Raw genomic sequence first — 144,179 nt, 5'->3', positions numbered from 1 at the left:
AATAGCTCTAGCATTGGTAAAATAGTAGCTGTGTTTTAGTGAAATCCATCATACTATAAAATAATGGAATTTAATCTTCATATGTATTGAAATAAACACTTGTTCTGCTGTCCCTAAAGTGTTACATATTACCAGAGCTCTTGCCAGTCTCAGTTGGAAAAGCCTAATGCATAAACTCTGTAAGTTTGTAGTCATTTTACCTAAAAGGAGACATCTGAATTAATCCAATTTTAAGTCAGTTATTTTGTGGGGGACTTGCATAAGAGATGAATTTGTCTCTCAGTTCTTCTTAATTTAATGTACAAAGTTCCTCTGGTCACAATTTTTCATCACATTTGAATTAAAATGCAGGCATTTGAGTTCATATTTTGACAAATAGTGCTGCGTACTGATCATTTGGATGCAGGCATCCTTTTATTGTACACTTAACAGACGAGTCTCATCATGTCGCAGTGAATGCATTTACCACTACAGGCAACTTAGTTGCTCTTATTTCAAATGTGATTACTGCAGGAAAAAATAGTCGTTGGTAACTACATGTGCAAAGCAGCTGCAGAAGTATCATGCATCATCTATCCACAGTCAGGTCAATAATGTACTGTTATTACTCTTCCTATTCCTTGTGCAATGCTAACCTTCTACGTATCTCTTGCTATGTGTTTGTACAGCACCCAATACCACTGAGCTTTTCCTAGATGATCACAGGTTCAAACAGTCATAATAGTTCCTTTTGCATGGTAATTAAGAATTTGTCTCTTAGCTCAAATTTAAATTAAGAAAAATTGCCATGTTTGCACCTTTATGAATAATGTTACCTTTTGTGCCTGAATAAAGATGAAGGCAGTAATGTAAAGTCATTGAAATGAATTGTTCTTCTTTTCTCTCTGTGATTATATTTCCCTCCTTTTATGCTCTACTTCAAACAATACTACTGCATAAATCAGTGATACCAGCTAAGGTACAGGCTTAAAGTATTTTACATTTAGTAGGCAGTGTTTGAGTTCAAAATTACAATTTGGTATGTATATTTTGTAATGTGTGAAGAAAATCCTGCTTTTATGGGGTTTTTTAGCAAAGATTTTAAGTAATTGCAGATTGATCTTCTTGATTCCTTCCCCCATCTCCATTTTGTGTCTAGTTCTGCATTTTCCCTTTATTTGTCATTTACCCTATCTTTTGGGGTAGAATTTATTTTCGTTCAGCTGAACAAAAATGTCAGTCCTTTTGCCAGGCCTGCTATTAGATTTTGTATGAATAAGCCACTGAGAGCACTTTGAGTTACTTCAGATTTAGTAAGTTTGTACTGTTATTAGCAGTAGTTACACTGTGCCTTTCATCCAAGCATTTGAAGTGCACTGCAAATGAAAATGAAGCCTCCCCAGAAATCTGGTGACAAGGAAGTAGCACTATGGGATCACTTCATCCAGAAACTAAGTAAATAACAAGAATTCTAATAATCTAAAGAAGAGCTACATATCTTAGAACAGGAAGCAAAGATCTAATGTAGAAGAAGCGGATTAGATTGATACCAACACCTATTTCAATTTCTTGATGCTTCATATATAGGACACATATATAGAGTAAGCTGAAACGGAAGAAAAAGTGGATGTTAGTCTTAAAGATTAAATAAATGAATGATGATTGACCTATAGGAAGAGTTATGAGAAGCTTATTTATGTGGATGGCAGCCAAGAAGTTAGAGACATTTCATGCTTTTAGCAAGAAGGATAATCTCATACAGATCAAATTTCTGGATTTTACCATTTTTATATACTATATGATTTTTCAACACCAAGTAAAAGGCAAGGCTTATAATGTAATTCTTTTTTCAATCTGATTTATTCATTAAAAGATCAGCAGGTATAACTCCTCCAGGATACCTCTGGTTGAAAAGCAAATCATATATTAGCTTATGCATGGATCATGGCTTTTTATATAGTAGCCCTGAAATGAGGACTGGTGTGATAGTCTGATGCGATACTGCCCCTAGCAACCTGTTATCACTCGTCTGATCCACTGCTAAAAGACATTACTATTGCATGAAGGTGGACATCCTCTTCTGTAAAGACATTTCAACATCTTATGTGGGAAGAGCCAGAAAACATAGGAACTGCGAATGGCTCTTATGCATCTGTTTCCAATCCTGGAACCGGTCTGGCATTTTCAGAGAGCCTTAAAGGATTTAAGAAGCCAGGACTAGTGACCAAATACAGTCTGTAGCTGTTGTTCAGCAAAGTAGCTAGAGTCTTTACCCTTGTGTCATTTAAGTCCTGACTCTGGGTATGTCTGCATGGCAAACTTTGTAATGTAGCCAGAGAGATGCATGTGGGTCAAATGCCAATTAGTCCATGGGACTAATGGCCCAGCTACTTGCTTATATAGATAGGAGGCCCTGAAAGTAGACAAAGTGCCCCAAATCTTTCATTGCCTGACATCCCATTTAGGCATGTTGTATCACTGAGCCAAGCACAATTCTTACTGTAGCATATGCTAGTGTGCTCCTACTGACTTGGTAACAGCAGCTGTAAAAACACTGCAGCAATGGCTTCAGCTTGTTCCAGGTTGATGAGAAGACAAACCCTCCAAAGACCCATGAGAGCACTCTAGTTTCTAAGGTGTACTAAATCTAGTGCTTTCATGTCTTCATTGCTAGTGTCGTCCTTGCTAGCTCATTTAAGACAAAATTTGCTATAATCACATTATGTTAGCTTGATGTGTAGGCATACTTGATGTGGTATACACTGCACTGGATAAACAACTGGAAAGTGTTATAGCCCAAAGATGTATTTCACTGAAAAAACATATTTCCCAGCAATTAATATGTAAAAATAACAATGTGACGTGCTTAAAAAATTAATGGCAGTAAGCCATGCACATACATCCTCTAAAGTGCAAGAGTAGGTGGGACATCTGAAAGAGTTCAGCAAGGAGTTTGGATAAACAAGCCTTGTCTCAAAGTCTTTTCAAATTCACAAATATCATACATGTGAGAAGACTTAGATTAACGTTTCTTCTCTCTACTTGAATGTTATCAATAGAATTTTAATGGACAGCCCTATGGAGAACTGGTATTACTTCCTTATGCCCTCGTTTTTAATCACTTGCTTCTATTAATTCTTTAGTCATGGGATTTGTAGAGCTGTTTTCTCCTCTTCCTAAGACATATTGATTTTACTTCTGTATCAGTTTTTGTTTGTAGATGTTGCATTTTCATACTTCCTTTCTCTTATTCTTCCACTCAGTGGATGAAAAAAGAATATTTTCTTTCTTTTCCCTTCTCTCTCTACTCTTTCAGCACCATTATGAAAAAGCACATAAATGTGTGTTTGTAGAGTCTGCTATACAGAAACTATGCTGAATTGTAATAGATGTATTCATGGAATCATCCTTCAGACTCTAGTCTATTGCCTGGGACAGTTGTAGGAAAAACTAAGTGTGAGGGTCTTCAAAATAAACAATAACTGTGGTTTATCATTTCTCTGTCTCTAGAAATATTTCTCTTTGATCTAAAAAAGTTAAAACCAGGACCTGAAAAAAGTCCTTTGCTGATTTTGTAGCCTGCTTTTGTGTCATCTTCAAGCCTGTGTTAAGGATCATCTCATGCATGATTCAGATTAGGTTTGTTCTGTAGTAGTAAACCTTGAGAGTTTGGAGGAAGGTCTGGAAGTTCAGTTTGAGCTTAAAGTTGATGTCTAAACTTGCCTTCCCCAGAAACATATCAGAAATGCATATACAACGGCTCTGCGTCCAGGGTTAGTTTCCTGCCTTAAGGCAGATGGTGAGCTGAGAAAGATAGAAATCTGCAGAGGGATCCTAAAACACCCTTTTCTAAATCTTTTAAGGCTAATGTCTCCTTTTCCTTTTGCATCCTGACAATGTTGAAATTAATGATATTTGGATTTAAATTTCACATGGAGTCAAGCTGAGAAGGTGTACCTGAATCCAAGTTTCTTCTAAATACAAAGTTGCTGCAGTTTTTCTTCAGAGCTAATCCTTGTGTGAATCATATGGCAACGCTCAGCATGCCTGGTCTCCTGAAGATGTTCCTTTGAGGTCAGCAATTGTCTCAAGCAAATATTTGCCACTTCATAAATCTCTGCTTGTATAGGCTGGATTCTATAGCCTCTTTTTTGGGCAGTGCAAGATTATACAATGGCTATCATGCATCACCAGGGGAGTAACAAATTCTTTTGGAAAAAGGAGACTAGATATTCAGACTGAAACACAATGTTTTTTGTAGCCAAAGTAAGTTTTAGATCAGTCAGATTGTCACTTGAAATAGATAGGAATTTTGGGTCCAACATTTTAATGACTAAAATAATATGTTGTGAAAGTTGACATATGCAGTCAGTGTGCTTTTGAAAAGCAAAGGAAAAAGTTTGAAATATTTAACTGAATGTATGATTATAGTGCTTGGGGAATTTTCTGTAATAATATTTAAAATTATGACTGTATTTTAAAAATTATTATAATGAAGTGTATCAAATTTTTTCAGAAGTTAATGTTGATTTAGAATTGCCATTTAGCCATTTGTACCTCTTGAAAAGTATATATATCACTAGGCGTTTTATATATGGAAAATTTGATGTATGGTCATTGCGAAAGGATATGGAAAAGAGCTGGCCATTTTTATTGGATTCTGTCTGGTGTGACAATACTTTTTGGCTCACAAGTGAAGGTAATCATTCAATTTTTATTTAATATATAGCCAGAAAGTTATTCTTTAAAAATAATCAACACAGCATTTGACTTTGTTTGAGTTGGAGTTTAAACCAGATGATGGTTGTTAGAGGCTTTTTAAAACTAAATGGGCTGACAGATTATAAAATATCCCACATCTAATTAGTTAATGTTGATTAAGTTAAAAGTGACCTCCATTGTGTCATTCCTTCTGTATAATCTGATTGCTTTTCACTGCGGTACTGTGTACAGAGAAACTCTGTGACATCTCCATTGGGCAGCTGAATGTCTCTATGTTGTCTATTTAAAGGGTTCTTCAGATTTCTAAGACAATGTTATAAGGTTTAGACCGATGCTGTCTGAACTTGACCATTGTGGTCAATTTGGGGTTAAAAACAAACGTCATAATAGCTATATGTTCACTGCTTTCCAGGATATTCTTGTATAAAGTATATTTTGTATCTCATTACCTGTATCTATTTTGAGCATCTAGGACAAAGCATGCAGTCTGAGTGTTCACAGGGGTAAGGATTGAGCCTCAGCTGTGACATGTTTCAGCACTACCAAATTCAGTTGAACTACTACAGTTTATATTAGCTAAAAAATTGTTCCTTGCAGCAGTACATTAAAAAATAACTCCGTTTCATTTGGATAATAATAAGAGGCTGAGAGTTGCAACATTTGATGGCTTACAGTGAGGTATGTATTTTTACATGCTGTCATGCTACAGGCATGATGTTTTAGGCATTTTTAAAACTCCATAAGATGATAGGAAGATGAAGTTTTGGAGAGCATACCAGATTCTGAGCAATGTAAGAGAAAAACGAGGTGGACGGAAAGATTGGTTTGAGGAGTTTAAATTTCTTTCATTTTGTCACTGCTTGTCTGCAGTTTGGTGATAACCATTGCTCCAGACAGCTCCCATCCTATCTTGTTATGGTCCCTACTGAACAACAGTAATTCTTTGCTATTTTCTATTTAAGGGAACAAAACAGAATGGCTAAAGAGTTGCACCAAATGATATCTGCTGTTGTGTTCATATGGCTATTTATTTAAACCCATAGTATGCAATAGTAAAGCTGTGAAAGTGGTGCTATTTACACTGAGCGTTGTCAGTCCTCACAGGCTGATTATAGTGCCAGTTAGGATTATATTTTGATTCACCATTCAAGAAACAAAGAAGGAATAGGGATAGAGAGAGGAGAGTTGCTATAGGAGGATGGTAATGGGAAAAGCAAAAATATTTTAGCTTATTACCTCCTAGCCTACCTGGCTACCTGGTCACAGAGTACAGTGTGCCTTTGCAGGCAGAAGTGGCTAAGTGAGAGATAAATGTATGTGGTTTTATACAGTCTTCATATCTTGCAGCTAAACATTATTTATAGGTATTCGTTAGTTCTCTGTCTCTGCTATTTTGTTATGAACCTCTGTCCAGCTTTCTGGCATGCTTTTTATGAGGATGATTAATAGTGAACTTTTAAAATTATTTAAAAACCAATGCCCCTGCAGGAATCTGTAGAGCGAAGAAAGGTGATAGTAATGCACTGCTTTAGTGAGATACTGAGAAACTGTATGTTGAGAATAAGTGTAGTCATTGTTGCACGTGATTTTTTTTCCTTTGCAAACTTTTGCTGAGCTTAATATTGCTATTGAAAAAGGGGATGTTTTAGACTTCATATTTAAGTTGTTGACATAAAGTGTATTTAGTAGTAAACCCAGCAAACTCTCTGTAAATTGTATGTCTCAGACCTTACTCTTGCAAACACCTCCTCGTGGGTCTTACCTCATCAAAATCAGCTATTTATACACATACGGGTGCCCGTTGGGCTTTCTTGCTTTAAATCAATGGGTTAAGAAAGACTACGGCTTTCAGGACACTGATTGATTTATGCATGTTAGCAATAAAATATGTAATATACCATAGTTCTTTCAAAGTGCCCAGCCAACTTCATTGGGACTTTTATCCTGCTCACAAAGTTTGCCTTACAGGACCAGGTTTCAACAGTGATAGACTTCCCAACAAGTGGCTAGATTGTTTATTTCATGTTAGTTAGGCCACTCTATTTCTTAAATAGGGGTTTTAGATTTATCTTTGGATTTCAAATTAATATTATAAAGGAGTTTTGTTGAGACAGAAAGGGAACATAATCCAAAAGCCTCTGAAATTAATGGAAGTTTTTAGGTGATTTCAATGAGCTGCGAATTTAACTTTCAAAAGATGTTTTGCAGAATTGATTAGCTTATTTAGAGACCTCATTTATGAACCTGGTAATACTTTTTTCTGTCTTGCTGAAAACCACAGGGTCTTTAGGATCAGAATCCTGAAATTTCCAGGACCCAGTACTGTAGCTGAAATAGCAGCTCATACTTCATTTTACTGTTCTTTTGTTGTTGTTGTTCTTAAAGAAAATATTGAAATTATATATAAAACCCAAGACATCCAATTGGTCAGACACCAGAATAGGACTAAGCAGAGCCAGATGCTAATCAAGTCTCCACCACTATGTAACTAAACCCACACACAGGTATCGTCTCTTCACCTTGCTGTTCCCCCTGTGTCTTATTTATTTATATTGAAAGCTTGAAAGGGAAAGTATTCTCTCTTGCTAAGTTTATAGAGCATATAGCCCCAGTTTCAGCAGAGGCCTCTTGATACTATAGTAATAAAAATAAACAATTGAAGTCTAGAAGAATTGCTTTAATTAGATGTTTTAGAGCTGACCAACTGCAGATTATGGTAGAAATGTGTCTTGCTGGCTGCTGTACTGGGTACAGAATAACTGGTTTGTGTCCTTAAGCTCGACAACAATATTCTTTTCAACTGGAGTTATTTACCGGTATTCCCCCCAAGAACTGAAATGTAATACCAGTATGGTAACAAAGATAACAAAAATGCATGCCATGTTTCCATGTATTACTAAATGGTTTTATTTTGAAAAAGTTTAATTATTGTCTAATGAATCTTCCTTTCCCAATCCAAAATCTGTAACATTAGGGATCTCCACAGACCATAATTCAGTCTTTGCTCGAAACACATTCTCTTATTGTCTTCATACTTCCATATTGCAAGAATAAGAGCAATTCTCTTAAGATCCAGCCTTTTTGTCATTTCTGGAAGTTCTGCTTTCTGTTCATTGTTCTCTGTTTTGTAGAGTTGAAAAAAAAAATTCTTAACAGTTGGTTGTGTGTAAAGTTCCAGTTTGCAGCGGGTGGAAGTTTTTAGTTTTACTATATTTGTGTTGTCAATTTTTAATAGTTCAGTGCTACAACACAAAACATGCACCATATTTGGTATGGAAGGCTGGGGAGAGAGAGACACCTTGGTTTTGTGCAAAGATTTACTGGAATCTTCTGCTGTGCTTGTCTTTCTGGTGTGACTAGGGAAATACTTGCAGACAGTAAAAAAAATATACTCAGGGTTAGAAGTGTAGAGTAAATCAGATAAATTATTTCCTTTCCATAATGAAACATGAATAGTTTGTACATGATTCTACAGGTGAAATCCATCATAATGGTTTCCCGTTCTTTGGTTAAATCTGAAACAGGAATGGATAGCTTCTGAAAGTTCTTACTTATAGTGTCTTACTATAGCCACTAATAATGGCTTCCACCATACCTGTGACAGTGTTCTCTGTGTGTGAGAGAACATTGAATGTTGAGAGTTCAGTAGGCATTTAATAAAATAAGAGCTTGTTCTTCTGAACAAAAAGTATTTTAAGCTAGTGGCTTTTAGAAATCTGTCCTTATTGGGAGTCACTTCATTTTTAGATTTAAAGGTTGGACTCTGAACGGGATTATTAACATGCAAACCCACACACCAGCAAGACACATAATATACCTGTCTCAAGATATTTTTGAAATATCACCTCAGATAGTTAACAGCTAATAGAAAAATTGCTGCAAAGGAAGCTACGGTGTCAGTTTATATGTATTAGCATATGCAGCAACTCTGTGTGGTCCCTTAAGTAAGTACAAAACAGTTTATTCCACTTTCTAAAGATTTGGGGTATGGTGAGTAGATTAACACAGGGAATTACTGCAAAGTAATTGGTATGCTGTAAATTTATGTCCCAGTATAATTTGCAGTAATTTCCAGGGTAGACAAATGCAACGGAAAATGAAACAGAAATAAACGAACAGACAGAAGCAGAGCACACCCCAGCTTGTAATCCAGACTGCAAAACTGAAAAAACCCCATTTCCATCTGGCTGAATACAAAGGAAACACAATCCATAAAAGGGGATACTGAGATCTCCTACAAGTTCAAACGAGGACAGCTATGCATCCTTAGAGAAGCTATGACCAAACTTGTATACGAGTAGAAATATAAAAATAGACTGTCAGCAACTTTGTGGTTTTGTTTTCACGTTCTCTGAGACAATCACTGGTGGCAGACAGACCACCCCAGTTTGCATCTGACTAATCTGTATAGGCGGTTTAAAAATGGAATACGATTTTCACCTAGCTTCTCCTAGTCTGCTTGATAGTGCATGGGGAGGGATTTTATGTGGCATATTTGGTCAGACACGTTAGGAAGAAGTGGTAAAATTAAAGTATTTGCTAACCACTATGAAAATTAAGTGCAGCCCCTGTGTGTGGGAAAGGTGGATAAGATTTTTTTATATAATTCCGTCTTAGTGTACTGAAGCATTAGTCCCTCAGCAAAGTGCTGTTGATATAGTGGGACCTAAAGGCCCCACAGCTATCTTTTCTGCCTCAGTTAAATGCATTCATTGTAACTAGAAATACAAAGATAAAAAATGTCTCACACAAGCCAGGCACCTGAGCATGTCTTCATTTTAACTGTTACAATCTGATCTTTTCATAAACAGTGTTACCTTTCCCTTTGAAATTTTATTTTGCTTTTGATTTTGAAATTTAATGATCAAACACAGCAATCTGAAATCTTGTAGGCTCCTTTGCAAAATCTTGCCCTTTGAACAACAGTGAAATATATGGGTCATTTCCTGGTCTGAGTTTTGGCAATGGGACAGTAGTATTTTTTTGCAAAGTGAGATGTTTCTCCTCACATTTGAGCACCTAGTAACATCAGTCTTCAGTGACCGTTGCAGACTGGCAGGAAACACATAGTCTCACAAATGTGTCCTGGTCACAGACATAACAGGGTTTCCCTGTGCATACTGTGCAGGTTTATCTGGATTCATCACCTCCAGTGAATAGGAGAAAAAGAGGTCTTCTTCACCTGTGCCTGCTTCTGCACCAGGGAAGGTTAATACTGCAAGACAAAAATTGTTCTAGCAAAGGAAAAAGGAATGCTTTCCATTGCAAAATTTGAAACATCAGGACAGAAGAGAAAAAGGGAAATAACAAAATAGACTAGACTTGTTACCAGTCCTCTGAGTGAAGGAAAGACAAAGGGATCTTTCTACCCCTCTTCCCCAGTTAGGCAAGACAGGTCAACCAACAGTTGTTTTTTATCTTATTATCTAAAGAAGTTCTATAGGGACGTGCCTTTAACTGGAGCAGGGAAACAGGCAATTCATAGATGGGTTCAGTATCATCAGGTGACACTAATCCATGACTCATAAATGCTACCACACTATTACTACTAATAATACCGTCTACATAGTGTGTCAACCTGGGCTTCCCTATAGTCATCCCCAGCTCCATCTCCTTGGAAATCTCTTTGCCATACTTCTTGTTGAAGAGGGGAAGCTAACTTGGGGTTAACTCTGTTCACCAGGAATGGGGTAGTGCCCCTTCATTAGGTCATGTAACAAACTCATAAAGAAATAAAAATAAATCTGATTTTCATTCCTAGTTTGTTCCAGACAGCTTCTTTTGTATAGATGAATGTTGTGGTTCTCTTTCCAAGAATGATGTGGCTTGATGGGATGGGGAATGGTATCTTTTTACTTTACATGGAAATTGCCAAGAAAAAGACGAAACAAAAAATGTGTTTTCTTAATTTAGAAGTCACTCCAGGAGGCTGATTTCTCAAGAGCATAAACCTCTGCCACATCATTTTATTGTGTGCTTTTCACAACTGATTAGAGAAGATAATGCCGGAGGACTTTAAAGAAAAAATGAGAAAAACACAGTCATGAACTGAAATAAGAACAAAAGCTTGACTGTTATCTGTAAATAAGCTATCTTGATAGGGAGTGTTCCTACTGGCCTACTGTTTCTTTTTCAGGGCAAAAACTAATTCAATATAGTTATTTTCCCAGTTTTCTCTTTTGAAAAGTTGAGCTCTGAATGTGGCTATTACCACAAAAGCATTTAAAAATTACATCTCTGATGTTGTATTTAAAGCTCTTCCCCTTTCAGGTATCATCTGACCAAGATATTTCAGCCCATGCCTAAATATAAGCAGATTAATTAATTGTGCTGAAATGGCTGTGTGAATTCCCACTCATAAAGAAAGACTTACGCTTTCAAATATCTTTTTTAACTCCATCTAAAATCCTCAACTGTTATCAAGAAATCTGCATTTCATAAAATGTATTTAAGGATGAAAAGATCGTTCCAAATTTGTTTTCAGATATACCTGTGAATTCATGGTTCAGTCCTTCAGATCGTAATCGACTTTCACTACAGAAGGTATTTGCACCACTTACTTAGCTTAGGTGGCAAAATGGGGGCCTCAGACTCACCTCATTGGAGGTAGGTGACATCCAAATTTAACCAGTCTCAGTTACTCTGAGGTGCTTGCCTCATTGCTTTGACAATAAAGGAAGCATTTACTACCTATGTAGATACCTAAAATGAAGGCAGGGTGACTGTCTTTTCCTCACCATGTCTTCCAACAGAGCTAACAGAATGACATTTTGATTACGGGATTATCTGCCTCTCAGGTAAGTTATTTGTTGCACTTTAAACTTTTATGTCCTTGACAGAAAAACTGCGTCTGTTTAAACTTAAGTGCATACTTTAATATTTTACTTCATAGGAGGAAAAATATCTTTCCATACTGATTGAATGAATGTTAGAAAAGAGATTAATGTAATAGGAAATTCTAATGTTGTGTTACTAACTGCTGTGATGATGCTCACCTACTTGATCTACGAAATCAGGATCTCGGTCAAATTTTGTCAGTTTTATAGCTTAGATTTTCACAGTTTGCACATGGTGGAAATCTGTTGCTCTGAAACTTCTAGCTTGTTTTTTAGGCTGTCAAAGCTCAGAAGTTCAGACAGACATTTGGCTGAGAACCCAAAACCTGAAATTTTCAGCAAACTGGGAAATTAATTGAGTTTTACTTGTCACTGTGTATAATACCGATACTGATGCTTACAGCAGAAAATACTCCTTTCCTAGCTAGAATTGGAAAGCTTTTCAAATAAGGTTCTTCAACTTAAATACTGTGACATCTGTGAACTTCTGCCAATTTTTAACAGCAAAATCATTGGTTCTCTGGAAATAAATACTACAGGCCTCTTGATAAACCACTTTAGTCTTCAGAAATTTCCAACTTCCTAATTGTGATCAATAAAGGATTCTTCAACTGGCAGAATAACTTCCCTTTATATATATATGCTTTCTTTACACACAGATTTTGTTGACATTAGTGGATTCTGTATGTGAAACAGTACTAATACACAGTGGAGAAATGTCCTGAACAGCAAGAACAATTTTTCAGTCATTGAGCTTGCATATAGATTAGTGAAGAATTTGCATGATTACAGATGTTGTAGAAGATTAAATATAAAGGCACTGTTACCTGCAGGAATGAAATCCATCTTGTCAGCTAGTTGGAAGACTCATGAGAAGGAATTTCCTGTTGTGGCCAATTTCATCTCTCCTTCCTCCGCCCCCATTACGTCTTTGCTGTGCCTGCTTCTTCAGCTCTATCCGAATATATTTTCACTACGGCACATTTAGTTATCAATCAACGGGAATCTCAGCTGCTGTTGTGCTTGGTGGACAAACTGTTCTTTCTTTACACTAACAAGGAATGCCTGAAATAGCCAGACACACAGCACTGATTGATGCAGCTACAGTTTATACACCTAGATTCAGACAGTCTGAAACTGCCAGAATTAATGGCTTATTATTAGAAAAATACTTCTGCTAGACTTATAATTTAAAACCATTTAAATGTCTCAGGCATAATCACTGAAGTTAAAGTTTTAGTTCATAGCTTGATGGTATGAATTAGACACGTCTGCCTGTCTCAGGTGCATTTTCTCTTAATGTTTTTGCTCTTTTAAGGTTTTCCTGTATTTCTAGGATGCGATACCTGGGATGACCAAGACTGATGCACAACTTTCTATAGATTATATTATGTCCCTGACTTATATCACTGAGCAAACAAGAAAACTGTCCCTCTTCCACTGAGTCAAGCCTAGTCCAAGCAGGATCTGGATCTGCTGTAGAATACAGCTCGCACTTTTCAGTTCTTGTAGATAGCAATGTTCTGGTGTCTAACTTCAAGGAAGGAGGAATAATTAAAAAGTGAAATGCAAACTTCCCCACTCCATAAGCTACAAAGAAGGGGAAGAGAAGGACATAGCAAACAGAATCAGAGATGGGAGTTGTTTCTAGCTTATCACACTAGTGAAAAGCATGTTTAGAGGCTCTTGCGATGAGCATGGTTCTGAAGGGCTGAGAGTATAAATTGACCAAACTTCAAATCAGCTAGAATTCTTAAAGCATAACAACAGTCTGATTTAGGGGAAATTACAAGAAAGATTATGGGACCCCAAAAGTTTAGGACTACATAATGTTGTTGCACAAACAGAAAATGCCCATACATTTTTGCTTACAATCTTGAACTATCTGTTTAGCTCAACTCCGTCAGTGCCCACTGCTCAGGGAAAACACCAAGAGGTCACCCCCTAAAAAGAATCTACATTTGCTGTAGTGTTGGGAAAAGCAACAACTGCTTTTTCTCCTGGACTTATTCTATGACATAAAACAGAATTAAGGGCTTTGAAGAAAACTTGTTGGACATGAAGGGAAGGTACTGAGTGAGCTGTGAGAGGAGTAAGATACCACACAAACAGGGGCTATGGGACAAATAGCTCAGTTTTGCCACACACATTCTTACTGCCTTTGACTGTGACTCTTAACCTAATGGTTAGCCTTTCTGTTTTATATATGAGAGTTTAAGTTTGTGACTGGCTTTCATCATGAAAATGAACCATGATTTAAAAGCTCCGGCAGCACAAAATGCAGAATATCAAGCTATGGGAAACCTGTCCAAAGGCAGTATTAGTACTGAGTGCTCAAGAATAGTGCACGGGCTGCCCAGTTAGGTGAAATCAGAAAACACGAGGAACTAAAAGAGATTGTAGCTGTAACTGAAATTTAAAGCATAAGGCTGTGTGTTGTCTAAGCAACAGTCTGCACTCAGAAAAAGCCATCAAACAGACCTGGATATTCTCATCACCAAGTGTGTTTTGTATTGTGCAGTACATAGCACCAGGATGGCCAAGCAAGGACAGTCTCCTACATTTTGCTGAACTGTAAATGGCTATAGCTTTGCCACCTGTGTTAATACAATACTCTTAGTTTGTGTTACTATGTAAAATTGCAAGAGCAAAATTATCAATGCACTTAAGGAAGCTTTTAACTGATGGAGTTCTTCTGTTAACTAACTAAAATAATTTTTCTGGGAATACTCAGCATTTCACAATATTTATGAAGGCTGATGCAAATATTTCTTTATATATCACCTGCTGGATATCTTTTATCTCTATTCTGCTGTAGCCTAGGCGATCAGAACATCTAGTGCTTGAATCAGGTCAAGCTTTTTGTGAACTGATAAACTAAAAAAGGTGGTGTATGCTGAACACCATGGTTTTTTTCATAAAAGGTTTATGCTTTAGCAGCTATCAGTGCTGTTATTTTAGCAGTCCTCTTTTTAAAGAGAATCTTTTTCATGGTCTACTATCCCATTCTCTAAGTCATCAGTAAAAATATAAAAGGTCTCAGCACTATTATGTTTTCCCTTTTGAACTAAATGTATGCTATTCATCAGCTTTCAAAGAGAGAAGAAGGACTTAAAGGCTAGCTAAGGGGGAATTGCGAGGCTTCTATGTAACCTTGAGAACATGCGGGGCTGCATCCAGGGTTGCCTGTGTACTGAGGACACACAATGTCAGTCTGCCAGCTTGGTTGGAAAAACAGATTTTTTCTCCTTCTCTTGCAAAGGGCATCATTTTTTTCCAAGCTAGACTCCTGGCAGCTGAGCTCGATGTGTTAGTCTGTAGAGCACAAGAGCAGTCTTCGAACACTGGTTGTTATGCCAGCCCATTGTTCCTTGGTTTGTCAGAGCACTAAGTCACTTTGTAAATATACATGGGGTGTTAAGTATATCTCTGTTCTCTTTCTACAAGAGCTGCTTCTGAAAAGGTTTTTTTAACTTGAGCAGTGGCAGGAAAAACACAGTATTGATTTCACAGGTTATCTGAGGCAAAGTCCTGTTTTGCTTTCTCTGGATAATTTGAGGCATCCTTTATAACCATGACTTTCAGACATCCCTCAGAAAAGAAAGAATTTTAGAGCCTTTTTTCCTTGCTTTTTTTTAAAGTCAATTCAAATATAAGTCCTTTATATTTAGCCCTTCTTGGTGAATCTGAATACATGTGCTGTATTGAAATAAAACATAGCTTTCTTTTATTTACATTTCATTTATTTACATTTCATTTGTTTCAGGAATAAAGTCATAATATAGTCAGTTACAGTAGGCAAGTGCTTTTTTTTAGCTGGCTCTGAGTAGTTAATATACTTTTATACAAATTAGGGCTAAATTAATGATATGTTTGCACTAGGAACACTAGGACTGTTTGCACTCTCATTGCACTAGGAAGTTCATGCAAGGACATATTTCTTATTTTTATTTAACATCCCAAATTTTATTGACTCAGAGTCTTAAGGTTAATAGGCATGTTTATAAATATACCCACATCAATCTATATTGTGGCTCTCAGTAAGTGCTAGAGAGGAGTTGTTTGCACAGGAAGTTAAGACAAATTAACTAAAGATACGATTTTAAAGTATATTAGTTAAAGTGCATTAGAGCTTGGTGTGAATGTTCTCATTCAGAAGTAAAGAGACTGTAGTTCACTTTACCTTAATGCACTTTAAATTCACACCTTTCAGCTAATTTAGCTTAACTTCCTGTGTGGACAAGCCTTAAGATTGTTCCCATTAAATGGCTCTGCCAACCTTTATTTTCTACTTCTTAAATGCAAACATGTAAAATAGTCTTATGTTCTAAAGAGACTATGTTTTAAAAAGAGATTTTGTTATGAGTTTTCCAATCATGACATTTGCTTGAATGGGGTATAAGTGGTAAATTTTAGGATAATTTTTTTTTTTTTTTTTTTTTAATTTCAGGTATGAGACTAGTGAGAGATAGAATGTATTTATCCAAACAAAAACCATAAGACACTATGGGCAGCACATGAAACTATGACAACTCTTACTCAATGAGGCTGGATTATTTTCACTTGGGAATCTATTGGAGCAGAATAAAGAGAGTTTGAACTATCTTTTCAGGATTTCTGAACTTTCAAAGCTCTGGAGAAAAGGTGCTGTACATAGGCAGATCAACTCACCAGCCCATACATATTGACTTTGATCCTTTGAGAATCCTTTGGGGGTGCTGGTTGACAGCCAGCTGACATGAGCCAGCAGTGTGCCCAGGTGTCCAAGAAAGCCAATGGCATCCTGGCTTGTATCAAAAATAGCGTGGCCAGCAGGAGTAGGGAAGTGATCGCCCCCTTGTACTCGGTACTGATGAGGCCGCACCTCAAATACTGTGTTCAGTTTTGGGTCCCTCAGTACAAGAGAGACATTGAGGTGCTGGAGTGTGTCCAGAGAAGGGCAATGAAGCTGGTGAAGGGTCTGGAGCACAGGTCTGATGGGGAGCGGCTGAGGGACCTGGGGTTGTTTAGTCTGGAGAAAAGGAGGCTGAGGGGAGACCTTATTGCTCCCTACAACGACCTGAAAGGAGGGTGTAGTGAGGTGGGTGTCAGTCTCTTCTCCCAGGAGACTAGTGATAGGACAAGAGGAAATGGCCTCAAGTTGCATGAGGAGAGGTTTAGATTGAATATTAGGAAAAATTTCTTTACTGAAAGGGTTGTCAAACATTGGAACAGGCTGCCCAAAGAGGTGGTGGAGTCACCATCCCTGGAGGAGTTCAAAAAACATGTAGATGTTGCACTTCAGGACATGGTTTAGTAGGCATGGAGTTGTTGGGTTGACGGTTGGACTAGATGATCCTAGAGGTCTTTTCCAACCTTAATGATTCTATGATTCTATGATTCTATGTGTGAAACTTGGAGTGGGGAGACCTACACACATCGAGCTCTGCCCAGGAAACCTTGTCACTAACATGGCAGTGCACAGACATTTTCTGTTTTAAAAAAGCATTTCGTCTCACTATTTAGCAGTAATTTTGGTATAGGTATTCCATCTTAAAGATGAATGTTTGATGATTATTTATTATAGTGTCTTTGTGTATTTTGGAGTATTTAAGGTATAGAAACTAATCACCTTATTACTCAGCACAGATTTTTCATTAGTTTAGGTTTAGGTTTGTATCCTTTTATTCTCATGTTTATTATCAGATAAAAGATAATTGTTCTTCTCCTCTCCAACAGTTCCATTAAAAGCTGTATATTTCAAGAAACTGAGCTCTTCTCACAAAAACTTTTGGTTTACAAATTGTTTGATGTTATTTGACATGTTGGGCTCTTACTAATGTTGCATATTTATAATATCAGGGATATAAGCAAGATTGACCTAACTAGTACTAACTGAAGTCTAACCCCTGTTGTGTGAATTTATCCAGTCTACTTGTAGCAACATTATTTACCCTTCACTGTACAGAGCTGGGTGATCTAAATGCATTCAAATGAAAACAAGGATGTGAATTAGTGGTTGGATCTGCGAAGTGTGTTGGTCCCAGTCCAGCAGCCTACCTGAGTTTCCACTTAATTTTTAAGTACTTAAGTGGTCTCATTGTTTTCAGTGGAACTACTTAGACTTCTGAGGGGTTAAAGAAAATCATACGCTTAATGCTTTCCAGGGTTAAGACCAGAATGCTAAACACATTTTAGGGTTTAGCGCTATGCATTTTACTCTGCCGATGACATGAACTTTAACCAGGGAGTGTGTGTTACATTTGCCAGCTGTTATCCATGGTGTTCTATGGTTTGATCAGAGCTGGCTTGTAGCTCAAAAAAGACTGTATGGCAGCTGATAGTTAAGTATGTGTGTAATAAAAATTGTATTTTTGGTCTTCAGATAATGGTGAAAAAGCTCCAATTCTCTTTCATACTCTTTTCCCCATTTGTCTTATTGTTCACATTTTTTAGGAAGCAGTAATACAATTTTCAGATCAGTCTTTATTCACTGCATTCACTATATTCACTTTGAACATACCTTCTGTTCCCTTTTTGCATTGTTGATAAAAGTTACAAACTGTTTGAGAAAATGAAACTCTCCAGTACCAGTAATTCCTGATGGCCTTTTCCATAAAAATCAAACCCTATGTGAAATGGAAAAATAATATATGAAATTGCAGCTTTAAAAAAATGGGTAAAGAGTAGTAGACAGATATAGTAGTGAGATACATTGCCAGAGACCAACTTTTCCACAGGCATTAATAAGATAAAATATATTAATTCGTGCTTGAAAATATATTTGTATTTGATATGTACTAGAAGATTTACAGAGTACAAAGGAAACAAAAAGCCTTTGGCATCATTAACGGTTCACATATTTGTAAGACTGTTTTGCCACTGGCATTATGATAATAATGTCTTCTGTGAGTTTGACAGTTATATGTTGCCATCTCTTGAATCATAAACATAGAATATCATGGAGGGAACATGTCTTAATAAACATAGGCAAGAAGCATTGTACAGATATTATTTGTGTTACAGGATCACCTACAGGCCCTAGTTTATTAGGTATAGCATGTAAGAAAGAAAGCTTGCTGTGCAGACAGATGATGGATGAGGGTGGAAGGGGTCAGAGAAACAGGAAGCGACTTGGTCACGGTCATATAACAAGAATAGAAACGAAGTCTCCTCACTCCCAAACCCAGCGTGTTATCCAGTATTCCACACTGCTGCTCCATCTGTATGCTTAGTTATTTCTTAAGCCCAACCACTGCTTGAAATCTGAGCCCACCTACCCCGGATGTGACAATAAGCACCACCAAAGTTTTAAGTAGGTAAGCTGAATGTGCAGGTATAGTAAATTACTTAGCAAGTGTAGTATCAGGTTTCTAGTTTTATCTGCAGAGACCATCATTCCAGTTGTATTTAGCACCAAAATAGCACGTTAGGCAAAACGAATTTGGCACGAATAGTGAGTTTATCATCTCTTTGTTTCCTCTGTACATATGATAGGTTCAAAGTTGCATTTCTAGTTGCTTCACAGACAAAAGTATAGTGTGTGGGAAGGACTGTAAACTAGTGTTCTCTGCAGCCAGGTTTTTAGATTTAGGGATGATTGTCAAAAGAACCTCTTTTCAAGCTGTTTTAGCTTCAAGAAGAATAATTAACTTGCACCAGCTTTTAAGCTTAAGTCATAACCTCTGTGGACTCTTTTCCCTGGTACACCACATTCATCTTACAGGAAGTTGTCTTTTTTGTAAAAAAAAGAAAGTAAATCATATTGTTCTGAATCAAACATGCAATTTTACGGCAATGCTGCATCCCTTCTGTAGTGAGAGGAGGAGGAATGAGATTCCTTCCTTTATGCTGCAGTGGGAGTATAGCAAAGGATACAGGGAGAGAGATGAAGTATCCCACAGTTACAAGAAACATTGTCCATGTTGTATAGATGTATGTTATCTCACAATTCCAGTATGGGAATGTTTAGCTTGTTGTACTTTGGTCATGTGTCAGACTAGATACAATTGACGTGTTTTAACATTATAGTCATTACAGTGACTCAAGAATTTCAACTGGGAAACAATTCTCACACTGGAGTTTACTGAAGAAGAAATATGGGATACCACACCTCCAGATTTTCCTCTTTCTGGATAAAAACTCTAGCTTCAAGGATTTTGCCATATTCAAGCATTTATCCAGGATTTCTGGTAACACAGCAGGCCAGCTGGAGCATCAGTGACTGTCCCCATGCAGCAGTTGCAGTAAGCTGGTTCTTTCAAGAAATGTTTGAGTAAGTGCACATGTACTCACAGTTGCTGTCTGCCTGCAATAGATCTGACACTTTCCGGAAGTTTTGGACAGACCTGCCCTACCACACATGTGCTTTCAATTCAGGCTGCACTCACTCAGTAAGTCAAGTCTTTCAGGAAGCATCTGACCTGCTCCACAAGCTCTGTATATTTTTTCCCTGCACGCACAGAAGATTTGCTCTGTTTCTCATGTGCACAACAATTATACCCCATACAGTAGGTCTGACATGATGCTTTCAAGGTGTTGAGCTGGCTGCACAGGTGTTGCACGGCATATGTGTAAGTAAGTATTTCAATCTACACTTATTATAGGAACCCCAGAGGACTATGTCTTATGTTTAGCTGAAACAGTTGCAATCACAAATAGTTGCTATGGCAGAACACAGGGCAATGAATTGTTACTGTATGGACGGAACTAGAGATGAGGGAGGGTAGAAACACCCCAAGCCAACTCTGCTGTCAGAGAAAGTGCTTCTGGTACTCCAGCCTTTATGTGCATATGCCATAAAGTAACTTCAAGCATGCATATTAATCCCACATATCTCATCAGACTGGGTGATCTGATCATGAACAGTCTATGCAGCATGTGTGCACTAGGTCTGATGACTTGCAGAAGTGTTACACGTACCGTATATATGATACACGGATCATATTTGCATAGGGCAGCCCCGAGTATAGACTCATTCGTAGGCTGTAGGAACACAAAACATAACCATGCTCTACAGCCATAGTGGCTTTCAATATTTAGGAGAGACTTGCAACTTGTGCTTCAGTTGCAGTTTTGTTTAAAAATTACTTTTCTTCTGAAATACAGAAGAAAATTTGTTCCTGAATTTCCATAGAAGAAGAAAGATGACCTTTATAAGTATGGTAAATTATTTTAATCACTGATGGAAATAAATTGCATTGTGTGGTCACTCCTATGCACAATTTATTTATACCGCATGCCCTATCAAGTTATCAACTTATTAAATTTTCTGTTTACAAAAAGAGTATGGCCAGTATGTTCAGATGTGGCTGGTTTTTACTTGTTTAAAACTTCATTGTCTGCTCTTCCAATAATTCATTTGCATTAGAAATTACACTTTTTTGCAAAATGTTGGCAGATGACAATTACAGCTTAAACTAACAGCCAAAATACACCAAAGCTATGGTTCTCATATTTGCATTCTGTATTCCTTCACTGTCCACTAAAGCAAATAATTACACTGTGTTTCTTTTGCAAGTCAGCAGGAGGTAAATTGGTATGGTAGAAATGAAAGGGAAGAGTCTAAAAGAAAATTGTCAACCAATTTGTTAAGGTTTCATTTCTCTTTGCTGCATTGTTTTGCAATATCAATGCCTGAAAATTATATGCCTGTCATTGCTTTGGGCATTGTCCTAGTGCTGCTGGCATGGGAACTGTTAGTGCAAGTGAAAATGTCAGGTGGCTTTTTGAATGGCAGCTAAAGGGCATCATGAGGACTTAAAAAATCTGTTTCCTTTAATTTCTAATGGGCTTCATCATTCATTATATTTAAGAGATATTGAATAGCATGGCCTTTTTTGAGGCTTCTGGTATCTTGGCCTTTGCATGTGGGGGGATTCCATCTCAATTTTTTCTTGAAAATAAAATCTTCTCTTTTGCTAAAGTCTGTACTTCATAGAAATAACCTGGGACATCTTCCATTATATTCAATGGACTTTAGGCTTGGGTTTATATATATATAAGAAAGCGCAATGTTGTAAGTGCATGTATTGCTCTTACTCTTTACACCTGTGTTTAGATTAAAGGTGCTGAAGAAACTCATTACTGAAGGATGAGGAAGAAGCACAGTATCCATATACTGAGTGTGATCCAGTGCCCTACCCACATCCTCCCCTCGATTCCTTATTTATTACACCTCTCTTAGCTCATTGTTATGATTTACCAGAATGCACAGATCTGTGAGAATACAGGTTATCAGTAATGCAGCTGCAATCTCGTAGGTTAAATATCATATCAACATCCTACCAATGCTTCTACTTCTAGAAATTCACCTGGAAATTGAGTTTTGTACACCACTAACTGGTCTGATTGTGAGCCCTTGTTCATAAAATTCAGGTGACCTAATTTTCTGTATTTTGAATCATATGGTCTCTAGTCCCAGTGAGAAAATAGGAATAGTGACATCTCCTATTATTATATATACAGCAAAAAAATAATAGCACTTGCTTCAAAATTCCTGGGGTAACACAAGCAACAGGTCCTCTTGAATGGTATAAGAATTTTTAGAGATTAATAACTGATGTTGAACTGAATCTTGTTGTCTAATGTAGAAAAAAACCCACACCCAAACTGGAAGGTCTCAGACCATTTCAAAAACGTTTTGGTCCAATATTTCTAAATTTGACAGTAGACAGGAAAATCTGGGGGATTTTTTTGTTTGTTTCATTTTCAACCCATTGTGTAACAGGTAAAAAAGTAAATATGAACTTTTTATAAGAACTTTCATTGAAATTTGAGATTTCAAAGAAAAAGAAAATTAAAATCATCAATACAGCTAAACATTTTTCTATACTTCTGAGTAGCTTCAAACGATAACACTTAAAACCAACCATTTTGATCTCTACATTGTTGATTTTCAATTATATGATTTCAGTTTGCTGAGCAGATGGTGTGCAATAATAAAGGGGGAGTGACACAAGGGTTGAAAGGAGCTGCAAATATTAGAAAAGCATTTTATTTTATTTTATTTTATTTTATTTTATTTTATTTTATTTTATTTTAATTTATTTATTTATATTTAGGGGCAAGTCTGGGGAGTTCACAAAAGTCAAGTATGTTGGTTCCCTTGCATGCAATAATTCCAGTTCCTACATTGAAGGGGTTAAAGATCTGACTCTGATCTGAACCTTCAACACAAGTGCAAATTGAAAGATGTAAATCTGATCTCACAAGTCTAGACAACTGTCAGCTACTTTTAGTCATTGTTCTGTATTGATTTTTATGTTCTTAGTTTTATTTAATGAACAGGTTATTTTTCCCTTCCTCTGTAATTCTGACCTTATTCAGTAGAATCTCACTCTGCAACTACCCTTTAACTTTCAAAAAAATCTCTTCCATAACAGGTTCAGAAAGCAGTTTCCTGTGAATTTTTATGAGGATGTTACGAAAATTAGGGTTGCATTTTTGACCCCATTTAATCTCCAAGCATCTGGCTTGCACTGTTCTGTTTGGTGATGTTTCTTTCCCCCAATATGACTTTGATAAATACTTTTGGTAGGCTGCGTACCCTTTGCAATTCAAAGCATTAGAGTTATTTACTACACTCCTGCAAACTTTCCTATTGTTTCCACTGTCCTTTGTATCAAATAAGTTGGAGACCAGCACCAGCTTTGCAGCAGATTGATTATGTGGCTGTTGATGGCTGCTTCTTTTGGTAGTTTTGAATTTCAGTTCAGAGTAAGAAGAACTGTGCAAGTACTATAAAATTATATCTTCCTTGCTTTTATTTTCCCTTTGCACATGATGCTTTTATTAAGATGATATACTATTTTTATTTGCCATGAAATCTTAGTTCTACAAAACTAATTTAGTTCAGATGGCAATACTTGACATATGAATTTTTAAGAACTTTGATGTCCTACAGGACAAAATTCTTTTCATGCACCTTTAGTCGTCGAGCTGTATTTTTACTGTCAGTAATATTTACTATATTTTTTTTGTAGCATACCACTGTGAGCAGATACCCATTGTAGTAGGCACTAAACCAACATTTATTAACAGGATCCTTGCCCTGAAGAATTTACAGTCTGAACATGAACATATAGAGGAGAGGAAAGGAAGGACTGTTTATTCTTCTTTTAGAGGAAAAACTTCAATGCAGGAACATGAAGGCTCAGATCCACAAAGACATTTAACTGCTGTTGAAATCAACTAATTGATTCAAGGCCCACAATCACTCTCTGTATAAGTATCAAGAGGGAAGACACCAAAGTTGGATATACACTTCCAAATAAAAATACTAGAAAAAAATCAAAATAATATAAGCTAGCCACAAATACATATGTTTACATATGGTAAATCAGAATGTTTCCATCTATTGGTGGAAAACACTCTTCCAGTATGAGTATTGGCAGCAAGAAACCCAACTATATTCATGGAAATTTATAGCTCAGTGCTCTGATGATCAGAGAAAACTAAGAGGCATCTCAGGTGTCTAGTCAGAGTTTTGTCTTTGTCCTTGAAAGCTAACACTAGAGGCTTCAAAGTTCATTAATCCGGACTCATGATTGTGTGGAGGTTTTGTTTGTTCTCTAACAGAGTTATAAATACATAGTTTATAATGCTTTTGTTTAACATGGGAAATACCCGTTAGAAGCACAGAAGCTGTATGACATGTACAGTGTTTGCGTGCAACAAAACGTCTCACTGATCTGCTAGATATCTTGGGCTTTTGATCTCCACTCAGTGGATGCCCCAAAACCAGAAGATAACCTGTAGGACTATAAAAATAAAATTCTGAGGTTTATCTAGGGACTTGTATAAAAAGCCCTTTTGACTGACTAATCTTAGAAGAAGACTTAGAGAAGACTCATTGAAACTATGCACTTGAGATGAGAGGGATACTTGGGAACCTGGTAATGTATCAGGTTATGCCAGCCAACAAACCAGGTCAAATACAATGCTTGAAAACCAAAAATTATATATAAGCTTTGTTGTTTGCTCTGCCACTTATTAGCAGCCAAACTGATACAAGCCAGCTCATTCTGTGTAAAACAACGCTAAAATTGAAATGGCATCATTTCATTGAGCTATCCAAGCAAATTCTGTATTTTTAAGAAATTAAATGTTTTATAACTTCTGAGAAACTTAACTTTTATTATTCTCTTGACACAGATTACGGCATAAAAATAATTAGATAATTTGAAGATCTATGTAAAATCTTAGAAGTTAATGTTTTCCTAATAGCAGTTCACTTAAGACATATCTCTATAGTTAGCTTACAGATAGATAGTTCTGTTTCAAAGTTAGGAGAGGAACTGCTTTTACATTATCTCACTGGATAACAGAAAATCCCCAATAATTAATGCCAGATCCCCAGCTCTGATACTTTCATTGAAACCATTAGGTCTATGCCAGTTTACATCATTTGAAGATCTGACCCAGCAGGTATAAAAATGAAAATGGCAAGGCAAAAAAATATGAGCAATTTGATATCAATAAAAATGTGCATGAGGTCAGTGGGGACAGAGCCTTTTCAAGTCTTCCTTTGACTTTTTTATCCTAAAGAAGAACTTTTTTTTTCAGTCATTGAGCAAGGTAATGTACAGCAAATGATAAATTACAAAAGAAAATAATCTGTTGTAATAAAACCTGGGCAGAGGCCCAAGTATTTGTTCCTAAAATATTTATTTTTCCCCAGCTGTATTTATGCGTGAATAAACTGATGTTTCTAAAGAAAGTATTAAAAAATGTAACATCTTTTGAGTAAGAAACTGGTTTTAGTTATGCACATTTCCAAAAAAAAGTTTTTCCTTTTTCAGAATTCGAACTTTGACCTTTCTGAAATCTCACTATCACAACTGACAAATTCCAACTGTTTTTACTGGACAATGTTTGCAGAAAAAGAAATTTCAATTCAAAAGTCTGAATCAAATTTATGACACAGAAAGTTACTCAGTTGCTCAGAAAAGAAACTGTAATAGATCAGAGGACAAGTTAGTCTCTCACTTTGAATAGCAAATACATTCAATAGCTTGCATTGAAATTATTGTCACTATAACTTATGTCTGGAAAAGATATATTAATAATTATTTACCAAAGAAAAATTAAATTAGAGACAAATATAGTATTTGCTGTTAACTCAAAGAGGGGATGTTTTCTTTTTATTTCACTGTAGCACTGGTAGAAAACCTCAATTAAAAATTGTTGTAAGGAAAATTACAGTTTAAATAATGAGCTTAGTGAAAAAAGAAAGCTCAGACCTGAGACCTGAACGTAGAAAATGAAAAGTTTGAGTTTTACTGAGCCACAGGGAGAGAATATTGTATTAAGGGGTTGGGTGTGTAGCCCCACATGTGATTAATTAGCTGCACCCAGGTGGTGAGATAAAAGAACAACAAGCAGCTTAGTTGAGAGAGAGCTGTAGGGAATAGGGGCCTACTGTAGAAGTGCTGGGTCAGGGAAAGGGGCTTGCTCTACCAGCTAGATGAAAGGCCTTGCTGGGTACACCTGCTGTGTAGACAGCAGCAGAAGCCCTTGGAAACAGAGGTCTTAAGAGAGGCCAGACAGCAGGATTTGGTTTATCTGTTTTCTTTATTGATGACCTGTGTTTGAACAGTAAATATGTTCCTCAGAGGAGGATACAGTGATGCTAAAGATGCTTCATTAAAAAGTGTGACTGGCTTATACCAGAGTGGGGAAACTGAGGCAGGAATGTTGGAAGGTTGAGTTGTTGCTTGTATCGCAGTGAAGTACTGTTTGGTTCTGCTAAGGCTGTATCTGACTATCCCCTCCAGCTTTGCTTTGCCTTTGGAGTGTGTCATGAGCAGCAGAGCAACTTGGAATGTTCTTCAGATCTCTTACTGAAGGTGAATAACAATGCTGATACTGGCTAGTAGAGAGCTGCACAGAGGATCTGGGAACACAGAGTAAAATAAGTGGATCCTATGGAGGAGAAGTTCCTTGTCTAGAGTGGTTTGGGTGTATGCTGGGGCCTAGCCTCGTTATAAGGAATGGAGTATATGGAATTAAAGAGAAATTCTATATGGGACAAGAAATGGGGTGGTCTTTATAGCAGGGTGGTCTTAAACTGAGGTTTAATGTATGTACAATATACAAACATTTTTGACAGACCATTAACACCTATAATCTTGTAAATATTTGCAATTTTCTAGATCATAAATATAGCTGCATAAGCAGTTCTTTCAGGACATCATATATACTCCATTAAAGGTTAATTTACAAGTTAGTACCTTATAGAAAGAAGATATGTGTACTTTTATGTTAACTTTCTGTAAAGGGAGACTGGTGTCTCCAGCAGCAATTTGTAATTCTCCTGTGGTGCTCCCAGTGGCACTATTCAAAGCACTATTTGAATTCTTTTCATCAGCTCATGTTCACAGCAAACTTAATCTTCTGTTTTGAAGACAGAGAGGGAAAGAAAAAGAAAAAAGAGCAAGATCTTTGGTCTTCTGTCTGCGTTCCCAAGCATCCAACTGTTTGTTTAAACAGTCTCCCCTGACACACATTCTCATTTGTCACAGTGCTGATGATACCTGCTGCTGTATCTTAGCCCAACTTAACTAGCTTGGTCGTGCCAGAGTCTTGGTTGTGAAGGGGGGCAGGGAGGAGAGAGGTAAATAGTAGGGGATTGACTCTGTGGGCTATGACTTTATTCACTGTAATGGCATTTGTGCTTTCTAAAGATCAAAGGCCAGAAAAAGGGTGGGGGCAGGGGAAGAGAAAGAAAATTATTCACTGTAGACCTAGTCAGGAGCTTTCAGAAATGCCTGTGAGAAATTAGGTGCTTCTCTGCACATTTGATCATCTAACTTTGAAATCCTGATGAGAGAGCTTAGACAAGGATCTGAAGAGAAGGGAGAATAACCAGTCATAGTTAGAACTATTGGGGAAAAATGAGCAAGGAAGGTGCCAAATTTAACTGATTTTGATTTATTTTATTTTTCTAAATGACAACTTTCCTTGTTGAGCCTGGTAGTTAAACAACTGAGTGGCTTTAAAAATTGCCGTTAGCTGCAGATACACAGGAAAAAAAAAATCTGTTGTAAATGAATATACTTTGTCGGTTCTTGGGATAAAAGAAAGGTTTCTGAAATGGTATGGCATGAGTTCCTGCAATGGTCTCTAATGGGTTTATTCACCTTCCATAGGACTTCCCATGAAAAGAGATGAGAGCTTTATGCTTGTTACTCACTATGTAGTATATGTTTATCTTTGTTATTCATATCTTAATAGTGTAAAGATTTCAGCATTTTTTCATGTTTCAAACTACTGTGCACACTGCAGAATGTTCCAAGCTTCTGTTTTTCATATATTGAGATTCTTTCAGCTGGTTTCATACACAAAATGGAGGGTGGTCATTATGGTGCATTCACAGCACACTAAATAGGAGCTAATTAGGTATTCTTACTGTACTGTTTTCACTGGAAAGCTCTTTATAAAAATTGAAGCTTTTCTCAAAACAGAATGACATCAACACTTGGGTAATTTTCTAAAGATCAGGGTTGAATTTCTGACTAAGGTATGTGAGAACTGGAAGCTTTGGCCATTGCACATTGAATTTGTGATCCTCCAATCCATACTTATGTTTCTCCTCTGAGAGAGGCAGATCAAGGAGTAATTAAAAACTTGCAGGCTGGTATGGAGAAGTTGGAATGAGCTTCCCTCTTACCAGGTTAGTGATCTAATTGCAACACTATAGAGTCAGTCCCATCTGTCAGAACTGCTTCACTTGTTTTAAACAATTGCTTGTTGTCTCAGAGAAGAACTTTCTGAGGTACTGCTTGTAACCTCAAACCAGTTTTTCTCAATATTTTTAAAAACACATCCTTATTAATCCAGTTGTACCTCCAATGTTGAATGAAGTAACTGCCTTCTTGAGGCCTGAATCAATTGACATGCATTTTAGTACTAAATTCAGCGGAAGGACTTCTACTATAAAGGTAGCTGGAGTTGTACCTGACTCTAGGAGATATCTGGTATGCCAGTGACAATGCCTTGAGTCCTAGTGTCATACACATGCTTGGAAATCACTGCATTTTGCATGATCAAGGAGACATCTTTAACTGTTTTAATAGGAGCATCGATCTTGATGCCGGAGAGCAGCTGTGTGGCATGATGTTGCTGATTAATGCCATGTGCTGTGTGGCACAGGAACCCCAACAAGAGGTTGGAGAGGGGCATATTAAAATGGCAGAACTACACGGGTCAGTCACAAGTCCAGTCAGTGCCTTTATGAGGCACAAAGATGTCTGCGCTATTAAGCAGGGTGCTGGGTTTGCATATACATATCAAACATGGTTTTAATTTATCTTGTGGTAGTTACCATAAATAGCCTTATTATAGTTGAGGTTGTAAGTGGGTGGGCAAAACAAGACTAATCATAAAGAGAAGTCTAAAATGTCTCATTCACTAGGGAACTCAAAGTTAACAGTTTCTTCCTACAATCACTAGTAAAGCGGCTGTGGTGAAGGAACATGAAGTTTAATGGCTGTGTAAATGCTTTAATATAACTTAGCCTTAGAAATGAGTTGGCCTCAGTGTGTGCAAATCCCTTCCCTATTTTTTTGGTATTGGGCCTACTTGTAGGTCTATGGCTTGTCATTGCACACTTGAGGCAGCCTAAAGCAATACTTACCTACATTAAGAAGTAGCACAAGTATTTCAGGAGGGCATTTGCCACTTACCTTGCAATCTGTGAAGGGACTGTCTTAATCATCTGTCTGGTCATCCTTCGTACCTCCTGAGATAACTCCCCTCGTATCCTTCAGAAATAGGAAAATCATCTGAAGAAATCCTTTCTACTACCCTTTTCTCGTCCCTGACTCTTAGCTCTAGAAACATGCAGTCCCCACTGTACTAGTTAAAGGCAGGGTCACAACTCAAAGAGGGTCTTATTTCATCTTAATCTGTCCTGTGCACCGCTGAGGGATGGCTGTGACTGTAAGCTTTGCTCCTGCAGCAGCTCTATTCATGTGTGTAAAGTGAAGCATGAGCTTGTGAGTTTGCAGGATCAAGCGCAACACACTTGTTCCTGGCCTTCCTCTCCCACATTTCATGTAGAAATTTACACAGTGGAAGCTAAATTATACAAAAATATTCACAAATAAGTAAATATATGATTGTCTCAGTATGTGAAATCTTCTGAAATTCTTTGGATTGAATCTAGATTTACACAACTGCAGAGCTCAATGAGAATGTAGGCCTTGCTGGTTATAATGCCTACTCATTTAGCTGCTCAAATGACATTTACCTCTCTAAATTTTACAATAATTTGTGGAGCCTTTAGGCTCCTCTGTAGAAAACTTAATTTAAACAAAACATTAAGGTCATAAAAGCCTGAAAATGTAAATTAAAGCAGGATTCATTCTATTAATTTTGTTTCCTAGAACAGAAGCAATTTCAGCTACGTTAGAAACTTAAAGGAGTGTCTGTTAATTATTAAATTCACAGTTTAAAAATCTAGCAGACTTGCTTGGAATTGCATGAAAACCTGTTTTGTTATGTAAATTGGTGCAAAAATATGTTCAGTTGCCTCATCTTTGAAGTAGTGATATGTCACACAGTTATTCAAAAAGCTTTACAGAAGGTTACTTGAGGACACCATTAATGTGTAACATCTTTCTGCTGATAATTTTGTATGTTTTATCATGAATGTGGCTTTTATGTTTATCAGACTAATATCTTTTCCCTTTTCATTTAAAGGGTGATGAATGGCCGTAAGAGAGCAGTTTTTCTTTTCTGTTGAGGGAAGGGAAATGTGCCAATGCTTATGAAATTACTATGTTATGGTTTGTTTATGACATAATTAAGTAAAAAAAATAAAAATGTTTTTATCTAGACATTGATCAGGATGGGTTTATTCCTGCAGTAGCAAAGTTAATAAGATATTAACCAGCGCTTTGCAGTTTGGTCAGAGCTGTCATTGCACAGTACTATTCTGCCAGCCCTCCAAATTACTACTTTTATAGTAGAGTGTTAGTGTGAAGGAAGACTTTTTCATGTTTTCCCGTCATTTCTAAAAATGCTTTGTTATAATTCCAAATACAAGAAAGCAATTTCATCATTGCAATAAATTTGTGGGTATAATAAGTTGTCATTAAATTGTTTTAACTAGCTTGTTGCAAATTGACAGTACGATATTTTTCTGGGAAACAGCTTTGTTCTCTGGGTAATAGTTTGCATGAGTTGAAGATACTGACAATGCTTGCTGAACATACCTCACTTCTGATCTTTCCATATAAAGCATAAATAAAGGGAAGAGCTACCAGAGCAGTTTATCTCCAATCCCCCTCTGAAGCTGTGGGCTTCACAGGATTATTTGAATGAAGGTGACCATCAAAGCAGTGAGAAAACAAAGATCCTGATTTTCCAAGAGTGAAACAATCTAACAGTTATCTAAATATTTGCTTTAGGAAGACTGATACAACTTTTTTTTAAGTCTTCTATTACTTTATAACCAGACAGCACAGAGGTAATAACTAGAGCATCTTTCGATTGTAATAAACAGTTGCTAAATTGCAATGGAAAACTGCAAGTTGAACAGTTGCACAGATTTCTTATTTTATAATATGTTTTTACTACTCAAAAGCTACTAGGAAACTTTGTCCATCTCTTCAATAAGCCAATATTATTTATATTCCCATGTATAATACTTCAGCCAAATGACAGGTTTTGGAGGCTTTCCAGAAAGACAAAATGCTTGAGAGAGAGAGAGAGAGATATATATACATACTCTAGCAGAGATCCTGTGTTGTTTGTGTATACCTTCAAGATCCAGTAAGTTAGAGTGTTGCTTTCATTGTTACCTAAAGTCTGTGTAATTGTGCTTCATTTAGCTTTAGGACAAAGCAAATTCCTATTTCCTCTGTCACAGAATATACATAATGGGGAGGGTGTCCTATTTTTTCAGCTGTTTACAAACTGCTATTGTAATTGAAGAACTATGATCAGAAGTTGCTCTTAGAAGTCCTGTGTATGTTTTCCTTTCCCAGACCCTGTCACAAATCCATTCTATAAAAATAAGTGTTAAGTCATCCTGGACCGTTTCTTCTTTCAACATTTTCACATTGAATGTTTCAGATATGCATCTATTGGGACTTTCAAAATGATTTACCAAAATAGTGGCTTGCTTTCTTCTACTGACTGAGATTGTATCAGTTTAAACTGGTGAGAATTATTTATCTAAGAGTATAGCTACTCGTAAGACAAAGGATTATTCCATCACTGAAATTACATTTTCATCTATTTTAGTTTCACTATAATCTGTCCTTTGTCTATCTGTTGGTACTGAATTAATTTTCAGCGTGTCTTCCTGCCTTGGTCTTTGTCTTGGAAGAATGCTGTAGATGCAATAGTAATTTCCCATATGACTTCTAAGCATCTGCAATTTTTAAAATTCTTAAAAATCTGTCTCCAAAACAGTAATAGGTGGATGCTGCACACTTTGATTCCCTGACAGCTGCTTATTGTTGCTATGATGGTATCGGCGGAAGTTAAAGAAGCTTTCAGCTTTGGCGTTCAGGTTTCATAAAAGATGCCAATAAAAGAACACAGACAGATGAGTTGTAGGTAATAGGAACAAGTTGCAGAATGTTCAGCCTGTAGTTAAGAAAAGCCTTCCACGTCTTCTGTGCTGTCCAGCAAAAGAACTAAGCCAATCAAAATATCCTCTTGAAGTAACTGATTGGCTCAAATCCTGTTGCAGTTAGTAGTGGTCATTAGCTTTGGATGGTAATTTCCGATCCATGATTGGTCGTCTTCATTTGTCATTTGTTGAGGTTTTTTGAAGATATTTTTTGCATCATTCATCCTTAATGTAGTATTATTTTCAGAACAGCGCAGATAATGCAAATGCCTTTTTTTTTACCTTTTTTTAATCATGACCTGTCAATTGTAAAGAAAGGTGATTTTTTTTTTTCTGTTCCATTTCTTCCTGGATTAATAACAGTGTAAAATCCCATGTTGTTTGAAATAGGTGAAATTGTATATCAGTGTGCTGCCTTCTCTTCTTAGAGACAGAGGTGAGAATTAGTTAATATCTTTTTATATGGAACTAATGGAATAAAATTCCATTGTAATTACTTTCAGACATCACTGACTTTCATATTTCACTCATAAGCTTAATTTTCTCACCCATCTGTGTACGCTATTCAGTTGTATTAATTATTCCATATTGAAAGACACTACTTGATAATTAGTTGGTTGTATAATTTGAAGCAAATGCTGTAGTGAATTTTTTTCTTTTTATTCAGAAATCATCTGCAAGCAGTTTTCTCAAAAGTACTATTTACAGAAAATTATTTACCTGGTAGTTATGCTTGAGGAAATACAGTTGCTCTCTAATCATGTCTAAAAATCTCATTGTATGTAACTAATATTTTTTTTAATATGTTCTAACTCTCTTGGTTGCTTTTTATTAGATGGACACATATAGATATAGTAATTTTCAGTACAATAATTTCTTCCCTTTCTGCATTGCTTTTCAAGGAAAGGAAAAGTTCATGAGTTATCTCTGAGAAGTCATCTTGTTTTATTTTATTGTTTGCTTGGAAATACAGTTCAGATGCTTCTTTGGATAGATAGAGAGATGAAAGAAATCAAAAGGAATTGATTCTGCTTTGGAGCATGCCTTCTTAAAACCAAGTCTTGCAGGCAGACAAGTTTTACTGCAAATTCAAAACTTATCACTGCAATCCTATTTTGTTTCCTTGTATACTTGTGATCACTCATTTATTTTCCACTTCACATTTCAAATGTATTTCTGGTATGCAAGTGGCATTTAATTCTTACAATGTCATCTACTGTAAGCACCATGTGCACAATTGGAATATTGTCTGAACTTAGCCACAGCTTTCTTCTACATTTTGACAACTGATGGACAACATAGAACAGCAGTAGCTTAGTACTGCCAAAGTTTGTTAGGATTGGTGTTTCTGTTGTGATTATCTGTTTTTAATAGTTGAATCTAGGGTTGAAGAAAGTAGATATTTCTCATATGCAGTGCGGTTTTGTATCTGTAACCTATTCAGAGATTCTCCCTATTCAAACCTAAGATCAAAGAGCTAAGGAGGCTTACAAACCATCAGATCCTTAGGAGATATCCGAAAGGCATTCACTTAGAGGGGTGGTTATTATTTGCTAACAAAATAGGAGCCCCCATTATGGAATTAAGATCATATTGCATGGAGCTGTGGAATGTCACTTAAAATTAGAGAAGATGCATTTCACTCTAAAGCCTGAACTCCTTATTTTTCATGAGGGCTGTTTAAATGATTCTGGCTAGAAGTAACCAATTGTATTATTTTCCTTACTGCTCTCAAAAGCCTACTGAACAAGATGCTGCATACTAAAATCACATTCAGTTGTTCATAAAAAAGTTTTTGGAAAAACTCTGACCAAAATTTCTATTTTTAACAGTGTATAACTATGACTGCATTATTTCGTTAAACTCATATTAGAACTATTTGGAATTCTATGAATCATGTTTTTTCTATTAAAAAGTTAAATTCTGGTATAAATAGAGGAAAATATAGGCAATCTTTGTGGTGGGCTGGTACTATTAAGCTTGTATCTGTGTTTCTTCCACTGTTAGAAAACATAGCTGCTTCACTTGCCTTTTTGTGTCCCACAATTTTGTATTCTCCCAGCACAGTTTGTATCTGATATATCAGAGCATTCAATTTTTAGATTGCCTATCAGTTTGTATTTTCAGAAGGCTGGTAGTTACAGTCTTGGATTTCTCACCCTTCTAAATATTTATTCTTTAAGGACTGCACTTGTTTGAACATGCTTTTTTAAGTGTCGGGATGTTTTTCAGAAAATAGGAAGTTGTATTTAAACTGTGAGATTGTGATATAATAATGGGCTCAGTAATCAAACTTTTCTATAATACTGAAATACTGATACTTTAGCTTGTTGTTGAAGTACAGGTTCACTTCTTAGTGTTAAGTTGTTTTTAATATAGCCTCATTTAAAGAAAAAGATGGCATCATTCATTGGCCACTAACTTTATTCTATTCTAATTTTATGTAATCTAATCTATGGGCTTTTTTAACACAACTATCAGTGTAGCATGTTGGGAATTTTAAAATTCAGTTCCATGGTAATTTCCTGGGGGGGGCGGCAGGATAAGTCAGATGAGCCAAGCTTGGACAAAATTCCAGCATTTCTGTTAAGCCATATGATGAGGTATAAATAGGTATAGGAACAATATTCATATCCAATTCTAGCTCTGCCACAGGTACAATAGGTAACCATTGGACAAATCACTCTCCCTACCTTCTTCTTCCTGTCCCGTCTATTTGCAATCCATTGAACTTTCCAGTATTGGTACTTACAACAGTAATTCCAGTACAAAACATACATTTCTATACTGAAGTCAGTGTGAAAATGTATGAGTTTTCTGATAGAATATTGTAAAAGGGATTACTCTGTCATTGAATGCTCCTTTTTTAAAAACTCAAAATTGAATTTTTATGTGTTTTTCATGGTTGCTCTTTATCTGTGATTCAAGGTTGAAGCAGTTCTTACCGGCTTGGCTTTTTTCCCCCTCTGTAGTTCAATATTTCTCCCAAGAAAGTTCACCTTATTTGTATTGAACAGTAGGCAACAGAGCCATCTGCACCAGCAATTCTAAGAAAGAATCTTATGATTCATGTTTAACACTGCTTCTTATGAAGTGCAGCTGGAATAATCAATTCGACCTTCTGTTTTTCAGCAAATTCATCTGAAAGATGAAGCAAGACAGCAAATTCATACTGTGTACTGATAGTGGGTAATTCTCAAGTTGTTTCTAATCAAGGCCCCTAATTAAAACCAAAATACATAGTTTTATTATAAAGTAGAGGCAATAGAAGAGATCAGGTGCTTCCAAAGTATTGGAGCACATGATTTTCTGTTAGAGGACTGTATATAATAAACAATCATCCGAGAATCTCTTAATACTTGACAAATATTGGTGACTTAAGCTTCACAATTACCTATCAGCTGTGTATTTAATAGATCAGAATCCGAGGAAAGGAAATTGTAACATACTTAGGATACAGTTAGGTGTCCATATTCATATTAAAACTGGTACTGCTGTCTGGACTTCTTGAACCTTCAACTTGTTCATTAATCTTCAGGACTTCCTTTCTCTTCTTAAAGAAACAGGTTATTCTACCTAAAAAGCTGCTGCTATCAACTTTTAAATTAATATACCATCATCAGAGTAGAAGTGTTTTTGGTTAATAGCGTCATAACACACGATTGTGGTCATGTTTTAGCGGGAGATCAACAACATATCACCAAAAGACAGGAAAAATAAGTGCTCAGTTTCTGACCAGGGTATGCATATTTGCCAATACTGCTCAAATCAGTGCAAACCCAAAACCTCATCACAAAGCAAATTTCTCATTGCAAATACATGGCTTTATTGCTAGCTGAGTAGCAACACTGGATGTTATATGGAATCTGTTGCAATAGTGCCTATTCGGAAAAGTGGATAGAGGCCCCAAGGCAGGAGTTCTCCCAGAATGGTATCTTCAAAAGGCAAATTATTTTCTCAGTTGCAATCATTCAAAAGATCTGCATTGAGTGAAACGGTGCAGAATATGATCTAAAGCATGTTATTTACCAATCAGAAAAAAGTCACCAAAAAAAAAGAAATTCAAAAGTGATAAAACTGCATGTTTTTCGGTTTGTGTTTGTTTGGGTTTTTGATGTTACAGTCAAGAAGAGCACCTGAATTAAAACCTGTGGGCATTTTTCCCGTACAGGGGCTCAGGTGTCATACTGATCAGTGATATTTGAAGGGTAATTCTCTTGCCAGCACTTAAATATCTATTAGATTTCAACTGGAGTCAGTGTTGCCTATAGGATAGACTTACTGCATTACCATATAAGATACTTCTGTGCAGGTTTGTAGGTTACTCATATACAAGTTATCTATGAAATACATGCATACAGATCATGCCCCTTTTTAAAAAAAAGAAAAGGCAGAGAAAAGGTACCCAGTGAGAGGTTTCACATTGTGTGAATTCAGTTAATTTTTCCTTATAGCACCTCATAATTTTTCTGAACAGAGATCATTAATCATTCCAAAGTGTGCAGAAGTTTGTGCGATAGCTGTAAGACCACCAAACTCTGACCCTGGAGGAAATGAATTCCTAAAGGTGAAAAGCAAGTGTTTTCTTAATTAAGCCACCTAAGCTGCCTGGTTTTGCAAATATTTATTAACTCAATTCAGATGAAGTCAGATTAGCACTTCTAGCTGCAAAGAATGTTGTTTCATTGGACCACAAGTCCTTGTTTTCAAATCAATATTCAATCTTTTAACACAACAGCAAATTATTCTCCCCATCTGTCTCCTGTGACAACTCTAACAAATGTAATATCTGGATGGTGATGTACAAACACTTTCTAAGTACTTCATTTATAAAAATATAGGTAGTAGTTATTTATAATAGGCTGTTGGGGTGTTGGCTTTTTGAAGTTAATTTTTAATATTATTTTCAGTTTGCTGCATGTAACTGAAACATAAGTGAACATGTAGATACCAAAACATTCTTGATACAGTAAACTTGTAGGGTATGTGAGCTTGGTATCACAAAGGCTGTCCCAGACAACGTCTTTGTACTGTAGGACTAACAACTCTTTTAGTATGACTTGAAGAACAAAAGGTACTTTGAAACTTGTCCCAGCTGGAGACTGAACCAGCTCAGAGTGTGACTTAGAGTAGGCCATGTCAGTTTTACTATGTAGAGTGGATCCAGGCACTTGCCAGAGTGCTGTTGTGTGCTGTAAGCACCTTCTGCCCCAAGATTAACCAGCATTGTTCTTTCTGATTTAAGGATGAAGTGAAAATGAGTAAAGCATGTCCCAGATGGCCTACTAACAAGGTGGAAGTTCAGAGACTTTTGCTAACATATCAGGATTTGGCCTACAGCACAATCCCTCATGAAAAGGGATTGGGTTTTTTAGTCCTGAAAGGAAAAATAAGTGGCTTGAAGGCTGCATCCCAACTACTTTGCAAGTCAGAATTTGAATGTGGGAAATAAAACCAAGAATCTCATGGCCTGAATCAGATTCTCTTTGACCTGTTGGAAAACAGAGTAATGCTTGCTGCAACCTGCCATGAAAAATAGGAATTTATTTCAGATTCATTTCTCACCTTTGGTGTTGATTGATGCGTTAGTTAGGACATGAGGAAGATGGAGGAATGGAAAGAGAAGCTGTGAACTAAACCCATCCAAAAAGTATGTGCTCATTAGAGAGCAATGATCACTTTCTATTCTGTTTTCATTTGTGGTGGTGGAGATAGGACTCGTGGCAACAAAGTGAGGACTAGTAATAATGTTCATTGCTTGCTGAGAGGCTGACATAACTAATTGAAAGGAAACAGATTCATCACTTTCAGGGCTTAAGGAAAGTGATGAGAGGATATTTTTGTGAACTGCTATTCTAACTGCTACATATTTAAAAAGCCTCCACTGCAATAAAAAAGTAATGATTTTTGGCAAAGTATGTTACAGATCTCCTATATTCCACACAGGAAAGATTTGGTTGCATTTCTTGCATTTTAATTTTACTTTCATTGAAACGTTGGACTTCAGGAAAGGACAATCACATATTTTGAGTTTTGCCACTGATTTTGCTGTGCCTCATACCCCATGTAAAGTATACATAATCATATGTCCTTGTCTCTGTAAATTATAAAAAGGCTTTAACAACTCTTTTATGTCCATGTACATTGCCTCTGTAGTAAACCTTGAATCTTCATGATTTGAAAGCTATCATAAATGCTCAGCAAAAATGAAAGTTTAAATGTGCTTTTTAACTCAATGTGAAATAGAATAGCACTGGAAAGCCTGGAGTTACTTCACGGCAATCACTTCTGTTCTGTTTAGGTTTTTGTATTGCTCCGGTGAGACACCAGTTTGGAATTCCTCAGAGTTATTTTCGTTTTAACTAAAATGTAAATGAACAGTCACATCAGACCAAATGATTGCAGCATGAATTCCACCCTGCATAAAACTATCATAGCCAGGAAGTGTGATGTTTCTCTATTACAGAGATGACCCATGGGGCTATTCACAAAAGCTGGTCTAGTGAGACAGATCTCCTTGTGGTTCTTTCTCTGATAATGCAGACAAATAGGCTGTTGTTTTGAATTGTTGTTATCTAGAATAGTCTGTCTCTATAAGGATCTGGAAAAATTATTCTCCCTAGCTAAATGTTGGCCTTTGAAAATAGTCCCCCTACTCCTTGTCCTCAGTAGCAAAGCTTTTCTGAAAAGGTACTTTATTCTTGTTTTTTGAAATGCCTGCTTTTAATCACTATAAAATATTTGCTAAAGAGAAATCATTGCCCTTAAAATGATTTCTGCTTTTATCAAGGTAAACAAGCTTCTTTTTAAGGAATATCTGTTTAGTGAAATAAACACTGCTTGGGGTTCACAGAATAGTAGGAAGTTGTTGTTCTATTATCAAAGTTGTTTCTTTGCTCAGTATGCAAAATAATGACACTTATTTAGTGCTTTATAATACTCTTATACATCAAATTTTGAAGAAAAATGAGATTTACCTCCAGAAATAGGCCTTATATTAGTAAGTACATTGCTAATTACTGTAATTATACAAAAGTTGCAATGACAGCTATCTATATATTTATAAGTTCACTTTTGTCTTTTTAATGACCATGTCACAACCCTAAAAATTGTTCTGATCTTTGAAGGCAGCATCACTTCATAGCTATACTTTAAAAGAAAAAAAAGTGCTTCTCTGGAATCACAGAATCACAGAATTGTATAGGTTGGAAAAGACCTTTAAGATCATCAAGTCCAACCGTTAACCTAACACTACCAAGACCACCCTACACCACGTCCATAAGCACCTCATCCAAATGTCTTTTAAATACCTCCGGGGATGGTGAATCAACCACTTCCCTGGGCAGCCAGTTCCAATGCTTGATAACCCTTTCAGTGAAGTAAAATTTCCTAATATCCAGTCTAAACCTACCCCGGCACAACTTGAGGCCATTTCCTCTTGTCCTATCACTTGTTACCTGGGAGAAGAGACCGACCCCCACCTCCCTACAACCTCCTTTCAGGTAGCTGTAGAGAGTGATAAGGTCTCCCCTCAGCCTTCTTTTCTCCAGACTAAACAACCCCAGTTCCCTCAGCCGCTCCTCATCAGACCTGTGCTCCAGACCCTTCCCCAGCTTTGTTGCCCTTCTCTGGACACGCTCCAGCACCTCCATGTCTCCCCTGCACTGAGGGGCCCAAAACTGAACACAGTATTTGAGGTGCGGCCTCACCAGTGCCGAGTACAGGGGCACAATCACTTCCCTACTTCTGCTGGCCACACTATTTTTGATACAAGCCAGGATGCCATTGGCCTGCTTGGCCACCTGGGCACACTGCTGGCTCATATTCAGCCGGCTGTCGACCAACACCCCCAGGTCCTTCTCTGCCGGGCAGCTTTCCAGCCACTCTTCTCCAAGCCTGTAGCGTTGCATGGGGTTGCTGTGGCCCAAGTGCAGGACCCGGCACTGAGCCTTGTTGAACCTCATACAATTGGCCCCAGCACATCGATCCAGCCTGTCGATCGATCCAGGTCCCTCTGCAGAGCCTTCCTCCCCTCAAGCAGATCAACACTCCTGCACAACTTGGTGTCGTCTGCAAACTTACTGAGGGTGCACTTGGTCCCTTCGTCCAGATCATTGATAAAGATATTAAACAGGACTGGCCCCAACACAGAGCCCTGGGGAACACCGCTTGTGACCGGCCGCCAACTGGAGTAAACTCCATTCACCACCACTCTTTGGGCCTGGCCATCCAGCCAGTTCTTTACCCAGTGAAGATTACACCCATCCAGGCCATGAGCAGGCAGTTTTTCCAGGAGAATGCTGTGGGAAACCGTGTCAAAGGCTTTACTGAAGTCTAGAAAGACAACATCCACAGCCTTCCCCTCATCCATTAGGCCGGTCACCTTGTCGTAGAAGGAGATCAGGCTGGTCAAGCAGGACCTGCCTTTCCTAAACCCATGCTGGCTGGGCTTGATCCCTTGGTTATCCTATCGTGCACGTCTGCCTCTGTTCAGCTTTGTTCCACGCTCAATTTTGGTAAATCCTATTTTTTCTTTTTTCTTTCCTAATCTAGAAATTGCCAGCTATGAAAAGCTTGTTAATTTCTGTTTGTAAAATGTTCTGCTGTAGCTTGGACTAAATGCAGTGCAGCTGGGAGTAGTCATGGCCAAACAATACATGGCATAAATTATCTCTATATGGAGTGTCTGACTAGATAGCATAATCAACACGAGACTGACAAAACAACACAGTTGCGCTGTTGTTGCTGACAACTTCATTATTTCTATGATGTTCAGCTGGGTAATTTGTTTCTGAGGAACAGCAATATCTTCAGATATGTCTAATGGCCTGTATGTACTTTTATAAGCTTTCTGAAGATGGAAGTGTTTGCACAAGTTTAGGTTTTTTCCTAACATGGAGAACAATTGCAGGAACCGTTAGCAAAGAGCATTCTGCTCTACATTGTTTTTGCAGTACGGCAGCATTTCCCTCAAGCAATGTTGGTGAGCACCTCTTGATATGTCTGTGGATCACTTAGGGTAACAGCAGCTGCTCTTTGATGCCTTGTTTCAAACAGTAATGGCTTTAAGGATCTGATGAATTTCTTATACTAAGCTGTTTCTGTTTAACTTAACTTACACTCCAAATGATCCCAAATGACTAAGTAGTGTTTTGTGGCACAAACACTCCAGGTCTGATTCTGTTCCACTGCAGCCAGGGATTATTATTCTCAGGAATTTTCCAATTAAAAAGGCTAGGAAAAAAAAATGCCACGATGTCAAACTGTACAAAAACCATGCCATCTTTAAAGAATTCTGACCAAACAGTTCTGGTTTCCTGCTAGTTCATCTAAAACTGTACTCTGAAATATAAGAAATCAGGCTCCACAGCTCCAAGGCACCGCTGCCACAAAGCTGCCACGGGCTGCCACAAAGCTGGAGAACTCCTGGCCTCCATGTCCCTTCCTGTGGAAGTGGGAGTCTGCAAGCCCCAGGCATTGGCGCATCTGCCAGCTTCAGCCCTGCAGCAGAGCCTGGGTGTGTTGAAATCCAGGTTGTGCTGAGAGGACTGTAGATTAGGAACCATAGCTAAGGCAGGAAGCCTGGAGGAGCTGGGGCTGCCAAGCTCAGTTTCTTTTAGTCGCTTACATCATGGGTGTCTCAAATATTTCAAAACACTTGGGAAAATTATTTCATTGGGAAATTTTCTAAACTTAGTCCAAACACAATTATTTTTTCTTCACTCACAATTTCAGAATTTCTTGAGTTTGATCACGTCTATGACTGATGAACTGGGAAATATTTGTCTTTTTTATGAATATACTGAATACTTCTGTGTCTCTGTGGATAATAGGTTGTTTGCTATGGATTTGGATCAAGAACACTGGCTAAAGGACTAGTGAAACAGTAAGACTCAGATCAATGTCCTTGAGGAAACACAAGATACCAAGGAATAGGAGAGAGAATTAACAAATTGGCAAAAGGGTATGTGTGAAAGATGATAGGTAAACAAGGAGCCAGAGAGGCAGAAATTGCCAAAACCAGAGCTGGAATTTACTACAGTAGCTTATATGTATAAAAGTTTGCAAGAAAGAACAAGTGTCGGGACAAAAAAAGATACACTTTTATAGGCTTGCTTGGGTTTTTTTTTGTTTTGTTTTCTTTTTACCTTTCCCACTGTATGCTTTTGGCTGTATGAAAAAAAACACCCCGATATCTTGTTTCAAGGAGCAGAGTCACTTTAACCACCTTTCTAGTCATGGATTTCCAAACTGAGAGAGCGTACTGATGCCAGACAGAGTTGGCCAAACCATGCTACTTTGGGAGGGAGGCTGGAGATCCCATTCCCAGGTATCTGATCTGCCTGGCTACATTGCCCGACCCCAGCTGCAACAGTGTATGGGACGTCAGATCTGACGTTTGAGCAGTATTTATTCTTTTAGGGGGATTATGAACAGTCTAAAATACAGCTTTGTCTCTAATGATGATGACAGCTTTGCCATTGACTGATTAGGAAGTAAAGTCGGGCTTCATGTGAAGTTTTCAAATTCCAAATGTTTGAGTGTGTTTCTTTGCTCTAAACTTCCCAGCCAGTTTCCAGACTATTGGTCTACTGAGCATTTTTCACAAACTCAGTGTATGCGTAGTGCCGAAACACAAGGCGATACAAAACATAGGAACGTTAGTTTCTGTATATGAAGGACGTGCTTGCTACTGAAATACCATCTGCAATGAAGTGTTGGACATTGTGTACTTGGGACAACGTAATACCTGCATGTGGCTGCTGCTCCATGGAGCACATCAGGCTTTTGAAGAGCTGGGTGAATACTGCCACCTATTGATTGACGAAATGAAAATGAATGTCTCCCAGCTACCCTGAGATTTTACACGGAACAGCTCTGTGAGCTTCTCATCCTCCACATGAGAACAGCCTCCCTCATCCCAGAAATGTTACCGGTGTCCAGAGGAAACAAACAGAATTTTCTAAATGGAGTTAACGGCCACTACAGTGTGCTGCTTGGCTGCTAAAACTAGCTGTGTTGTATAAAGCTGAGAACAATACAGGGTAAACATTTTGGTAAATGTCAGTAAATCGGCCAACTTGGGTGGCCTCTTTAAATGAAATGTGCTGCTAAACGTACATCTTCATAAAGATGCGCAGCTTTAGCAATAGTAATAATAACAACAGCTTGTGGAATCAGCTCATTATGTGTACTGCAGGTAAACTTTTCGAGTGATCAAACATGGAATGAAAATCTGTCGCAATAGGTTAAGTAAGTAGTGTAAGTACAGCAAACAATATTCTGTTCAACTAATAAGGATGAAATGTAGGCAAGTGAAATAATAAATGGCTGACATCTTTGAGCCATCTAATGGAATCATCAAAGGGTAAGAACATGCAGGTTTCTGTATAAGATCAGACTAACGGATCTACTTGCATGTGTTTTAACATAAATCCAGGTTTTTGTTTTCTGTAGGACTTTTAGTCTTCTTCATTTCCAGAACTAGATGTAGGTGCCTCTCGCACTTATTTACACACATTCATTCATCATTTTTAGTAATTAATTTCATGTTTTTATAATTTGGTAAATTTATGATTACTTCTCTTACCTTACTGAGTTTGTTTTATGTCTTCTGGCTTTTGAACAGTTTAATAATGAACTTAAATTCGTATGACAGGAAGATTAGAAATATGTTTACTTGATATAAATAAACTAATTGTCTTTCATAGAACTAGCTTGGGCAAGAAAACATTTGCCTTTTAATCTTCTACTAAACAATTTTTGGGTAGAAACAGAGAAGTACTAAGCATTATAAAAATTGAAATGGCAACTGCAAAAGGTCTACTTTCCACCAAGCTGAAGGGAGAAAGCAAATGAGACAAAGGGGAACATTGACCCACAATGAGAAATTGCTAGAAAATATTTAAGAAGAGACTAGCTTCAGTAAACTTTAGCTTTTTCCCCTGAAAACAGCTGGAAATTGAGAATTCCCTCACAAGTGAGTTCCATAGATGGGGTCTATACAGACCAAAAACACTTGATCAGGGATCTTTGACTCAGAAGAATCATCCCTATTCATCACAGAACTGAAAATGGAATTTTTATGCTTACATTTAATTTTAATTAATTTAGATATTTCAGATTTTCAGCATGCTTTTTTTCCAGATAGTATCCCAGTGTTAGAGAGGTATTCAGTGGTTTTCGAAAGATTTCCAATCTTTCTCCAGTTGGCAAGGAGCAGTGACCTCAGTCAGCTGTCCTGAAGCCTTCTGATGAATGATCCTTAGAAGAAGCAGAACAAAAGAGGGAATCCTATACATGTATAGCCTGTGATTTTCACGGTATAGGAGAAGGAATGTTGTGCATAACATATTGTCATAGCACTTCGTAATTCTCTGCTGTAGCAAAACACGCAGGTACTTGCATTTGATATTCTTCTTATGTCTTTGAAATGTGTGGATATGCACGTTTACATACACACACATATATGTGTGCATACGTGCATATAGAAAATCTCTCAGAAAATGGTTTGTTCTGTATTCAGATTGATTTTAAAAGTATAGAATAAGTTCAAGTCCCATGACATACAAATGTCAGGCCCAGGACTAGATTTTAGCTTCAGCTACTTTGGCAAAAGGACACTATTTGGTATGAGGTCCAGTACCCTTAACTGAGTTTTGAAGGGTGGAGAATCAGACTGGTCACCAGCTTTTGGGAGGCTTCCAACATTTTCCAAAAATCAAGCATTATGTCTGAATAAAGCCAGTGAAATTTTTTCAGCAGACTGTAACAGTAGCTCTGGTATCCCTTTAAAAACAATTTTAAAATACCTTTTCTGTATGTATTAATGATAATTGGCTACAACAGACCCACGAATTAGTGTGTTTTAACTTTTTTCGGTTGTCAGATGTTACACTGGAGTGTTCTGGTTATATGAATTTAACTCAGTGGACTGTCCAGGAAGGATAACAGTTTTCTAGATTGTTGTTTATCTTTGTTTATCGCCTATGCTATTTTTAGAATTCTAAGGCTGTGTATAGTTATTCCATAGTCTGACTTTGTAACATTTTTGTGGGTTTCTGTGGGATCCAGCATTTGTGGGTTTTGCCCTATAGTAAAAAAAATTATATTTTGAAATATCACTGTTGTACTGTCTTGGAAGCTCTTAATGCAGACATTACAGGATCTATTTTAGCTGAAATGTAGGCATCAATAAAATATGTTTTTCTTATTCATTTAATAATCTTTTTAAAGTGTAACCTGTTCAGGCTGGGAGCTTTCAAACGATCTTGCAGATGTCCCATAGCTATGGATATGGTTGCTGCCTTTGTTGCTATGATTGCAGACAGCTGTAGTGATAGCTTGCTTGAAGAAAGAAGAAACAATACATCACATGCAACATGCATTACTGGACCGAGTGTAGGACTGTGATTCTTTTTTTTCTCCTTTTATTGGTTTAACATAAAACTAAGTACTTTAAGATGGCTGCATTAATGTCTTTTTGCTCATACTTCACGGCAAATTAATTACAATCGCCGTTTTGTTTACTCTGGCAGAAATTATTTTTTCTACTTGCATGCTGTGCTGCTGATCAATTTTAAGGGATACAACAAGCTAAAAGCATACAAGAAGTCATGGCATCTTTGACTACGGAGGCAAGAGCTTTATATATTAATCATTCCTATAGCTGCACAAGTAACTGGTATAGAGTTAAGGCACCAAACATTTTACCTGTGATACAACACTATTTGCTTTAAATACTGTTTTGCTCTGAGATCTTATCCGTGATGTTGGACTTCAGTAATTGCTAGTAATAAGCTTTTTCATATCTGATCATTCATGCAGTATAAGGAAGAGATTTACTCATTCTGCCCAGAGGCTGAACCAGCAGAGACAGCAAAGCCAATGTGATTCATTGAATGAAGACAGTGAACAATTACCAGCAACTTGTTCACGTTTTGCCTTGGATAGCCTAAGCAGGTAAGTCTAATTTAACTATTTAATGCATATATTCTTAATTATTAGTTTCAAGTATAAAATTCTTTCATAAACATATTTAAGAACACGTATAGTGTTGAGTGGTTTCTTGGCTGTTGTGTTTTCCTAAAATCTGAAGTTAATGCTTTTATGGCTATGCTGTGTCCTACTAATGCACCTGTCTATACAGTGCAGCATATATGTGCCACATACAACAGACAGTGATCTATAATTTAGATTTTTTTCTCTGTCTGCAATATGTTTTTAAAAGGACGTGAATACTAGTTCAGTATTTGCCAATTTAAAAAAAGCTTTTATAAGGGTAATTAATTTATATCCATTTGTATTTGAATTTGACTTTTAAAGCACCCTGCTGTTGGGGAATAAAACGGTTACTTCAGCACTTAGAAGTGCAAGTATAAATCTGATCACAAAGATTAAGCTACAGTATGTGCAGCATGAAATGTGTGTTGGAAGACTTTGATCACTGGTTTGGTACATGTTATAGCAGGGTGATAGTCACACAGACGAGACTGCTTTGGTGATTATTTCCAGGGTAGTGCAGTAACTGTTTCCCCAGAGATTCAGGTTATTTGTTATTGGAACCATTGTCATAAGACTTCTGGTTTGTGTTTTTTAATTCTGGGAAATGCAAACTACTGTTAAATATGACTAGTTAAAGGGGAGCTGCTGTTGTTATTCTGTCTAGTTCTGCCTTTTACTGAGAAACCTTGTAATGTGCTGCTTGTTGTAGTTCTTGACTTGCTGTGAGAATGCTAGTTAGCCAGATCACACGGGGCTACTCTGAACTGTATTGAGATGTCCTTATTTTGTTCTGACCTATGCTAGGTATGTGCAGAGGCTTCCATAGGTGAAAATCTCAAATGGGTCAGTTCTGGACATCACCTGTTTCTAAATTGCTAGTCTTTGATATACTGTAACAATTTTAGTTGTGACAATGATATATCCTCAGGTTAAGTGCATTTCAGTTGGGGGGTTTGTTATTTCAATCAAGACAATGCACATTTCAGGGTTTCACCTGATCAGTGAGGTGAGGACATGATTGTAAAAAAACCCAAAACGAATGACTTAAAGGAGCCTAAAACTGCTCTTACAAAATAGTTCATGTCTGTAAAAATAAAATGCCAACATCCAATAAAAACCAATAAGTTTTCCATCACAGAATCATGTGAATTGAGCTGGTTTTGTTCTCCTTATTTCTTATTATACATTTTACCCATGATTTTGCCCAATCTCATTTCCATTGCTCTCCCGGGAGTCATTTCTACAGCCTAATAAGATCATACTTCCAGAAAGTTTTCTAGAATATGCAGCTTACCTTTACCTTTTTTCATTTTGTACCTTGCATGTGACTAGAACACATGAAACACTAGAAAACATGTCAAGAACAATAATCTTCAGTAGTGTTTTGCATCTTACTGTTTCAGTACACTGGTAAAAAATGCAGTTCATTTGCATTATATTATTCAGCTATTGCTTTATTGTTCCACTTTTATTCCATGCATGATGTTAGGATATTGATGGTTAGTATACAGGAAACATTTATATGTTTCAAGTCATTTTTGATGCACTGATTCTGTGTGGATAGCAAAAATGTCATCTGTTTCATTGTTGAATAGCTGCAATTTTTACAGTGTTTACTTAGCTTCTCTATAGACTCACCTGCTCTTGACTTATGAGAAACTTCCATGAGATTATAAAAGATTCTGTCCTCTTCTTACATTAATGTTAGTCTTGGGGATCTGCTCTGGCTGTGTACTGAAAAAGCTTCCATGCGTAATATGGACACCCTATTGTTACTGTCCTCGGAAGTCATTGTTTAAACAGTTAGTAACACGCTATTGTTTTCTTCTGAATATATGTCCTGTTTCATTGGCCAGATTAAGGTGGGAAGGACTCCAGCAACCCCTAGGAATTGTAATAGCTGGAGTCAAACTATATTTAGATACAGTCAACATGAACAGTAACCCATGCCATGGGGAACAGGCCTGAGCAGACTTGGTATTAAACTGCTGCTAGGCTTTTCTGAGTTGGAGACATAGGCTAGCAGCCCAATGATACCTAAATTAGCTTTGGTCCTGAGACTACACCAGCATCCTAGAGTGCTGTAACATGTTTAGATAACCTCATTTCTTTTTACAGTGTACATATTGAAATAGAGAGAATTGACCTGCAAACTGTCTGAGTTTTGAATGTGTATTGGGAAATGTGTGACTAGAACACCTCTACCAAACCCTCAGATTTCCTGGAAAACTGTTCAAAAACTGAGAGGTGCTTCTCCTTTACTTGCTCAGGTTAATATCTCCTCATAAAAGAAAATGTTGCTGTCAAGCTGTTCTCTGTAAAAAGTTGGGATTCTGAAAATCTCTACTTCTCAAGAAAAGCTTGAATGTGATGACTTTCAAGACATTCTGCGAAAGACATGTGGGCAACTGAGTTCAAGGAGATGGATACAAATATACTTCCTGCATTAGTGAAGGCTGGAGAAGAGACTGGTTTTTTTAGGAGTCAGGATGGCAAAATTCCTTTTTTAGTAATTATTTTAATCCTCAAGAGTATTGCCACAATCCTAATTCTATGAAGTAGAAGCACTACAGCTTCTATAAGCATGACTTTAAATATAAATAAATGCCTCTTCACACCAACACCAAAGGTCTCCAGCCAAGATCAGCTCTTCTTCAATGGCGGTCCTCTCCACAGATAACTTAGGGATTTAAAGTCAACAAGGAGGTATTTTGGTCTAGCAAGATGGAGGGAAGACTTTATCAGCCTAGGGAGGACTGATAAAGGCATAAGCCACATTAGCTTTAATAACAGGTATTCTTGTGTGGTTTTAATAATACCACAATAGATATGAGAAGTCCTACTAAGTAGATATGCCTAATTTTTATTTAATGTAAACTTACTAAATGTCTCCACAGCTTCTCAGTAAGTTTCCATATTGGCATAGAGGCCTAAAGAGGCCTTGGAATCTCTCCGTAATGTAATATTGTGCCACTCAGAGGTGCTGAGCCTGTTGCTTTTCATAGAAAAAAAAATACAATCCCAAAGCAAACACAGTGGAGTATGCTGAGCTCCCTTTGAATTAAGTATTGGGTGGGTCTACTCTTCTTTTTTGTCCTCGTCTTGATGATGTTTAGGTTTGTGTGATAAATGCAAATTGTTCTCTCTCTCATGAGTTTACTACTAACTGTGTGGTATTTGGTGTTCAATGACGGTACTCTTGGAATCAAATGATTTTGGGAAATTGAAACTTCCTTTACAAACATGCTTATAACGTTTATTGGCCTATTTTTATCCACAATTTGGGACTGATTCTTGACCCATACTTTATTGATGAAAGGAAAAAATTCTTGAAAACAAAGGTAAGAGGAGAAATGTATGTGGATAATCTGTAGCTCTATATACTAATAAAAACTGTGGAAGTGTTACTGTAAGTAACTGAGAATTAAATTATTATTATTCTATTATTATATTCAGTAAATTGCTGAATTTCTTTGAAATACTAATAACATGGAACAGTGAAAGATGGGTAATCAGCTTTGGGGGTAACCAGCTATTTCTTAAGCTTATTTTTAATAAATATCTGAAAATAAACTGAACTATTGAAGCTATGCTAAACAGAGGCAGCTGTGAATGAAATATTTTGACCATCTTAAAGAATCTTATTTCATGTTTATACTCCCAAATGGTTCCACGGATGCATCTGTAAAACAAAAGGCTGTCTTCTAAGTTTGTCCAATATTAAAACTCAACACTTACCAGCAACTTCCATACAGTAAAGCCTAACTCACACTGATTCCAGCACATGGTTCCGAATAATTCTGGCATGTCTGGAACGTTTGTGAGTTGGCATTGGTGATCATAATTTTAGTGTTATGCTCTAGTTTGACATTAACAAGCAACTTCTCATGACAGAGACTTTGATTAAACATATTTTGCTATGTTCCTTGGCTTCCACTCAGCCTTTCCATCTAGTCTATGCAAGCTTACTGTTCGGGGCAGAGAATAAAATGCTTCATTTGAAGAGACAGTGATTTCAGTTAGTTCTTTTAGGCACTGTGGAAATGCGTGTAATAATTAAAAGGCAGGATGAATCACTTGTGTGAGCCTCACTTTACCTTTTTTCCATAAGCTCGGAGAACAGCAGTCCAAAATCATTGTAGTAATGTTGTTTCAAAGAGCTTGTTTCTTATCATATCCACTCTTGCACCTTAGTTTCAGGGATGCAGTTCACATAATTCCCTCCTTCTGATTGCACACACTGTGTTCTAATCTAACAAAGTCTTCTCATCACATATGACCATTATGTTGACTCTGTCTTCCTTCATTCAGAGACTTGGTGTCTCTTCAATACCCCATGAGCTTGGAGAATATGTGAGATTACTTGTAATCAGATACTTTGGTGCTCCGGATGTCTGCTTCACCGCAATTTACAAATGAGAAAGGAAGATGTAGACAGCTTACGAGACCTGGGTGGTGTCTTTAATCTTAGGGACCAATTCATGCCAGAGAGCAGCCTCAACAGCAGGGCGAGTGTTTAGTAAAGAATGCTTTTATGATTGTAAATAGTTATTAGAGTCTGGTCCTTCAGTCTGATTTGCTTAGATGCAGGCTAAGACCATGAGAACAGAAAGTTACAGGATTTGTATCATAGTACAAAGAATCTAAAGCTTATTTCCAGGAAAAGATAGTCTGAAAGGATAGCCAGATTTACTATTACAACTGTGAGGTCTTCTAGAGAGATATTCTGTCTTATAAATGTGTACATACTCTTGGCAGGGAAAAAGGAAATGTGAAGAAATTGTGCATTTTCGTCACCTCTTCACTTACAGAGATCCCTGGGGATAGTTTCCTGTGCTTGTAGTTGGGTCAAATCTGATTCTTAGTTTCCCTTCAGAAAAGCAAAACTATTCCCACATAAAGTATTTCCAGAGAGTTAAATATTAATTCAATTTTTCCTAATATGAAAAAATGACTGTAATCACAGAGCATTGAAAGTATTGTTTAATTATGAGATAATATGGAAATCCTATTAGGCTAGGCAGCCTTAGAGAGAGGAGGCAGTCCCTCTTGGAAGAGTTTGTAGTCTAAATGGACAGGGGAAACACAGAGCAGGATAAAGTTATACAATATATGGACAAAACCAGTGCCTGTCCACTAACTGAGGGAAGAAACTACTCAGTATGAAACTGTAAACAGCAGCAGTTAAAATCACAGATTAGTTTAACTGTAAAACATAGGGTATAAGGTCTTTGTTTGCAATAACCTGGCCACTAGTTGGCCATAGGTAGTTTAAACTAAAAATGCACGTATGCCTCATTATGCCTACAACAGAGCCTAAATAGGTTTTCTGTGTTTCAGCTGTTATTTGCTAAAACATAGTGCCTTAGAAGTCTTGGTCACAGAGCAGGTTCCCTCCCTGCCAAATGCTCCTCAAAACTCTAACAAAAAACAATCTCTGTAGCAATGGACTTTCATTTGGATGACAACATGTCAGCATTTGATGCAAATTAAATGTAAGTTTGTGCATTATTTCTGTAGTAGCTTGTGATGGGTTCAGAGATGACAAAGTATTTTGAATCCAGCCATACTTCTGGAGTGAGAAGTACTGCTTTGAGTCTCTAAAGAGAATCCACCCACCCAACTGAAAATGTCACATGCTTTTGGAGCACGGAGTTTGCTAGCAGACAGTAATGTGGGAAATAAAGCATCTGTCTTGCCACAGTTGTGCTTGTATGAAACTTAAGTCACTTGACCAGTTAAAAAATTCCGTCCTGCATTGTGTTCTGTAATCAGATTTTTTTTCCTCTCAATTGCTTCAGTTTTGTTTTAAGAAACCATTGTACTGACAAAACGCAGATTATGTACATGTTATCGAAATTGTATAGTAACATTTACATTTGGGTGCCATTATTTCTGATACCTGTATTACCAGAACTCTATCTGCCAAAAGGCCATTTCCCTCCTTAAATAAAACCCCTTCTCCTACAAATTAGCAAATAGTTCTGAAGTGGTCTGTTTTATTTTTCCATCCTTAATTCTCTCTCCCCATAGATATCCATGGGACTAATTCCATAAGGAGCAATTTGCCATTGAAAAAGCCCCAAAATGTGCTTCTGAGTGTTCAAAAACTGTGTGCGTGAAAGCGATTTTTGCCATAGAAGTCTTGCAATGTGTGTTTCAATGATACAGTTCTGATCAATTATGTTAGTGTAGCAAAACCTTGTTAAACAGCTGTTGTTTTTCTTCTAGAAACTACTAGCTGAAAATGACACAGCAAATGCATAACTTAAGTCTCCTCCACACTAAAAAGAACAGTGTGCCATCCTCTCCAAATGCTGCAAAGCGGTTATATCGGAACCTGTCAGAGAAGCTTAAGGGGAGTCATACATCCTTTGACGAAGCATATTTCAGAGCTCGATCTGACCGGCTCAGTCTCCGTAAGACCTCAATGGTAATTACTTTATATTTATCAAATTGTCAATTTAATGTCCTATTAATCTCCTTAATCGGTTTGCTTTTTATTTGTACAATTTTCAGCACCCCACTTTTTCTGTTCCCTGACCAGTGCTGTACATTCTTCCCAGACTTACCATTTATGATCCTGTGTCAAAATAAAGTCTGACCTTCTTGAAGGCTAAAGGAAAGCTACCTTACTGAAGTGATGATGCTTTATTTTAGGAGTAAGGTCTTGACTTGGCATTAATGTGATAAAATGTGGACTAAATATATACACACAAGTGTTCCTCTTACAAGAAATTAGAAGTATTTTGAGAAAACTGAAGATGACTTTAATAGAAGTTCCCATTTTTCCAAATAACAGAGCAAGTGGAACTTACATGCTGTGACAGATAAATACGAGGTCGTTCACAGGCTGTGGTGACGGTCCATAGATAAGACCATGGAAAAAGGGGATCACACATGAAGCATGGGTACCCTGGCCTGGGTACCCTACCCTAGTCACAGAACACAGCCAAGCACTCTGGTGCCAGTACAGGAAAGCGTATAAACACCTGCTGGACTTAACACTCACAAGTGCTCCTATTTATGCCAGTGCTGGTGAAGCTACACAACCTCCAGCACATACATTTTGAAGAATGGACTGCGTCCCTGAAATAATAGCACAGTGCAAGTTCAGTGCACAACAGAATCTTTTATATTTGCTGGAGGAAGATGAACCTGTTGTTGATATTGCCAAAACAAAATAAATTCCCCTTTTCCATAAGTAGGAAGAACAGACACATCCTTCAACTTCTCCTCTGAGTTATTTTGAGGGAAAGAGTTCCTTTCTACTTCTGAAGAGCAATTGACTTATGACAGTGTCTGTGAATGTGCCCGGAGACACCTCTTGGAACCATTACTCTGCTGCACTAAAGCAGATGCTTAGCGCAGTGCAGGACTAAACTCTGAATATGGTTGGGCCAGATAATAAAAATGTTACATTTTGTCAGAAGAAAAAGCACACTCTAGACTCCTTTAACACTCACAAATCTTTGTTATGTATGAGACAAATTATATGAATCAATGCAAGAATTGAAAATAATTTTAAAATCCATTCAAGGATCCCATCCCCTAGGATCACTCCTTTCTTGAAATCAGAGGACCCATAGAAGACCTAAGCTGAAATGTAGCTCTAGTGCATTGGAAAGTCAAGAGACTGTTGTTTCTCTCCTGTGAAGAAAGACTATGTCCTGAAGGAAGCAGGGGATCATGGCGCCTTCCTCTCAGCTCTGCCAGAGCCAATAGATTTTGTTTTACAGGAGAAGCCTGAAACTCAAACAAGGCTTGATAGCTGGAGAACAGCCTTTGCATAGTAGCCAACAGCTGTGCTTTTGAGGCAGAGGCTTTACAGATGCTTTCAGTTTGTAAGGATCGTTTGAATTTGGGCCTGCATGTATGAGCTGTGGGGAAAGATTTTTTAGATGAATTTTTTAGCCACTATCTTTTCTCACCTTTTACTTTTCAATTGCAAGCTTGTGTGTGGCTAAGCAAGTGAAAGAGAGGAGGATAAACTAGTGCTGGGGACCACGCCAGAGCAGACTGACATGTAGACTGACTGAATGCCGGTCTGTTAGCATATCTTCTGACCAGTGTTTAAATATACAGTTCAAATTACATACTCCTTCAAATATGGGGTCTTCTGTCATACTTAACTAATGAGAAGAGAAATGGCAAATGAGCATAGCCTAAAGATTGAGGAACAGTGTACTGCTTCTGAGGCTCAAGTCCTCTGCTATCTACAGAGCTAATTACTTACAACCTTACTTCTCTCCCTTTTCAGTCCAGATGTGTCAGGCAGTGGGAGTGCCTATTCAATCAGTAATCATAATCAGGAGACTCGATTTTACGTTGTGATGTGGATGGTGGTTTAATGGGATATAGACTTACTTGTGCTAACTTTGTTTCCCCCAACCCACTACACTGTCATGGGAATGGCATAGCTTTTGTCACTGCTGACCTACAGTGAGTATAGGTACCTCTAGGTATTACCAGCCTGGGTCTGAGCTGGTGTCCACAGCAGTCAGTGAATAGGCTCCCACTGAACTCAAAAGGCTTTGGATCCTATTCTATCCGTTCTGCCTGTTGTTTTCACAGTTTTCCCTAGAAATAAATAGCAAGGAAACCATCAGTGAAGGGGTGGAAATATTCCAGGCCAAGTTGCTAGCTGATGTATTTTCTAACCATTGGGTGTCTGTGCTACAGAGCAAAGTCAATGACTAAAATCATGTCTCCAGACAAGTGAACAACATTTGTTAGAATTTGTTTTCTTTCAGCTTTGGCTAGTGAAGAGTTTTCTTTCCATTCTCTCTTGCTGTGCAACACTTTCCATTCAGTAAATTGTTGTCTTGCTGCAGACATAGCAATGTCCCAAAATAGCTTTATTCTTGAACTCATGTTTATCAAAACAAGTCTTTGCAGAAACTACTTTAACGTTTTTTCCAACTCCAGTAGCACATAGTGGACTTTTTCAGTCAAACCTAGAGCAAATATCTTGAAAGGGGCACTTCATTTTAATTAAGCTACATAAGATTGCATTTCTAAACACTCCAGCACTGAATCACTTACTGGAACATGGTTATTACTTACAGCAAAGCAATACTGTAGTCCTTTTCAGTATATACATTTGTGCATCAGAGTAACACCTAAATAAATTAATCACATAGCACAGCTGTCTAGGTAATGATTAGAGGCTGCAGGACTGCGTCAAGGAAAAGGCAATGTAAAAACTGCCCCTAAACTTTACCTGATCACTTGTAAATGTGATTCAGTTTCTCTTTTAATTCAATGGTTTTGTCTCTCAGAGCAGAAGAAAGTTATCTAGTAAATGTAAATGAAGGCAGAAATCAGAAGGCTCTTGTTAGTATTTGTGACAATACCAGCTGGACTAAAATTGAGCACATGGGTCTAAAGATACTACGCCTTTGCCCTATTTGAATTTCTTACCCCTGGGCTGCAGATGTCTGAAGAACGCTGCAATACTAGAGAGTCTTTTACATAGCATACAATCAGCTTTTTGCAGAAAACTATATAATCTTCCAATATATTTCTGTTTTCTGTGTGAAAGCAAATAGTTGGGGAAAAGTTGGTCAGGTGTGTAGAATGTTCTTCTGGACTTGCAGAGCTGGGCTTGATGCAGACTTCCAAATGGGGCAATTTTCTGGCATGGCTGAAAATGTGGTAGATATTTTGCTGTCTCACCAGGATATTTTTTGACTGACATAGATATAGCATGGTTAGATGCGCACTGCTATGTGGATGGGGGATGTGTACATGCCCAGTTAGAAAGGCCATATCACAGTTCCCATGTTTTTACACTCTTTGAAGTTACAAGACTTGCCAACATTATTTCAGCCTATTGCTTGTGTCTGAATTGTTCATTTGGAAAACCTGATATTTGCAATTTGGTCTCATAATTGTTTGGTTTGGATGAAGTAGCTTATAAAATTCATGCTCTGTTTCTTGTTTAAATCAGTGCAGCTTTTTCAATCAGATTTCTAATGAAATGAAGAAATAGAAATTTGCTTTTATTTTTTCCCTTTTGGTGAAACATTCTTGCCAACAGATTAGCTGGCAAGAGCATTTATGAGGAATTAACTTAAGCATGTGCTTAGATTCTGTTCAGCAATTTACTTAAGGCCAAAATTTCACAAATACTTTAGGTATTTCATTTGGCAAGTAAAAATCCAAAGATGCATTTTCAAAGGCATCTAGGCAGGTCTAAATCTTGATAACTGAATCCAAAAATAACAATTCAAATGAAAGTTTTAAAAATAATTCTACAATAATCATTCAGGTAGGTAAAATCTGTTGTCGAAGTGTGTGTATATATATATTTGAAAAGGGCCAAATGTTTCTGTCAGCCATATCGTTGGGTAAATTTCATCTGTAATACTGAAGTTAGCCATCTTTTTTTTATTATGTAACAGGGATTTTTTTGTTTTATAAAACGCAAGAAACTCCTGAGATGTAATACAAGATTTATTGAGTTTCACACAAAATTGGAATTAAAGCCAAATAATGGTATTGAGCACTTAGGGCAGCACTCCACAAATGCTAACTCGTTTAGCTTCTATGCATATACATGAAGTCAATTAAAAGGCAATTACTCTTCTGATTTCAAAAAAGGGGAGAACCATGTATGTACCCAGAGCCACAGAAGTGGAAATGTGAACTGAGAAGTACGTAGTTTCCTGTCCTAAGTGAGCACCACAAGCCTGTCATTGAGTAATATCATCAGCTGTACCTTTTTGTTCTGCTCTCAGACTGTTAGCCAGTGTTTCCTAAAATGAACTTAACTAAAAGAAATGGAAACTAATGTAGTCATTCAGTTCACTTCAACCAATTCCCTTTGTAGTAAGCTCTTTATGAATTTACTGTTAAATAAATAGATTTTCCTAGCTGTGATCAGTTACAAGAGCAACATGATTTTGCTTGTTTTCTGATTGGATCAAAATGCAGATGCTTCTGAAGCATAATTACCCTTTATTTCCATAAACAACAGTATAGAGGAAGTTCCAAAATCAGTAGAAAAAGAATTTGAAATGGGTGTAAACTGTGATGAAATTAATGCTTCTTAGAATGTTGATATATATTTTTGTAAATGGCTGAATATATTTTGCATTTCTAATAATTTATATGAAAAAACAGTCTATCAGTGCACAGTTCTGCATTCATAATAATGAAGTTTTAAAGAGCGAAGGAGCACAGCTTTTTTTTTCCTCTTTAGGTGGAACATCAATGATCTATTTATGTTAATTTTGAGTACATAGTACAGGGACATACAGGTGTTAAATGCATATCATTGACTTGAGTGGGAGTTGATGACATATAGCATGTATATACAATCATACCATTAATTAAAATATTTTGTAATTATAATTAAAATTAATTAAAATTCTTTTAATTTCTAGCCAGAACACTTCATCCCTTCAGGGTAGGGGCAAAATGCCAGAATAAGAGGAAGATCTCTGATTTCAGGATGATAAGGTGCTATACCAGCAAGACAGCAGATGTGTGGAGCTACTGGAATGAAAATAAATATTGCTGCATTGCAGTAAAAATTTCTGTCATTTTTAAGTTTTACCTTATAATAAAAGAAATATGTACTGGCCTCTTTTCTAAAATTTTCTGGAGATGTGCCCTCTCTAATGACAGTATATGTCCTTAAAGACAATTTTTTGCCTTGAACAGAGGGGTAGATAAAGAATGATAAATCTAGCTGCTTACCATTCAACTGTTTCTCTCTTACACCTAACACTGAAGTATGATCTAAGTATTTGATAATGAAATTAAATCTGATTCTTACAATCTAGAGAAGAATCTGAAAACAAGAATTTGACAGAGACCCATTCTGATGAAGCACTTTTTTAAGTAGTGTCTTTTATTCTGCATGGAAATCTACAGAAAAAATATTTCTCCAGCATGAGCTATCTTTTGTACTTTAGCGTCTAAAAGGTAGATTCCCAAGTCAGCACTACTCTCCTAGATTTGGTTTATTGCTGCATAGTTTGTCTCATCCATAGATAGTCATCTAACATAAGTATCTCATTTCTCTATATTGACAATTTTGGGTAAAGATCATCTCATGTACATCTGTCTTCTTGTTCTGCTGATCCCTAATATTCAGCATAGGTGGGGTCCATATTAAAACTTTAAGATAATATCATCTTTGCAATTTCTTAGTGTGGTACCAATACTTCACATGCAAAACAGTATACGAGAAGATCTCTGTCAGGCCTGAGAATTTCTGAGACACTTTTAACTTCAAGCACAACTGAAAGAAACCTGTAGAACTGATCAAATTCCAAGGTGCAGCTGTAAACTCTAGTTTTCAGAACTGCTTGCAAACCATTAGTCTATGTGTATTAGGAGGAGACAAAAGATGTTCCAGCAGATCAGTGCTCTTTCAGAAAGTGTTGTTTCACTGAGAGCAGAACTTGGACAGGGATATGCCAAATAAAACTACATAAATTTAAAAAAGAAAATGAAGTTTTGATGTGGCTGAAATGTTAATTTCTAATCACAGTAGAAGACAGTTTCAATTCAATATTTATTTCATATCATAAAGAATACATCATTATATAAGAATTTTCTCTGTGTTTCCTCCATGCGGGTTTCAGGAGACAGGAAGCTAGTTTACATCATGTATCTGGATCGCTTGCTTTCTTATGTATGCATTTCTTTAGTATGCCCATTGGCACAATATGTCTACATAGATCTCAGTTCCTTTACGTGACCACATGCCGAGCCCTCCTTGCTTAGCTGGGCCTCTTGCTTCTACTAATTCATTCTTAAGAGGAAAAAAAACCTATTGGGTAATTATGGCAATGGTACACTGGGAGAGAATTTAAAGAAACCTGGCAAATAACATGTCATTACTGTAGGCTCCAGAAAGATGTTCTCATAACAGAAACCTGCAGGCCATGCTACTCTCCTGCACCTGCTTCTCCTCAGCTCAATTAAGAAACGATACGTTTCTTGGTATTATACCATTCTTTTATCTCCTTGACATTGGTAAGGAAAAGATTCAGTGGTTCTCCCTGCTTGAGAGTCGGTGCCATGTATGTTCTTGGTTTTGGCTGCTTGTGTTCTCTGCTGTTCAGACACATCACTTTCTGGACAGTCAATTTTTTCAGTCTCATTTCTACTTATTTATTTAAGGATTACACATTTCAAAGCTGCTTCTAGTTGCAAGTTAAATGCAAAAATATGAGCACCTAGAAATTACTGAAGTGTTTGAATGAACACTGCCTATTACTAGCTCCCACTGGCGGCATGAAGGATTTTCTCCAGAATAGCTTGTTTGAGTTGGAGTTTGATCACCTGAGTTTGTAGATTTTTACTTTAAATTTTGAGTTTGAAAAACTCAGTAGTCCAAGACTCTGCCAAAATCATAGTCTTTCATCTGGTTTCACACTGAAAACATGTAATATTGCTCATACAGTTTCATTACAGGACAGATGTCTAAATAAGTGTGGGTTTGTTTTGCATGGGTTTGAATCTCACTTGAATCTTCCCACAGACCTGAAGCAAGTTCAAGCACACAAGTCCAGAGGCAGACCAAGCTCAGTTTTGCTGCAAACAATTTCCATGTTTCTAGCTGAACCTAAGCTGGGGCTGGAGGATCAATATTTTATAGCAATCTCACAAAACACAAATTTTCTCAATTTATTTTTAAAACACTGACATTTGAAAAGTTTTACTGAATTTCTGTTTTTATTGATACACAGAATTTCCAGTGCAATGAAGCTATGTTTGAGGCCGTAGAACAGCAAGATCTGGATGCTGTTCAGATTCTTCTTTATCAATACACACTGGAGGAACTGGACCTGAACACACCAAACAGTGAGGGACTAACTCCTTTGGATATTGCCATTTTGACAAACAACGTCCCTATTGCTAGGACCCTTCTACACGTTGGGGCAAAGGAAAGCCCACACTGTAAGTAAAGAACACGAACTGACTTAGATAATTGCCTGTAGGAGATTAGGTTTGCTGCTGTTTTTAATTACATTACACACAAAAATTGGCTGGTTTTATCATAAAGATGATTATACCAGCAATAGTACCACAGTGCTGGAGGACATTTGCAGCAATATCTGCTTGTTGAGCGTGTGCTCAGTAGCTCTTTTTTGTTCTCTATGTCAGGTACACTAACTGATGAATCACGTTGAGCTTCTAATGTGATTAACACTGGGGCAGCTGAGTTAATACCAATACCGAGAAAAAAACTTTAAAAACATGGACACAGGAACTGAGTGAGTGATTCAAAGATTATGGTCTGAAATATGGAGTTTGTCATCAAAAATGAAAGGACGATGCGTTGTCTAGACTTTGGTTTATTTTGATTATCCTTTTGATTTGGGCTATGCTGCCTTCAGGAGACAGGTTGTGTTGACATCTATCATTTCCATTACCCACAGACTCCTCACTCCTAGTCTTCAAATGGCCTCAAATGCTACTTAAATGAGAATTTCAAAGTTCTACAGAACCAGAGAAAATCTAAACACAAAACAGACCTTCTCAATTTACTGGAATACCAATAGTGCTTATAACTACATATTGTAGTTGTAAAACTCCTTTGTATTCCTTCACGGGCATTTTTATGCACAATTTGTGGGTTGGAGGGTGACTTACCAACCCAATTAATCAACTGTATACCATGACACAAACTCTGACGCCTTACTTATGTCTAAAAATACACCAATGTATGTGAATTTGTTTTAAACTGTCAATGCCTATATTTAGGACATTCCCAGCAAGGCTATAATGAGACTGTGTTTGAGGGGTTCGGCCACTGCAGACTCTGCCATTAATTTGAAGTTAGTTAAATTAACAACATTTAGTGCTGGCATGTCAATCTCAGTGCTCCAGGAAATTGCACCTTGAGGCTACTAACATTGCCAGTTTTTTCACTGGAGAGTGTGTGTGCATGTGCATGTGTGTGTTGAGATTTTTTGCCAGACCCTCAGTGTTGGTACACCTTTATTGCTTTTCTATGTCCACAGCACTTATATTATCATTTATTCTGGCCTCCTTTAACCTTCCCTGGAGATTTTTGCATAGTGTAGCTGCTCAGTGAAAAGAGTTTTTTAGTTTTATATTTATTTGTTTATTTTTCTGTCATGGTTCATGACTGAGGCTTTAAAAAAAAGTGTGACAGCATTTAGAGTACATGATTGACTGCTGAAGCAACATTCATTAACCATGACAAATCTAGAGGAAAACACAGTCTTGAGTGTTCTAAACAGCAGTAAAAAAGACTAAACTAATTTTTCATTGACCTCATCTGTAAATAAATGCAGTCTGATGGCGAGCAGGGGCAATCATAAATTAGTATTCATTTCCTGTAATTAATGCAAACATGCCTATGAACACAGAGAATATGAATATATAACCACCTCATTTCCATTTCAAAATATACCCACCAAATTTCCACTTCACTTATCTTGATTTTTAGTTTTTCTGATTGAAATAATGGATGAAGCACTCTCAATAAAAAGCAAATTATTGTTTGGTTTAGGTTTTTTTACCTTAAGGATTTACAGTTGCTACTTGAGAGCAAAATGTAAAAAGTTATTTTCAGCACTCAAAACAAAGCTTCACAGCATCTTTGTATGTGGCTTCATTCTTGTGGAACTGATAGCAGTCACTTTCTATTTTCTCTAGTCTTTCTGTTTTGCTTTCTGTACTTAACCAACCTTGTTAGAATGAAATCCATTCTGTTTGTATGATCTCAGGGCTGCAAGAACATGATCCAGCACGCAGCAGGAGCATTTTCATTTCTCTATGGTGGGCAGTTGAGCAAGACTTCCCCAGGCTGAGTGGGAGGGCAGGGGATGTCAAGGTAAAATTTGGGACAGGACACAAGCATCTCTTAATCTGATTGGAAGTGTATAGGACAGATGCACAGATCTGGGAGACTGCAAGGTAGAGGAATTCCCCATTCCAAGTGCACACAGAAAGCTTCCTACAGAGAAAACTCTTGGTCTTCCACTATATTAGCCATAGTGATCCAGCTGAAATCTCATTATAGCCCCTAATCTAATGCTGTAGAAAAGAGGATCTGGAGGATAGATAGCTTCCATCTGTATCACCTGGATTTCTGCCTGGAATAGGAACAACAGCAGATAAAGCAATAGAAAGTAAAACTATGATATCCTTTTCCACATGGAGCTCAGACTGTATAAATCTTAACAGGAACCCAACATCTCTTAAACACAAAGTAAGTAAAATCAGAGAGTAAAGCATTTAAAATATTAATTTAGTTGGGGAGGAGGCAAAGTCCACTGTGTTATCTTTTCAGTTACTCTTATTTATCATATATTCATGGTTTGGCTTGTCTTGTTCATGTGAACCCAAACAAAAATAAGATTAAAATTTCCAGTGGCTGATTGGACATGTTTCCAAGACCTGACAATTGTGGATCAGAATCTTGATTAAACAGATAGAGCCAGATCCTTAGTGAGAACTTGAACCAGTGCCAGTTCTCAATCACCTGAAGTTCTGGCACATAAAATCTCCTTCCTCAGTCCTGTTGTGCTATCAGATGTGTTGCATGCTTATTGTAGGCATGGATCCAGGAAACCGTATCACCTTTGGCCTCCCAGTAAACAGGCAGTTCTGAGGATACCAGCAGATTCCAGTAAGCCTGGCCATATGTCTCTGATGGCCATATGAAGAATTATCAAACTTCAAGAAGGATGGCTTCAAGCCAGCTTCTGAAAGCAAAGTCTTAGAGACAAACATTGTTCAAAAACAACCTTTTGGATGTCAGAGGTGTTGAGTAATTCTTTGCTCTCCTCCTGTGGCTTTAAAGATCCCATGGCACTTTTCACATCAGTATGTAGGGTTATTCTTAGACTTCACTAAACTTCGATTGTGATGCTGTTACTAGAAACAGAGGGCAAAAGTTAAAACGAGAGGTTCAGACTGGATAAAACAAACAGCTTTTTCACCATAAGAACAGTAAAGCAGTGGAACAGGTTGCCTAGAGTCGTTGTAAAGCCTCCATCCTGGGAAGTTTTCAAGACCAGCCTGGGTAATGCCCTCAGTAACTTAGTCTGACCTCATAGCTGACCCTGTTTTGAACAAGAAGGTTGGACTAGAGAAGGTCCTTTTCAATCTGATTTGTCCCATAATCCCACAATTCCAGTTTAGGAATAACACATTCATATGCACAGACATCTTTGCTCATGTGGTGTTTTGATGTCAAAAACCTGACAGAGTCTTGGTCCTTTATGTGGTACAGTTTGATGTTTTCAGAAATGTCCACTGCTCCTGGCATATGCAAGTGAATGCTCGGTGCATCCTGTGCAAGGTTCATGCTGTTCCTGCAAAAACCTTAGGGAAACCAAGAGCCTGGCTGTCCCTACATAGCAACTCCCCATCACTGCCAAGAGTAGCTGCTTGTGCTAGGGCAGTGTTTTCCGTAAATGGGGGCCTTTTAAATTAAGACTATCTCAGAGGTCTTCTGCAAAAATACCAGACACCAGAGAAAAGTTATTTTCTGTGATTTCAGAATTCCTCCTCTTGTACACTATTTCCTGCATATTGAACATCAGATCAGTGGTTGCATTTCCTTTCAGATTAAACACCCTTACAAGTCCTATTTTCTAAACTGCAAATAGTTTGAACAATTTCAGGCTAAGAGCATTTCTGAAAATAGGGCTTGATTCACCACATTTCACTGTATAATCAAGGGGTGGTTTAGGGTAGTCTTGTGGACTTGGGCTAAAATCAAACCTATTCTAGTTTATAACCTATGCGATCTTCATTTTCACCTTTATGTAGCACACAGTAGTTCATACAGGCAATCTGAACTGCTAAACGTCAAATTAAAATTATTCTGAGCACTGGAGAAAAACAAAATCTCCATGTGTCAAGCTGCTCGCTATCTGTCCAGTCTGTCAGAGGACTAATTAGATATTACATGGGCAAAATTGTGGCACAAAGAAAACCTGGAAAGAGATCGATTCTATACAAGCCATGGCCCTTAGGCACAAAACTCTCATTCTTAAGTTTGCCAATTAGATCTTCCTTCGCTTGTAGAGATTTATATAGTGCGTGTTTATAACCAGTAAAACCTTCTTTTTTTCTAGGAAAGATTATGATCTTATGGCAAAGTAGGGGTTGGATAGAAACCAAATGCTTTATTATTTTAGTTCATTTTTAATATTCCACCAACTTAAAGCATATATGCAATTTCAGTCTAATTAAGACATTTTTAAGCATATGAGAAATATTGGAAGATAAAATTTGCTCAATTTATTCATGTCGTTAATCCCATTTAAGTGGCCAGATCCCTAAGTGGTATAAATTGGCATGCTCTAGTCCACTTGATGACAAGATAACTGCTGGAAGACAGAGTGTTTAAGGATTTGACCTTACATGCGTTATACCGGAATGCGTAAGGCCAGCATTTTGTCACATAAGTCCACCAAGCAATTACTTTTCCCTTTTCTTGGTAGTTGTTAACATGGAAAGCAGGTCAGTGCATCTGAGTACACTGGTCCAGGAAGCACAGCAGCGAGTTACTGAATTGTCTGCACAAGTGATGAATGAAGGCCTTGGTACAGACAACACAGAAAAAGAGAAGCAACTAAAAGCATGGGAATGGAGATACAGGCTATACAAGCGCATGAAGGCAGGCTACGAGCATGCTAGTAAGTAGAAAGTACTTGCAAAATTCAAGACAAGAACTCTGCAACTGAGAACACTCTGCCTTTGTTGAGCAAAGATGCTCTCACTCACTGATCCTCACAACACTGCTGTGAAGCAGATGAATGTTAGGGTGGGAAAACTGAGGCATATGACTAAATGGCCTTCCCATGAATGAGAAGGAAATTGATGTTAGAACAACAGAGGACCAAACATCTGAGAGCAACAAGCATATAGCTCTTTCAGGAGTGGGCTGCTGAATTGAATTGGATTGATGAATTGAGACCTCCAAACTCTTGGTTCAGGATCTAATGATTCTGTCCTGCTTATTTCTCTTCACATTTACTCCTGGATCTTATTTTATGTGCTCAGAGTTTAAAATAGGATTATTAGAAAAGAATATATAAATAGGGAGGAAGAGGGATGGGGACACCGGCCTTTTTTGTTGTAATTTGATTTATTTTAAAAAATGTGTTCTGTTTTAGAATAGAGTTATTCTAAACATTTGATCAAGCAACGGAATTTCATTTTACATATAAAAATTGTGAAAACTTAATCTTAATTTTGGCATCCACATATAACATTTCATCAGCGTAGTCAGATTGGGTCACTTTAAACAGTTGTACAAGTGAGTCTGTACCCAAAGTAAATGTGAATTTGGGCCCATGGGAAGGTGTAAACAGGGCTGAATTGTTTCACATGTAGATCTTTTAGCTGTATCCTATTCAATGAAATACAATCCTTGCCATTAACATTTTTACAGCCATCTTTACATAAATGTACCTGAAAATAATTTTCTCAAATTTATTATATTCTAAGATTATTTCTTCAAGACGGATGTAGTGCTCCTTGTATTAGATACTAAATACAGGAAATAGAGCAGTAGTGTAAGTTAATATAATGATTTTTTAAACCAATCCCAGCAGTAAGTCATGACATTTTGTGTTTGATTTCTGAATTGAGTCTGATATTCTGTGAATTAAGCTTTTTTTTTTTTTTTTTTTAAAAAGGATATTAGGCCTCAGCTGACAACTGTATTTTGGAACTACTACACTGAAACCTTTGTGGAATTTGCAATTTCTGAATCACAATAATGTAAAAATGTTTTCTGTTATTTGATAAATTTGAGTTTGTTAGTGAAACCATAAAGGTTTAATTAGCTCTTTGTGGTTTTGCCCTTTCTCTCTCCTCCTACCCACCCCAAGAGATTTATAGGGGCTTTTCATTGACATAATTAGCATGAATCTGTTTTATTGGGTTACATATATGCAGGAAGATATTTTTAACTGAAAGGAGCCAAAAACCATGATAGAAACAAATGGTGTCTGCAGGATATTGTTAGCAGGGGCACTAATTAAAATGCTCAAAAGGCAGAGAACACAAACACCTACAACCCAAAGCTCACAATTGCAGGGTGATTTTCAGTGGGTTCTTTGAAGACTCAGAAACATTGTTTGAATAGGATTTGTTGTGCTGAAGAGCTGATGTTTTCTCTTCTCTCCCAGGAGCCCCTGAGGCGCCAACCAATGTCTGTCTCATGGTAACAAGCAGTACATCACTCACTGTCACCTTCCAAGAACCTCTGAGTGTCAACTCAGCTGTAGTGACCAAGTATAAAGGTACTGGATTTAGACATCTTTCATTTACGTTAACAATGTACAAAAATTTGAGGGCTAAGTGACAAAGGTATTTATCTACAAGAGATTATATTACAATGCTAGTAATGTTTGAATTTAATTACTTTCCCAGTTAATAGCTGTAGAAGTGGAATTTTCATAAAAGATTCCCCAAAGACAAAATTTTTATTAAAAAAGAAAAATAAATTAACCAAAAGCTTTCTCCATGAGCGCTTTGAAGAAGTTTGCTTGACTCACTGTGGTTAGGACATCGGCTCAACGACTGGGTTGAGATGAGCAGTTATAAAACACAAGCTAACTTTTGGTGCCTGTGGGCTCCTGAAACCATGTGTATCCTTGTAAATGCCAAACCCACACCACCATTCCTTAAAGGAATGCCTCTGGAAGCTGAAACTTTTGGCAGAGGCATCATACAGCCCAACTAATTAGCTATTCCAGGGCTGCCACATCATTCTTGGAAGAGCAATACATTTGGGGTGGCACCAGTTAGTTGCAAAGTGGAATGAATAGGAAAATGCTTCCATCTGAATAGCACTGTTGAATAGAAATGGTTTTAAAACAGAATTTCTGTTCTACAGGAAATTCCAACACTAAAAAAAAAGTTTTCTTGAAGATTAGAACAAAAATGAGAAATTTTAAAATTTCCTGCTTCAAGGAACTTCCAGGTTTTCTAAAATGTTTGGAACAGTAAGTTATTCAGTGTTAAGTGCAGCAATCTGCAGCATCCATCTTCCAGTGGGAGCCTGAGTCCTTCCACAGGTCAAGGGACTGAAAAGCACTGTACTGAAGATCTGAGGCCTTCATTGCCCAGCCCAGGGGAGTCAAGGAGTGGGAAGCCTGAAAGTCCTCTTAGTTATTTCCCACTGTGTCTCAATGTTTCCTGTTGTGTTTGTTTCTTTGCATTAATAATTAAAAACTGATTTGAGAGGTACTTGAACCTTGAATTTCCATCCACATAGCAAGAACCATAATGGCCGTGTTGTGGGGCAGTCTGTTTCATGTTTCCATGTGTGGGTGTCACAGGGACTGCTTCAACAGGAGAGATTCAGAAAGCCCCAGTCCATCAAGGGTCCAATAGCTCATGGAGCTCTTCTGAAGGTGGGACATGCTGGTGCACAGGCTCCACTGGCATCAAGCACAAGCACCCAAAGGACTGCATGAGTTTATTTTGGAAAAGGCAGATTATCTCTTTCTTTCCTCCCCCTGCTTCTGGTCAGAGATTCCAGTCATCACTGGCTATGCCCAGTAAAAAATTTTTTTACAGTGTAAGAAAAAAACACAACCTCCCAGACATCACTAAAGCCATCAAAGTGATTCCATTCCTGATAGCCTTCAGTAGAAGGGTAAATTACTGTATTACACCTAGTCAGCTGTGCAGTGCTGCAGGAAGTGTGATTTTCAAAAACATCAAAGCCCTTTAGAAGCCTAAATCTAATTTTCAGCAACGGGTTGGGTTGCCAGGAAACTAAATTTCATTTAAGGGCTTCCTACTGCCTGATTTACTTGGGAAAACAATACTTAGGCTCCTAAAACACTTAAGTTCTCTTGACAATATCAGCTTGCTCTTTGTAATACGCGTATTTTAAACAACCCTGAAATATTGTCCACACTCTAATTATAATTATTGTTGATATTTTCACAGTAAAGCAAATTCCCAAATAGAATTGATTTTAAAAAATAATTTTCTAAAGGTTGTAGTGTTTTTCTCTTGTGTATTCATTTGGGTTGAGTCTGTTTTGCACCATGTCAATTCTGTCCTCTTTTTGGTGAGCACAACATTCAGAGAAATTTAATCCAACCTGACCTAACTTTCTAGTCAGACTAGGTAGGATTGCCGTTGTATTTTGAATTACCCTCACTGGTGATCATTTTATGCTTTATCAAGTTGACAGTTAGTTTTGCCAGAATGTTCTTTTTAAATCCTTTATCCCAGGAGACTTGCATATTTATGGTTAGATAAAAAGAAAGATCATTAATAGCTCCTTTTGGTGACTTTCGGGAATTAATTAAGCACTGATCGTAGAATTGTTTATTACATTATGGAGTGAGATTCTTTGTGCTAGTTTGAGAGGTCATAAAATGAACCTTTCAAATGATCACTTGCAAGAATGATTAGAACCAGCTAGCAATTACTAGCCCTGAAAGGAGGGCTTGATAACATTGCGTGAGGATCTTTTTAGTCAGGTATATAAACCTCCTATCCAGAAAACAATCTAAACATTTTGCTAATTCAGCGACAAAAGTAAGCTGTTAGGGGTTTTTTTCCCCTCAATACTTTACCATTTCTTTTTCTAAGCAAATTAAAATTCAGGAGCATTTGCAGAAGTGTTTAGGGAATACCTGCTCATTAACAGAAGCTAATAATGTTCTTTTCTCTGGACCTGAATTACAGGGGATAAAAACTGACATCACTTCTGTTCAGTTTAGTTTAGTTCTCTAAAAACATTGAGAATTTTTTTCTGTGTCATCTTTTTTTTTTTTTTAACATATTTTTCCAAAACTTTATTTGCCCAAATGTCATTTAGAAACTGGGCTTGGAACATTATCTAACTGTCTGCTATTTTCCTGTGTGTGATCTTTTCCCTTGTTAGCTGTATAACTTACAAATAATAATACAGGAGACTAATACTTTGCACTCACTCTCTAACCACTAAAACCATCTCACTTCATTAGGAGATTTAATTTTAACCACACACGGTGAATGCGTATTGACTTTGGTGTCCCAGCTGGATGGCAGTTCAGTGACTGCATTCTGTTGAGCCATTGCTTTAAGGAGCCAGAGTATTCTTTACTTCCTCTCCTGGATTGTTGTTTAATGTTGCAGGCACCATCCTAATGGCTCCCTTCAGTTTCCCTCCAGAGAAGGCTACAGCGTGGTGGTGGCTGACATGAAATGATTCCTATGTATATTGTAACTTAGTAAAGTGTTTTGAGGCTGGAAGCAGTCGGGTGTGACATAAATCAATAATAATAGTAATAATCTGCTCCATGCTAGAGAAAGATTCAAAGCCACAGACACCTCACCCCAGCCAGTTTTAGGAAGGATGTGAAGCATCACTGTAATATTGAGAAGAAAACCCTCTGCCCTTGGCTAATCATGCCCTAAAGCCAAACTTCACATCCCATCATGGAAGTACTTAAGACCTGCTTTAGTTTTACATCTTTGAAAACACAATTGAAACGTTCCACACTAATATACAAAATAACTTGCCACAGTTTGAAGCTAGGGTGAACCTTCTGTTTACACTGTCATATTGTTACTGCATGATGTATTTTTATGCTAGAGCTACACTACTGTAACTATCTTTATGCAAAAAATCCCAGCAGCAACATAGTCCAGATAGGCACCGCTTGACTCCTAGGAACAGTCCCAATAGAGCCGAGTGCTAAGTGCTCGTAAGGCTTTTAAAAACTGTTGTCTTTCACTAACTAGCCTTTCTAGGGTTCACATGTTCCACACAACACGTACACATAAAGCAGGTTTTTTTAAAGAACAAAATTACAAGTAATGGTGAGTATTTTGTTGCACTTATTTTCTGTGCATTTTAAACCTGATTATTATTTTGCTTTTACAGTGAGTAAGCACAGGTAAACCTCCTCTTATTGCATCATTTTTTTTCATCCATTTCCCATCAGAAGTAGTCATAACAATGCTGGGATCCCCAAGTATAGGATAAGGAAGAAAAATGGACATAGCGCTGATCATTACCTACTGGAGAGGATCACTATGCAATGGAAAAATCTCCATTTATGTTTTATTTACAATTTTTAAACAAACATCTATATTCCCTTTTGGAGAAAAAATGAAACAGCTTGTATAACCTAAGTTAAGCTAATTTATTTAGGAGCCTGGAACTATTTATGTTTGAAGAGAGAGGAAGAGAGAAAAAAATCTGAGCCATGTTTGATGTAGCAAACAGAGCTGATCTTCTCTCTGTTTGGATGTAGCTCTGGACTTGGATGCCAAGTTATTTTCCAGATAGTGATGCTAAGCTGTCTAGGCCACTTTAGCCCTTGTTACCTTTTTGTTTAGTTTGTTATTTTAGCAGAATATTTCATGTTTGTCACGACTGCCCAGCTGCATTCTAGGATTTCTGTTGGATGGATAGCAGATTTTTTTATTTTCTATGTCAGTGTAACTCTTTGAAAAAAAAGACACGTCAGCTTTGATCAGGAAAGAAGGAGTTATGTCTTGCTTAAATTTTGACAAAAAGTAATTCCCTGCCTCTCTTTTTCCAAGGCAGTTTGTGGTTCATTTCAGAATTTTTTGCATAAGAATAATTTAAATTGTCTTTAAAATCACTGGTTCAGTTCTAGCTAGATATGCAGTAGCCACAGTATGTTGCTATCGCATGGCTGCATGAAATGGGTTGGTTATAGGCAAGTACCTTTGTCCAGGAGAGGCTGGTGCAATTTGGTGTTATCATAGGAAGTCTCAACTAAAGGATGAACGGAGCTGCCTTTTCATTAACAGTCAGTGCCTCAGATCATGGGATGAGGAAGCCTGCTAGGTTGGGCCTGTATGATATATGTTCTGTAGCTCAAAAAAAATCTGTATTTGAGATTCTCAGTTGACATCTCACTGTGTCAATGGAAATTTTTCATTGAAAATTTCCATGTGAAAAACCTCAAAGATTTTACAAAAACTATCTACAAATTTTGTGTGATTCTGCATGTTTTACTGTCAGGGGTAATCCTTTCACAACCAAATAATCTTATCATTTTGTGTGGGCTTCTGCTTGTCCCTGTGAGCACGTACAAACAGCATATACCACGTTTTGTAATTATGTATTTGATTTGTCTATCAATAGCTGCCTTGCCATGTTTGATCAAGTTTGGATTTGTTCCATAGCAGGCTTCCAGCAGTGATCCTTCTAGTACTGTACAGTGGGTTTGACTCCAGACAGATTTGGCTAGTGTAATAGGTAGAGCTTACACAAAGACCTAAATGCATATATATATGACATCTCCAGCCTTTTTCCCCACTTTGGTGGCAACTAACTTCACATAGCAGTGTCAGAGTAGAAAACAGCAAGGTTGTGCTTTCTTTGATTTCTAGAAGAGCCCTCATTATGGAAATTAATGCTTGTAGAAGTGAATCTTAGGTATGAAAATGTGGTGCTTTAATATTAATACCTATGCATCTTTCTGAAGGAGATGCTATGTCACTGCTTGATCCCATTGCAGTCTATAGTGGAATTAAGTAGCATTCTGCATTCAACTTGATCTTGAAACCCTTTTTGCTTATTATTCAAAGTTTCTTTGTATGTTTTGAAACTCATTCTTTCTTTCCCCAAAACAGTTCTTACTCCATAAAAAGGAAAGAGAATACATTTCTTTGTAAGACATTTGAATTTATCCTGCTGAATAGGTGTGGTCTGATATTTTTTACAGTAGTTCATTTATGGCATTTTATTAGGTCTCCTGGGCACTTTATTTGCACATTACATTTTGGTAGCTAACAGGACTGTGCAATTTGACTTCTATTTTTATGCCTAGCAAGTACAGAAATGTATAAATGTTAAAACAAACCTTTCTATTTCTAGCTCCTGTCAATGTCTGTAGTATGTGTTGGACTTAACATAAAATTTAAGAACTTCTATTTTTTTAAGTTTTCTATGTATTTAAAACCACCTTTGAAGATGGATCACATATTAAGTGATGGTGTAATTAACTAATGTAGTTGATCAGACACCAGTTACTCAATTCAATCATTCTTTCCTCCTGCTTTGTGTTTTATAAGGATTTTGAACAGCAGCTCAAGATGAATAGCTACGAGAAAACCCAGACATATAGGCTCTGGTTTTGTCTGCCTTTGGTGTCTAAGAAAAAAGGCTCATATCATGATGTTGCTGAATTTTAGACATTGCTTTACCTTTTACATTTGCTTTGACTTACCAAAATTAATAAGTATTTTAAAAAATTATTTACATGTGGCTAAGCTTCCAGTTCATAGGTGTTGCATAGAAGAGGTGAATTTCTTATAGTCAGTGGCAGGACTGGAACTCAAGACCTTCAGCTTCTGTCTTGAAGGAGGTTCCTCATTTAGCAGATCATTTGATTCATGGGTTTGGGAATGCTTCCTCACCGGAGACTTAAACAAAACCAGAATGTCTTCAAAGCGATTGTGGCAAAATTTCCCTGCTCACCGCTTTGTCTGAAGTCTTCTCTGGTCCATCATGGACTTTTCTGGACCATTTACAAGCATAAAGGGTCTAAACCATAGTCAGTTTGCCTCTCCAACCAAAACCAGATACTGTTCTAGTGATTAGATCTGACCCACAGAACTGATAAATGAATGAAATTTGGAACAGGCCTTTGGATCTGCTTCAACCTCATGTATTGAGCATAAATTGCAGGGTTTACTGTTTTCATGCATGAGTGCCCAATTAGCTCATGCATGAACACCCAATCAATTTATGCATAAGCACCCAATCAGTCCATGCATGAACACCCATTTAATTTACTAATGAACGCCCAGCTGGTTCACGCATGAGCACCCTATTAACTCATGTCTGAGCACCCCATGATTTTATGCATGAGCACCCTCTTAGTTCACGCCTGAGGACTGTGTTGGGCATATATGGCAGGTTTCAGTAGCCAGGGGCCACAGGTGTGGGAGGAGGTCAGGAGATGCTGGGTGCTGGTTACAACTGGCCCAGCTAGCTCGAAATGCAATGGAAAACCCCATCGCTGAGTGTAACCTCATGGTGGAGACAAGGAAAGTTGACAGTAGGAAAGGGGAAGGATAGGTGTTTGGCTTAAGTTGAGCCTGGGAAAGGCAGTGGAACGGTGTTCAATTAAATGTTTAATTGTTTATGTTTTCTCTCTTCTCACTCTGAATGAGTGATAAGAAGTTTGTGTTAATTGGCAATAAATTAAATTAAGTAAAAAATTCCCCAAATCAAGGCTGTTTTGCTTGCAACACCTGGCTGCAGTGCTAGGGAAAGGTGAAAGCTCTTTAAGTTACTGTAGGGATTAGTTTATAAAGAAATAAGAGCCTTAAATATAATTAATTAACATCTATGCAGCTAAGTCCCTCTTTAAAAAAAAATGACAGGAGAACCAGAGGAAAAGCAGTGGAATCCCATTAAACAGATTACTTGAATTAGTGTTTGTGTATTTACTTTCTTTGTTAACAGTGCTGTGCAGTGTTCTGGTTTGTCTCGTACATTGTGATAGATTACTTTTTTGTTTGCATTTTCCCAACTGCTCATTATTAATTAGATTTTAACATATTATGTTTTGGGAAGAAGCTGAGCCTAACCCATGCATGCTTCACACAAATGAGTAGTCCTTATGTTCATAAGCTTACCCACTGGCTTTGGTTACACAGATTACATGAGTAAAACGTACTCACTGGGAGTGGAAATTCACTGAATCGGAGCCAAGCCTGTTATACCTTTCTAGGATGTGAAGCCTTTGCATAAGAACCCCATTTATTCTCCAATCCCTTTTCACAGTTCTAACATGTATTTTCTTCCACTTTTGTTTCCACAGCCAGAGTGGGATATGTTTGTCATTGCAGGGCTGAGACACAAATCTTGGCTGTTATTATAATCCATTGTAGCTTTTTAACCACTGGCTCACATCAGAAGGCAATATGCACTCACATGGCACATTTTCTTAGTTATAAAATGTTAGTAAGAAATGTCATTTTCACTAACAGAAAGGAAACAAGTTCCTTCTTGTACTGGAATAGCTGACCTCATTACAAATGGGTAAATAATTGTTAGTACTTAGAAAACACTAATTAAATACTTGAGAAAAAACAGTCAATAACTTTTTTATTTTCTCTTGGTGAGGTTTTTATTACAATGCCATAAAAATAGTATCTTATAAATCATTTATATAATGTAGATTTGCTGTAAGATGAACTAGTGAAACCATGATCAAGCAAAGATGTGTCCTTGGCACCCAGCCTGCTGTCATAATGCTTCCCATAAACATCAAGAGAAATAGAGTATTCTGGCCTGGGTCAAAGGAACATCCAGAAACAGGGCCACAAGAAAGGTTATTTAACATCATTGGTTATTATTAGCAGGTGTAATAGGTAAAGGAGCTCACAGCTGTTTGGGAAGAAGCTTTACTGCAAATAAAGTGTTGGATTATTAAAAAAATTCTCTGAATTCTGAAAAAATTCTGAAACAAGTGTCATGAAGATCTATAGCCATGGAAGTTTCAAATGAAGATGTGCTCTCTAGGAATAGTCTAGGAATGCTCTTCTTGATACTCTTCTTGGTACTGTTCTGACTTGTTCTGATGAGAGACCCTTAAACCCACCGTAGCTCTTTCCCACTAAAACACAGCAGTGCTTGATTTACTTCAGGTGCACACAGTGCTGTTTGTTTGCATCTATTTCATTCCTCTTCAGCCTCATTAACGTTTCTACTGACCCAGTACAAAAAGCCTTGAATAAGTTTACAGAAATAACTGAAATAATAGATAAGATCCAAAATAATGAACACTAGTATTTAGAGCAGTTAGGAGCTCAGGTTTTCATTTAAGTAGTACCTAGAAATCCTAGTCACAGGCCATGACTACACTGTTTTAACTTCTGTGTTTGCACAGCAATATGCCTAAGTCCCTTAGGCATTGTAGTAAATCACAGTTAGAGTCCCTAAACAAACAAACAAATGAAAAGTTCACCTGTCCCTTTTGTAAATGCTGCGGCTCGTATCGTATTGTCCCTGTCTACACTCTTATTGAGCAGAATGCAACCAATTCCAGATGTTCTAAGTTAGTGTGCATTTATGGATGGATTATACCCTTCACGCAAAAAAACAAATCCATGGGAACAAATACAAACTCCTCAGGACCAAACATTTGTTTTTTCCTAATGGAAGCACTATGCTGGGATCTCTGTAAGTACTCCCTCCAGCTGGTATGACTTGTCTTTCTCCTATCATTCTTTGGAGAATTTCCAAACATGAGAGAGGCATGAACAGAGCCTGAACCCAAATCTGCAAAAATTAGGTTCCCTTCTTAATTCAGGCTGGAAAAAACAGTTCAAGGCAGCTAGGAGGAGCTGACTAAATCCTGCAAACAATGTTCTCCATCTGAGCTGGTGATGCTGTCTACACCAACAGATTCCTGCTTTTCACTAGTGTTCAATTCTCTTCACTTGTGTTATACTTCTAAATATTTGTCTAGGAACTTTCACCCCAATTTTATTCACACAAATGGCAGTGTTCAATATCCTTAAATCAAGCTGCTAAGACATTATGAGTGTAAATTATTAAAATTATTTCGTAAAGATCAGCAGGCAGAAAAAGATGGTGTGAAGTGTTTTCCAGTGCTAGTGCTCTCTTTCAGTTTTACATTTCAAAGGAAGCTATTGAACAACGCATTTATTTGTTTGGAGGCCCTTGGAAACACAAGCTAAGATCACAGTGTCCTTCAGCCTAGGCCCTGGACATAGGGAGGAAGGGACGGAGAGAGATTCTTTGCTGCTTAAGTCTGGGTTAAAAGCCATAGTGGCATAATGCTTTGCCCAAGGTCACACAGCAAGTCAGTAGCAAATGCAAGAATAAAACCTAGAATCCCAGCTCAGTACAGTATTCCGTAGACCCCATCAACTCAGCAACAGAACTCATGTCCCTTGGTCTAATTAATCTACTCAGCAATTCAGCAAGTAATTTAAGTGCAAGCAAAAACAAATGCCAAGAGAAGCGACAAATTCTACTGTGGCTCGGGCTATTTACTTGACTCAGGAGAAGGTGCTTTCCTGGATGAATCTACGATAGGGTTAGGACGTGTTTTGTGCCTTCACTTTGTCTCTTGTGTGTCTGTCAACCTCTCTGATAAGCTGTTTAAGGCATGCTCAGTGTAACAGAAAGATAGCGAGTGGAAAAGAAACAGGTGAAAATAAACTTCTCCCTTTATTTTAAAGTGCATGAATTGAGTATTAAAAAAAAAAAACACAACTTGGCCACAAGTAAGCTACATAACTTAAGCCAGTCTAAAATTATGTGCCAGCAATTTACATGAGTTTTATGTAACTGTTTATACTGCTGTTTATTTAAAAATTACTACTTATCTTGGCGACCGCAGCAACACATCGTGCATTTGCTAGCTCTGGAATACAGGGCACCTTCATTAAAACACATAGTCACCAATATATTAAACACACAAAAAACCCCTGCTCTGACATAACGTGAAGTGTCAGATGGAAAGCCGCAACAGCAAAGACATTCAGCGTTCACGACAAAGCAGCCCTTTGGGGTGTTCAGAACAGGACTGGAATATGCTCCATCCTTAATTCACCCAACAGCTTTCAGGTCCTTTACAGCACAGTTGGTACAGTCTACAAGACCAGCTCTTGTTCCTGGGCTCTTATGAAGGACCCTCTTCATCTTCAGGTTTTTATACTTGGGCATTTTTATATTCGACTTTCAAAGTGCTGAGGTTAGCTAGCCTTTTGTTCTTTCTTAAAGTCCCAAGTACTTCACAGTTACACACATGGTTGATATTTTTTGTTTACTACCAGAGCAGTCTCTCCCAGCACTCTCTTTCAGAAAGCAGGCAAAGTTTTAGCAAAATCTTCACGATGGGTTGCTCATGCACAAAGTTACATCATTTTTAGATCCGGGTTAATCACAAGGGTAAGACCATGGATGTGTAACTTAGTATTGGTACCAGAAAGAGCTATATATATATCCCACATAGCCAGAAAGTGTGAGCAGCACTGGCCTAATAAATGTAATATAGGTCATAGGCATTTGTCTCTTGTTGTTTTGGGGCCTGCTGAGTGAACAAGATGCTCTACCTATTCTTGCTTTCATTTTCCCATCTGTAATATAGGGACACTGGTATTCACATCCTTCTAAAAAGTTTAATACCCAATGAATGAGTATAGTAGAATATTATGTATTGTTTTAGATGACCATTATGGTAGAAAGCTGAAATCTCGCCATGTATAACAGGAGATATAAACTTAAGTGATAAATGACTTAAGTTGATTTGCATTTCTTTAAAACTATATCATGTCATTCTCTTCTCACTTGAATCAGTAAAATCATGGGGAAAAAAAGTTTGTTAAAATCAAAAGTAAGCAAAAAATTCCCAAACTTTTAATGAGTTTCTTTATGACAGATATCATGAGTCAGAGAATGACATTCTGTCAAAAATAGTAATGCTTCAGTGTATCCTGTTGATATGTTTTCAGTAGTACTTTGAAACAAGGGGAAAAAGAAGGCACTATTCCAACACAGCCGTTCAAAAAATATTTATTTTTCAGTTATGGAAATTTTTATTGAAACTGGGGGGGCAGGGTTTTTTCCAAATGTGAGGGTTTTCAATATATGTATTTGAAAATTTAATTTTGAATAACTTTTTATATACCATCTTCTTAGGTAAATATCCTTTAAAAGGGGGGTTCTCAATCATAATGATAACCATAACCTGATCCACAAGCTAATATCATATTCCTATGTTTTCAGTTTCATGGGTCTCAGCCACCACAGGGTAAGCTAAAAAAGTAAGTGCAAAATGCTGGCATTACTTGGCTGTATAATGAGGAGCACAGCTGAGCCTCAGCCTAGCAGCCAGTGAAGACTCGGCTGGTTGAGGGGATCAGAGGGGTACACAGCTCTCCTCAGTACCTCGTGAAAGGACTAGCAGACTCAGTCGCTCTCCCCAGGGAGTAGTTGTCCTTCAAGGGACTGGGAGATCATGGTGTTACCCAGCAAGTGGATGAGGGTGTTTGCCCTGCACATGGGGTTTCACTACCAACATGAGTTGGGCAACAGTTTGCCCTAGAACATCAGAGCAAAGCTGTGATTTATTATTTCAAACCCCACTTCCTCAGCTGTTCCTGAGACTGCTGGAAAGACAATGTCAGCCTTTTCTCCCCTTGGTAACTCAGCTTCTTTCTCTGAACTCAGTCATCCTTGATTATTTCTGAGAACAAACTGCCATGCTGTTGCTAGTCATAATACTAGTGTCATGATGTCCCTGCTGTACACATGCTTACAAACGTGCAGGATTGCAATCCTGTTTAGATTAAGGCAGTTAATTCCTCTTCAGGCAGTGTGTTAGGATCTCTAAATATTAGGAGCACTTTTCTAAATGCCAGAATAGAAGTGGAAGGGTTGAGAAGGAGACCCACATCAAGAATAGGGCTGCAATGTTTATTTGTGTAAGCTACCCAAATTTAAATATGCCTCTTGAACTACCAGTTTATGTTTGGGCAGTCGCCAGTCCATAGAAGAGCTAAAAATTTGGGAAGCTCAAAAGCAGCTTAAAGCTGCTTATTTCACCCTTGGCTTTTGTTTTGTGCTGCCTAAAGTACAACCTTACCACTGCCCCTCATGCTGTGAAGCACACTCAGTCATGCCTGGGGACCTCAATGAAGACAGGATTTGTTGGCAGAATCTGTTCTGAGTGACACTATCTTGCCTTACATGAATCTCTGAAAAAAAAAAAAAGTATCTGAAGTGACTGCAAGCCTGTTGGTAACATGTTCAGCACTTCGAACAGGGTTTCTCCAATTTATCCTTCTGGAAGACAGACAACACATCTAAGTTTGCAGCATGTATACAATGTCCTCAATGATTTAATACAGTGAAGTTATAAACCCTGAAAATCACGGTTTACAATGGAAACTCTGACAGGCCATCAAGTTCAATGGTACTTATAAGTATTCCTATAATTAAGTTGTCAACAAAATCCTACAATACGGTACCGTAACAGTCTCTCCATTTTCATTCTAATGTACAGAGATATCTTCCACTAAAGGTGGCAGTAATTAGGTATTTAAAACCCATGGAAAGCTAGAAAAATATACACTGTTCGTAGTTCAAAGACAATAGACAAAACCAATATCCTTTTCACTGCAGCAAATACAAAAACATTGCAGAGCATGCTGTGCATTCACAAACTGCAATCACAGAAAAGGAGCAATTAGGAGAGAAAGGAAAAGTGAGTTGTGCTATTGATACTTGGCTATTTTAGAAAAATGTGTTGGCAGTTAAATGTATATACTGAGCAAAAAATTCTGTGAAGCCTTTTTCTTTTAAGGTGAAAATAGCAGTATGACACAGCCAGAAGATGAAAATTCCACATGCTGAAATTAAAATACCTATACCCTCCGGTCTATTCTAAATTATTGACTCCAATACTAATAAATATGCAAATAAAGTATCTATAAACTATTTTGTGAATCTTAAAGGGAAAGCTTTGGGTTGAATTCTCTACTTTGGTGTAAATCCAGAAAATTGATGGAGTTTTCTCATGTCTACAGTAGAAGAATTTAAGAGATTAATTTCACTATGTTTTTGATAGGTTTTCCTGGAAGTTTGAGTCTGAAGTACAAGTTACTAAATCCGAGAGGTATGACTCCAGGATTAACCTTAACTCTAATCATGGTACCTGTCATTAATAAAGTATAATTTAAGAGAAAGAGGCTGTTTTCCTACCTGCAGCCATCAGTTCCCCACTTACATATATATTTTTTTTAAATAATCCACTAGTTTTTCATGGTCTGTTTGATACTATTTTACGTGCACATTCATTTTTGCAAGTACTGAGGAAGAGTACTGACAGCAGGACTACTAATTTCATAACCCGTTAAGCAGGAATATGAGTTGTCTGTACAAGGTGATGGGAGCACTTTGGTGAAGGTACCCATCATAATTTAGGCTGCAGAACGGGTTGGGAGGGATGTGTCAGCCCAGTGCCACTTAATTCACTTCAAAAGTGGATACAACTTAATAGGTCCTTGTGGAGCTCTGTAATTTCAGTGACCACAGCAGCATCAGGCTTGGACAAGAGAGCCAGAACCCACTGAAACCAATGAAGAGACTCTAGTGAGTGTCGGATCTCACCCAAGGAGGATATTTCTATACAAATTAGCCAAGGCTAAGTGATGAAAGTTTTGTGGACCCGTGGAGCCAAAAGGACTCTCTGCCCATGCCTACCTATGCAGATCCAATTGCAAAACAGTACTTCTTGTTGGGTTGGATGTATAAACTGCCAAATGGCTTTAGCAGGTCCAAATCCTCTACCTACTCTTTTCCACTACTTCTCTTTCTTTAAAAGGAAATTGTTTAAATGAGGGCAAATGTTGACTGAATGTAATTTGTATTGCAGTGTATTTTTAAGCATTCTTTCCTGAAAAGCTTTTGAGCAATATTTTGCTTTTCTCTCTCATACACAGAGATATGATTTAATTATTGCGTAAAGTTTTGCTAAACATTATTGTTAAACATGACTTTTAGTATCCCCATGGAATGCAAAACTGCTAGGAGAAAAGTTAACCTGTGAGTGATTCAAGTACTTTGATTTCTTTGCTCGGACTGGGTATCTGATTTGATTTTCTCCTGCTATTTGTTTCCTAGTGGAATGGAGCTCTTCAGAAGACTTTTCTCCTTTGGTTGGTGAAATAATTATGGATAATCTTCAGTCTTTGAGGTGCACCATCACGGGTCTCAGAACGGTAAGTGCCAAATGACTCATTTAGATCTTGATGCCCCCTGCCGCCCCAGTGCTAAAAAGACACTGATAATTTGCATCCATGCCTGTTGGTAACAACTGTAGAGTGCCTTTCTTCTAGCAACAAGTTCCAGTCGTTAAGCAAAATATGTCTGGTATCCAAAATCCAAAAAGTCACAAAGGAATAAACAGACAGCACGAACTGTTTTATAAGTTGTCATGCTTAGGGGAGATCAGAAAAGACTGGAGTGAAAGCTGTTGTTTTCTGGATCACAGGATAATCTTAGTGCAGATCAAAGACTCATGAAAGATCTAGTCCTGACTCTGATGACCAATAGCTAAAATAATAGTTCTTTCTCTTCTACTTCTTCCAGGAACACACGTGTTGATAGCAATCATTTTCATTTTTGTTATTTATTTTTGTATAAATGTTTTACACTGATAAGAACTGGGTAAGCAATGGATAAAATTGATGAATATTCATATGGATTCTTAAGCAGAATAATTTTGACCATGTGTCTGAAAGTTTTTTTCCTACAGGCTGTTCAGGACCATTTGTGCACGCAAATTTTGATTCACAAAATACTTGATGAAAATAAAGCTTGCTCATAATACAACTATTTCCACTGGAAACATCATCAGAGAGGCCAAATCCAGCATCCACTGAGCTGGAGCCTTTCCACTGAATTCACTGCACACTGAATCAGGCCTACAAAATTATAGTAGAGGGAGATATGCATGTGACCCTGGCCAGTGCCCCAAAACATGGGCTCTCAAAATGAGAGAAGTAACTTTAAAGAGTAAGCAATGGGCACAATATAAAAGCCTCTACATAGAATAGAAAAAAATACTGGTTTTTTCTAGCCTTTTATCTGAAGAAGTCTTTGATTTGAAGCACACTCTCTTCCAGGGAGCTGAGCCACAGTATGCATTTACTCTGTTTCTCATTTTCTAACAAAACAGAGTAACTGTTCTTAAGTTAAAATCAAGCAAGCTTGCACAGTCACTTCCATAGGCACATGTTAAGAACAGTGCTTACTGTGTGTTTGTCTATACTCTCCAAAGCATGTAACATTTAAATTAAAAGTTAGACTTTCGGAAGTACTCTCCATCAGCCTAGATTTATGCATCAAAATCAGTGATAAAGGTCTGACTGATTTCAGTGGCAGCCAAATGAAGTTTCTTCCATTGCTATGCTGGTAGAGAGACTCTGCTAAATATAACAGGAAAAAGGGGAGTCCGCATTCCTGAAGTCTGATTGTAAGAGTTCCCAGGGTTCGGCTTTGGAAGGAGAGATTGCAGTTTGTCAGTTGGAACTGGTATGTTTTGTTAACCCTCATCAGATCACCTGTCCTGAAATCTTTGTGCTGTTTCAGTCTGTCATGGTGCGTCAGTTGATGCCACTGAAAGCTATTTAAGTTTTTCAAAGAAAACATCTTTGGGAGGGACTGCTTTCCAGTTATTACAGCCAAGATTTTGAGTCAAGTGATAGTTTTGACTGCAGTTGTTTCCATTTGCAGGGCCAAAGGTATTATGTCCATGTTTCAGCATACAACATGAGAGGATGGGGACCTCCACGCAGATCTACTCCTCAATATGCTTCTCCTTCAAGTAGGTTGAGTTTGTCTACCCTCCTAGTTTGATTAGTGATGTTGCTTTGTAAGAATTTCTCCCTCTTCAAAGAACAGAAAAAGACAAATATTCTGGAGTTCATTATTTAATTGCCATGTCATCTAGGAGTGAAATAAATAAATAAATAAAACTCAACTCCTTCCACCCCCAAAAAATAAGCAAAACAATCATATATGTATATTCACTTGTCTTATCTTTTATTCTTCTCCACTCCTTTGACAACATTGTCATCGAGTCACTAACACTTAAGAAAAATGAGAACTATTTCAACCTTCATTTCTCTTAATAGAGTTCTGCTATATGGAACCTCATTTGTCAGTACATGAACAGATCAAAACCTGAATCTGAACTGCTAGAACCAAAACGCTTACATGTATCATATGTAATTTTGTATTCTACCTTGTAGCGTTATAGATCCCATTCACTGGCCCATTCTTACAGCATCTTGTATGTGAATACTCTAGTGTGGACATGCATGTTGATAGGATCTAACCCGTAAGCACTAAAGTGTTCCAGACATGTCCAAAAGCCTTTCTTCCTTTTCAAACCTATGACAGGTTTTCTCAGACTCCATTAGGACTATGATTTTTCATTTGTAATTTTTAATCTATTGTAATCACATCTTATTGTTAGTTGCTTTTCCAGACTTAGTGTTCACTGCCAAACTGGCTCAGCATATTACAGCTTCCCTTGTATTGATTAATGCAGTAAAGTGGGACTTCTCATTTTATTGCATTAGCACTTGTTTTTATTAGGCTAATGTAACAATTTAATAACCTTGCACGCTAATGTGAGAAAATAAAGCAAGCTGTACCTACTCTCCATAGTCATAATGGAGAAGGCTGGATAAATGAGGCTCTTGCAGTACCATTGTCCCATTTTGCTTCAATTTTGCTCTTGTTTACCCCAGAATAAAACCAGAACTAGGCTAAAGAAATATTCTGTTTGAGAATAAAAATGTGCTACAATTGTGGGACAAAATTTTACTCTAGGCTATGTGGATAACTCACTACTATAGAGTTGTTTTAAATAACTTAGTGACATGCAATTACCTTGACTATAGCCAGGTATAACTACACAGGATTTGATCCCACAAACCAAAAATTTACATCAGCTGAGAAACAGACTCTTTTACAGTAGCTGCTAGTTATTCAGCTAAATATCCCCAAAGAACAGGGCACTCCTGGCAAGACAGGTGGCATTTAAGACTGTAGCTTTGTACGATACAAACTTTTGCTTTGAGCATATTGCATTGTTTTCGCTGTCTATTTCTTGTCCACTGGTATTAACCTTCTGAAATCTGACAATATGTGCCAGTTCCAAAGCTTTGGGATGCAGGGGAAGTTTTCCTGCAGATTTCAGTGGATCAGCACAAAAACTATGCAGAGAATTAAGTTCATTTCCCATGTTTAGTGTCTCAGGGATTCTGGGCTTTAGAGTAGCAGAAAGTCCTAGATTTGCTGGCATTAGGGCCGTGTTGTCATGTGCAGCTGCTCGGAACTCAGCTCAGTCCCTGCTTCCACCAGGGAGAGCAGTACCATCCATGGGAGCACTACTGAAGTGCCTGGGACAATCATTGTGGGGGTGTTTCTCTGAAAGGCAGCCAACGTAACAAAAGGAGTCTTTTGGATTTCCCTGTAGGACAGCAGGAGCATCACTTGATACATATGGGATTTTTTGTGAGTTTATGGCAAAGAGAAATGTTTCTTCATGGCTATATATGTATGTTTTCTCTGTTGAACACAGAAGCATTAGGCAGACTCAGTTCACTGTATATAAACAGCTGGCAAGAATGTGGTATTTTCATGAAGTATCCTTAGTGACACACGCTTAAGCTTTACTGCAAGTGAGACCATCAGAGCTAAATGTAAATTCTTTCATTAAGTAATACTAACATGAGAATTTTAGCTTGAGAGACAAGATGCCATTTACCACTGCAGTTACTAGGGGCAGAACTCCTTTATCCACGTGACTGCCTTCACCACTGGTTTTGAAAACTAGCAGATTTGTGCTTGGCAAGAAGGCAGAAACCTGAAATTACACCAGTGTTGCATAACAAATTATGGCCCTAAGCTAAAAATTAAATGTCAATACATTAATACTCTACAAAGTTGTCTGTAACGGCAGCCAGAAGAATATGCAAGGGAAATGAAAGCTTCAGGGCTTAATTCTGATCCATTCCAATCCCAGAGCATCAAAGGCTAGTGACATCCTTGGAGATGCATCTGCATAGCATGACAGTGAATGCTTGCCACTGGCCTCCTGTTTCCCCCACATGCACAGTAGCAGCCTGGAAAGTGGTGGCCAGTGTTGTGCAGCTGGCCTGTGAAATCACAGTAGATAGTAACATTTCTAGGCGTATTCATTAGCATGTGAGTGGTGGACAATGAGGGAAGCTGGTCTGATTTCCATGTAATTTTTAAGGTAGTCAGCAATCTGGAGGCTCAAAAAGTTTGGAAACCACTGGGATAGAAAAATCATGAGGTTGTTTGAAACTCTGCAAGTTTGATGACACCAAAGCACTTTGAGATTGGTGAATTCCAGTTGGTTCCTCTTGGCTGCTCACAGGAGATCTAAGAACTGGCCTCCCCACACAGAGCTATAAATGCAGCTGGCCCTTGATCTCTGCAATAGCGTACAACATGCAGAATAGCCACTCTGCAGCTGTTACAACTGCCCACAGGCTATCAGGATAGCAAATGTCTTCTCTTTCCACCCTTTCATGGGGCTTACTCTAGCTGCTATACTAAATGGCAGCAAATACATATTTATATCCCTGGCATAGTGAGCCCATTGGAAGGAATGCTTGACTCCAAACGTGCACTAGAAACTAGATCTGTATATTTAGTGAGTGAGCAAACTGTTTGTTGGTGGCTGTGAATACGTACATGGCCTCTATGCCAGCAAGATGGAAGCATGTCTCCCTTGCAGACAGATCTCTTAATACCTTGATCCACCATTACTTTGAGTCAGGAAACTGGTGCAACACGTTTCTCTCATTAATAATGAAAGTGCGAAAATAGTCAAGTCTGTAATTAAAAAGCTCGTCTCTGATACACACAGCTTCATCCTCCTATTTGTGATAAGACTGTGTGTTTTTTAAAGTCAAGACTCTGATTGTAGCTAGCAGCGAATGAGTGCAAACAAAGTCTTTTGTAGGTTGACGGTATGTGGGACAGAAACCGCAGCTTCTTGCCTCACGAGTGCAGTGCTGAGCAGACCGTGGACTCTAGGGCAGGAATTGCCAGCGTTTGTTCAGACCTCTGCTGGGAGCAGATTTTCAGAAGTTATTTTACTCAGAGCATGTTTCTCTGGCTACAGAGCTAGCTCTGGATGTAGGAAGATATTCATTCTCTGCTTTGCAATCGGTTTCTTGTATAACTGTAGGAGAGTCATTTAGCCTCCTGGTGTCTCAACAAAACACAGCAGGAGCAGTAGTGTGATCTTAGTGAGGTACTGAGAGTGGCAGTACGGTACAGGCTGAGAGCAGCTCTGACACTACAGCAAGAGAGGCCATTTATGTACTGAAGAGAAATAGCCATTGTCTAGTCAGTCACTACAGGAGCTTCTAGGAGCTGATTGTGAGATCTTTGTTAATAATCATTATGATTAATTACCTAGCTGGCACAAGGCAAAGGAAACTTATTGTACAAGTAACAACAGCAGACGTAAAAACAACTGCCATTTTTTCCTGCGTGCCTAGATGTAAAACTCCTTTAAAGCCAAGAAGTATCAGAGGCGAGAAAATACTTTAAAACCTTCTCCTGCTCCTTTGTGTTTCATTTCTGTTTATTTCCTTTGTTCAATAGACTGGAAAGACTGCAGTGGAAGAGAACCTCGGCACAGGGGACACACTGAGGCCCTGGAACGTCTCCTTCAGCAGGTTCGAGCAGCTCATCAGCATTATAATTGCAGAGGTAAGGATAAATATCTATGTGGTAGGGCACCAGCTGAAGCCTCTGTGGCGCCTGTAATTTTAGCAGTTTTCTAACTAGGTCATACCTTCTCATTCATCAGGAAAAGAAAGATATTAATATTGGCCCATCTGGAATCACTTTAGCGTACTATCTTGCTCTTAACCCTTGAAATTAGTTGGATGAAAACATCAGAAAGCTAGAATGCACACAAGCACAGACACACCCTTTCTCCCTCTGTGCCCTACACACCTATTGATTTGTTTTTTCCTTCAAATTAGTTTCACACGGGATTCCACTAAAATGTTTCAAGGATCTCTATTTTTTCATATAAAGAAATACTTTAGAGAGTTAACAACTGTTTTGGATCAAAAGAGGGGACTTGGCTGCCTCCAAATGGAAGACACTAAGTACTCTAGCGGATGTGATGCCAATCTATAATGAAAAATACTTGCACAATGCAGTGGGAAGATGAGATTGCTACATTTTCAAATAGAATGGATCAAAACTAGGAGAGAGTTCGAATCTCAGCCAGCTCTTTGCTCGTCATTCATGAGAAACAGACTGTGCCTTTAATAGCTCAAGAGCCAAGGCAACAGCTTGGCATTCTTTTTAAAGCATATATAAAAACTCCTGTTCTATACGGGTTGTTGAAAAGTACTATTTATTTTCTTAAAATAAACTTCTAACTGGAATAATGCTTCATTGCAAAGGAACTTATTTTAAACTGAAAAGTTGAACTACCATGAAGTTTTCATTTTTCTTCACCTAGTATGACTGTTATGTCAAGCTGCATCAATTGATTTAAAATCATAGAAATACTTAGGGCTAAAATCATCTGGCTGAAATGGAAAGATGTGGCCTTTGTTCTTTATGTGCAAATATGTCACTATCACGATGATCCACAGTCTGCCACAACCCATTGTAACCATAGCAACTTAAACTATTCAGCTATGTTGCTTGGAAAGGGAAAGGAGATATTGCATGAAAATGTTGTTTCTCTAATTAAAATTCATACAAGCATTATCACTTGCAGGTGGTCTTGGTACTGGAAATACAGATTATGTATTCTATCTCTTACATAGCTTTTTCATGCTATTAAAGAAGTCTTTTTTCCCTGGTATAGTTTTTCCTTTCTGAAGTTAGTGAATATCTCAGGTCTTTCAAGTCACCTTCCTAGTCAACAGGGAGTAAGTGATGGAATATCTGAGAATATTCTTAGTATAAATTGTTTTACTGACATACCAGCCCAGAACAGAGGCAGTTATAAACAACATGCAGAAAATACCTCCTTTTGAGAATCTGACACCAGTTCCTGGTTCTTATAAAATTCCACTGCTCCAGAAATTAAGCCCAGTCTCAAAGCAAAGCACAGACAATTCTGTTGTTGATTTCCTAACTCCTTTTCCTTAAATAATAAATAACAACAATATAGAAAATCTGTTTAGCTCAGAACATTTTCTTGCATGTCTGAAAGAGGATGTAGGAGCTTACATGTGGCAGTACTACACTGTGGAGTCAGCCTGAGCAACACCCTTGCCTCCAACCAAATAAAAATCTCATAATTGCATGTAATACTAGCATTACACAGTAGTATATTTTGGATAAATCAGGATTGTAACATAATAGGAGAGCCTTTGGAACTTGTCTTAAATATATGACTGATGTCAATCCCTTGTATTTCAGTAATTTGGTAAAGAATCAAGACAAAGAGTTTGCAGAAAAAGTAAGAATTATGACATCACTTTGACTCTGAAATTTGATTCTGGTATTTATAAACCTCAGTGAAATCTGAGGAGTTTGATCAAGGATCTGAGATAAGCTACTGTATGTGACTGAAAAGCTCAAATAATGGCTTTCACTTCATATAATACAGAGGCCTCAGCTAGATACTTAATTAATGTAAATTAGCATGATTTGACTGACATGGGTAGAAGTCAGTATGCATATGCTGTTATACATAAGCTGAGGACCTGCCCAGGCATTTATCTGTTCTTTACCATGTTTCTCTTTACCACACTCTTCTTTGATTATACGTTAATATTGTAACCTCTGTCTTCCTCATTTGTTTTAGAGATGTCAGTAAATAGCTGGACACTGTAGAGTATCCTTGAATCTGCTTACAATCACTGATTTGCTGCGGTTTATAAATGAGAGCAGAATCAAGCTCTGCATGAATTAAAGCTAGGTGAAGACGGAGACAGGACACAAACCTGGGGTCTTGGCATCTTGGCTTTTCACTAAGTGACTCTCCTGCGGGATGTCACACTCATGATGCTCAGGCTGGCTGAAGGAGAGTGGAGGAGGAGTGCAAGGGAGGTGGAAAAACTGAAAGGGTAATCGATCTAAAAGGTCTGAGATTACTTGGTTAACGTAGGCAAAAGCCTCAGAATACAGAGGAGCTAGAAGAGCAAGGTTGTGTGCTATTGCTCCAGTGTGATCTGGGAGGGTTAAAGTGCCCAGATTCCAGGCAGATCTCTTGCCCAAGTCTGTTCATTCAGGCTTTGCACTGCAGCCTGCCTTTTGCCCTATGCTTTGCATTTCAGGGGCTGAAGAAAACAAGCTTACAAAAATACCAGGAAGAATACATTGGAATGTACAGTGAGTTTAAGAGCTTTTGGAATTAGATCAGCTGTTGCTTTTGAACCTGCCCTGTGATATGATGAAATCTCCTAGGGAATTACTTAGGAAGCTTTGCTTTCATATGTTTAATCTTCTGGAAAACCCTGATGATTACAAACAACAGTCGTTCATTTGTCTTCATAATACCATGCTACAGACTATCATAACTGAGTTACTACAACTGTATGTCCTGGCAACACTTCAAATGTATTTTTTAAGTATTTTTTTCTTGTAGATCATTCTTTCTAAACAATTCTGAGTGGATTAAGTAATTGTGTGATGCTTCATTAAGAAAGGAACCCAACTCTTCAGTAAAATGCTTACCAGATATTTTCTTTCTGAAATTTGGTTGAAATGTATTTTACTAGACAAGTCAGAGGTGAAATAAAAATGTTCTAATTGTAATTTGATTCACAAGCAGATCACATCATTTTATTGCATTTAACAAAGAGAAGGATCTCTGATTCCACAGGGCATTTAAAACGTTTAGATTATAATTGTTTGTGAGAGTATACAAAAGCAGGCTTGAGAGCCAAGCCATAGACTGAGAAGTTCAGGTAGGGAATTTAAGAAGTTACAATTTCAGCTGTTGAGCCTGACTTTGTAATACAAAATATACCACCCAGTAATATGACTGTCATGCCAATAGCTTCTTCATGAGATACAGAATTTTCTTTTGAAAGACATCCCACCTTGAGGTGAGTTAATGCAGAATCTATCATGGTCTCAAGCTATTGAGGCGTCTGGCCACTACTTATGCCTTTAACTTCTGCGTGGAATTATGTCTCCATGCACATTACCCCAATGTCAGTTGTCTGCACTCCTAAAAATGTGTAGCTTTAAATTGAATTTGAATTTGTCTGGAAGTTTCAGCTATTTGATGTATTTTCATAAGGCTACACAGTTAGTGAAAACTCTAAATCTCATTTTATGCCCTCCACTAGGATTTCAGTGGGATCTAGCTCATTTTGTGCTAATTTGTCTCCTTATTCAGGGTCACCCTAAATGATGCTTAGCTGTTCCACAGGCTGTCTGATTTGTGGGGCTAAGATCTCAGATAATTTTGCACTGAGGTAATTCCATTCACTTCACATGTGCCCCACTTGAGGAGAGGCACCCGCTTGTCTAGTGATAGGACAAAGAATTCCAGATGATCTTCCTCCTCAGAGAAATGGCACAGCATAACAGACATTCCTCTAGAGCAGAGACCCCAGATGCATACTAGCAGCCTGAGTATGCAACTTTGTTCTTATTCTTCCACGACTGACTTATGTTGCTTTTAAGTATCTGTTGCATTTAAGTGAACTGCAAAGAAACATTTATATATCCTACCTGAGAAGAGAGAAACTACTAATGTTGTAAATATACCTTTGTAGTGAATTGCCTACTTCCATCCAGGTTTGAATGCTTCTGATCTAAATCTAATCACTGGAAATTCTCTAATCTTGGCCACTATTTGTTTGCTCCTGAGCTATTAAAAGAGCTCACAACTCTCTTGCTGTATCATTTATTAATATAAACTTATTTTGTTGTTACTGGTGCTTTGCTATAAAGGTTACTCTATGTTATTTATTAGTTAATTAAATAACAGACAAAGTTCCATTTCCTGTAGGTCCAAATTATCCTCTAATCTCAGCTCCATGTTTTTTGGCTTCTAGATACGCTGTACTGTAAAACAAAAGCAAATAGCAATGTAGGAGAGTTTACAGTCTCCATCTAGTTTTACATTATTTCTTTTGCTGTTGGCTTCTGCAAATCTGTGGACTAAACCCAAACCACTGAATAGCCCAATAACATATATTTCACTTGTAATGTGCCCTCTTATTTTAATGCTGCAGTCTCTGGGTGTTTTACACAGAATTATGTTGCTTTGCCTTCAGCAATTTCCTCCTCCATTCCCTCCATCCTTAATATAGAAGAAAATAAAAGTTGCATAATTAGAATGAAATTTATATTCCTAAATTGATCTTAACCTTGGAAGAAGGAAACAGTATGACAGGAGTTTTCATGTAGCATTTGGTTTACATTACTGTGATATACTGAAAAAAGTTCACAGTAAAATAAAAATTATCTGAAGAGATATGGATAGAAAAACAAATGAATTTTTTTCAAAGGAAAAGAAAACCAAGATCAGTTGCATCAAAGGAGCAGGCATGGATTTGGATGAGTCTGTTAAAACTAAACTGAACAGCGCATTGGAGAATATGCTATGGAGAACAAGTTTGCACTGGAAAGACAATGGATTTGATGATCTAATAAGCCTCATACATCTGAATTGTATGATTTCACCCCCAATAGAACCTTGTTCTCTTTGTACTTGCTGTTCAGCAGAGTGGTAATTATTGCTAACAATGTGTCTTCTTTCTGTGGTTTTCAATGTGCAAATTATGGTGCAAATTTATTCCTCATTTAAAAATATGTTGAACACTTTCACAGATGGGGTTTTGACAAGAGCAAATTTAGATGTTCTTTAAATGTTCAAACTTAGAACTCACTAGGGAGTCACAGATAGACATCTCCTATTTTGCATTGGAGGTAAGTGGGAAATATGTTACTCTGAAAACACCTAAGCAGACTGATTAGCAGCTTTCAGCAAATAGTTCTTCATGAGTCATATTTTTTCCCCACTGGAGAAGGGTGTCCCTTAAAATGTTTCACACTTCAGTCTGAATGGGTACCCATGCTGCATCCAAATAAACAGTCAGATCCCAGAAAACTGAGATATAGTTTCACAGTTACATTTTTCTTTTTGTCTTTCTTTTCAGATCACAGTAAATATCTGAAGAATTTTTCTTTTTTTAATTGTTTCTGCTGTTTCTCTTACAACAGCATTAAACAGGAGGGACATCGCAAAAGGCAATGCAAAAAAACCCTCAAACAGTTTTTAGTGCCCGTTCCTTTTAAATGCCATATGTGGACAACAACAACTGACAATACATTATACATTATACAATCCTGCATGTTCCTGACTGCCATCTATTGGCATACCCTCTAAAATCTGCTTACAGGTATACAGGTGGACACAGCTGTTTCACAGAGCTTGCGAGTTTCAGTTCCCAGTGGAAGATTTTTCTTTGGCTTACAAGGAAACTCAGGCCATGCATGAGAGAAGGAAAGACATGAAGTCAAAGTCATGAAAGTGAAAAATAATACAATGTATAAAAATTTAACCACATTTTTTAGAATATTGGGCAAATATTCGAATTTATACAATTCTTCTATTGAGAGAGCTGGTCCAGATATCCTTGCGGGCACACAGCAGGTCTCAGCTTTGACATGAAGTGAACAAATAAGTTAAACACCTCTTCCTTGGATTCCAGATTACTAGGGAGCAAATGTAACTGTGAAAGCTCTGAAGCAATACAGGTGAGTGGAAATTGTTGTGACGGGGGAAAAAAAAATCGAAACAAAAGCACATGCATTTAATGTGATACAGAGAAAGATGAGGGTCAATCTACTTGTTTCCTTAAAGCTTTTACTTAGATTAGACTGGTGATGCTGTGATGTTAGCGATTGCCAGGGCACCAATTATTCAGTCCTCAGAAGCTTAAGGTATATATGGAGAGAAACTGAGGAATTACAACACCCTATAATGTTGACTGATGGTTCGATTCTCTTCTTGGGTTCTTGAGACCACTTGCAAAATTCATATCCATTCTGAACATTAAGAGTAGGTGGTACTGGTTCAAGCTATACTTTGCCTAGGAGCAAAGCATTTTTACAAGTCTGAGGTTGCTGCAAGTAAGGAAATTGATTGCTGTCGCATATCACTAAGATAATGAAAATATGAGCAAAAGGTTATATTTGAGCATGTTTCTAAATGTTACCTTTTGAAAAGAATATAGTGGGCACTGACTGAAATTTAGTATTGTGGTTCAAGAGATAAAGGTTCTTTATGAGATACTAACTGAAATTTAAGTGCTGGGTTTGGTTTGCTTTTTGTTTTCCATTTTAGAAAGTTCTAAATTACAGAATGCTGGTCGCAAGCAATCAGTTTCCAGAAGCCTAAAGCACCTTTTCCATTCATCGAACAAGTTTGTGAAGATTCTAAAACGGTTTGTCATTCATTTTATCTCCCAAACATTCTGAGTTTTAGCTAGCAGTTGTTGCTCTTATGTAATAGTGAAAAGCACCTTAGAAATATATGTGAAGATTCCTCTACCAATGAAACAGCAATCAATCAGAATGAACCTGATAAAATCACATACATGTAAGACTGATAGGAAAATAATGCTCCAGTTCCTACTGGAATCAATAGAATCTTTTCATTGTTGCTGTTGGAAATGGATTTGAATTGTGACAGAGCGAAATATTCTGTGCAAACACAAAGTGCGGTTACTGAGGTATTTTGGAAGCACTGCCTCTGTTGCTGCTCAATAATGAAACTACGGTATTTATTTCATTCATAAGATAAAATGCAGGGCTCAGATAACATGTTTTAATAGTCAATTGGCAACAAGCAACACATCTAGAATTCTCTAACATCTTTAGCTAGGTTTGCAACCCAGTGTGACCCAAACAACCCTCAGCCTTGATAATTTGTTTTAGCAAATGGAAGTTGCTTATGCTGGATTATTTCTTCTTTCATTGCCAGGAGTGTTCAGTTTGCTTTTTCTTCTTTGTATTTTGATAAGAGTTTGATTCTTTCAGAAGAGCTCTCCAGAGTCTTTAAATTCCCTAAGGCAACTACTTAACATATGTAACTAATTGCAAGGGTAAATATTGAAAGGAGTGATCTCTATAAACAGTTTTACAGATATGCTGGCCAAATTACACTCAATTACACTAATGTAAATCCATAATAACCCACCTGATTTTAATTGAGTTAATTCAGCTTTACTCTGAAGCAAACAAGGGCAGAACTAATTTGCATTAATGATAAAAAGTTTTGGTAAAATTTCTGATTTCTAAAGGGCATAAAACCTCCATTGTGTACTGTTTACTCTGGCAAAATTCTTACTAAAACTGATGTCAGTGGCTTGCACAGATTCATAATTTCTTAGATTCCTGTAGTCTCACATCATCTAAAGTGATAAGCTTCCAAAATATTTTTCAGAATTCAGGGGCTGAAGTTGCATGATCTATATAACACAGAAGTTAAGACCAGATGATTCAGTTTGTCTCCTCAGAACTTAACATCTATGATTCTTTGACTAAAATTTGATGTGGGTGTGAATAGACATGAAAGGTATTTGACAATGTTTCTTTCTTTCTTTAGGGGTCTCTACTTATCTGTTATATTTTTTTACAAAGACAATTTATTAGTAACCAATGAAGATCAAATCCCAATTGTGGAAATTGATGACTCTCACAGTAGTTCAGTTATGCAGGATTTCCTGTGGTTCACAAAGGTAATGGGAGCCTAATTTCATATATTGCTTCTACAAATTTGCTGCTGGCAGTGCATAGGCCTTGGCCCATCATGCTGAATATATGAAATGATGTCATTAAAAAGCTAAATGATGAAGTGCTTTACCTTTCACTCATGTTAAAATGCAGTTTTCACAAACCATTTATATAGGTTCGATTCTGACTGGGTCGCTGACAGTGGCACAATTAGCTCCTTTAAATGTACGACCCTACATAAATGATTGCTACTTGGGTACCTAAAGCTTTTATGAACACTTAGAGGAAGAGCGGAAGAGCCTAAAGAAATAACCAGAAGTTTTAAAGTTGGTATTATGGTTATGCCATCATTCAAGATATTTTTACACTATTTTTTATACCGTGAGGAACAGTAAATCAATTTTACACAGTAGTCCAAAAAGCAATTGAAATAGGTGCACGATCTTTACAGAACAACTTCTGTGTCTGATTCAATACCTGTTTCTTGTTTACCTAGGCAACTCATTGCCGTCTGCAGAAACTCAAAATGAGCAATGCCTACTGATTATTCCAAGTCCAAAATGCTTTTAGTTTCATTTCTGCTTTTGTAAATGCTGAGAACAAAAACTGATTGAACTGGGTATATTTTTGCAGTTGTCTTGCATGTGGGATGACATCAGATGGCTAAGGCAGAATATGTCTATATCCGTGTCCTCATCAACAGTACTTCAAGCCAGGCAAAAAATGCTTTCAGCAGCAGCACAGCTACAGGTTGGTTGCATTGCATATTTCTAGCTATTAACTTAGTGACTTTCTGATCTCTAAGGGATAGTACTGCCAGCTGTCCTATGGTTCACCACTCCCCACTGGCCTGTTCTTTGGAGCAGCGTTATCAGCTACAATGAAATGAGCTACTAAGCCTCTCTTGCCAGCTGGAAGGAAGGAGTTACATTAAAAGTAAAGAGTAGGAAAAAGAAAGGAAAGAAACAATAGTGGCAGATGAAGAAACAAACAGATATGAACCAATAAATAATGACCACAGATAAGCCTGTGGGTTTGCAGACTGGGAATTCAAGAGTTATAATCCTAATATTTGCTGCTCAAAAGCCTCTTAGAAGGCCTATTCATTATTCATTATTAATATATTAATGAAGCATTTGAACTCTGGGTAAGATTTAGCACTCCCTTGTGCTATGTGGGAACCTGCAGCAGTAGGTAGCTTCTGTTCCCGACAGCAAGGACAAGTAGACTGCTGAAGTTGCCAGAATAGTACTCTTGATTCACCCATGGCTTACAAACTGCTCAAGTACAGCTTCTGGGGCAGAACTACACTGTTTGACAAACAGGATGGCTATGCTGTTGTGGATTGTCAGCGGGGAAATAAAAATGAATCTTTCATGACATTCTTAATTAAGCTGCCAAAATTTTTAAGGTGAAATGTACCTTTGTGCACAGAACCTATTTAGACCCTTAAAAAGAGAGACTAAGAGAGATTAAGTGGTGCATAGATCTTGTGCTGACCCCTCAGCACAGTGGTAGGGACAGCAGCACTCATGCACTATTCATATCATGCTGTTAAGGCATAGCAGTGACTCAGGATGCTTCCGTTCCAACCTGTGCTACAGATACAACCTGAGTGGTACTGTACAGGCCACTTAATCCTTCTGTGTCTTGGTCCACTGTTTGTTATGCAAACAGTAATTACACTTTCTTCAGCAGAACATTTTGACATTTATTGTACAGCTTTTGAAGAATGGGTTTCATGATAACAAAATATTTACCTCTGTGGGAAAATACATTTTCAAAAAGATGATTCTTACAGAAAAAGTATATCCATGCCTCACTTTCTCCTACTTTTTGTTTGAATGAAGTCACCAAAGCTTCCCAGAAAAATCTATGGTAAAGTCATGGAATTAATGAAGATCTTCATATTGCTTGGCTCATGTATTAGCCACACAGCTATCCCTCTTGTTATTGCCAGTCAATGCAATAAGCTAGGTTTTATAGCAGCTATGAGAGCCAGATACTTTGTGGCCATTATTAAGAATATCCATGTGGGGTTTGCTTTACATCTTTTGGCAAAGCACACTGTACAGGAGAGTAGCCTTCCTGGACAACCACCTGTCTTGACTGATTTCCCCAAAGTATCCCGAAATATATGGAATGCCAGTCTGCTGTACCTTTATTGGAGGACCACCTGTATTAAGCAGCAGCTGCTTGTCAGTCCTTTGAGCTGTCACTAGAGAAAGTTTTAACTATATCTGCTGAATGTTCCCTCTGGTGTGGTTAGCTCAGCTTAGGTAGCACGTATTCCTCTGATTAGCTCAGTTTCATTCCCTCTGCGCAGATTGCCTTTAACAGAGCATTGCTAGTATGCACGGACTGCACTTCAAGATAACCAAGATTCCTAGTACATTGTGTTATTATTTGCTACCAGAGATGTTAAGAGCAGAGCTTGAAGCACAGAGATATAGCAAATGTGTCCATGTGGTATATTGCTCTGTTGAATTTCTGGCAAATTTATTGTCCTTAACATTTGTTCTGTTAGCTTGGTCCCCTGATGAACACAGGGATTGTCACCGATCTGCCAGCCTCTAACGGTGTGTGGCCTAATGGGATCCACCAATGGAAGGATCTCAGTAAAGTTTATACGGTTTAATACATTTTATTGAGGCAGTTAATAGACTGACTCCACAGGAATTTAGGACAGAATGGAAAAGATCAGTGACAACATAGCTGCTAAGGGACTAGATCAGTAGATTCAGAGACAACAGGGACTGTAATTTTGCCTGTTGTTACCACTAGACAACGAAAGCAAACAAAACACAAGTGATGTGGTGCCAAGTTAAGCAGACACAAAACTTTTTTAGTATATGAATTAGTCACATACTCATATTAGTAGGTACCCCCATTCTCTGTGCTGGAATGTCATTCAGAATATACAGTCAGTGACAGTAAAGAACTGTTTGTTTTCACCTAGGCACATTCATATGTTGCAGTGATTATTATGAGAACTAGATGGCTAACATCTACCTGCAACGATTTGTCCCACCTGTGGACACATGGATTAATACAAAATGTGTACTCAGAACACCCCATGTTAACCAGTTATGGAGGCTAACCTCAAAAGGCAGAACAGTTAAAAAAAGAAGAGGGGAGGTGCTATATAAACATCAACAGTATGCCCTGGAGAGGGACACATAAAGCTAAAATAGCTAAGTTATGCCACATAAAGGGCAGTCACTGTGCTGACTACCTAGAGTTTATAAACAATTTAATAATACAGTTTATAAGTAAATATTGCCTGCTAAGTACAGATAAATAAATTCAGGATAATCTATCCGTTTACAATGTCATTAAGTTAATGTACAGCACTTGCCTAAACATAAAATGTGCTACATTGTGAATTCAAGTTTTCATTTTAAACTACCCCCATCCCTATCCAGTTTACTGTAGATCTCTTGAAAAGTCGCAAAGTAATGAGCATATTTTAAATGTTAGGCATTTTTCTTTAAGACATCTGGGAATCTCTTCAGTGGCTGGTCACTGGATTTAGTGTGTTTGCACCTATAAGCAGATGCCTTACTGTGTGAGGAAAGGGATTTTGACCAAAATATGTATTTTATGTGGAGTCTTTTAAAATTACTTTTCTTTAATCCTCACATATTTTCCTGGAGAGCTTTGCCCTGGTAGTTTGTTAGTTTCTGCCGGTTTTGTCTAGCACATTCTTGGTATCTGAAGTAAAAGGAAAAGGGTCCGCGTCTCTTCAAATTCCTCTGTGTTCCTTCACAAACCACCCCACAGTTTAGCTTCAGAATTATTTACATTCAACACAGATATGAGGGCCTCTTGCTTTTGTTGCTGAAAATAATCTGAATAATTTTAAATCAGAGAACAGAAAAAGGAGATTAATAACCCTAACAGAAAACATTTGAAGTGTCCAATATGAATGATTTGGGGATAGAGGAAGAATTTTATATCATCTCTGACATTTGGTTATGGGGAGGTTAAGATAAGCACCTAGCTCTTCAGTAAGTTCAAATCAGAAGGGCTTCATTGATACCAAAGGAATCACCACTAGACCAACACTGAGTGCTTTTGAAAATTGCACCCTTTATCTTTACATAACTGGGCAAAAATAGGAAGTTCTGTCCAAATAAGTAAGTTACTTTGCAGTGTTTCCTTTTACAAAGGCATTGGGTTGTATAGTCTTTCTGATGTTCTCCACTAAATGTTGCACTAAATGCTGCTGGACCAAATACATTGGAGGATCCACAATTCAATCCACAAACACAACCTAGGGAGAAACTTTTCCTTTTGCCACCGAATGATATGACTGGAGGGCAAGGGTTTGAGAAACATCGTGTGTCTAGTTTTTATTGAAGTCAATAGGACTGCTGTCAGGGGGCACAACGTTTCAAAAAATGCCACTCTCCTGATATGTGATAAATAACTTTCATTTTATAATTTGCTTGTTTTCTAGAATTTGCTGGGAACTCACAACTTAGGCAGAGTTTTTTATGAGCCAATCAAGGATCGACATGGCAATATGCTAATAGTTACTATAAGAGAAGTGGAGAGTCTTTATTCATTTTTTAATGGCAAATGGATGCAGGTATCCAAACTACAAAGCCAGAGGAAATCCCTTTCAACTCCAGAGGAGCCAACAGCATTAGACATCTTGCTTATAACAATCCAGGTAGTGCTTTGCTTCTCTTGCTGTATGTTATTTGCTTTTGTAAAGCCTGTGCCAGAGCCCTGATTTTTGGAAGAGTCTTGTAGAATTTTAGGCCTTAATCCAGTGCCCAATAAAATTAATGGCAAGGCTCCCATTGAAAGCAAAGACTTATATTACTTCCAGTGGGTCTGGGATCAGATCCTTAATATGTAAAATATCCATGAGATTCTAAAGGAATTACTTCAAAGTCCTAGCAGAGAATAGTACAGTTTCTATCAGTTTCGGGAAACCATGCTATAGAATTCTGTGGCAAGGGATATAAAAACCTTTAAAATTCTCTGGGATCTTCTTAAGCACCTATACAGACACTTACAATTTCTACACTCCATAAGATTTTTCCATCCAACCTTGAACACTAAATCTAGGTTTAAAACTTTACTGTTCTACTTAATAAACTTGTTCTGTGGGGTTCAGAGTTCCTTGGAGCCTGGTATAGTTGCCAAAGGATTCTTTACTGACCGTAACCCTCCTTAATTTCTGTAGAACGTGCCCCTAGACTTCACAATTAGCAAAATACCAAGGTAAGGATTGATCTTGGAAGTTGCTTTGCATAGTCAGTTCAGTTAACATCATTGAGAGCCATGGGTTTTCAGCCCTTCAAGAATCAGGGTATCTGTAAACTCATGTTAGATGTCGATAGTTCACATAAAGATTAATACATGTTTTCTGTAGCTAACAGCAACCTATTTCTCACAAAATGTCAGTAGCCAATTTCTCTAAAACTCAGTTGCATAGTTACCCAAAATACTACAAGACAAATCATTGTCTTAGTCCCTTCTTTAGTAACCTCAACTAGACGATGACTGCTGTGGTTAATTTTTTAATTAGAGGCACTTTCTTGGGCAGAGACTGTGCTTTTCATCCTGCAAACTGACAGGCAATCAAAATATACATTACCAGGTTTTAGAAACATTAAAAAATTTCCAAAAGACAATAAAACTTACCTGATCTATGTTAGATTTAATGTATTAAAATGTGTTAAAGGTGTAGAAATATGTCAATCTGGGCAAAAGTTTTATATTAGGAAACCCAAAATACAGGCCTGATCAGATTTCCACAGAGATCCTAGTGGAAAAAATGTTCCCCTAATGGTTTACACATTCCTATCTAATGCCCACCCTTTCTTGTATTACTTGTTTAATCATCGAATGGGTATTTTGTTCGTGAAGCGCTTGTGAAAATGAGGGTCTAATTGCATTGGTCAGAGCCAAGCATAGCACTGGCAGATAATTTGATGGTTCCAAGAGTAAAGGCATAAGGCCAGGTGTCTTAATCCTCACCCATTGCAGAAGCACACATTTCTCAGGATGGCAGCAGACATCATTTTTAGGGTAGTTCTGGGGGACTGCTATACATAGCCTTAAAAATGTCTCTTGGCTTCAGCAAATACGCCATCTTTATTAATTCCTTCTAAGCTCTATTTGTCGATAAAGATGTTTGTTCAGAAAACACAGCCATTTGTTCAGAAAACACAGCCAGTTCAGAAAACTTTGCAAACCACCAACCCCCATGCTCATAGAGATCATGCTGGTGACAGCAGGCGATACAGAACAGGTTTTTGAGAGATGTAGGCTGTGACTCCACATGCATTTCTTCAGTGACAGTACTGGCTTTTGCAGCCCAGGCGATAGCTTTTTCCCAGTGTTGCTCTGCTACATCTGTGTAGCTACGCACCAAATGTGAACCAGGGAACTGCTCTGGCTGAAAAATGACTGCTCCTTTTCCTGAGTTGTTTTTCAGCTGAATCAGTTCCCTGACCCAGCTCACTGCTGAAATGATCAGACGGGAGTGCAGAGGTGGGTGTTATTTAAGCTAGTTTAAAGACTACAGTTGTAGAAGATCGAAACCTCAGTTTTTTAGAGCCAATTCCTGCATGACGTGGAGAGCTTAGAGAACCTGTGTATGGCTTTAAGTAAAAAGTTGTCCAAGTGCATCCAAACTACCAGAGATTATTTGTATGCTTAAGCATGCGCTTAAATGCTTTGCAAATTGGGAACACTGTTGAAACAAAAAAGACGGCTGTAAAAACATTTGATGCTTTTTGATCCCAAACTCTTCCGCTTATGTGGAAAAAAAAAAGAGATTTTTATGTAGGACTGTTTCTCTTAAAACAGGACATACTTTCCTATCACAGACGAAGTCAGCAACGCCTCCCTCCCGGCTTGTATCTGGGTTACCTTAAACTCTGCAGCTCTGTGGATCAAATCAAAGTTCTTGTGTTGCAGAAGTTGCCTAATGTCCTGTGTCATGTTAAAATCCGAGACAACAGCAATGTGTCCAAGTAAGTGAATACATACATATTTACACATACATATGTAGAGAGAGAACATTTGTTTTAAGTTTGAAACAACTGATGAAATGTAAATGCTAAGGCAATTTTGCCATTGCAAAACTGTAGTTGCCAGCAAAGTTGGCTCAGGTGCGTACCATCACACAGATCAGCGCTGAACTAAACAGGTGCACCTGTGTGTTTCCAGCCATCTGAAGGCCTATCCAGAACACAAACATATGAGCCCTTTGGTTTCTAAGGACAGTAGTCTGTGGTCACTCAAATTCTGCACAGCAGTAATGATCTTCCATATATCTGTTAGGAAGACCATAGCCTGCAGCCCTGATTCAGCCTCCAGTGAATTCAGTGTCACCCTTCCTATTGATTTTCACTGACCATGGAATGGTGGTGATTTTTCTCTGTATTCTCTTTTGTGATATCTGGTTTCTTGCTCTAATCCACAGCAAACATACAGCAATTGAAAACACATATTCAGACAAATGCTATCAGCCATTGAACTGCTGTGCTCTGGGAAAGCCATTTTCCCCTTTCTCTGTTGCTTCCCTTATCTATTGGGCAAGTGCACTTATTTGCACTTGCTAGTCCTTGCCTAGTGGGCAACACATTTTATTGGCTTTCTTCTGGAGCTTTTTAATCCCACATCATTTCAGCAACCAGCTGGTAATTTTGGATGAGGAAAGAGGAACTGGATATCTATATGGATAACAAGGATATCCAGAATGTAGTAGTTAATACTAACTAAATTTTGGAAGGAATATGAAGCCTAGTGCTTCAGGGTTTATAACAATCTCTGACTCTTGAAGTTTAAGATCAGATCTTTATTTAGGAGCAAATTGTACCACATTTATTAACCATCTTGTAGTGAGGTTTCCTGTACTTTTTTTTTCTTGAATGTTTGGTGCTGGCTGCTTTTCAAGACTGAATACTGGGCAGGGTGAATTAAGGATTTGATCCTGAAAGATGATTCCCATGTTTATCAGGTCTAGAATGGGTATATGTCGAGCAAACCAGGAAGTTCTTTGGCTCCAGTGAGTACAAAAGAGTCTGTCACAGAAATTAAACTTCCTGCTAATTGTCACTGTTGTCATTTCCAATGCATGCTTTTTAAAATATTGTGGTAGATAGGGAATGAAGTATGTGAAAAAGAAAACCTGGAGTGAGAAGCCTTAGTGAAATATTTCAAAGGCTGTTGGACTTTCAGAGGTTTGCAAGGAATCTTCAGCCTGATGTACATGTGCTAGAAAAATTAAACTTTTCAAAGTTAGATTTTTAACCACAAACAATCAGGATTGCACAAATTTAGAATGTTTTGCTATATGAGGATTAAACTATCAACAGATCCCAAATGCACATACACTGAATTCCTGCTTGTGCACTGAACTTTTGTTATATTTCTAATTTTAACTTGACTCAACATACAGAGATGAGTGGGAATGGATCCAAACACTTTCTGGCTCAGAATCTATGGAAAGTATGGATCATACTTCAGACTGCCCTACTCAATTGTTCTTGTATGAGCTCCAGATGGCAGTGAAAGCTCTCCTTAAACAGATCAATCTACCTCTGCATCAGGTATTTTCCTTTGTGGTATTTATCACCTTCTTAAAAACTGATTCTTAAGAACACAACTAAAAGCTACAAACCGTGTAACTTGCAAGTGGGGATTAAATGTTATGGTTCCAAGAAAAGAAAAGCAGAGAAGTTTTGTATTCAATTATTCTAAGGGGGGGGGGGGGGGGGGCGACACATCTTCAATAAGTCAGTTACCTTCCTGGATATTTGCACATATAAGGATTAAGAGACAAATTTTCAATTACCTCCTATTTTTGCGTCTGTTAGCATATTTGTGCAACTTCAGCAGGTGCAAATAAGCACTTTTGCATGAAACTAGTAGTTGTGAGCACCTTTACCCAGCTGGCAAAGAAAAATAGGTATTTTTCCACACAAGCAGGGCAATTGACTGTTCTTTTGGAAGTAATACTGAAGGTGTATGAAAGGCCGGCTGAAGACACAGCGTTTTGCTATTCTTTTACACATAGATAAATGTAGCACTTCTAAAACACATAGTTCCAGACCTCCAGATTGCTGTGGGTGAGGAGAGGTATCTGGCTTCTGGCTTTACATTGAGGTACAAGAAATGCATATGTGAATAAATAAAGGAGTCAGGGAGGATAATCTATGATGTGAAAGATCCATGAAAAAATAAGCTAAGGAGTTTGTTTCTTGTTTACATGAATTCCATTTTATTTTGGTCTACAAGGGTAAAGAGGGCTTAAAGTAGAAGTAAATCATCTTTATATTCACTTCAAGGTCTGTTTGTGCAGCTAGAAAGATGTAGCCTTAAAATAAATTAATCTGGGTCTACATTTCTTGATTTTGAAAGGTTTAGGCTTTGCTTTTAAAAAGGAATCCATCAGTGCTGCACCTTCTAGCCTGGGAAGAGCCAAGTAAGACTCAAGTAAATCCAAAATTAAGACAGATGGTGTGCTGCCTTGTGGTCAGTCACTCTAATTCAATAGGGCTCTGTACAGGTCTCTATGCTAGTGTATTTTCTTGGAGGTTATAGCTTTTGTGCCCCCCCCCCTTTTTTTTTTTGAGCTAGGGACTAAAATATTTAAATCACTGTGCAGTATGTTCCTTAGGCTGCAGTTCAGCCAAGCATTTAAGCCCATCTATTGTGCATGAGAGATAGACATAAACATGACCTTGCAGTTAAACACAGTTGTAAATGCTTTGATGACTCAGGACCAAACTTCTACGTTAATGAATTGAATTTTTAATTCAACTGATTTATTTATTTTTTTATTATTTTTGTGGTAAACAGAATCATGGACAATGACACTGGTGCATACCCAGGGCAAAACGCAGTGCTGCACACAGCAGCTCTACAGCAGCCTCAGGCCAACTCCTGTGTGTGCCATTTTCTCTTGCTGCAGCACTTGTTAAACCTTTTCAGTGCTGTGTTGAGGGAGAGCTGCATATTTCTCTTAACCAACCCTAAATTGAATCTTAAAGGTTTTTAATTGAATCCATTTTCATGTTTTCACATAATTATGCAATCATAATCTTGAAAAGCACATGGCATGTGATCATTTTCTGCCTAATAAGAAACATAAATGTTGTTTTCAGGGGGGTTGTGCCTGTGTGTGTTGTTTTAATGTGGAACATTGCAGCTTTAAATCTTTATTTTATGTAGTGACATGAACCCACATTTACCCCCCCCCCAAATATTTATGTTTTATAAAAATTCCGAGCTTGATGTTGTGCAAATTTTCTTTAATGTTTTATATCATTTGGGGTGTTGTTTATATAAGTGCCATGTTGTAATTCTCTCCTATTTCTTCCCCCGCGCGTGTCCCTCTACAGGCTAAGCACTTCCGTCTGTATACACAGGAGGTGTTGGAACTGGGTCACAATGTCTCCTTTCTTCTCCTGCTCCCCGCCTCAGACGACGTCTGCACTGCCCCAGGACAGAATAATCCTTACACCCCACACTCAGGATTTCTTAACCTCCCTCTTCAGATGTTTGAACTCGGTATAGTAGCTTGCTTCACCTAGAAATATTAACCCAGTCTCCTTATAATAAAATCACAAAGTTGTATCTGTTTTCCCCCTTGTCCCAGTGGAGAGTCAATAAATCACATGATGGCTTTGGCAACAACACTACCTGTAACTGTGTACAAGTTATAGAGGGAGCAGAGCGCTTAAAGCATATACTGTAGCAATCGTTATTGAAATGCAAAGCATAGAGCAAAGCCCACAGTTATCCAGTATGTGTCTATAAGTTTATTTGGAAGATGATGTTCTTTAAAAAACAGAACCAAAAAGTTACACACAACATAGCAAGGTTGGAGTGTGAAAGAATATGCAAAAAACCATCCCTCTAAACTGTCACAAGAATAATCACCAGTTTCGTAGAGGAGAATTTTTGCAGTTCCTGATTGCAGATAGTCCTACTCAAGGTCTGACTCCCTCACAACTTTGTGAAAGGTCTGAGTGGAGTTTCCCGCGTGAGGGTCATCTTTTTCCTTCTGCAGGAGGAATGAGGAATGCAGGAGACTCAGTCCTATTGCTGTGGTGCAGGAAAAGCCCGTTACTGTGAAAAATGCCAAAGCACTGGACTTGAACCTATTTCTTTAGGGAGCACATCCTGTGCTATAGCAGATTCAGCCCTCTTGTTCCACTGCATTGTTGACTGGGTAAGAATTCCCCAAAACAGAGTCTTCCAGCTGTCTCACAGAAGGCATAAGATGCTTTCGCTTCAAGGTCCTTTATTTCTCATTTCTTCTTTGGTCCACAGAGAAAAGAAAGTTTCCACATAAAAGCAGCTCATAAAGACTTAATAGTTCTTTTCAGAAAGAATATTGTAAGTGTGGGGACTGCTGAGCCTTACACATTAGTCTCCTCTGTTTCCTTCTGGCCTGTAAAACTGGGTATCTTTCTTTCCTCTGCCTTGGAGAAGAGAGAAAGATATGAGGCAAAATTGATGGAGTCAGTACACAAGGAGCCACTACAGAATAGGTCTCTAGTGGCAACTGTGTCCTCAGTGGTATCTCAGTGGTATCTCAGGTGTTCATGTGACACCATTACCAGCACCATCCTATTTTCTATATATCATTGCTAAGTGCTGTTAAGAGTCACTAACGTAGGAGAATGATGATTAGATGTTAATGGAGGGTCTTACCAAGACTACATCTCTGCAATCACAATAGATCTGTGACCTACCATCATCCAGCAGCACAAATTTCATTTGGATCCGGCAGGAATATACGGTTGTGTTCATGCCACATCAGCCAGAGCACACAAAGTGGTGCCTGTGACAACTTTAGGTTTTTATGCTGGTTGTGGGAGGACAGATGACAGCTAAACTGCCATAAAATTATGAGTAGTACAGACAGACAATACATGAGCTGGTGTAGTCTGACAAGGAAAAGTTACCCCTTCAAAAGAAAATTAACGTAATTGAACTAGAAGAGTTAGTTCAGTGCTTTGGGTCATATGGCCATGGCTGTAGTGCCCTAAAGCCAGACTTACTACCTTCTTGACACACAACCCTGAAGTCTACAGTTAGACTCTGTGTATTGAGCATATCATTTCTTCATATGAGAGGTGACTGCTGCATTCACTGTGCAAATTAATGCACGAAGCATATGCATCTCTGGTGAAATTAATCTCCGCACTAGAGGTTTTGCAGACTGTTTAACTCTCGTTATGTGGTACACAGGCCAGGGGCAGGAGTCATGCTCACTTCTGGGACATAGTTTGCATCAGGCTGATGAAGCAATAGACACTGAATGGGATGATGTGGTGCAGATAAACATGCAGCAGATAATCTCTCAAAAGGCGTTCTGGGTGCAGACCTCTCTGTTTAGCAATGTTGCTGCAGTGGGAAAGCAGTTCATGGTGGAGAGAACAGTAGGGAAAGCTGAATTTTACTTTTGAGGGTTTTTTTTTTAAGTAAGCAATCATCTGGCAAAAGGCAGATGACATTTCTATATGACTTATTATATATGTATCCCTGATGTTCTATAAAGTGACTGTGATTCACATCTCAAATATTAGAAGCTTCCATTCCCCATTAGCTGGTGGCTACCAACTATATAATTGCATAACCACAAAAGACTATGTTGAAGTAACATTTGTTAAAGTAACATTAAAGGGTCTGACTTAAAACCACAAAGGCTAGAAACTTCAGCACTGAAGCTGAAACCGCGGCTGTAATTCACTCAAGAGTCCACCACATATGGCATATATACTGTAAGACCACACACTATTCAGACTAGATCCCTGCAATATCTAGGCATCATTGGGAAACCAGAAGGTAGAATTCTTTCTTTCACTCTTTTTTTGTGGGATTTCTACATTCAGATTAGGCCTTTATTGTTATGCTAATGATGTTTCTGTGATTGGATTTCTTAGTTTGAGAAAGTCTTCACAGTTAGTCTTACCATGTTGTTTGCAAGGGATAAGTAGATATGTGACACTTTTTAATTTCTGTTTTAATATTTATGATAAGAAGAATATATGCAATTTACACTTGAAACACCCTGAAAAATATCATGCCACAATCCAGAAAAGTAGCAGTAGTAAGCCAACTGGCATTCGCTGCTATAACAAGATCACGCTGTATGCTTGCATTTATTGAAGCACCAATGAATGGGGAAGTATTTCTGAAAACTACTTCTCCCTCAGCACGTTTTGGTATGTCTGTACTGCAGTTCGCAGAGATAACTGGTAAATTTTGCCTGAGCAATTGCAGGTTCTGGAAGAATGTAGGTTTAAGAGGCCAGGTAACTTAACATTTGTGAAGCTCCATGGCACTGTAGCGTTTCTGTCTCTGTTATCTAGTTACCTCTTTTAGAGATAGCTCAGATAGCTCTGTGCTACTCCAAAGTCAAATTACACAAAGAGGTCATTTCTGAACTTTCTGTGTTACCCTTCCGCATGAGAGTTCAGAGGATGATGTGTGATAACACCTAAGAGTTTTAATTGTTTCACCCAAACTGTGGTATCACTGAAATGCTTTTACTGCTGAGTCGTTTACATTTAAGTTACTGATTTAAGCTAGCCTAGCTGAAGAGAAAGTTATCATTCTTCAAAATGACACTTTCCTTTTGAAACAATTAAAAAAAATAACAGACGAGTTCCATTTTCCAGTCATGTCACTACTGTCTTGATAAAAGAAATGATGAGCTATAAAAGCCTCAGAAACAGCCTTTCTTATTAAAGCTATCAAGGGCAAAATAGCCTCTGGAGTTGCATACTAAGGACCTGATTATACCTTCACTTAGATATAAATTAGGAGTGACTCTCTTGAAATCGGTGAAGTTACAGAGTAAATCCAGTGTAAATGAGAGGAGAATTAGAGCCTGTATTATTTATTTCTAGCTTAAAGTAACCCATCCAGAGAGTTAGTAATTATATTTAATAAAATTTGTGTTCTGAAAGCTAAGAATTTCATATTTCATAACGAGAACATAACAGTGTTTCCTTTGCACTTGGTCTTTTCACAGTTCATTTTTGCTGTTACAAGGAAAAATTTATAAGCCTGTATTGCCGCCTTTCTGCTGTCATAGAGCTGGACTCTCTGAAAACCCAGCAATCCCTAAGGGAAGCAATTTCAGACAGTGAAGTCGCTGCAGCCAAACAAAGACACCAGCAAGTTATAGACTACATACAGGTAATAGTCTGTTTCTGACTATTCCAAGGAGATTTTAAGGTGGCTTTCTTAAAAATTGCATAGGGCTGTAATTTGAAATCTAAATGGAGAATTATTCACAGACATCATAAAAAGAGCAGTTGTATCAAAAGTGCAATTCTGTTTTTATGAAATTCAAACCCAGAACATGATTTCCTTAGTTGTTGGTTTTATACAAGGATTTTTATGGGTAAAATCAAATGACAGTTATACTAGACTGTTACAAAGAAATGTGTCAGTCTGCTTGTAAAACTCGCTTCCATCTAATGTGAGGTAAGCTAGTACCATGCTTGGGCATTCATTTGTGTAATAGTTTTTCTCTGTCTTTGTGAATTGAGGACATTTTTCACCATGATAAATTGCCAATTAAAAAAATTGAAATTAAAATTCAGACTAGGCTGTGGGGACAATCTTCATCAACAATATCACAGTGAAGAAAGCAGCTCTGCGTTTAAGATGGCAAGCTAGCCCCAAAAGCATCTGTAAGTCTGTCCAGCACCATGCAGTGATACTGCTTCAGTCCCCCAACACAGAAGGATCACAAATGTTATCGTACTTGTCTATCTTGCTTATTCTCTGTCTCTCACACTGATTTTCCTGTACTGTTCCCAGATCAGGACTTTACCTACTCAACTCGGGGATCTTCAAACTACAGCCTATCGTCCAGCGTAGCAAGCTTTTGCAAACCATTTTGGCAATTGGTTATTTATAGATAAAACTCAAGACCTTTGCAGAGTGCATCTATGGTCATGGTTGATCTGTCTTTCTCTAAGTGAGGTGCAGATAAGTTTACAGCTCTATATTCTTAATATTCAAGCAACCTTCTGTTGGAATAGGGGCCAAGACAACCATTTATCACATTGATAATATGTTTGGCCCTCCATAAGTATGAACAAGATGATAATGTTTCTGTTCTTCTTTGTTCTGAATTCAGATCCGCTTTGCCTTGTCCACTTTGGAGCTTTTGGCAACCTGCAGAGGGGCAGAGAGGAATGTTCCATTGTACTTTCACCACTCAATCATCTCCTTCCTTCTCATCTTCCCATTCTCACACTCAGAAAATCTAGCTTTTTCCCAGCATGCAGGGGAATTTGGAAAATTTTTATCCTTCACATCAAAAATAAGTATATGCATATTAATATGCATGCATTGTATACACACTTCTGTGTTCTTCTTCTCCAAAGTGTTTGAGTCACACATATACGCTGGGAAAATATGGGAGAACATTTTAAACTTCAGTGTTTTCTGCTGAATTATTGTGACAGTGTATTAGCCTTGTTAGGTTTCCTCTCAAATGAAAACCAGCTGTATTCCACCTATTGGCAAAAATATCTCAGCCCACCACATACCGCAATCTTCAGTGGTGACCACGAAACCGCAAGAGCATTTGTGTGATCCTAGATCTAAGACAGTGTTGAAGTCACTACACAAACCAAACATTGTAAAGAGCAAGGGAGTCTATATAAATGCAGGTCTGAAAAGGAGTCAGAGGGCAACTGAAAAGTAAAAATTAAAAAAAAAAAAAAGAAACAGCAGATAAGGTACTTAAGAGTCTTTACCAGAATGTTACACAGCAAGAAATCTACAGACACTGAACCTAAAACTGAAATTAAGCTGTAATTTATATAGCATAATGCTTCAAACATTCCTAAATTGTAAAAGAACCACAGTTCTTTAAAATGACTGGTCCATTATCCCGGGAGACACTGCAGAATGGCATCCAGGACAGAATTGATAGGATTTGCATTTTCTTAAACTTATGCAATATGATTTTTGTTTGGGGTTGAGGGAGGATCACAGAAAGGAAATATAAAATCTTCAAAATCAAATAGGTGAGATGTTTGCTAGCTGGTATTCTCTTCATGGAGCTATACTGAAGTCTTGAAATGATGTAGGATTATGAATTAATCTCTGAACCATTTGCTGTTCTTATCAGTGTATATTCTTAGTTCAAATTAACTGAGTGGCAAGGCTTGCACTGACATCATTGGAGTCAGGATTTCACCTTTACATAAAAATGGCCATACTAGGTCAAAACAGAGATCCATCTATCCAGCTATCCTGTCTCCAGCATGGCTCATCAAGAACTACCCTAGCTAATCTGGCATCTAGATTAGCACCTTTGGCAATAAATTCTACGCTTTGAATGTGCATTTTGTAAAGAAGTATCTCCAGCTAAGAGGATGTGCTGGAGAACTACTCTTAGAATATATCAGTCTGCAGTCTCCTTTTCACTGATCCCTCTGTTACTTCCCTATTTGATAATACTGCACAAAATACCACTCACTTTTTACTGACCACCATTTACTGACCCAGGGCCGTATGCCCTTTACATTCCTGCAGAATGTAGCTTGTGTAACTGCAAAGCAGTTTCCCTTAAAGACTGCAATATTAATATGAAGGCTTACTTCTTGAAATGCAGAATCTTCTGCAGGAAGAGAAGCACAAGGGAAATTCTAGAAAGGATACTGCAGCAGAAGGATATTATACTCACAGCTACTGTCATTCGCTGGTTGCAGCAACATTTACTTGCTCATCAAGGATCTCGAATTGCTTGAAGATGTTAAAAGTGTTCCATTATCAAAAGACTTGCAAGACCCACATTAAACAGCATCTTTCCTCTCTGCATAGATACTTAAAGTTATATCCTGCTATTGGTTTAGGCACTTGTCTCTTATTGCCATCAACAGGCATGTATTAGAACTGTCTTAGTGTAGATTTATACTATTAAAATGCATGCAGACCAAAATTATGATAAGGGAGAAAACCTGCAGTTTGGCTCATAGCTTTGCTTCAACCCTCCATGTATGTATATTCTTCTTCTGTTAAAAACTAGGTTTGATCTGAGCTTTCTGCTTTTGAACATAATCCTGGGTTTGCAAGGATGCTCAAGAAGTCTTGCTTTCATTCCAGGACAGAATGAAACCAACTTTCAAGTGTGCTACAAAATTGATCGAACTTTATACTCCATCAAAAGACAATTTTTGTTTTCTTTACATGTCAGAGTTTAGGCCTGGATTCACCCTCCTAACTACAGGTTCTTAACCGAGATAAATAATTTGAGAGTCTGGTGGCCCTAAGCAGCCTCTGCAGTGGTGGAGGAGAACAAACGCCTAACCAAAGGCAGTTCAGACCACCTAAATCTGAAGTGTCCTGTCAGGGGATCCTGCTTCTCTCTGTTGCCAGTGACTGCACACCTACTTGGGCACTTGAAGAAAGTACACACTCAGGTAAAATTAATACACAGGTTTAACTTTTTCACCATTTTTTTCTCTACAGCAAATTGATGAGATCTGGAAGGAAATGAGATGGATCACAGAAGCGCTGCAGTATGCAAGATACAAGCAGCCAGCAGCTGGCCTACCCATAAAGAAGCTTGTGGATCTTTCAGAAGAACACTCTCAAAAGAAAATCAGTTCAACCTCTTCACATCTAGATTGTCTTCCTTCACCTCCCCCTTCACCTGAGGCTAGAATCCAGAGGAGAAAAGCTGTGAGTGGTAAGAGAATTTTTCTTTGTTCATCAAGCAAAATCTTTGAACTCACTTTTAATTATAACAGTTCTTGTATGTCATTTTATAAAAGGAGTAAATTTTTTCCCATACCTGCCAAGGTATTTTAACAATCATTTTACCAATCCTTTGCCACTCAATATTCTGAGATCCTCCTACAATATTTACAATCATTTTTTTGTTTTCAACTACTCAGAATAATTGCTTATCATCAGCCAACTTTGTCACCTCACTATTCCAGATCATGTAATGAACAGGTTGGAAGGGACAAGTGCTATCACTGACTTCTACATAATGTCCAGACTTAGTAAAATCCATCCATAGTGAAAGCGGACTACTTCATTTGTTGTCTGCACCAACAATCTGCTATTAATATATGGAGGGAGCTTTCTCTTTACCTCAATTACAGCTTCATTTCTTCAGAACCTGTGGTAAAGAACTTTGTCAAAAGCTCTTCAGAAATCTAAGGATGCCTGTGTATTAATTGTGCATATGTTCAGAATTTTATTAGATTGGTGACACATGAGCTACTAAGCAAAAGCTATTGACCCTTTCTCATCACTCATGTATCTATCTATTCTTCACCATAGCTTCTAATAATTTGTCCGGAATCTAAGTCAGACTTTTCCATAGTCTCTATTTGTTACTTTCTGTTTCTCTGATATTACAGCCATTTTCTTTCCAATGCTTTGACTGTTTTGCTTTGGAGCAATTCTTTCTCGTGCTCTTCTTGCTTTGTTTTAATAGAGCAAATTTTAGTGCCCACAGTCCAGTTTGATTTAACAGTCATTTTCAGATACCTCAGTGTTCTCAGTGGTTTAGATAAGCACTTTAAAATACAGAACTACACAAATAAGTACCCACCTCATTGACCATTATTGCTTCTCTGAACAGCTGGAAAATTAAACTGATGAAAGAAATGGATCACAGCAAATAAAGATGAAGGAAATTAAACAGTAACACTTAATTTGCTAACAGAATAAGAACTTTGGAGAAAATTGTAAACCATCATTCTGCTGAGCTGTCTTTAAGCAACGAGTAAATGAAACAGAAACAAAAGCAACAGATGCTGCGTTAAACAACTGCCATGACCATTTTGGTAATAATAATTTGTTTTTTCAAATTGGCAGTTTTATACAGTTAAGAAAAATGAATAAATCTACTCTGAATAGATTAGGTTAAAAGAAAAGAAACCCAAAGATGATGGTGCTTTGATTCACTCCATTACACAGTGGTGTTCTTTCTCAGCATCTCTTCCTGAGCTAATTTTTTCCCTGTATTACAGACCATGAATGCAGATAATCCTTAGCTCTGGCACCATGTAACCTAGAGCATTATCTTGTCCTGCATGGGCTTGATTCATTATTGCTGTGCTATATAGTAATTTATACTAGGTCAAAGTGAATAGTCAGCACTGTATAAGATCTACAGTTTTTTCCCTGGATCTATTATAAACTATCCAGGGCAGTGGAGCATCAATCCATTCTATCACACATGCCACTGTTTATTGTGTTCTTGATCCTTCTGTAGCCAAAAGACAGCAGTGATTTCAGTGCCAGTGTGAGTTTTGGTCAACAAATTCACATTTGAATTAAGGGTGTCTGCTTTGGATTTGAACATACATAATGCACCTGAAGGACAAAAGGATAGTTTTTGTTAATCTACATCCATGTCCTGCCTGAAGCCTCTTACGCATGCATACAGTTGCACCCTACTCACAGTTACAGAGGTATAAATCTGGAGTAACTCAACTGACGTCTTTAATAGAGCCTGGATTAGAGTTTCTCTCTCTCCAATATCTCCATCTCTATGAAATTTGGTGAAAACAAGATAAAAGAAAACAGATCCTTTCAGAACTTAATCCAAATTCAAATTAAAATTCTTCCCTGCACTCAATTTAATACATGAATCCTTTTTTGTTTTCCTAATTCTACCACCACCTCTCTAACACATCTGTAAATCCTTCCTGACTACTGTCTTTGCTGTCACCTAGGCCCATGGACAATTCCACAGAGGAAACACACATACATTTTCAGAATTGTAGATTTGATTCTAAATTAAGAAAAAAAAAAGCCCATAAATGACACTTAAGCAATTTCTCTCCTGTACTTGTCTTCTTAATGTTAATCAGTTCTCTTTGCAGATTCCCAGCCCTGCTCAGATGAAGAAGGCTGCTCCGAAGTATTCCTTCCAACTGACAGTGACTATGACTCCAGTGATGCATTAAGCCCCAGAGAATTAGACCTGATATACTCCTCCTCACATGACATATCCCAGCAGGCAGGCAGTGGCCTGGGTGGCAGTGCACCTGATGTTCTCCAAGTCCACGACATGAAGCCTTGCCTAACATTGAAAGAAGGCCTGGCAGAATGTAGTGCCTTTGATACTACTGCTGAATACTGCACAGAGTATATGAGCAATCTAACAATGTCAGGGCTTACATCGAAAAGCATCGACAAGTCCTCTAGCTCCAAGCAGCCATTGAGCTTTTTAGGGAAAAAAAAGCTAGGGAAACATCAACATTACAATTACTTCAGCCGGCATCATCGTTGGCTACGTGTGCACAGCGAGACACAGTCTGGCTCTCTGTCTGAAGGCGTGTATACTCAGCATCTCATGAGATCTTCAGATTTGTCTCAAGAACCTACCTCCAGTGAGCAGTTAAAGATTCCTATCGATGGGTCTCGAAGCACTTTCTTACCTCATGCATCCAGCCTTCCAGAAGATGGGAAAGGCAAGTATGAGGAATCAAGGCAGAATGTCCATAGGATTCATGTGGAGCCTTACAAAACAACATTTCGGGGTGAAGAGGGCAAGTCCTGGGCAATGAGCACACAGTCTGTAGAACATAGGGATGTGCACAATGCTATGCAACAGATATTGGGTCCAGATGACCAGTCGGATTCTGCTGTCTCAGAAATCTTCAGCAGCACACTTTAACCCCAGACTTCTGCATTGCTTCCCATTGCTCCACAATGAGATAGTGAGCATTATGCATATAGGGTCACTTGTAAAAATCCAGCTCCTGAAATGGCAACTCGTGCCACTCAAAAGAATCCTAATCTTTTGACTTCATCATCAGATTTCTGGTCTTACAGGGGTATCTGTCATGACACAAGCATTATTATTGGCATCTGCAGTTTTGCAGGTAGAGTCATAACAGTCACCATGTAACAGAACAATCTGTGGCTGCAAATCTAGTAATCAGGTTTTGCAGTTCTCTTGATTTCCATATATCTCTGAGCATGCAAAATTTTAAGCATGAGTGGTTCTGCCTGCAAGTTAGCAGAAACTGTAACATCCTTGGTGTCGTCCTGTTAGGACTGTGTCCTAAACTTCTGTTAACCTGTTTTCCACCATTTCCTATAAATTTTTCTACTTCTCAGCCTTCTTGAATGGATTTAGGTTGCATATAACTAAAGTGCTAACTGGTCTAGTAACACAGTTAACCCAGACTTTCTAGCCACTTACAGAGAAATTAAAATTCTTTCAACATCTAGAAAATGCAGTCAATGCCATCTCTGAATGCTGTCAGAGCCTGACATAATTATCACAATGTTTTTTTTAGGAGCTTAGATATCAAATTATATAAGTAGCAAGTTATTTTAAAAGCTTAGGAGGTGAACCTTTGAGGTCAAGAGCAGGCAGAATGAGGCCAAGTTCTGAAGGAATAATATGCAGGGTCTAAGTGAGATTGAAGTGAAGCTTGGTCTTTTCTTGTACCCACCACACAAGAGCGCATTTCTTCATGTTGGAAGCACTGTCATACACCCATTGGAAAGAAATGCCCCTACTTTTGTTCCTGAACACTCACTGGCAACTTCAGGGGTATTTGACCACCATGTCTGAAACTGGCAATTCCCTAATATTCTGGCAGTTCAGATTAGGGAAATTTGGGGTGCATTTTGAATCTAGGATTTTTTATTTGGGCCACCAATAAATATTAATATCATAAGGAGGGTGGGAGGTGGTGTTTTAGCATGCTGTATTTCTCTAAAGGCAGATCACAGTGAGGCATAGTTTTGTCCTTTGCAACCAGAATAAGACTTATAGTACTACAGAAGATGATCCCAAAAATGAAATCTGTATTAATGAGAACCATAACATTTGAGTCACTAAGCAATGAACTAATGTGGAGAGAAACCCCAGCTGTTGCACAAGCTTTAATTTTTCTTAAACAGTTCTTGAAGTTTAATTTTATAGGCCACATTCCTGCTGGTTAAATTCCCTCACTCCATGTTTGCGCAGCCTTCTACCTTTCAATTTTTCAGCCTCCAGGTGGATACATTCTAAGGCCTCCAATAAAGAGATTTGAGTTAAACAGTTGAGTTTACAAGTCCTTGAGGTAAAGGTAAGGATTTGGGCCCATGATCTGTGGTCCTTATTAAAATAGCACTTCCATAACCCCAGTGCTATTAAAATCCCTGTGAACTCAATCCATAAATTCAAAAATAAATGTTATTCACTATTTTATGCTTGGTCAGTTTGTGAAAGCCAAGAAGAGTCTTTGCAATATAAGGGTAAGTGATATAAGGGCAAAAACTTTCTGTAAGGGATTTACATTTGTAACTTCTCTTTTTGGGAGAGGGAAGTCAACTTGTTGCACAAAAAATATTCATTCATTATCTGATCCAAATCTCAGTGAGGATGGAAAGACTTCCATTCACTTCCACAGGCTTTGAATGAGACCCATACTGAAAATTCCTGTGGGTGAGAAGATGCGGGGGGGAGCAGAACTGTCAGTCACAATTTGCAGCTAGAAGGACATACATTGTATGCTTTATGCCACATGGAACTGCACGGGGAAAACCTGACTCACAAACCGTAGAACCAAACAGTGATGTTTTACTGTCACTGAAGGCAGTAACAGCTTGTTACATTAGATCTTGTTCATTAGCAGAAGGCTTTTTACCAGGGAGAGCCAAAAAAATTCAGTGCTCATACTCAGAAGTCAAAATAATTTACATTGTTTTCTAGTATACAGCACCTAGCCCAGGCTCCCCTAATCTGTTTAGCCTCTAAGTAAAACTGCCATAAACCTGTCTATTAAAGAATAAAAATAACAATACGCTGAGACCAGATGTTTTTGCAGGAAGTGATGAGATAAAACAAGATGTTCCCAAATGAAACCCACCTTGCTTTGCTTTGGCTCTTCAGGAACAGTGAGGGCAAGAAGTAGCAAAATCTACAGCAGAACAGGTACACACTGCTGGTTAGAGAAGGGTGTAAAAATCTCTGTTATCTACTCCTGCTGCTGGACTTTTCCAGTAGTCGTCATGTATCTAATAAAGAGCTGGATTCTTTACTGGTAGAAAGGGCTTGACTTCATGGTAATCTTCTGTGCTAAGATGGAATTTGACTCTGGGAGTGCAAATGCCAGCCACAGTCTACCCCATCTTGATTTTAACCTTGTTATATGGAAGTAGTGTTTACGTGATGTCCAATGGGGCATACTTCCTTGATCATATTACCTCTAGGTTGAGGTTCTTCCACATACTTTAATAGTCAAAGTAGTAATTGATAGTTCCGACTTTAAATACCTCTGGTTATAAAGCACTGAATTATCTTTTGGTACAAATACATGTTCTTTGTTGAAAATTGCCATCCCTACCTATTCAGCAGGTGACTGAGTAAAGCAGCTCCTTAAAAGAATAGTAATGAACATGCAGAGATAAATAAATAGTAGAAAGCAGTGCCTTTCAAGTACTGTCATAACACTAATCATAAAACTTCTGCGGTTCTCTTAGGAAGATCACTCACACATTTCACAAGCAGCTATAGTAATTCAGAAGAATCCTGCAAAATATTTTTGCAGCACTGTTATCCCCACTCCAAAAGGCACGAGTGACTCTCCTGAGTAGAGCTTTGAGTAAAGGCTCTCAGTCAGGAATCAAATTAAAATTAGGAACTCAGACCTTTGCTTTAATTACTAGGAACCCTTTCTCCAGGTTGAGCTAGAGTGCCCCTCCAAGCATTCTTGCACAGAAATGGGAAATGCTGTGGCTCAGAGCCCACAGCATACTAGAATTTCATTAGCCAGCAGACAGCTCATTCAAATGAGTCTGTATCCACTTTGTATCAGCTGAAGCTCTGCTCTAAAATGGGTACTGAGGCTTTGCAAACTTCTGGGTATCTCTCTCTCTTACGTATATCTTGCCTGCATTTTCCTGCCTTTGTCCTGCATTTTCCAGGGAGTATATTTCCACCTGGGCTGAACCCAGTCCCTTCTATTTCTAGGCATGACTTGGACTGGCTAGAAAAGAATATAGTGCTTTAATATTATGACTCCACAAAAAAAAAAAAAACCATGGAGCATATCTCCTATGGTCTAAAACTTCCCTGTTTCTGCTGGTAGGAAGCGAGATATAGGTAAACTGCAAGGTTTACACTCAAAATTCCTTGCATCCGCAAGAAGGCAGTCTGCCCATGAACAGTTTGCCTCAGGAAACCTGTGGCTCAAGCATTTATTTCCCATGCTTGTGTTATTCTTTTTCTTTGCATTTAGATATTAATTAACAATCAGATTTTCTATACAGTAAGAACACACACAGACAAATTGATAAATTAATATTTTTAAATATAGACATTAAAGGGGGAGGGGGAAGATGGAATACTTTATCCTGAACATTTATGTTGAGAGTGTTTTGGAAAGAGATGGTGCATCTTTAAATTCTCTATGGTATAAAGAAATGCATTAAGTTGCTGGTCAACTCTTTTAAGGTGTTTAAATGCATGGCTCATGACTGTTATGTAAAACTTCAATACAGCCTTACAAACAACGAGGGTATAGTGTATTTGAAAATATGGTATACAGCTTGGAAACTTACTCTGAGTTTCTCTGAGGTGTTGAGCTTTGCCATCAGCAAAAAGTATTTTTAGTAAAGAGGCCTTGAATTTTCAGACAACAGAGATTTCATCAGGTCGGGTCTCTGATTTTTCCACTACAGAAAAACATTATATAGCTAGAATACTTTATTTGTAAGTATAATTTATCTTTCGATTCCAGGAAGTAGAATTCATAAGGCTAAATCATGCCCAGAAGTGAGAAGCAGAGCTGTTGGCCCAGTATATTCTTTGCAAAAACCACGGGCAACATTCCCCAAGGTGGGCTGAGAGTTATACTCTGGAAGCATGCTTTGGCCAGTAGTTCGCCCCTCTTTTGTGCAGGCACCAACCACAGCCCTCTCTTCTGCCAAGCATTTGCCAAGTCATTAGGAGTTGTTTTGTTGATTTGCCTGGGCTTTGGAGCAGGCCCCATATATTGTTGAAAGCTGTACAGGTCCTACCAGCTCAGAGATCATCTCTTCTCGGGATTGGTCTTTGTGAGCTCTTCCCCAGCAAGCTGCCTCTCATACTGGGCTTCTGGGGTGAAATAAAAGCCTGGCTAGAATACCTTCCTCAGCCTTTTCATACCACAGCATCTTGGGCAAGATTTAGCCTTTAAACCAGTCGTTCTATAATAGGGTAATGTGTTACTAAGCTTGTCTGTCACTAGGCTACAGAAAACCTCCTATTTTGCTGGTCAAATAATAAGAATAGATTTTTTATGTTTATTGCTATTTTCATTTTCTTTCTGGAAAAGCTATGCGAAATTGATCTAACATCGGAGAAAGTGATTGGTGTAGCACTAATCTACCTTATTACTGTGAACTGTAGTAATTTATTAAGCAGATTTTAAGCTAAACGCACAGACTTTTTGTGTTTTACTTCATATAAACGTCAGTTTGGGCCTGATCCTGCTGTCCCTGGACCTCATTCCAGGTTCTTTTGCACCAGTGTAAATCAAGAGTAGTTCCACTGAAGCTGAGTCAGGTATTACCTGTATTTATACCTCGTATAAATCACCATAACTCCACTTGCTCACAAGGCTGGCTCGATACAGCTGAGGATCTGGATCAGTGGAGTCATCATGACAACACCACATTTATGCTGGTGTAAAAAATTATATGTGTAAGGAAGACAAAAGGGTTTTTATCTCATGGAATATACCCCTAGAGGTCACAGGGACCGTCATCAGCGCCGGGCTCAGAGAGCAAGCCCACCATGCCGCTGTGTTACCAGTGGTACTGGCAGGGCAATACATACTGCATAATGTATTGCTACATTTTACAATAGGGACCAAATTTCTCTCCCATATTATGCAAATGAATCCCCTACTGAATGCAATGGGAGTTCCAGTTATTTTGCTGATAAAAATGAAGACTGTTTAGAGTTATTGGGGACTTGGGGGAGGGGAAGAGGGGTTGTTTGTTTTTTTCCCCTCAGAGAAAAAGTAATTTACGTGAAATGTGCAAGGCAGTGTTTAATTGCTTCCTGCCTTGTTTGTACATAGCAATTTGGCTGTTTATTGGTTGTCTTTGTTCAGATTTTTATTGTAACTTGTTGCTATATATGCAACCAAGCGTATGTTAAAGTTTAAACTTTGGTACATAATAATGCACAATTTTATGTGCTTTAAAACTTTGTAAATATATAGATGAACAATGTATGCTGTGCTAACTGTGATCTTGGGACTTGACACAACAATATTTTCATGCATATGTACCTGCAAATGGTTTGAAAATAGCAAAATATATATTGAGGATGGCCACGAGCCAAGAGTAAATGAGTGCCGCATGACTCATGCTTCTTTAATAATTCCTGAAAGAGGCATGTATAGTACATAAAATAGACAATAAAAATAATTTTCAAGACTACAAATATTTTTTATAACTTCAGATATTAAATACTATTTTAGAAAAAAGATTGGTTGCTAAAAGAAATCTTAGGTTTATTCAAGTGAATCATTGTCATAAAAATGTTCTTAACATAGATCTTTTTGTTTGATCTAATATCATAGAAACCTAGCTCTTTTAAGATTCAGAAGACTTGCAGTGCTCTTGCATTCTTACAACTCCTGTGATCTTCTAAAATTATGTGCTTCAAGTCTTCTCCCTCATTACAAAAAAATGCTAGTGTATACATTCACATAATCCTAAATACCATGTGTACTTATGTATAATCTTTAAACTGTATTTTTAAAAATATGTTCTATCTGACCATCATCAGGTACCCATGTATGTGAGCTTTACAATCCATAGAAATCTGAATGTAGTTTGTGTTTTTCTCTGAATTTTTATTTTTATTGGAAAGTGACTTTTTCTAAGGCCAAGCTTTCAAATATGGTCTCCAAATTCTGCTTCCGGTCTACATATTCAGAAACCTAAATGAAATAGGCATGGCTTCCAGAGTTTGTGGGTAAAAATAACCTCCCATCAAAGTCAACAGAAATTGAAATTCAATTTATATAAATGTAAATGCCTTAATACAGAAGTGATATCTGGGTAGTCAAATTTGAAGTGGCATCTTTCTAGTCTGTGTGTTACAACTGCAGACGTTGCTGGCATACAAGCATCTTTGCATCAAAGCAGCGAACAGCATAAAAATCTCGCCGGCTGACAGACTGAGCCCTCCTTCTCCAAGCCTGGGGGATGTCGTACAAGCTCTGCAGCTTTCAGCTGTGTATTTACAATGACAGGCGGACAGAATCCGCTGTGCATTTCTGGTGTGAATCTGTGCTTTCAAGCCACGTTGTAAACATACTGTATTGTGGGTATGTATAATCTGCTTGTAGTCGAGAAACACCCCAGATATTACCTACTGAGGGAATTACCTTATAAAAGTGAAACACACTCTCTTGTTGTGATTCCTGTTTTTCACATATTCTTGTACACAGAAAAGCATGGCAACATTTCTAATGTAGTATAAAGTTGGGTTACTGTATTTAAGCAAGAGAAATAAGAACAACTCCATTTTGAATGCTGAAGTGAAACTGGAAGGATTCTGCTTTGGGTCACTTTACCTTGTTTCAAAGACAGACAGGTTGCTAAATGTATTTTAACTATCATACTGTTTGAGCCTCTCAACGTTTCGTGTACTGTTCTCCCTTTTGTACAGACAATGCCATAATTGGAATAAGTGACATGCCCAAGGTCACACAGAGAGCTTGTGACAGAGCAGGGACGCAATTTTCTGGCTAGCATCCTTACAACATCATCAGTCAATTATCCATAGCTTGTGCCCAAGTATATATGGTAATGTAAATGTTGACAAATGTCTGTATTTCAGCCATGACATGCCAACTCATTGCAAGCTTCAGAATAACAGCATCTGACTGGAGTATCTGTGGGTATTTTCACACATGGAAAATATTTTAACCAAAATGCGGCCAAAGTGGAGTTAAGCAGCAGAGCAAAATAATTCTTAAAATGTAGGATAAAACATGACCGTCAGTCATTTCTGCTTCCTTGATTTTTAATTTCAAAACATGATTGTTACCACATTTACTAAGTTAGTAAAAGAAAAAAACCAAACGCAAGTAATTAGTCATGTACGGTAACCTAAGAAATTAACTAGAAAAAACACCACAAGACAAAGGATTTTTGTGTGCATGTACTTAAATTACTTTGGTGCATTTTTGCATGTACCATGCATTTTTTAGGGCCTGGTTGTTTGTATGTTTTGCTTGCCCCGACCTGAGATTTCTTCTTTATGTAAGAAGATAAGTAGGTAAACAGTGCAATTCTTACAGACTTTTATAACAAGTTTGCCATGGTTTCTTGAAGGACAGTGCTGTTTTATAATTGCCTCTGTGTTCTATGCTGTTTTACTGAAATGCTTTTAAACCAACTGGAAAGAAGTTAACAAACTCTTATAGGCATGTTTTTGACTTGTTCTTCTGACAGCAAAAGATAACCATTTCGCTGTTCCCATTCAAATGTATTAACTTATATAAACTGTCATCTCTCTGAGCAAACTATTAACTTATTTTTTAAGTCTGTCTTTAAATAAAAGCTTTGGGTTTGATTTGGGTTTTTTGTTTGTTTTGCAAACACACAATAAATCTTTATTAATAAGCTTCATCGTTCTCTTCCCCAGACTGCTGTTTTCAAACTCTCTTTTCAAACAAATATATAGTAATTTAGAAAGGGGTTATTAAAAACATTTCTATTTTCTTAGAGTGTTTAATTAATAAATATTTGTTAATTAGTCCTAATTAATCAGTAGGACTTCTGCTTCTTACCTGTGTGAATAACAAATCTAATTATTCTGAGTTTCCAGTTCATCTTTATTATAGCAAACATGCAGGAAAAAAATTCAGGTAGAATCCTCCCCTCTGCTACTCACACACACCCAGTTACAAAAAAAAATGGTAAACTGAGCAGCAATTTTTGAGCTTTATAAACTAATAGTAAAGTCAATTTAAAGACAAAACAGGCTTTTATACCAGTAAATACAAATACTTTGTTTTGAAAATATCAAAATAAGATCACTGAATTTGGTCATGTGAGCATTTTTTTGACTGAATCAGTGTGATATTTTCAAAATAAGTTATTTTAAAATATTTCAACCAAATTTGATTTTTCAGGGGGAAAAAAGGCAATGCCAAAATGTTTTGTCCAGCACTGTTTGTAATCACTTTCCGAAAATCCTGAAGCAAAACATTTCAAGTGTGGATGCCTTCATTAAGTGGTGATAAATAAATCCGTAATAGTTGACTGGGTTGAAACACCCTTCTGGAAGAAATGCCGACATCTGCCACTGTTGTTGATTTTAGTGGTACTTGAGAGCGCTCCTCACTTCTGAAAATCATGCGTTTTGTTTAAGCACTTAATATTAGTCACACACGTATGAGAACGTGGCTCCAGTTTCCCTCAGCTGTGATCATTTCTGGACCACAAAAGGTTTTGCCACCTATGTGGAGGTTCTTCACAAGAACCTTCGCCTTTTCCCATATTGCTTTTTAAATTGAGAAAGGAAAATGTTGCTCTTCTTTTTGCTTATCTTCTTTCCTCCTGAAATGGTCGCAGAAAAGAGCTAAATCAGAACTTGGGCTTAAATAGTTTAACGCCTGATTCTCATGGCTACAGATGCTTTGAACCCGGCCTCAGCAGAACAAGGATTTTTTCAAGCTTTCTTCTGGGGCACACTTGCTCCTTCCCCCTTCAGTGCCTTGTGGTTTCGTTCTGATCCCCTGCTCTCTCGTGGCTCCATCCTGATCCCTCTCTTCCTCGAGTCTGAGTCACAAGAGCAATAACCCTGCCTGCTTCAACCTACTCAGTGCCTCAGCTGTTAGGGTAAAGCCCATGCTCCCGAGGGACTCACGTTTGAGTACAACCCCAGAATTGTCAGGGCTCTGGCTGGCAGTGCTGCCGAGGGGACAGTCTAAGGCTCTATTTTAATCTTCTGGAGTCTGGCCAAACACTGGAACGGAGCTGCCAGCACGAGGGGGGCCCTCCTGCTCACTGCGCCTGACCTCCCATCAGGAGAGGTGCTGGTGTGTTCCTTCTCAAACTACTAGGGCTCTTTCATTGCGCCTGACCTCCCATCATGAGTGCTACCAGGGATCCAGCTTCGACTACTGGGGGCTTAATCCTGGCACAGATCCAGCACACGAGCTACACGCTGCTTGTCTCCAGATGTAAGATGCACCAAGTGTAAATTCACGCACCACAGGCTCAGCTGGAGGGGGCCGTTTCAAGTACTTCATAAAAGCAGCCATCGAGCACCGCCAGCTCCTCGCCCTGTCTTACAGAGGTGGACCCACCCTTGCACAGATTTCAGCTGCTCCTAATCTTTTTATTTGGGTAGATGTGTGTAACCAGCATTTTGCAGGTGTTAATGGTCCTAGCCTGAATCTGTACTCCTGCAGCTGACTCTGCAGCTTGACTAGATACACGCTCCTGTCTTCAGTGATATCCACTCCACAGCCTGTCCCCACAGACAGTTAATTAGGTAAATAAGACCTGGCTGTGCCGTGGGCCTCAGGGAGGAAGCCCGTAAACAACTGCGAAACACAGAGTACCTTACCCTCTCTTAGAGATGTGAATTTTGCAAAAGACTCTTACAGAGGTTAGCAGTTCAGCTAAGTCATGCCGGGTTTTGCTGCTCAGCTTTGCAGATCTCTCCGTCAATACAGGCACCAAATACAGCGGCGGTCTCCTCCTGCCCTGTGTTCCTGGTTTGCTCAGAGCGCCAGGACATCAGCCGAAGCCCATCCTGCGCACCAAGAGCTCTTCCCTGATGCCAGCAAGCTCTGAGCAGGGGCCTTATTTATTAGCAGCCTCCTACCCTATTTTTTTACATTTGCTGCATATCACAAATAACCACATCACCCTCCATACCAATCTAACACACCTTGCAACACTAGAGTATTTTTTGTTGAACAAGCAATATACCCTTAGCAGCCTAAGTATGTCCTTATTGACTTCACTAGTTTACTACTAAATATGCCCATTGGGTCAGCTCTACAGAGTTATGCAGGTTTACACCTCAGCAGCCCAAAGCCTCCGATGCTGCTCTGGTGACAGAGCACGCAGTGGCGGGAAAAAGCTTTCTCCTGTGGAGGGCCAGGTGGGGCTCTCGCTACCAGGCACACACTAACGCTGCCCTGCACCTCTCGCCTTGCTGCCCGAATGCCGTCTGTGCCCGGGTCGGGGACTGGCCCGGGGCACGCTGCCTGGACACCACGGCCGTACACGGCGCCGCTGGCAGGGCCCGGGCGCTCCGCGCGCTGCCCGCTCACGGCCGGGCCAGGCCAGGCCCCGCTTCCCGCCGCGCCTCTCCTCACCCCATGCCCGCCCAAAATGGCGGCCCACGGGAGCCGCGCGTCGCCCTCTTCTGGGCAGCCTGAGGTAATGGCGGCTGCCAGGCTTGGCTTGGGGTGCCCTGCGTTAGATGAGACGCCCTAACGGGCTCTACGGGCTTTGCGGGGCGCGGGAGGGGGGAATTATCCAAGGACCCATAAACGGGTGGGATGAAAAAAACCCTCCGGTGTTTTCCACAGCCCCTGGGTCCTTAGCTGTGATGTGACGGCAGGTCCGTGCTCCAGACATGGCGCTCACGTTGCTAAAGCTCAGCCTGGGTGGATCGCTTCCTCTATGGCAACCATTGATGGCCGCTGCCGCCGCCTCTCAGGTATTTATCGTTCTCAGGGCTCTGAGGTGACCGGAGGCCCCGTGAGGGTGATGGGGGCTGTGACAGAAGTGGGGTGGGGCAGGCATGCCTTTGACTCCCCAACACAGAGTCACAGCCAGTCTAAACTTCCCAAGCTGCAACCTGCAGCCATCACCCCAGCTTTAATCTCACTATACAGGGATCTGCATCGTGCCTTAGAAAAGCTGTAAGGGTTTTCAAATCAAAAGAGATTGAAAAGCACTGCTGTAAGTCACTAGGAAACACCTGATGTGCGAAACCATTCAGGCATGGGTCCACATGGATGAGGCATTTCAACAACCAAGGGCAGCTTCTGTGTCATCCACACCAATGAGTCTCTGGAAGATGGTTTGCACATGCATTCTTGGCAAAGTTAAACTCATAAAGTTTACTCTGTTTGAGTGATTGCATCACCACAGGTTTCTGAGTGACTCCAAACTCAAGATGCATATTTTAAATCTCCCCTGCTGTTGCTGATAATTTGTTCCATATTTACCATATTACTTAGTACTTGCAAATGGGTTTTTTTTTTTAGAACGTAAATGTTAATTAAATTAGATAGCCATAGCCATAGCAGGCCAAACTCATCTCTGACCCTTCATGCCATTGCAATCCATGGTTTTAACATTCAGGATGAATTTAGCGATACTGACTTTCCCCCTACATTAATCCATTGTACTTGAAAAGAAACGGAGCTTTCTCTTCTGTGTAAGCTCAGATGGTACCTATTTCTGTGTTGAGCTTCATGCTGGCATTGGGTCTTAAAGGTTTGCAAAGGATGAGACTACTGAAACTGTATTGCTTGTTAAAATATAAATAGGTGATGAATATATACAATTCTGGACTTATTCAAAGACCACAGTTCTTGTGTCTGCACCTGTCAAGGTAGGATTTGGGTAAGAATGTAGGTAAAATAAAAGACTTACTTAATGCAACAAGCTTTTAAAACCACATTTACTCAGCTGGAGTTTTTATGGTAATATTTTTCCTTAAAGTAAATCAGCGAACTCCCACAATATCAGAAAAAGGGACAACTCAGAAGAAAATAATCTCATGCACAGGTCTCCTAATTCTGTAGCAATTGCATCCAGTGTCCAGTATTGCATTTTTAAAATCCATTGAATAAAATTATATTTAGGGCAACGTAGTTACCATTTATGAATAGAATATGCTTTACGTGCTTGATGATAGCTTTCACTTGGGAGCACGTGTGAAGTAAATGAGATCCATGCTGTTGGGCCCACTAATGTGCAAGCTGATGAGAGGTCCATTGTTTTTGTGAGTTAGCTTTATTATTTCACTTTCAACATGTTGTACATTATTTACTAAATCAGTTTACAGAAAATCAGTTCAACCAATGCTGAGATAAACTATTTTCATTTTGGCAATTAATTTTAAAAACAAACTGAAGATTCGTTTCATTGTCCATTCAAGCCATAAAAACTGGAGAGAATGCATCTATACCTGCATTCCATCAGCTACCTGATTACATCCCAAGTAGGCAACAATCTAGTTTTCAGCTTTCATGTTAAAAATCTCATTTGAAGAGACGAACTAATGTCTTTCACTAGTATTTTTCTTGCTAAATGGCTCCTCTATTTGTGGTTTAACCAATTATTTTAACTTTAATTCTTTGCCAAATGACCAGATTTACTACATACAGATCCATATTAATACAAGTATTTCATCCTGTTCTGGTAGTCAGACTTCAGAAAGGCTCAGAAGGATCAGTAGAGCTTTATAAGAATGATTCAGGGACTGGAAAACATACCTTAGAGCAAGATACCTAGGCGACTCTTTCTAGTTCATTTAACCAAGAGGTGACTAAGAGCTATTAGCTTCTGTTCAGTATGTATGTTCATGAGAAGGATGCCTCAAATTGTAAAGGTGTCCTAACGTTGAAACGAAACTGCATTGTGAGACCCAGTGTCTAGGTACTGGAGCAATTTTGAGTAGAAATAGGGACTGCAATTAACTTTTGGAGAAATTTGCTGAAGATTGACTTGCCCTTTGCACTGAACTGTCTCTCTAAATTCATATTTCTTATTGGATGTGAAAAAAAAAGACATTATTTGCCTCCCAAGATCTTTTGTTAAGTAAGGAAAAGCAAAAAATGTCACTTATGATGAACTCTAAAAGTATATTTAATACATACGCCGTAAGATACATATACCACAGCATGTATTCCCATGCAAAATTTTAGGAGGAGCTGTGCTCTCAAAATAGTTTGTATTTGGCCCTATGCATGCATTATTCATGCGCGCACATAATTTCTGTGAAAGTTGAGGGAAATGAGTAACGATGAAGTCACTAAAAGAAAAATCAATTCAGGTGGTCACACTGCAGCCTAATTTGTGTGCCCAAGGTCTGTTTAGGGTTTTTTTTAAGGCTATGTGCAAAGTTATAAAAAAACCTGAAGAATTGATTGAACTTTGCTTCTGGAAAATGTCTCTTGTATTGGGGTGTTCTTTAAATTAAAAAATATCTGTTGAATACTTTTTCATACTGGATGGTACAAGATAGCAATTGCCCTCTTTAATGTGAAATTTTAAAGAACCAATTGTCCCCATTCCCTTATAACTTCACCATGTACATTTGGTGTACATATTTTCAGCATAATTTAACTAGTCCTGCTGGTGTAACAGTTAATGTCTCACATGCTTTAATTCATACAGGAATTATTTTGGTCTACATTGTTAACTAGTCTAAATAGCCTGCATGTTAGCAGCCACTGAAATGAAGCATAGTTTTAGACTCCACGTGATGCTTAGCAGTTTATTATTAGCTTCATATTTTGTGGACTTTCATAACACACAGTCACTGCCCTTTTGTAATAAAAATCAACAGCTGTGGAAAAAATGGTGCAGTTGGGCTGTACGTATTCCTCTATGGCCTTTCTGTCCCTGTCCTAATCCGCTGAGCCCTGCTGGAGAATGCAAAGAGCCCTGAGCAGTAGTGCACTAATACCTCTGTGCTGCTTAACCAGTTTGAGGAACAAGTAGGTAGTCTGATCGGTCAGATTGTCGTCAGTCAGGAACGAGTATTGCACAGACAGTGACCTTGCTGTTTGTGCAGTGCCTGCCTGGGTGTGGGAGCATCTCCTTCAGTTCTCGGTGCTGACTCTGTCCCAATCTACGGCCAGAGAACTTGTCATTCCACTGAGACCTCTGGAAAGGACATTGGAAAACTATTGGCAGTGTGAGTGATCTTGACTTAAATCTTCCAGCCTGAGCTCTACCCTGTACCCTCTAGGCTGGCAAGAAGGCACGGGTTGAAAGCGCAGATTAGCATACTTTGAAGATTGTTTTGGTGTGAATTGATAGGGGGCAGGCAAAAACACTTGTAGGAGCACTGAGGCTACAAAATAAATAAATTGGGACTTCGTGCATCCAGTTTTACTGGAAATAAAGTTGAGACAGAACTTCAGTTTTTGAAAGAAGCGAAGGATACTGGAAGTTGACTGGCCCCAATAAGAATGTTGGTTCTGGGAGATGAAGACAGGTAAGACCTGCCTTTTTGGATGCAGTTTGGCAGGAGTGAAAGTTGGCAGAGCTAAGCCGACAGCAAGTGCTTTAAAAATCCCATCCTTGTCCTTTTAGTTCTCTGGGTAATACGTTCCCTCGGGCTGTTTGACTGTACACAGCAACACACCTTTAAGTACTTCCGTGCTGGTTTTGAGTATTGGCTCATGCTTTTCTTTAGTTGCCTGTAGGCAGGTTTATAAATTATCTGCTGAGGCTTATTTTGCTTATGTGATTTCTTGAAACATGCTTAAACTTAGAGGATATTTAGTCAGTATCTTTGTCTCTTTAAAGACATTCTGATATAATACGTTGCTCTTACTATTAGCTTTTGGGTTTCACAGACACTCATAAAAGCCTCTTGACCAGCAGATCTGCGGTAAAGGTCTGCTTGCCATAAAGACTGCCTGCCTGCTTGCTAACCATGTACTGGTTTGTCAAGGTGCTTCTTCTCCCCTATTTCAAGTTCATCAACTGAACTTTGTTGGCAGCAGTAAACAGTTAAGTAGCTAAATGTCTATTCAATGAGTGGCCTGCCAAGTTACCAATGCAAGCATATTTTTGTAAAGAAATATGCAGCTCAACTTGTGGTGGCCATTGAGAAGCTAAGCTGCAAAAACATCAACACCACAAGGACACAATATTTTTCTCCTGATTACAACACGCTCATTTATTTTGGAATTCTTATGCCAGCTGAGGACTACAGGGCAGTGACAGTAGAAGAGTTGTCCAGACGCCAAGGAAAAGAGAGAACTGTATATGTACTCCTGTCCTGAAATGGTAGAGGGTAGGGAGAAAGGCTGGTAATGATTTGAAAGAATACGTTTCCATAAACTTTTTCAAGGGAGTCTGCAGATTGCTCCCGCAACAGATACCTGCAGTACTTTGAAAATAGGTATAAAATCCAGCTGATTGCTAAATTCTCAGGTCTGCGTGTTCACTTGAAGAGAATGCAGAGATCTGCAGATTCAGAACAACTTTTCTTTTAAAATTAAGATAAATTATTACATTTCAAATTAGCTGGGAAAGCCATCACATAATAAGGTACTTGTGTGGGAGCAATCCCTATAGTATGTATTCCCAGGGCGTGAGAGATAGTGGGCTCTAACATTCGATTGGGTTGGTCAGGTAGCAATAAAAAAAATAAATACAATAAAGACTTTGTTTTGGTTTATGTGGAAAACTCAAATCGCCATGTCTTTCTATAGTATATGTAGACAGGTTTTTTACCTCTTAATATGTGATCACTTCTGCCTGAAGGCAACCTCTCCAGCACTCAGCATTATTTAAAACTTTGAGATTCACTGGCAGTTCACAGCACTGACTTTTTGAAAGAGATTGTGTTTATCAAAATGTGTGGAGCACAGGCTGTATAGCCTAGTGCATAGGCTGTACAGAATTTTTTTTTCTGGGTCTTACCACAGTATTTCAAGATTTTTAAGCCTTCTTTTAAAAGCCTTTTTTTCTGTTTTATCTGAAAAAAGGAATTGAGTGTAGGTGTTGAAGCACAGGTGTGCTGAAGCAAACCAGCAGACAGTACTGTTTCATTGTCTTTCTTCTGTCATACCATCTGTTACCTCATGGTTTCAACTTATGGTATAAGCTTTTGTGGGAGCAGGGATGCCTTTTTCTTACGCATTTGTACAGTACCAAACTTGTACTGTACAAGCTTGTAGGTACTATGATAATATAAATAATATATCTTTGAAAGGATATATTTTATCTTCCTAGTATCATTATGGGTGTGATGTCATTTTTATGGCTGTAGAACTAAGACATAGATGGTCTACAGTCAAAATTATCGAGTATCCCCTAATTGTGGCAGTGCTTATTCAAGCCACCTAAGAGCTGATATTTCATATCAGGACTTTATATGTTCAAAGCACGGTTCCAGTTGGCTTGAATTGCAGCTGTTGTGAATGCGCGCCCTGCTATGAATGGAGTCCCAACTGAGGCTGCATACCTTAAGCATTGTCGAAAATAAGACATATACATTAAGTGGCCACCTGTGAAAAGTTTTCAGTTGCTTATATGCTGCTGCACTGGGATTCTTTGGCAGAACACAGGGGGAGGATTCATTTTTCTGTGATGATGTTCAGTTCTTGCAAGTGTTGCCTTTATCTTCTTGCAATCTTCTGCTTCATTCACTAGTTAGCATCTAATTACTGTAACAAATTGGAGAGTCCTGTTTCTTCAACAGTCTCCTTTCATTGCATATCCATTGTCAGGTGCACGATCAGCGAGCTCCGAAGATGAAAAAGAAAGTCCGCACACTGACTATAGAAAGAAATACATAGGGAACAAATGGCATTTGCTCAAGTACTGAAAAGCTGTAGCATGAAGTGTGAGAACAATTCAGGGCTGTTTCTCAGACACTGATGGCACATGATAGAACACGGTTCATTATCAAAAATGTGTTTCCTCCACACGAAAGCCCTCCAGCTTCATTCCTTTATATATCCCACTTTTGACTGAAGGTGATTGAAGGTCCTCTATCCCCAGGACTGGTATTGGAGAAACAGTGACTATTCAGATAAAATAGTGAGAAGCCCTATCAAAGCAACAATTATGTTAAATTTAGAAGGCTGCTTCTAAACTAAATTTTGTCTGTGTAGTATTTCCTTGCTGCAAGGATTACTTTGAGAAGTCGTGCAGAGAGCAAAAGGTATTTCACACACTGCACAACTGTTGCCTGTAGCTACAGTTTTTACTCTGTCATGTTCATTGCCAGTTGATAAGGCCACTGTTAGCAGCGCTGTGGAGTTTTGTCATTGCCTTTCATGCAGCTGTGATGTGCACCTCCCTTTCTAATTGATGACTAACTTCCACTCCAATGAAATCAGAAGATGCCATGAAATCCATGAGGCCCTGTGGCCTATCCCTGCCAACATGCTACTTCTAAAAGATAGGAACCAGTCCTAAGCAGGCAAAGTGGAGCCCTCTTCTCAGTTTTGCTGTTTTGTGACCTTGGGCAAGCCAGTTCTGTACTTTGTGGGCTTTTATCGTCTCACCTTTTATCTGTGTAATCTACCAAGATGATCCAGAATGAACACCCTAAACTGCTGTTCAACACATGCACAATGCCTGCTGCAAAGGGATCCTCCTTACACTGCACTAACATTCACCTGATACATTTAGCTGAAAAAGCAAAGTGAACAACTGACAGAAGAAGCTGAACTCAACAGAATAATCACTGAGCAAGTGCTGAGTACACATAGCACAGTGCAGAAAACGTGTACCAGTTCGTATGAAATCTGTTGGATACTCTTCCCAAAGTCTCTGATAATTCTCTTTATGAAACCAGAGCTGCCCTTGTGTACTACTGTATACGTGTTCTTGATGTTTTGAAAATTTTCAAAGCAGCCTTTCAACGAGGAGCCATTATTTTCCTATGTTCTTAGTCCATGATACCGTAGTATTATCTCCTTGTACAAAATGGCTTCTTTGCCCAGTACCCAGTGAATGATGTAGTTTGAGCCAATTAAATCCAAGTCAAGTCTCATTATAAGCAGCACTTTGTGTGGCACAGCAGGGTTTTAAAGTGCTATCTGGGATTTCAGAGCTCTGAGGTCAGTTTTCAGTTCCATCATAGATTCATGCGACCATCAGGTGACTGGCTCAGGTGGTGACTGGCTGCACCTGCATCAGGAATGAGCTGTGCAGCCTAGCTGGAGAACAGTCGGGCTGGCCTGGGCCTTGGGAGAGGGAGTGAGACGGGGTCCTCTAGCTAACAAAACCCTGGTGTTCCCTTCCAGCTGTTCTGTATCACAGCTCAGCTGTGTATCTGGCTCTTCCTCCTGCACACACTGTAGTTTTGCCACTGGTTTGAGCAAACATTCACACTTGGGTCCGGTTCCTACTGACTCAATAAACATGACCTATGCCAGGACAGTGATTCAGTTATCTGGATGGAAGCTGTTCTCTGAGGGGTTTGTTCCTCTTGGAAATCGTCATTCGTTGGCACTCAGTGGCAGCATCCCTTCTCGGGATACCTGCGTGCGCGAGCACACACGCTCACGTCTGCTGCCTTTGGGTATGCTTTTTCAGCAGCTAAACAAACAGGGATCTAAGGGAATCAAGAGGCTCGATTGCTCTTTGTTGCTGTCTTTTGGAAGGCTCTGTGGCCCATTAACATCCATGTGAGCTTTTTCTGTCACTTCACAGGCTTCTTGAATGAAGCCCTTTCCAATGTCAGGAACTAAGCTGCAGGATCAGGCTCTTACCTTGAAAATCTGTGCATTAAGCGCCTCGTATCTTATCTATATAGCTGTTGAACTAATCAATAAACACTCTGCTAGTTACATTTACCCTCCCAAGCTGAGGGATCACGCACCACTGGCATTGAAAAGGCTGAATGATTTGCCCCGGTTCAGGCTTTTGAATAAAATTGACAGCTATGAGATGGAAATGTTCAGCTCTTTTTTTAATTTGCTGCAGGAAAGATTTATCAGACAGAGGTGAAGTCTTTGACCCAGTTTTGTCCTGCTGGGGTCTCTCTGAACGCTTTTACAAGCTACAGAGGGAAAGGAGGAGTCCCAAGCACTGATATTTTCAGGTATCTCTTACTCTTCCAGTTACAGCCGCAATACCCCAACAAGCCAGTGGGGTTTTAGGGTGCCTCACTGGCTCCGCGTTGTAGCCTGAGCAGTGCTTTTGCAGGGCTGGTCAGAGATTGCTGCAGAGCAGGACTGGGGGCATGCTCCTGCCCAGCCGGGAGCAGGGGGAGGCCGGGCACCTTGAGGTGCCACATCCACTCACAAGGAGCAGTCAGGGAGGAGAGGAGCCCTCAGGATGCTGCTGCCAGCTGTAGCCTGAATGGCTCCGCCGGCTCCAGGGGCAGCTCACAGGGACCCTCGCTGGCGAGAAGCGCAGGATGGGACGGGGGCTGGCAGAGCCCAGGGGGCTGGCGGGGCTGGCAGGCCCAGCCGGGAGGGCTGAGTTCGGCCCAGCCGAGGGCTGTGTTCCACGCAGGGTGCCGGTGGTCCGCGGGCCTGGGGGCAGGGCAGCTGTCTATTTTTAGTGAGGGTTTTATAGAGTGGATCCCTGCGGTCTGGCTCCACACTGAAATATTGTCCTAGTCTCAATGACATAAACACAGGGCCAGCCTGTGATCCTGGCGCCAGCTTTAGCTTAGGGAATGTGAATGAAAGTACCAGTGGGGTCCAGGCAAGAAGGAGAAGAAAAAAATCCCGACTGTAATTACAAATAAATCCCAAACCCTTTTGCTCTCATGGCTCACTTAGTACAGCAAATAGCCTCTGATTCTCTACAAATAAGTCCCAGCTTAGTTACTGACAGATCTACCAAGAGGCAGTTAATGGAATAATGACTAAGGGAAGCTTAGGGTAATTTACAAACGGTTCCCAGTGTTGGAGGGCGATTGCCCCCACCTCACTCCCCGCCCTGCTCCCTTCAGGTCCTGCAGCAGTAAGCCACTGGGCAAGACCTAAGCCTAGGCACACAAGGGCCCTCTTAGGCTGGTGGGGGAAGGCTGCTTATTTATTTATTTATTGAAGAGATCTAACACAGAATGATGACAGGCAGACTCTGATATCTAGAGCTGAATTGTCCCCCTGGAGAGAGTGGTTTAGGTTAGGGTCTGCAAAACAAGGTTATTCCTACATTCTTTTTTGATGAGAAAAGTGGGGATACCTTAAGTGAAAGTGGCATAAAAAGCCATCTCTACCATGAGATACTTCAAATACAGCAGCGTTCCTTTTGCTTCTTTTTCTGTTACAAAGGCATGTCTCTTCTTTAAATCCCTTGTCCAAGTCTGTTTCAATACCTAATATTTGAGTTGAAGTGCTCAGTTTGCTTAGAAAAGTTAACCTTCGTGTTCAAAGTATGGAGAACTCTAGTAGAAATTCCACAGTGGTCAGGGCAATTCTCTTTTTTGTTCGGTTTTGATCTTTTTGTAAATAAAAACAGAATAGTGTTACAAAGACACATTATCCTATCAAAAATGGGAGTAATGGAATGGCTGTTCCTACCTGGGAACAACTGCAAATGCATGCGTACGCACGCACTTGCACAGACACACGTATATAGAGAACAAATCCAAATAATCGTTAAAATATATGCCATTGTGTCTGGCAACTTATTGAACTGCTGATGTGTTTCTTATGAAAACAAGTACTTGAAAAGGTGATGTGGCTTCAGAAGGCATGCTAAACAGCAAGGATATTCAGTTGAAGTGTCATTATTTCAATCTTGCTTGAAAGAAAATGATCCTAAGACCAAGGTGTATGCGGGAAAGTCTACCTGATTGTTAGTCCTGTGATGGGTTGTTTCTTCTTACTGTGCCATCTTAGACTTTCCAAGTATCTCTATTAAAAGGAGGAGGGTAATAGTCGCTTGTTAATATTTTTTAATTAAACAAACCCCCAAAGTCCTTACTCAGGCTTATCGAAGGAAGTTGACTATACATAAGTGATACTTTGCTGTGAGCAAAGTAGTACTTTGTGACCACTTCTTTCTTTGCTGTGGAGGTGTTTGCTGTGGGGCTGTTTGTCTCGTATTCCTACTATACCCTACTATACCCTACTATACCCTGTGTCAATTATCTTGTAGAGATGGTGGTGTTGTGGGATGTTGCTCTATACCTAAGAATAGCTCTAAAAGCTTTTAACTCTCTGCTGTAATTGATGTGTTGTGTAAACTGCAATAAAGGAAGGATATTTAAAAAAAGGGGGGGGACACACAACATATTTAATGAGGATGAGTAAACACACCCAAGATGTAACTGTAGCTATAAGAAAAATAAAAGCAGCTGGGGGGCTTCTGAGACATTGTTTGTCTTGAAAGTGATGAGAAGAGGCACCATCAAAAGACTTGTTTTACTACAGTCATGCTTCATTATGGGGAAGGAGAGTGTGGGGAAGGGGAGGGGTGGGGGTTCCCTACGTGACCAGGTTGCCAGAAGAGAGAACCTAACTCATTTGCATGGCCTAATTAATCCCTGAACCCAGTCAAAGCCTGAGTCAGAGGGAGAGAGCAAATGTCAGATCTGTGTCTGGGAAGCCTAGATTCATTATTTTACTTGCCTGGGTCCCTTTGCCTTCACAGGCAAAGACTTGAAACTCCCAAACCAAAGAAACACATCCCAGAGATTCATACTGAACATGAGCAGGTTTGGAATCAGTCTCCTTTGTGTCTGTTTCTGTATCTGAATTAATCCCATGCCCCCATGTGTGTGTCTCTTATCATTTGTGAGAGAAAGTGGAAATCATTCCATTTGCCACTAAAGGTACAAGTTTCTTTGAGAAGTGTCCTATTGAACATACAGCTTTTCACAGCCACCCCAGTCACTGTGAGTTAGTATTTCGTGACATTTTGTAGCGGCTGCAAAGATAATGTTATGCACACAACTCTGGCTGATCATTGTGATCTACTTCTTTTTGAAGAGATCAGATTCCCTAAAGGAATAAAGCATAAGAAGCAGGAAAGAAGTGACAAATACAAAATGCTGGGGAAAGACATGCAGTTTAATCTTTTTCTAGTTATTAAAACTCCTTCATCCTTGCAGATTTTCTAGCCAGAGCAGATTTAAAGACTATCTAATAAAGCAGCGGTTCCCAATTTGTGGGACCTTCCTCTGCTGCATTAATTCTTGAGGCAAAACTGTAGCCGGGAGTTGTTTTATATAGTGGGCTAAATTCTGCTCTTTTATTACCCTGTAGCCAAAATACTTCTTCTGAGCACAAAGTGCAGCCATTCTAGATTTGGTCCAGGGTTTCTGAGTTAGATACATTTATGATCCTGCTCCCCCTGGCTCTTTGGTCAGGATTTTGGACCCTGCCTTTGGGATTTTGTGCTTCCACAAAACCTGTGAGTCTCTTGGAACATGTTACCCCAGCATTTGAGGCAACATTTACTGAGTGCAGGGGACCTGGTCACTTACTTGATAGAAGTACTTTTAAAGTAAGTTCAGTTTTCCTTCATTCATAACCAACAGGCTAAATATGATGTAATCGGATTTATTTTTTCCTCTTCACCCCCACTGGAGCCAGGAAAATGAAGTAGTTGAGAGAAAAGGGGTTGTCATTTTCAGTCAAGCAGCCATTCATCACGTAGCATTAGACAATTAGCAATAAAACATTTGAAGGGCTCCATTGGTGCTAAAAGGGCGAGGAGGTCTTTTTAAATATCAGAGGTGGGAAATGTTATGTATCAGGGTTATTCAGTAGCTGGCATCAATGAATCACTCACGTGCACACAGGGCTTGATTGGGGGGGTTGCTGTATTTTTCGCTTCATTGAATCTCTGGCAGTTGTCTTTAGTATTTTGTAAAAAAGAAATAATAAAAACTTGGTTTATCTCAATAGATGTTTATCTTAATAAGCAGGCTGGCAAAAAAAGGATAAATACATTCCTACTTGTCACGTGTGTATATATGTAATGTATGCTGCTACAGGGAGTTTGTTTGGATAAACAACATTGCCTGTGTGGAAATTCAAATCCCCGTCAGGAGCCATTGCTTGTAAATATAAGTGTCATTTCTTAACATAAAAAATGCCTTGGTTCCTGTTTCATCTTTGCCAGTTCTCCCACTGGCCTCTCTCTCCATAATGAATTGGTCTGCAAACTGTGAGACGCTCAACCGGCTCTGGTCTCTTCTCTTGACTGCCGAGATGTTAGTATTTGGCACAAAAAGTAGGATGGTTAGGTGGGGTAGAGAAGGGGGAGGATTTAGAAGAACTTTGGGTTTCCTCTGTTGCAAACCTTTTGCGTGAATAAATAAATAAATAAATAAATAAAACTTTAATTCCTCCAAGTGGGGTTGCAGCCAAGAGAACTCTGTTCTGAGAGATTCAGATTTACGGCAGAAGACACTGCTGAGAGAAAAAGCGAGAAACAGAGACAGTGGAGTTCCACCTCCCATGATATATAGAGCCAAGGGGAGGTATAAATACCCGTCACTTCCCGGACCCTCTTTAAAAAAAAAAAGACAAACACCCAGGATCCTGTCTCTGGCTGGCTTGCAGCAAGGCGCCCTCATAAAAGCTAAGATAAACAGTTTATCAGCAGATGAATGCACAAGCTCTGTTCTAAAGACAAAAGTCCATACCTTAGGAAAAATGCAGGAGCAAGAGGAGAGTGGGCTGAGAATCAAGGAGGCACAGTGTTTTAGGAGCAAGAATGACATGAAATGAGAAAAATAGAGCAATTCTTTAAGGACTTTGCAAGATTTTATTCTCTTCTTTTACAGCTTTCTCTTTTTTTTTTTTTTTTTTTTTTAGGTGATGGATACATCTCTTTACATATAGCTGTATTTAAAGACTAAGAAATAACTTGTTTTATTTGGGGGGGGTCTCCTTTTTTTTTGCTTTTTTCATTGCTTTAATGCATCAGTCATCTTAGGATTTACTCCACTATAAAACATTCATCCCAGAGCTTAGTTTCAAAATATATTATTTATACATCATTTATCACTGCAGATACAGGTTCTTGGCCAAATGTATCCTTCCCTGTCTCCATTCTGTTGGGATTTCAAGGTAGAACTTTGCTCTCTCAAAAAATGTTTACCTTCCAAAGTATGTGATTCATAACTGTTTTCTTTCAGAGCAGCTGATCACCTGCTAACATTGTGTAGTCCGTTAACACAATCCTTATTCTGTCTCCCTTTCTGTGAATCAGGAAAGGGGCAGGGAAATGGATGAGGTACCTTGAGACGCAGCACCACGTTTCAAAGGTCCAGCAAGATCTCCCTGAATCTTTCCAGACTAAAGAATATACCTTGAAAGCACTAGAACAGTGATTTTCTACCTGTGGGGCATGGATTCCTGGGTGAGGTCATACATGACCTTTGCTAGCTAATAACGTAGATCAGGTAGATTGTCATATGGCATGTATGAACTATGTAAAATGTCGGAAAGCTGTGCATCTCCTTTAGAAATTCTTTAGGGATTCACAGTTTGAAAAAGGGTAGAAAATTAATCTGTAAGGAGTTTCTTACAAAATTTATAGGGCTGTGACCAAGGAAGAGGGAGCTGGTCTAGCAGCTCACTGGGACATAAGATTAGAATTTAAGCGATTTTAATTTAGTTGTCTGCTCTATCAATTGCAGGTTTCCTCTGTAATTTTAGTAAAAGACTGGACTGTTCCCTCTGCATCGATACAGATTTACTGGTAGCATCTAATCAAACTCTCCAACATCTCCATGAAAGAGGCAAGGGTTAGCATTCCGGCTCTAAAAATAAGGAAAGCACAAAGCTATGAAATTTATTGCCCAAAGCCATGTGAGAAATTTGCATGAGAGCTGGGAAGAGGACTCATTTGGTCATGTTGTTGGTTTTACTTTCTTTAACAATCAATCATTGTTTCATGCCAATGGATTTTTAAAAATACGAAGTGAAAGGCAATGAGATTATGCATGAGATCATTATTTAAATAATCTTTAAGTGTAAGGGAAACAAGAATAGTTGTAAGGAAGCCTCCACTCCTAAGGAAGGCACGGCTCTTCCAAGCACACCTGGCATAGTTCTTCCTCATCCCAGTCTTGTGGTGGTTTATTACTTTCTGTGAGATTCGCTCTGTGTTTTAGAGTCGTGCGTGCATCGAGCTTGAGACCATTGCTCATAGACCAGATTGATTCGACACCATGGGCTGAATTCAGTGGGATGTCCCTGGGCACTGGGTTGGGTGAAGTAGGTCAGGCCATTTTCTGTTAGTAGATTTAATGGGAAACAAATCTATTCTGAATTCTTTCTGTGCATCCTTGCTGTTGTGGACTGAAATCAGATCCTTACATAATGTGTTTTCAGAGCTGTGCCTCCAGAGTCGTAAGCAGAGCAGCACAGGCTGCATACCTCTTCTCTCCTCATCAGAGATGTGACCCTGCAGAAGTGGCATCTTACTCTTGCCCGCATTTGGCTTCCTGTGTGCCTTGAAGGTTGTATTTGCTTTGTCTACTGAAAAAACACATTTTTACTACTGACAGCACTCCAGAACCAATAAAGCTGAGGTGAAGGGAGTTGTTTTCTCCTCTGCTTCGTGCACCATTGCCAGTAGAGTAACCAGCTAAGGCCTCTATGAGCTGCTGGCCTCTCTCCCTATCCCAGGAAGGGCTGGCATCATACACAGAGCCTGGGTCAGGCCCTTTACCTCCAGGTTTCATTTACTGCTGTTTTCAGCAAACCCTGAAATAAACCAGTTTGATGGGAATGCAAATCTCTTTTCCCTCTGACCCAGAGGCTTCTGGCAGAGCTGTTACTGGCAGCTCTTCCCCAGTCCTACTATCAGCCATTCCACCAAGAAATTCTTGGGCCACAAGTGACTTCTGTCACTTCTGCATCCCTCAAGCTTTCACCGCCTTGCCAGGAGCCCGGTGCACCCCAGGCGGACACCTGCGCTTGAGGAATTACTGAGCCCCAGCCTGCTCCGCTCAGAACAAATCTCTGTACCTTAAAGAGGCAGTCCATCTGAACCAGCCTCATTCCAGAAAACGTTTCCTCCTACAGGTAACCCAGTTGAGGAGAGAAAGGTCTTCGAGTGCTTCCTTAGGATCAGAGTTTTAAAGGTAGAATCTTAAACACACACCTGGCATGAAATAGACAGGACATAGACCTTATAGGTTTTATTTCTAGACTTAGAGACTGGTAGTTAAAGAATTGTTTTCAAATACCAGCTGAGTAAAACTGAATTTATTATTAAAGAAGAAATACAAGACATTAGGTATAACTTCTGAATTTTTGCCTTCTGTTCGAAACACTATTATTTTAACCTAATATTGTTATTTGTGCCTTTGTGTTTAAGCAAGGTGGTTTAAAAGTGAATTCAAAAATATTTGCAGGGACTCACAGGTGACTTATTGGCTGGAGGTAGAAAGATAGTGAGGAAAGAGAAAGAGACAGACAGGCACCCAAAAAAAACCATTAACACTTGGCTAGGATTCATCACCCATCCTCACAACTGCTCTCTCCTGAACAGTCACATCAATCCTTCCCAGAAGCAGTCGATCAGCCGATGAGCATTGAGTGCAGGCTTATGCTCCTGTGTGTCAGGAAACATTTTGTCCTGCAGGGTGGGCAAAAAAATGGGGGGTGTGTGGACGAACATTTAAACAGGGGATGAACATTTGAACAGGGGGCGAACAGACCCTCCCCAGCTCAGCTCAGTGACAGAGGAGCAGCTTCTACAGGCCAAATCCCAGGAGGCAGGAGTGGAACCGTGGTGTGAACAGGCTATGACCTCGGTGAGAACCTGAGCCAGAAGCAGCTTGTGTCTGAGCTCACTCACTGGCTCTGTGCAGACCTTAGCACCTCCATGTCCTACTCATACTCAGTTCAGCATCGAAGTCATATCCAGTTAAGACCTAAATTCAGCAGAATGTCTGTCTTCAGTTCCTGATTAAGTTTCTACTCTTGAATTTTGGGGAGTTTTATTCTGAAAGATAAGAGGTGTGGCTTCTCACTTATTTCCAGGGACAACTTGTATGCCAAGTTCCAGCAATGAAAGTTTGTCAGGTTCTAGATGAAGGTAGAGACCTAAACTTCCAGGTGAACAAATATCTAATAAAACTGCAGCAGATCCTTGACTGACATCGTAGTAGCAAGTGTCACTGTGAGGCTCCTTTTACAGTGTAGAGCTAGGGTCAGTTTTCCATCTTTTTCATGTAATTTATTTCAGTTACATATTGTTTATAAAATGCCCTACATGCTCAGGTATAAAGCAAAATAAGAGTTGTTTTAAATTTAACGTCGGGAGTGAAAATAGTTGAAAAAATACTGTTAATTTTTAGAAAAAACACTCAACCTGGGTAATACGATCTATATATTACTTTCATAATGAACCAAAATTTGAAGGTTAACATTTAAACAGATGCATAAATAATTTAGGTGAAATGGCTGCGCTTCAGTCCCATTAAACTTAGGCTCCTAAGTGCCTAAAATAGCCTGCAGGAATGGGGTTCGAGCACTTTGGGAAATTTTACTCAAACCTTAATAGACTGTTCACCTCCCCTTACAGCATGCTGCCTGCCATGCCTTGCGAGTGCTCTTTGTCAGACAGTAATTCTGCAATGGAAGTAGCATTTAGTATCAATATTTTAAATCGTTTTCTGTATTTGCTATTGAGGTAGTTCCCGTCTTTTCTGTATGGATCGGGGGTGTAACTGAGAATTGTGTTTCTGATGGAGAAGTCTTAGAGCACTCCCTAGAAAAATGCTAAGTAAGTGCTGGCAGGACCGCAGCGGAGCCTCGCAGCCTGCCGGAGCAATCTGCAATGGGAGCGGAGCCACCGGGCTCTTCCCGGGGGATCTCAGGCTCCATACGGAGGGTCTCGCTCGACCGTAGCCGCTGAGGTCTGAGCACCGTCCGCGGGAACCTCCTCCTCCCACCCCGCGGTACTGCACCGAGGTTTCGCACACCGCTGCTTCTGCCCGCGTCCACCCGCGCGGCACGGGAGGCTTATTCCAGGGGCTTCTCCGATCCCCTAAAAATGCGACAGAGGCGCTGGCTTTCCGCCGCCTCTCGCTCTCCCCGTGCCCACCGCCCGCCCGCGGGCGGCCGCCGGCCCCGGCCCGCGGCGCGGCGCCGCCAGCAGAGGGCTCGCTCCGCCCGGGAAGGCGGCCGGCAGCTGCCGCGCGGCGCCGGGCCGCGGCTGGGCGCGGGCAGAGGAGGTGTCTGCAGCGGCCCCGCGGGCGGGCGGGCGGCCAGCCGGGCGCGGTGGGCAGTGCATGACGGGCCCATGTGCGGAGCCGGGCAAGCAGCCCCCAGCGGCCGGGGAGCGCCGGCCGGGGCAGGAGGGCGCGGGCAGCGACGGGAGAGCCAGCGCGGAAGCCTGCGCACCGCGGGGCGCGCTGCCGCCCTCCGCGGGCAGCCGGGCCGCGGTGCCGCGCGGGGCGAACGGGAGAGGCCGCGCTCCGCCGCCGCGCGGGCTGCACCCATGGGGTGACCCGCGCTGCGGAGCGCGGCGGCGAGGCCGAGCGAGGAGCCGTCGCCGGCGGCCGGAGGAGCGTTCCGGCGGGGCGGGCGGAGCGGGCCGGCCGGCGGCCGCCCCGGCGAGAGCAGCATCTCCCGAGGCGCGGCGGGCTCGCGTGAGCGGCGGCGTGCGGAAGGCGGGGGGAGGCAGCGGCGGCTCCCGCCTCAGCCTTCCCCACCAGAGGGTGTCTGCCGGGTGGGAAGGGGGAAGCCGCGCTCTCCTGGACTTTTGTGGGAGTGGGGGTTGTGTTGTGTGTGTGGTTTTTTTTTAAGGGGGGTGGGGTGGGTTAGAAGAGAGTCTGTGGTTTCCATGGAGATGAAGCTGAAAGTGCAGGAAATTTAAAGGCTTTGGGTCCTTGCAAAGCAGACAAACTGGTGCCAACGTGCGTGGCTGCTGTTGCTGCTGAGGAGGCTGCTTTGCAAACGGCGGAGAGGAGCGGGAAGAAGAATCGGCAGCAACTTCTTCCGTACGCACGGGCAGACAACGAGGAGCAGCAGCAGCAAGCAGAATTTGCAACAAAAAGAGGCATCTCCCTTTCCCGGGGAGGGTGAAAAGAAGCAGCAGCAGCAGCAGAATTTTGGAGCGGCTCCACCAGGAGAAATTTTATAGAGAAGCCTGCAAGAGAGTGTTTGCAGGGGGCTTGTTCTCCGGGCTTATTAGGGGGCTGTCTTTGCCGGTGGTGCGGGGAGTGGAGGTGATCCCCCTTAAAGACAAGCTA

General features: G+C 38.8%; 1 protein-coding gene across 1 annotated transcript; it reads left to right on the top strand.

Moving 5' to 3' along the window:
• The first annotated feature begins 46,047 nt into the window (after positions 1-46,047).
• Positions 46,048-114,986, top strand: ANKFN1 (ankyrin repeat and fibronectin type III domain containing 1). The gene is made up of 18 exons (XM_072881259.1): positions 46,048-46,065; positions 52,339-52,540; positions 59,817-60,027; positions 64,557-64,751; positions 66,252-66,365; positions 80,723-80,820; positions 82,337-82,427; positions 86,258-86,365; positions 92,940-93,039; positions 94,203-94,335; positions 94,964-95,080; positions 98,793-99,008; positions 101,162-101,328; positions 102,759-102,909; positions 104,704-104,872; positions 108,351-108,517; positions 111,815-112,034; positions 114,190-114,986. Exons 2-18 carry the CDS (start codon positions 52,355-52,357, stop codon positions 114,984-114,986), a joined length of 3,240 nt encoding a protein of 1,079 aa, XP_072737360.1. The 5' UTR covers positions 46,048-46,065; positions 52,339-52,354.
• Positions 114,987-144,179: the final 29,193 nt, after the last annotated feature.

The sequence above is a fragment of the Ciconia boyciana genome, chromosome 16 (genome assembly GCF_034638445.1).
Source record: "Ciconia boyciana chromosome 16, ASM3463844v1, whole genome shotgun sequence".
NCBI classification, from domain to species: domain Eukaryota; kingdom Metazoa; phylum Chordata; class Aves; order Ciconiiformes; family Ciconiidae; genus Ciconia; species Ciconia boyciana.
The sequence above is the reverse complement of the archived record's forward strand: the minus strand, read 5'-3'. Positions and strand labels throughout refer to the sequence as shown.

Excerpts from the sequence above, each read along its gene's own strand:
- ANKFN1 (XM_072881259.1), top strand. The coding sequence starts at position 52,355 with ATGACACAGCAAATGCATAACTTAAGTCTCCTCCACACTAAAAAGAAC. Across the intron at positions 60,028-64,556 it reads GGCAAAGGAAAGCCCACACT|TTGTTAACATGGAAAGCAGG; the intron begins GTAAGTAAAGAA and ends TTTTCTTGGTAG. Across the intron at positions 108,518-111,814 it reads AAGTTATAGACTACATACAG|CAAATTGATGAGATCTGGAA; the intron begins GTAATAGTCTGT and ends TTTTCTCTACAG.